Raw genomic sequence first — 144,179 nt, forward strand, 5'->3', positions numbered from 1 at the left:
CTTACTATACTATATTTATAACCTATAGTTTTAATATTTCATATTATGACACATATAAACCATAGCCCTTTTTCTATTTCATGGCACTTAATGTAAATCTTAATCCTCCATTTGTTATATCCCATACACCATACCGATCATATCATATATAATCTAATTACCTCTTGTCAATCTGAACATTTCAAAACAATACCAAAAACTGATCCTCAGCTTGAATCCATTGAGCTACCAAGGGAACCTTATGGACCTGTAGTTCGAAGCTCCAACGGTACGTGAATAACTGAATAAACTCTTTAGTCAAGGAATCCACCATCCGCTAACTGCTAGGCACTCCACTAAAGATCGACAGTTGAACTCTTCTCACTACATATATATTATATGTCCATCTTAACCAATCAACAATGTGACAACCCTTCGCAGATTGCTTGTAAATATAGCTCGGCCAATAACCATTATGCCCCTGTAATTACATCTAACTCCTTAAGTACAACTGATCCCTGTAATGAACATAAGTCATAGTCCTACTATGACTGAGTCCTCTTTTCCAGAGAGAAGTTGTGGTCACTATGTTCAAGCCCCGGAATCAGCCCTTAAGGGAGCAATCTATCTACTTACCCCTGCTTCGGGGAAGGAGTGAATTCCATCTTGTGTAATTGAGTTCCCAGCTCCCAAATCAGACAAGTCCCCAAAAAGGTAGGCATGTTGAGTTGGAAATCTAGCCATTCTCACCCATATTAATCAAAAGACCACCCTCAAAGGCAGAAGTTCCCAAAACACTCAGGATTGAGGTCATTTCACCTACGGTCGTTTAGGTGAGATGTAAGTCTCTAGTATCAATGGTGTTATATACAGAGTCTAGTCATCTCGTGGTTCGGTCTTATAAAAACTCTTTGTATAGGACACCGCCGCTCGCATGTCTCCACATGAATGGTCAAGATCTACCATCTATAGTAGTTTACAACACTTGCAAACCCCTACAAAGCGGGTCGTATTTGTAGTGTCACCAGGATCAGGTACCTATTTAGGTTGTCACTTAAGGCATGATCCACTTGTATATCTCATATACATGCTTAAGTTTACGTACAATAACCATAGAGCTTTGTTTATTGGATATGAGTAAATGCCAGATTAAAATAACAATTATTTTATTCATAAATAATGTGTATAATTACAAACAATGAGACTCTAGGAGAATTAGGACACCAATCCAAACATCCCACATGTTTGACATTCTCTGATGTCTGTTCTACTGGTCCTCACGATTTAAGAAATGAGTTTATTTATATTGGATTATTTCTTTCCACATAAATCAATCATTTCTATGTTGATATTTTTCATACTCACTTTTATAAATAATGTCGTGAGTAACATTGTATACAAAAATATTGTCAACTTATATGGTTTCATAATTTATTGAGATCTCCTTATTATCCTCATTTACTTCAATATCCTTATGAGTACTCATGTTTAGGATTTCTTCTAGAACATTCATATTCTTAACTAAGTCATTTATTGACTATTTCTTTTCTGAGGATTTTTATTTTTGGAACCGAATGGTCTATCACGCTTTTGGTATGTCACAGACTCATTAATGACAACTTACTACATTTAATTGAGCACTTGTAGCTGGTATATGTGACTTAGTCACTTTCTTATCATTTATAAATGCATCTAGTAACTAATTTACTATATTTGCAAACAAATTATTTCCTGAATTTCATGTTCAAATTGATCTGTACAATAACGATGCATTCCATGATATGTACGGGAATCTAAATGAGACAATAACTATGCATTCCATGTAATTTATTTTTCTATCTTTTTAATCCTTCCCCCTAATACTGGAAATTTTGTCTCATTGAAATGACAATCAGTAAATTATGCAGTAAATACATCACCCGTCAAGGGTTCAAGATATTTAATAATTGATGGGGAACTATATCCAATATATATTCCTAACCTCCTTTGAGGACCCACCTTAGTACGTTATGGTGGAGTAATTTGAACATATACTGTACATTCAAAATTCTCAAATAGGAAATATTTATCTCATAGCCATAAGCTAATTGTAATGACAAGTATTTATGATAAGCTACTGACCTCATGCGTACAAGTAACGTTGTATGCAAAATAGCATGTCCTCATACAGATGTAGGAAGCTTAGATCTTATAAGCAAAGCAATCGTCTATCAATTAACTGCAAACATTTTATGAATGATTCTGCTAAACCATTTTGTGTATGAACATTAGCTATAGAATATTCAATACTTATCCCAATTGATATACAATAATTATTAAAAGCTTGGGATGTAAATTCACCAGCATTATCAAGACAGATGATCTTAATTGTATAATTTGAAAATTGTGCTCTTAACTTAATGATTTGAGCAAGTAATCCTGTAAATGCAAGATTTCGACTTGATAATAAGCACACTTGTGACCATCTGCTAGATGTGTCTTGTAACGACCCGACCCCCTAGGACTCAAGTTAGGCCGTTATTAAACACATGCATGCATGGAACTTAAAACGACGCTCTTTTATAGTGAATTAAATGCTAAATAAACAAGGTAAATTCAAAAGGCATTCATTAAATTCAAATATTAAAAACAGACAATAGGGTAACCATAAATCATAAATGATAATAAATAGTTCTGAAAACAAATCTTAATAGTAAGTTTCAAACATCAAAACTGAAAGTTGAAAAACATGAAAAGAAATCTAAATATCATGAGCGGAAGCATAGAACTGGTCCGAGTGGCTCGATCACAGATTCCGTTTGTCAATCGTCGGTGTATCTCTACCTTTACCTGGAACAACAACATGAGAAAGAATGAGTATAAAATACTCAGTAAGTAACCCCACTAATGGGATCAAACTAGGCATCTATGTCCTCTAAATATCTACCTCTAATGGAACATATAAACTTCTCTAGTCCTCATGGGATACATACATACATGAATAACTGAATTTCATCCTACTATAATTAAGAATGTTCACTACCTCTAATAAGTCCTGTAGAACCCACAAACTCTGGTGAATCCCAAAGGAAACACAACCTCTGGTGAATCTCGAAGGAAACACCACATCTGGTAAATCCCGAAGGATAACACCACCTCTGGTGAATCCCAAAGGAAACACCACCTCTGGTGAATCCCAAAGGAAACACCACCTCTGGTGAATCCCAAAGGAAACACAACCTCTAGTGAATCCCGAAGGAAACACAACATCTAGTGGGCATCTAACTAATTAGTGAGGATACTATCACAATCTCAACATCACACATATCACAACATGGTTCTATAATATACATATACATCTCATCTTCATGGTTCTATAACACATAAATTTCTTTATCATAGCTCTATAACATACGTATGCATCTCATCATCCTCAGATTCAGCAGAATCTCCAATAACAATAATATACTCAAATCATACTAGTATTCAAACATCTCTATGCGCAACTAGTCTTTTAAACTCTCATATCAGCAAGGCATACATAAACATCAAACTATCAATATATCCTTAGTAAATCATAATTATCAATATCTGGCTCCAGTCCTTTCAAACCTCAATCAATGAAGGCATACATAAATATCATGCTAACTAATAATCCTCAATAAATCATAATAATCATTGTCTGACACTAGGGCACTTCCAGTAGTAAGATTACTTAGACGAAATTATCCCAAGTAATTTCTCCTACCTTAGACAAGCCCAAGATTTAACCTAAGGACAACATAATTTAACATCAACCTTTATCAACATTTCCAAACCAAAATCCACTCATCTACTTCATAATGCTTACCCAAATGTCTAAAGAAACAGCCTTGAACGAGTTGGGCAACTGACCAAAAGTCTCGAAACTTAATTCTAGCATCAAGTCATCAGGAACAAACCAAATCTTAAATCAAAATTCAATGGTTTTCAGAACCTCCAAGAAACCTATAAAAGGTAGCACAACCTTAACTTAGACCCAAAATTCCAACGACTGCCCATGGTTCCAGTTGTTGTGATGAGCTGAAGAAGAGATCGACGGCCAGACATGACAAGCGAAGCGAGGATGGCTGGAGTGGCGGCATGCTTTGATGGAGGTGACAAGGACTGATGGCGTCGCTCGGTGAGGCGGGGATCGCACGACTAGGGCTAGAGACGAAGTGGCAGCGGCAGATAAACAAGAGGTTGGACGGCGAGCATACGGCCTTGGCGTCGACGATAGTATTCGACTGTAGCAAAGGACAGCGAGGAGAACGACGCTTGACTGGAAGAAGTCGCTACCCACACGACTGAACGAAAACATAGGGATAAAGGTATCTGGCATGACTGCCAGACGTTCGGTGTCAGAGCGGAGGCTGAGTGGCTGGGGCTCGACGTGACGGTTGTGGGCGGTTAGGGTTGGGGTTTCCGGTCAATAGAGGAAAAAAAAAGAGATATTGGGGTATGGGGGGTTATGTGTTGCACGCGAAAGAGAAGAGGAAGAAAGATATTTCTAAAAGAAAAAGAAAAATAAAATAAAATAAAATTTTATTTAGTTTGATTTTCTTTTATTCTTTCCTTCTAAACACATATAACTATAAATGTACGTATATTTGAAATCCTTTCCTCTTCTTCAAAACCAAAATCCAAAATTAAAAGTCAATTCTCCAATTTAAAATTAAGTCTCAAAAATCCAAAAAGTTGAATTTCCAAAATTTCAAAAGTGTCCTCAAATATTATAAGATACTGAAATTACATTAAGAACCAAAATTTCGAGGTGTTACATGTCTATTAATATCATAAAATATATAAATGATCCACTTGGTGGGTTAATAAGTCCACGTATATCACCATGAATTCGTTCTAAAAATGTAGTTGATTCAATCCCCACTTTAGCTGGTGATGGTCTAGTTATCAGTTTTCTTAAGAGCAAGCATCACATGATAATTCATTAGATTGAACAATATTCTGGCTCTTCAGTGGATGTTCATTTGAATTCTCAATAATTCTTCTCATCATTATAGATCCTAGATGATCCAATTGGTCATGCCAAATCATAAATATATCTGGATTCATGAACTTCAGGTTCATTGTTGCATATGTTTCAATTACTCATATATGAGTATAATATAATCCAGAAGACAAAGCAGTCAACTCTTTCAATATACGTTTTTCATATGAGACAGTAGTTATGATATAAAGTTACTCCATATTATTTTTTCTATCAGTCTCAATATGATAACCATTGCAACGTATATCTTTAAAACTAAGTAGATTTCTCTTTGATTGATTAGAGAATAATGCATTGTCAATTGTAAATTTTGTTCCTCTAGGCAAAATAATATTTGTTTTTCCAAAGCCTTCAATTAGGTTTACAGAACCCGATATCGTATTGACTTTTGCTTCCAGCATTGTTAGTTTGGAAAAATATTTTTTACTTGTAAGTATTGTATGTGTAGTTGCACTGTCTGTCAGACATAAATCTTCTTTACTCATTTTTTAGTCACCCAACATATGAAAATTATCCAGGTTTCTTCATTAAAAGAAAAAATTACAATAAGAAAAACAACACTTGGAATATACAAAATTTAATATTAACAAAGAAAAAAATATGAAAATAGAAAAACGAACAACATTAATACTAAATATTCTCAAAATCAAAAGAAACATTTGTTATGCCATCAATAAGGAGATTTGAAAAAATGTATCACATCTAAATCTGTTATATTGGATGGGTAAAACATCTCATTAGCCTAGTATGCAAAATTTGCTTCCACATTTTTTCCTTTTTCCTTTAGGGAGACTTGATAGAGATCAACTAAGTGTCTTGACGTACGACAGGTACGTGATCATTGCCCAATCAATCCACATCGGAAGCATTTATTTTCCACACTTTTTGAACTCTTATCTTGTGGAGTTTTTCCTTTGTGATCATCATTTTATGTGGTTTTTTTGAAATTTGAATGATTAGAGCGACCACGCGAAAATAATAATTATTTCTTCCTCTGTCACGGTCACGACCTCGACCACGATTATTAACATTCACATCATCACTTCAGGGAATGTTGTTATTCTAGTTGATCAAGATTCATAATTTTTATTAATAACTCGTTATTTTATTCAGCTATAAGAAGATATGAAATTAGTTCAAAATATTGTTTAAAACCTTCTTTCGATATTGTTGGTGTAGGAGCATATCCGAAATTTAGAAAAATGTCTCTCTAACATATTGATTTAAAATTTTGGAGCCTCAAGTGCATCCATTTACGATAAGCTTTAGGAAGAAAAAATTGTTTTCCGATTATACATTTTTATGGCATCCAAGTATATTTTGGCATCAAGTACTGATGACAAATAATTACTACTATTAATATCAAATGTTACAAATTCTAATTTTATAATATTTTCATAATAACACCATTACAAGACATTATATTTATATTAGAAATTTAATATATCTCAAATATGTAAAACAACATTTAATTTATTAATTATAACGAAGAGAGAAAAACCGATATATCTTTAAGACCTACTTTTAATGAAGAAAACGATGAGAGCTCGTGCTGATAAAGTATTGCGAACTTGAGGAGCACAACGGGCATATGGATGTCAATAAAATATAATATATAATAAAATAAAATAAAATAACAAAATATGAAATAAGGAACTTTTCTAAATTCTCCACTTTCTTCAATTTTCATGAACTTTGCCCAATGTGTGTGTCTTCCACGACCCACCAAATGCCATTATTTATAGATAATTTGGCAAGTAGGAGGTGAATTAAATGGACACTAATAATGTGTAATATTGAGACACATGAACAATACTTTGGACAATGAGGGCATGACACATGGTCAACAAACACTAAGCATGAGCATCTAATGGGCATTTATTATCATAATATTTGCAATAAAATCAATGTGGTTAGTAAAAAAATATGTATTTTTTTTAAAAAAAGAATTAATTCAAACCCATGGTTGATGTGGATACTTGAGAAAACAACTATAAAACAAAGAAAACACTAAAGGAAATTATTTTTGGGATCAATACAGGTAAATAAACTAATAATTGGTGAGATAATTAGAACTATTACTTAGAACGCAATATCTACTAGTAAATACACATTTTAGTATATTGTAGACCATTTTTAGAGACCTAGTAGATACTTTTAAAATATGAATCCCTAATAATGAACATGGTATATAGTAAATGCAGGTTGAATTTGTACATAATAAACATTTTTTCATAATCCTATTAGTAATTTCTTAAAGTATGAATTCTTGACAATGAACATAGCATACGAGAGTAAATACATGCTAGTATGTATAGTATTAGTTGTGTATACAATATATATACACGTATATATAAATATATAAAGAATTAATGGTTGACTTTACGAAAGTAAATAATCATTTTAGTTTCAAACATAACTTATGCAAAATAAAGATCTAATATCTCTATCGTGGATTACCACATTTATCAACAATAATTTAGAATCTAGTCTTCAAGAACTCTCCGATAAGTGATGCATCTTTAGCTTCGAAATAGGGAGAGGGAAGAGAAAATATTGGCAAGAGAGAGAGGTTCAAACTCCTTAGCTCATTGCATTTTACACTAATACACAAGCACCAATTCAAGCAAACGAGCTTCAACATTCGACATCCAATCCAACAACTACATAACCAATCCACATGTTGTAATTGATTTACACCTTCCCAACTACGATATCTCCAAGTTTTTGGCCTTTAAAATCACCTTTAATGTTGAGTCAATCAATCAGAATTACTTCATTTGACAGGTTAATCTCAACTAACTTAACACAATTTAGAATCAAATTCGACAATTTAATATTTGAAAACAAATTAGGTCAAGATAAATAACCGCTATTAACAACCTTTAAATACAATTAGAATAATAGGCACTTTGAGACTTTGCGTCAAAACTTTTTTCACATTTTGCAACCAACAATATATAAGGGATATGTTTCTTAAAAAATCTATTTTAACATTAGATGGGATTTATTTTATTAATTTTCGTCTTTTTCTTTGTACAAAATTTCCATCAAATACATTTTTGGGTCTTATTTGATATAATTATATTTTTCTTGAACAAATATGTGGTTGGTTTGACTGTGGATACACAGATGTAACAAGGGTATAATAAGGATAAAAAAAATTATAATTTCATTTTCGAAAAATGTAGTAGCTGTAGTTCCAAATAGCAAATATTCTTTGCAATTTTTTGAGTCATCCTTTTAGCTATTGCTCTTACTCCCAAATTTTTTTTATTAAAACAAAATAAATTATAAATTTAGTTCCTATAATTTAGAAAAAAATATAATTAGTTTTTATGGTTTTGATACAATTCTCATACATAGTCCTCATACCTTCCTAGAGACTAAATATTAACTTTTAAAATCACATAACTAAAATTCTAACATTTTTCAAACTATAGAGATCAAATCTAAAAATAAAAATAATAATAATAAAAAAAAAGTAATTGCAAATATAACACAATGCAAGAAAATACAGATATAGTAAAATCTAGATCTAGCTCTTAGAGTTTATATATGATAGACTATATGGATAGGAAGTCTATTCAACACTAGAGTCTATCATTGATAAATTTTACTATATTTACAATTCTTTCCGGATGATATTATACATTTAACTATTAGCCACTACTCATTGCAATTAAAAAGAAAAGAAAAAAATGAAATCATAGAAAATAGCAAAATTCGGTGATTTTGGATTTATGGCAAAATCCGGAAATAATCATATTTTTTGCAAAACGTGGGTCATTCGTGTGAGGTTGATTTTTATAATACCATATTTGCCCTTAATATGGTTGGCCAACGACAATATTGAATATAGTATAATTGCTATAGCGTGTATCAATTATGAATATAAATATAGTGTAAATGGTAAGTATCAATTATCAGTTTCCAAACGAAGACTTTTGTAGAAAAAAAATGGCGAATTTTTCATCAAGTTTGAATTTCGAATTGGCAGCTTTTTTAATCAGATTTGATTTGTATAATCACTTTCTAAATTCATTCAAAATGAATCGATATTTGATTTTTATATATTCATTTAAATTTTAATTTATAGTAAATATTCACATTTTACGTTATCTTATTGACTTTTTTATTATTTTACTTTCTTATCAATATATTTAATTCCGACTAAGTTTTTGTTCATTATTTTATAAATATCTCATCAAACGAAGTGTATATTTCATTCAAATTTTCCAATTTTTCAATTTTTTATCATATTTTATAACTTATCGTCTTATTATATTATTATATCATTTTAAAAATTTTTATATACATTTTTTTTATCAGTATCTCAACAAAAAATTGTCTTTTCGACAAACAAGTAAATAATCAATTTTGCAATCATATTGTTTTTGCTATGACTCTACAACGAGCTAGGCAGCTTGTTGCTAATTTTACCTTTGTGGATTCTTAGGTTTTGTGGTTGATGGAGTTATAAATACAATATAATTGTTGAAGCTTAAATAAGAATGGAATTATGAATACAATGTAATGACTGAAGTATCAATTATCAAATTATGACCTACGATTCAAAAAAAATAATAAACAAGCTCATTTCCTGATTTCTCTCCCACAAATTATATTTGAATTTATATTTTATTATCAAATTAGATTTTATCTAACTACTACTCGAACTAATCACGATAAACAAAAACTTACTAATTCTTCTCTCCAATTTATATTTGAATTTACCTTTTATTATCAATTTTGATTTTATCTAACTAACTTTTGATTCGTTTAAATGTTTGTTATATTTTTAATTGTATCTAAATCTTTTCACATTATTTTATACACATTGTTATCAAATTAATTTTTTTTTTTCATTTTTTCGATGTTTTCAATTTCTGTGTGCATATTATATTGTTATTAGATTTTTTTCCCATCTTTTGTCGATTTTTTGTGTATACTTCTTATCATATTTCATCTCACACTGTATTATTATACTATTCTATCATTTTTAACTATTTGAAATACATTGTTGGTTATCATTATCTTAAAAAAATGTTTGTTCTTGATGCATAAGTATTCAATTTATATATTATATCTTACTGATTTTTCTCCATCAATGTCGTATATTCTGATAATTAACTAATATACATTAGCACATATAATGTAATAGTAATATGAAACTACTAGATTTAGCTAATCTATATTTACACATACTATGTAATTGTAATATGAAGTTATGAAGTTTTAACCATCATTTTTCATGATTATTGTTAATAACATCATATTGTATCTTATTGATATTTCTCCACCAATGTTTGTGTGCTCTGGTAATTAATTAATATACATATTCACATACAATGTAATAGTAATATGCAACGATGAGATTTAACTAATATACATTTACACATACATAATTGCACCGTAAAGTTATGAGTTTTAACATCCCGAGTTCTAGGTTATGTTTCCCTTTAGTTTTATTTTTTGGAGCCAAAATTGATATAATGGAGAAGATGATTAATTTGAATTTATTTGACAAGTGATTTGAAAATTTTGAATTAAGTTAGATAAAAGATTTGGAATTAGTAAATTTTTAATTAAAATTTTATTAGTAGTAGTAGTATTAATATTATTATTATTTAACAATCTAAATAAAATAAAATAACAAAAAAAACTCTAAATCACATCTTCTTCACTTAGCCACCCTCCAAAATCTATCTCTCTCCCCAATCTTATGTCTACAATCATCTGTTCAATAATCATTTCTTAAATTCTATCCTCTTGTCTAGCTTTTGACGACCACCCTCACTAGATCACTAACCTTGGTCGTTCGTATACATGTTTCTTGCTTTTGTTTATACTTTGAACGTCATTTTTGTGATTGATAGTGTTTAAAGTTAGCTTTCAAGACCATATGAGCAAACTAGTCACATGAAATGAAAACGATGAAACTCCCTAAAACTAATTTAGTAGATAGAGTGTATTTGTGGTTTTAGAATGTTTAGATGAATATAGTATATTATGGTATTCGAGTTGTTTTTGAAGTCATATATCTTTGCATTCTCATTTGTGCTCAATTGGATTGTTTTTAGCGTAATTTTATAATTTACTAATTAGTATATTCTATTAGATGAATTCATTTGGCTACTTTTATAGTTTTGAAATACTTTTGCCATTTTTTTTTCTAATGAAATTTTAAATTTTGTAATTTTTCCTTGTCAGCCAAAAAAAAATCTAAAATTGATTCTTAAAAATTTTGGCCCAAAACTAGAGCCGATGGTAAAAAAGCCCACTAAAAGCATATAGACAAAAGCAAAAGATACATACAGCCCTAATTTTCCTTTCTTATATAAAACCCTAAATTTTCGTTTTCCCCCAAAACCCCACTACTTCAGTTTGTCGCCATGGCTTCGCCGGATTCTGTTACCCCTTCTTCCAGAGTTCGTCGGGAAACGGCGGAGAAAGCTGTCGAATCTCTCCTTCAATGGCGGAATTCTAAACGAGAGAAGCCCCAACTCTTCGACCAGGAAGATTTTCTATACCTTGTCGTGACCCTCAAGAAAATACCTCCCAAAGGTCGTACAAACCCTTACAAAATCCCTCTTCCGCATTCCCTCCACTCCGATTCTTCTGAAATCTGCCTCATAATCGATGACAGAACGAAGTCCAATCTCACCAAAGATCACGCTAGGAAGAAAATCCAGTCGGAAAATATCCCAATTTCGAAGGTCATTAAGTTGTCGAAGCTTAAATCCGATTACCGCCCTTTTGAAGCTAAACGGAAGCTCTGTGATTCGTATGATATGTTTTTCGCTGATGATCGGGTTATTCCGCTAATGCCGAGTCTGTTGGGGAAGCACTTTTACAAAAAGAAGAAGATTCCGGTGCCGTTGAATTTGAGGCATCAGAATTGGAAAGAACAGATCGAGAAGAGCTGTTCATCGGGTTTGTTGTATTTGAGGACGGGGACTTGCAGTGTGGTGAAAGTGGCGAAGACTTCGATGGAAGTTGAAGAGATTGTGAGCAATGTGATTGCGGCCATTGATGGCATTGCTGAGGTTGTGCCTAAGAAATGGAGTAATGTGCGGTCGTTTCATTTGAAGGTCCTCGAATCTATTGCATTGCCAATTTACCAAACAGTGCCGGAGTTGAAGTTTAAGATCGAGGCCTCCGTGAAGGGGAAGGAAGAGGAAATGGAAAAAGAAAAAGAAAAAGAAGATGCAGGAAAGAGTCCTACCTCTGTAAAGGTTAGCAACAAAAAAGAGAAAAAGTTGAGCAAAAAGAAGGGGAGGATACATGAAGTTCGCTATATGGACAGCAATGGCGGAGAGTTGTCTGATGAAGATGAACCGGACAGTGATCTTGATGAAGACATGGATAATGTTGAGGTTAGTGAGAATCTCAAAATGGGTAGTGATGAATTGAAGGGTAAGAAACGGAGTAGAGTGAACAAAGGGAAAGAAGAGCTTCAAACTGAGTTGAACGTCGTGAAAACATTAAATAAGTCAATTGATATGAAAAAGAAGGATGGTAGTGTCAAACAAAAGAAGGATGAGATAAGTACGAAGAAGAAAGATGGAGATAAAATGAAGCAAAAGGAAGGTTTTTTTTCTGTTGAAGAAGAAGGATCTGCTGGGAAGAAGGTAAAAAAGAGTGGGGTTTCGAAGTTAAAAGCTGCCGGTGGAACAAAGGTCAAGACAAAGAAGTTGAAATCAGTGTTAGAGATGAGTGAAGCTTGAGGAGCTCTAAAGGTATTCTCTTCTTTATAAAATTTCTTCATGACCCAAGTATGCTTATACGACCCACTTTTAAGTGGCAAATTTTGAGTATCTTTAATCATTTTCCATTTTTTAATCAGGTTTGGAAAATGAACTGATTGATTTATATGTCTACTGTGTTCTTAGTTAAGGAAATTCTGAAAGCTTGATGTTTGCTCTTTATCTGTGTTAAAATACTTCCGTTTCTTTACATTTTGTTTTCCTCATCGACTGAGTCAGATGTGAATTATGATTGCCTGGTAATGTTAGCCTCAAGTCAACTTGATAACCCAACAAAACTAGCAAAATCTTGAAGTTGGTCATGAAGATTTGCAGATTGCAATGACAAAAAGTAGAAAGGGGAAATGTAAGTTATTAGGATACCTGTTGAACAAAGCGTAGAAAAGAAATCAGTCACCACTGTAACGATCATTCTGGTGATGATAGATGTTCTTGGAAAGAAGTGGGGGAGGGGGGAAGAGTGATGAAATTGGTAGATCTAGAAAAGAACTCAACCCAAACCATACAAGTTGAGTTGGGTTGATCGAACTTTTCAGGTCATTTGGTGTTTTTTTTAACACCCCTTCTCAAGGGCATAGAGCTAGTCAGGATGATAAGTAAAACATACAGGTGTAATTTAATTGATTTAGATTAATTTGTGGAGGAAAAAGACTAGGTTAAAATATTATGAGTTTTTTTGTACGGATGACCCTTTCATAGAATCACTACTGTTTTTATGCATAATGACCCGTCCTCCATAAACGTATTAAATCTAATATTCTACGCACACTCGTGCCTTTTATAACATATCGCACTAGGGATGGACATATCTATCATAACCCTAACACGATGGTCATCTTTATCATGATTCTTCATTTTTCTCACCCAATATTTACGAGGATCACGATAGAGATACTCTTTACGTTAGGGCTACAATAGACATGATCATCTCTAATGCGGTAGTGTATTCTGACGTAAGCAAAAGATGTGAATCTTTAATCATAAAGGTGCTTGTGAAAAGGTCATCCGTACAAAAATCCCAAATATTATTTTAGTCCGAACTTTATTTCTTAGTCCATTTTGGTGGTTGTACTTTCAATTTTTCATAACTTAAAAGTACTTCGAATAAATCTTAAAAACAGTCCTAAGTAACTTTTATAGGGGGGTAAAAAACCTTCATATCGATCTCTACAACTTCTATGTCTCAAAGTTAATAAAATCCCAGGAAGGCACATAGGCTGATGATGCATTACAAAAGGTTAATTGGGTTGGACCTTTGTAGTGAAAGGTTTAATTACAAATTTGGTTTGGTTTGATAAATTCTCATAAGTTAATTTAGCTTCAGCTTTTGGTGTCTTCCTCTCTTTGTCTTTCTTCTTCCTTATCTGCCTTTGTCTCTCTTCTTCCTTATCTGCCTTTGTCTCTCTCCTCCTCCTTGTTTAGACCTAACCTAGAATAGAACCTTTGAAATTTCTGCCTACAAACCATGATTCTGGCATTTTGGTTCCTTTTTCTTCCATTGATAGGTGAAAAGTTAAGAGCAAACTAATTGATACTTTATGAAGGACTAAATATGGATGTTCCGACTGTATAGACATCAAAATGGAACTACCAACACCAAACTGGTATTTTAACCCAGAAATTATATATAACCAAAAAGGTATTTCAATGTTGCATTGCATCTACATTTAACTTTTAATAGCTTATTTGAATTTGAATTGTGTTATAAATCTATATCTTTGAACATTTTATTCCCTCTCTAACGAGTCCTTATTCTAATCTGCATCTTTTTTGTATTCGTCAATGTGATTGAAAGTATTGGAAAGTGGTCTTATAAGAATCAGCTTTGTGAACTTAAAAAATGTTGAATGTATCACAAGTCTATCAGAAAAATTAATTACATTTTAAAAATTAATGATAGTTTTAAAAAAATTAATCTTGAATAAGTGTTTTGAGACGATCGTATATATATACACAAGTGGGAAATTGAATCTCTAATCTCAATCAATAGTGCACGATACGATTAATGTCAGTTGAGTTATGCTCATATCAAATCACAAAACTGGTTGACCATCCATAATTTAGTGCTTGGATGTTTCTTAAAATATTGTTTTAAATTTTTAGTGCTGTTGAGATTCGTTCTTTTCTTTTCGCAAAATTTCTATAAGAATAGTAATGATATTGTTTATTGTACATAGGTATGTATTTGAAGTTATGTAGCATATGTTGTGTGTGCTGTTTTAATACAAATTTCTCAAGTTATTTTTTAAAAAAAGCAATAATAACTCAAATAAAATCATAGGTAAAGTTTAATTACTAAACTAAAATATTTGTAAGCTGATGGATGAAAATAAACTGTTTAATAATTTTTTAAATTAAAACCAATAAATTTTAACGTATGGAATAAATTATTACTAATTTTAAACTTCATTGACCAAAGCTTACTGGAGTGCGAATGATGATTTAATGCGAGACTAAGAGTCTGTTTGATAGGGAATCTAAAAGTAAAAATTTGAAAAACTGAATGCTAATTTAAATAATTGTTTAAAATGTGATTGATATTATATTTATAAACCATACAAATTGTTGTAATCACTAAATATTAGTTGATAATAAACTATTGTTTATTTATTTATGAACATATTTTATGTTAAATTTCTTTCGATAATTATTATTTTGTAATAATATATAATTTATAATAAATTACATAATACATATTTTACTTTTCAAAAAATGAATTGAATTTATAACATAACATACTGCAATTCAATTGTTTTTATCTTTATGTAATATAATTTTACACTTTAAAATTCAAAATTCATGATTTGGATACAATGAAAATGTAAAAATATTGTTTTCAGAATTTGTACTGCCCATATTTGCTAAATTTTGAATCTGAAAATATAAAATAGAATTTGTATTACCTACAAAAACCCCTAATATTCCTTTCTTACCTTTCATTTTTATTTTTCATGCAAGATAATAATGATTGATATGAGTTCAAGTTTGATTTTGTAACATTAATCTTTAGTTGGTTTAATTTTTTTTAACCATTAGTAAGAAAATCTAAATTAACTTGGAGCTATAATAAATAATTAATTGCTAAGCATAGCAAACTTTTATGCTTCAAATCAAACTCAAATAAAAATAGAATGACACATCTGCTATTCATTTTTTTTTTCCTTTTAATTTGAAGAATACATCTGTTATTCTTTAGTTTGATCTTGCTTTTAATTAGGATAGTTTATAGTTTAAATTATCTTTAGTTCAAGTGTTTATGAGCCAAAGTTTTTGTACTACATTGAAATTTGAACTAATTTTAATTATGTTCTATACAGTAAGGGCAAACTGAGAAATATAGTGCAACTTTGCTATAAATCAGAAGTTTTATTTTTGTTGCTATTTTTCATTTTACGTATTGGTTATATGCTATATACTCCAATTTTTCCAACAAATATTTTAGATTAATGTTGGAGATTGGTTTCTTACAACAGTGAAACTATACAAAATTGTACAATTCATTAATATTTGCTCATTTCTTAATCACTCAATCTCAAATGGAGTTCTCTAGATCTTCTCATTTATTGTTTACACTAACCAGCTTTTTATTTTCAAAAGAAAAGAACAATCAGCTTTTTCATCATATCACTGCCATTCAAGATTGTTGTGCTACTAAAGTTTAATTCGGCACTTTTCAATCCCAATGTACTTCGATTTTACTCGCCTGATTGGATGGAATCCTAAATTCTCTACATCATCATTACTTTAAATCCTATTTTGGTTCCTGGATTTTTGAACTTGTTCTGTTTTGATCTTTCAATTTTTAAAAATGTCTATTCTAGTTTTGAATTTTTAAAAGATGCTTACTTTAGCTCCTACTATTAAAATTATATTCTTTTAAACAAAATGATCAGATGACTTGTATTCTTAAATGAACAGGCTACCAAATAAGTCACGTTTAAAAATGTAGGGTTTCAATTTTGAATTAGATGGTAAAACAATTTTCTATTGAACTCAAAAGTTATTTTACGGTCAAGATTTGGGTCATTCAGTACGTTGGCATGTTGGTTGTTTGCATTTTATTTTACCTTCATTTTGTCCAACACATGCTAGATGCAATTTCATCAAAGAGTTAACAAAATCTTATTAGTAAAGATCAAAATAAACACTTTTTAAAAGTTTAAGACTAAAACTGTTATTTTAGAGACTAAAATAGAATAAGATTCAAAATTCAATGACCAAAATAGGGTTTAAACCTCATTATTATTATTATGGGACAATTGCCTATATCTATATCTTTTAAGCCATATTGTGAAGTTTTTGAGATATGATATGATCATTATCTGAGTGGAAAATATCTTTTTGGTCTATAAAAATTTCAAAATAGGCACATTTAGTCCCTATATTTTTAATTGGCCAATTTAGTGCCTCGTGTGTTTAAGAGGGCCCTCTATTTAAAAAAACATTAAATTTGAAAGGAAAAAAAAAATGACTAATCGCTGAAGTGGCAATATGAATGAAAAAAAAAGTTTTTTTTTTAATGTTTCTCACACCTCTCTTCTCTCTCCCCCTCTTCTCTTATTTCCTCCCTCTCCAATGGCCAAAAAGAGAGAAATATATATATATTTCACCAACAAATGTAAAAATAAGAAGATTACTGAACAAAACTGGTGAGAAATGATACTTTCATGGGTGCATTGTAAATGGGAAGAAGAAGGATTCTATTCTATAATGATAAAAGAAGAATTTCGATTTATTTTTCAGTTTTTCCATGAGGGAGTAGAATGAACCAGAGAGAGGAGCAATCGAGAGAGGGAGAACGAAGAGGAGGAGAAGAGAAAGAAGGGTGATTAGAGAAACATTGATTTTTTTTTATTTTTTTTTAACTCATCGTGCCACTTCACCAACTTGTCAAAAAGAGATTTATAATGATTTTTTTAATTCATTCTTTATTAAATCTGGCAATTTAAAACATGAGGGACTAAACGTATCTATTCCAAAAAATTTAGTAAACAAAAAGTTATTCTTCTCATTAGGGAATTATGATCATTGTATTAAATTTTCATCGTCGTGTGATATTTCCATCGATATTTACATATTTCCATGGGTTCGACATTGATATGAGAGATGAATCGATATTGTAGAAAAATCCACGAAACTTAATAGTTGAAGAACAAAAGATCGCTAATATAAATAATAGACATGTTAACTTGTTTAAAGATCATAATGTGTTTCTTTATTAATTTAAATTTATTGTTTGAATTAGATCTATCGAGATCGAAATTTTATTGATATTTCCATCGAAATTTTCGTAAAACTAAGACATATATTTCCATCAACAATAATATTTTGAACCTTTATTATGATATCCTTGTATTTTGTCTTTGAAGTAAAAAAAATAATAATAAAAAAAAAGATTCCATATATGATCTTTAAAAATTGATTCTTTTGAACCGTAGTTGATTAATGATTAATAGACATTTGATTTGATATTTGTACTATAAATCTTTTATACGACTTTCAGTTATGTTTGAGAAACACTATTATAAACTTCATATTTTAAGAATTGACTTGAGATAATGTGATTATGGTAACTAACTCACCATTTACGTAAATATTAATTTTAAGTCGGTTTTTATAAAAGGACAAGTTTGAAGCTTTTTTTAAAAAAGAAACAAATATTTTTGTCAATAGTTATCCAAAAAGAAAACGCATATTTAGTCATTTTCAAGTGGTTAATTCCGTTGTTGATAAAGAACAAAAAAGAGAAAGGGCCAAGAAATAAGTATATTAATTAATAAATAAATAAAAGTAAAAGACTAAATTGAATTAGAACTTTCGAGTCATATATTTATTCAAAACCGGATGACCATTCAATTCATTTACAAATTCTTTGCACTTTTCTGTCCACTATTTTTGAATTTTGATTCTTCCCTTTTTCTCTTTCTAAATTAATATCATTAATTTTGTTTTGAATTTTAAATTAAACTTAATTGTCATTCATACCTAAAGATCTCAATGGAATGAGCTACTTAACTGATTTTTTTTATTATTATTATAAATTTAAGTGTAAGGTAGGAGAATCGAATCTCATATCACAAAGTTAATAGTATGAACACTATGTCAGTTGAACTACGCTCTTGTTGACTTGATTTATTGTTCTTCCCTCACTATGAAAAAACTAGAATTAATGCTTCATTATGTTTGGAATTTCATATTTAATTAGAGGTGTCTTACACGTTAAGATTGTTAAATAATAGTTTTATTTTCTTAAAAATATATATATATACATGAATATTAATAAGTGTCAACATTTAGTTAATCAAAAAGATTTAAAAAGTTAACAAACTAAAAAAATAATCAATAATTTTAAGATATATTAAAGGAAAATTGTTTAAAATATTTTTAAATATAACAAAATATCACAGTCTATCATTAGTGGTCACTTATAGATATTGATAAACATTCGTTTATTTTTTATATTCATATAGTATTAGAAATTTTCTCGTATTTAAATTATCAACCTTGAAGTTAAAACTCACGGATCCGTCGATTTATCTCTAATATCAACTTCAAACAAATATTAAAAAAAGTATCGAAAGTGTTGACACGTGGGAGATGATATAACACAAACGGTCTAAAATCAGAATTTTGGAACAGTTTTGAGAAGAAGAAGAAAAAAGAAAATCAAAAGAGTTTTTAAAAAAGGAACTTTCGAAGAAAGATCAAAGGAGAAACTGAATTCAGATTTGGGGACTGACACGTGGGATGAAAAAGCGTGCAGTTTCAGCCTCCACGAGTCCAAACCTTTCTAATTCTACCTACAAAAATCCCTATAATTATCATGTTTTCTTCCTACTTCTTGAAAATCACCCACCTCAGAATTCTGGACACACTTCCAATTCCAACCTTCTTTCTAGTTTCTTTTGTGTTTTTGTTGATTTTTCATCTTCAAATTTTTAGTTCATAGTTTACTTAATCAATCATTCGTCAAATTTCAAGCATTTCAATACTGAAATCACAGAGAGAGATGGAGAATTGTACCTTGACTGGGTTGTTGAAGAAGGCAGCTTCTGAATTTCCTCGCCGCCGGGCTCTCTCTGTCTCCGGAAAATTCGACCTAACTCATGAGCGGTTGCAGGAACTCGTCGTACATGCCGCCGGTTGTTTGGTGGATGTCGGAGTTAAGGCCGGCGATGTTGTGGCCCTCACTTTCCCCAATACTGTTGAGGTTCGTCTGTCTTGTACGCCATTTTCTATGTTACTTTTTGTGATTCTCTGTATCTTTGGTTCTGCACAATTGCAGAGATATTTTCTAAATCTGAATGAAGTCTGAGGGGGATTATTCTCGTTGATTCACCCGTGAGAAAATGATGATTAGAAAATTTTAAGAAACAGAGAAGAGAAAAGTTTCGATTCAGAAATTTTAACGCGTTTTTTTTCCCTTGCAGTATGTGATCATGTTTTTGGCCGTAATCCGATGCCGAGCCACCGCTGCACCATTAAACCCGGCTTACACGGCGGAGGAGTTCGAGTTTTACTTATCGGACTCGGAATCGAAGCTTCTCATCACATCGAAAGAAGGAATTCCATCGGCACAAACCGCTGCTACAAAGCTTAATATTCCTCAAGTAAAAGCGAATCTGTCCAGTGGCAATGAGTTTATTGATCTCTTTCCGTCTGCAACCGAAACGAAGTCGAATATTGCGGAGATCGTTAACGATCCGTCCGACGCCGCACTCTTCCTCCATACCTCCGGCACCACCAGCCGGCCCAAGGGCGTGCCGCTGACTCAACAAAACCTCGCCGCCTCTGTTCAAAACATCAAATCGGTGTACAAGTTCTCGGAGTCCGATTCAACCGTACTCGTTCTTCCGTTGTTCCACGTTCACGGATTAATGGCAGGATTACTATCGTCGCTAATCGCCGGAGCCGCCGTGACTCTTCCAGCTGCCGGACGATTCTCGGCTTCGACGTTTTGGTCCGATATGATCGCCTACAACGCGACGTGGTACACTGCGGTCCCTACGATTCACCAAATCATACTCGACCGCCATTTCAGCAAGCCAGAGGCGTCGTATCCGAAGCTCCGGTTCATTCGCAGCTGTAGCGCGTCGTTAGCACCTTCTGTTTTGGAACGATTGGAAACATCACTCGGAGCTCCGGTTCTCGAGGCTTACGCGATGACCGAAGCGTCGCATCTAATGGCGTCCAATCCGTTGCCGGAGGACGGAGGACACAAAGCCGGATCGGTAGGGAAACCGATCGGTCAAGAAATGGCTATTCTGGACGAGAACGGCGTGATGCAACCGGAAGGTGTTAAAGGAGAAGTGTGTATTAGGGGAGCAAATGTGACGAAGGGATATAAGAACAATCCGGAAGCTAATAAGGCAGCATTCATGTTCGGATGGTTCCACACGGGCGATGTCGGCTTCTTCGACTCCGACGGATACTTGCATCTCGTCGGCCGGATCAAGGAACTCATTAACCGAGGAGGTACAGAACTCAACGATAAAATCAAATTCGAACAAAATAAAATAAACAAATCGCCATTCAACATGAAAATTGCATCTAGGAAAGGAAACTCATCTGTTCTGTTCTGATCTTCCCTGTTTTGTTTCAGGTGAGAAGATCTCTCCGATTGAAGTAGACGCCGTGCTTCTATCCCATGCCAACATTGCTCAGGCCGTCGCCTTCGGAGTCCCTGACGAGAAGTACGGAGAAGAGGTAAGAAAAACGTAGCGTTCGATTCTTAATTCAATCGATTCGAATTCATTCAACTAGTGAGATACATTTTAAATTATTATCGATGCTTCGGCAGATCAATTGTGCCATTATTCCAAGGGGAGGAAGTTCGATTGACGAAGCGGATGTGCTGCAATTTTGCAAGAAAAACCTAGCGTCCTTCAAGGTTCCGAAGAAGGTGTTCATCACCGATTATCTGCCAAAAACTGCTAGCGGAAAGATCCAACGCCGATTCGTGGCGGAGCATTTCCTTGCCGCTAAAGCTTGATCCGATTCAATTTGAAAGTGCATTTCTCACGGATCGGCAATAGTCTTTTATTTTATTTTATTTTATTTTTTATATTGGAAAGCTCAGAGAGGTTGTTAATCTATGCCTCTAATCATGTGAAGAAATGGACGGAGTCACGAAGATGATGTTGATGGGTTCGTATATTGTTATGTTATATATATACGCATTTAAAAGAAAATAAAAAAAAATAAAAATATATATATATATATTTTAAAATATTCGGAAAACCATGGTAGGTCTTGTAAGTTTGTTGCTGTAATTTTAATTCAAAAATTTGAAAGAAAGTAAAGTATTTTTGTTTAAAGATTTTTTCATTTAATTATGAGTTGTTTTCAAATATAAGAAAAATAACTAATTTATTTATAAATATAGCAAATTCAATAGATTTTTATAGACATATCAGAATCTAACTTGGCTATCATTGTAGATCATGATTCTTTTTGTTATATTTTAAAATATTGCTAGCAGTTTTGTCTTTTAAAATAATTATTTTAAGATTCAAGTTTCATATTTGTATTTATTTTAAGATTCAAGTTTCATATTTGTATTTGTTTTTAATATAGATTAAAAAGTATCTTTTGTTAGAGTAATTTAGACCTTAAATTTTTTAATTAATTTAGTCTTTTAATTTTAATAAATAATTATTTAATTTTACAATTTTACAATTTGTAATAATTGAATTGTTACCTAATGAAAATAAACATTATATCAATGGAGTTATATTCCTTTTGACATTTTTATATTTTGGTTAGAAAGGTTAAAATCATAGGTATAATTAAACAAACAAGTTGTTAAAACAGACCATATAAAATCTTTTAATGCTTTTTCCAATCATTGTTTTGAGCTTTCATTCAACAATAAGACCGAAACAAACACTTCTCTTCTAACTTAATAATAGAATCAATTAATCGAATAAATAAGAATAAGATATAATTAATATTTTTATTGATATTGTTAAATTTTTATATATTCGACATCTACAAAACATAAGAAAATAAACAAAAAATTGTTAATATTGTAAATATAATAATAAATAATAAATCCATTAATTTACTTTAAAATCATAAAATATTTATTTATTAATTTAAATATTATTATAAAATTGGTTTTAAGATTTTTCTTTTTTAAGAAAAGTAATCATTAACACAATATTTTCATCAACATTTATATAAAATTTGACATTTTCTTCACATTATCTCAACATCGAAAGGGTAGGAAAAGCAAATGGAGAAACTAAAAACCCGTGAAGCTAAAGAAACCCAGAGAATAATTGGCCAAAAATGAAAATTGGCCTAAATCTCAATGGTTGTCCACTCCTCGTCCCATCTTTTGTCCGTATTCACATCTGATCAATGTTTGCATAATTTTTTCTTTTTCTTTTTTTAGAAAAAAAAAAAAAAAAAAAAAAAAAAAAATTCGGGCCTGGTCCCTATAACCAGAGGGCAAAGATAAAAACAAAAACAAAAAATGAAAGAACCAAATCGATTCAAACGGGTCTTTGTTTATATAAAATTGGACATTTTGATTTTTGTTTGGAGAGAATCAAAAAAATATTGTTTCGAATAAGTTTTTTATTAGAAAAAACGATCAAAATCAAAACAAACCAAGGTATGTATATACTCTTGAAAATAAATTCTAATATTAAGTATCTTATAGTAGATTATTTATTATGGTGCATACCTATTTTGTTTAGAAAAAAATTATTATAGAGTATAAAAATGGCAAGGCAAAAAAAAAATGTCCAATTTAAATCGGAAAAAAAAGAGGATGTTTTATTTTAATATTGCAAATTGAAGAAATATTTAATAAAACACGGTAATTTTAAAAATATTTAGATAGTTGTGATAGTTTGTAAGCTTTTTTTGGACATCACCCAATCATCTTGCCACCACCTGCCACGCTGACCCGTCTTGAGACTTGAAGTCTCGACCTGGGTACGTCTGCCCCACCCGTTACTTTTAATCCCAATTGTTGCTTATACATTTCACCTGCTCGAATCAATGGGACGGACATTGAAAACTCGACTTATCTTTTTTTAAATCCCACAACTCTCTTCACCTCTCACTTCTCATAACTCTTTCTGCCTCTATTTTACTTACTCTCTACCCCTCCCTTCTTCTCTCTTCCAATTTTTAGTTTCTTACACGTCTACAAACTCACAAATTACTCTCCCCCATACTTTTTTCCTTCTTCTTCTCCCAAAAATTATTACTAAATCTTTTTTCTTCCACATTCACCTATCAAATTGTGAGGTTTTTACATTCCCTCTACTAAATTTCAATCTTTTAAAAATAATTATAAATTTTGTTACTATTCTCGTATTATTATATGTTTTTTTTTTATATAGTTTTTATTGTTGTTTAGGAAACAAATAACCAAAAAGTGGTAACATTCACTCAACTAAATTCTTTTTTTAAAAAAATTAAAAATAAGTTATAGATCCATATTCTCACAATACTCTACTTTTTCATAGTGTTTGTTATCGGATAACAAAAAAATTAAAGAAAAAAGGACCATTGTCACTTTGAGCAAAAAAAGTAAAACCGCTATTGAATTTGTGAGTTTACTTTTTATTTACTAGTTTTTTTGTTTTTAATACTTTTTTATATTTATATTATGCTAAATATACTATTTTAATTACTTATATATTCATGTTATTAGTTTTTTAATATTAGTTATATATGGATGTCAGTAGATCTGTCATGTTAACTTTTTTCAATAGTCATTGAATTCAAGAATATTTATATATTAATGTTTGTAGCTTTTTCGCTCTAATTTAATATTCTTATTTACATTATGTTAGATCTACCATGTTAATATTAGTATTAGTGCATTTTAAAAAGTTTATTATTATTTTTTTTTAGTATGAGTGCATTTTAAAAAGTTTAGTTATTTTTAATATTAGTTCATTTTAAGATATTAATATTAGTGTTTTTTTCTTTAGTATTAGTGCATTTTAATTATTATTATTTTTTTTTTTAGTATTAGTGCATTTTAAAATGTTGTTAGTATCAGTGTTATTATTTTTCTTTTAGTATTAGTGCATTTTAAAAAGTTTAGTTTTTTTTGTCATTTAATACAATTTTTTTATAATATATATTTTTTGTAATATTCTATTGTTTTAGTATTTAAGTTTGATGTTCAAAGTTTTTTTATTGATTTTATTTAATATTTTTAATATTTTTATTTGTATTTAAGTTTGATAATTTGTAATATAATTAGTAATGTATTCTTTTATATATATACATATATAATATTCTATTTTTTAGTATTGTTTTTTATTTAAAAATTTTAGTTTATTTTTTTTTTTTTTTTTTTTTGTTATTTAATTCAAACTTATTGACTTGAGTGAATTTTTATTATATATGTTTCTTATAATATTTTATTGTTTTAGTGTTTAAGTTTGATGTTCAAAGTTTTTGATTGGTTTTTAATGTTTTTAATATTTTTTTAATACTTTTGTTTGTTTTTGTATTTATGTTGTCTACAAATGGTAATGTGATTGATGGTGTTGATGGAGTTGATTATGACCAACCACCATGTGAGGGTTTTAGCATAAATGTGAACAATGAGTTTATTTTTTAACAATATGTTGAAATAGTAGGGATGACAATTGGCATAGATATAAGAGCATATCAGTTAGAAATAGTATATAGACATCATAATCTAACACCATCATCATCAATAAGGTTTATGTCATTCCCTATTCCTAATGAACAAACAACGAACTTGATGTTTTCAATCGCAATGTCACTCCCAAATTTAGTGCATTTATATGTTAATGATATTGTTCATGTAACATGTGGCAAACGTTTGGTATTCCATGCTTGCATTTTATGGCGGTTTGCTCACGATTTAACATGGACTACAAATATTTCATTGAGGACTACGATAAAATGTCAACGTACGCACCATGCTACTCTCCTCAATTTAAACCTGTACGACATTAAGATTATTGGATCATGCATTCTAATATGCCTATCGTACATCCTGACTCATCGTTGTTGAGGAAACCTGGTAGACCAAGGAATTCACGATACCATAATTGTTGGGGTCGATGCCCTAAATCTCATTGGTCTTGTAGTTTGTAATTGTAATGTACAAATAGTTTTATTTATTTAATAAAATATGAGATATTTTATTCGACATTTAGTAGCATTAACCCACAAACCAATAAACTAACATCCAAGGTTATCTTCTGTAGCTTAAACATGTATGTAGAGACACACAGGTGGATCATATTTAAGTGATAACTTAAATGGTTTGTAGAAGATGGATAGAGTTAGTATCTTATTCCGGTGACTATACAAATATGACCCGCTTTGTAGATGTTACAATTGTTATAAAGTGTTACAAATGATCCTATCCTAGTCATTCATGTAGAGACACGTGAGCAGGGATATTTTATACCAAAGGATTTGTATAAAATCGGACCATGAAATGAATAGTCTCATCATATAACACCGTTAATACTAAAGACTTACATTTTACCAGGATGACCATAGGTGACATGACCTGAATCCTAAATAAGTTGTGAACTTCTGCCTATGAAGGCGATCCTTTGATTTGTATGGGTGAGAGTGGCTAGATCGCCAACTCAATAAACATACCATGTTAGGGATTCGTCTAATTAGGTAGTTGGGAACACAACTACACAAGACAGAATTCACTCATTCTCTAATGTCAGGTAAGTAGATAAATTACTCTCTTAAGGGCTGATTCCGGGGCTTGAATAATGTAGCGCCACACCCTCTTTTGGCCCAAGAGGGATTTAGTCATAGTTGGACTATGATTTATTGTTCTTAAAGGAATCAGTGGTACTGAATAAGATGTAACTACAGGGGCAAAACAGTAATTTTGGCTCATAATGAAAGATGTAAATCAATTGAAAAATTAAAAAAAAATACACATGTCGGATGAAATGGTTTTTGAGAGAAAATATAGCATGTCGCAACAAAAGATTGATTCGAGGCATCAACAAAACACTGTCGTCTGCTCAAAAAACAAAAGCCCTACTTTCTTGTTATCTCTCAAATTATAGGCATTGAAGTAGGGGTGTACATGGCCCGAGTTGGAAGAAGTTTGTGGACCAACCCAAAAAATGGGGTTGGCTAATAGTGAACCATATCGGTTTATTTTTAAAGGTCCACCCAACACATTCGGGTTGGGTCGAGTTGTGTCACTGGTACCATTTTTTTTTTTTTAAAAAAAAGGTTGAGGGGTTTCGTTTCGACAAAAGTGGCGAGGGCGAGCGAAGAGGCAAGGATTTTGATCGAGAGTGGTGAGGGCGAGCGAAGATTTGATCGTTTTGATCGGAAGCGAAAAGGGCGAGGTGACTGGCGAGGGTTTCGTTTCTTCGGACTTCAATTTCTCTTTTCTATTTTGTTTATATATATAATTAAAATTAAAACACTCTCTCTCACACTCTCACCGTACGTCAGCCGTCACGTCCGTCACTCTCTCTCTTTTCTACTTTGCTTACATATATATATATATATATATATATATATATATATATATAGGTCAGGTCGACCCGACCCTAAAATGGAGTAACCCAAGACTTGACCCGGATTTAAGATTTTTGAAATTTTTTAACCCAACCTAAACCGTAGTCCGAGTTGGTCATGTTATCGGGTTTTTTAAACACCCCTACACTGAAGTGATCAAGCGAAAGAAAGAAAGACAACTATTGCACATGCTCCTCTAATGGTAGATTGATATAGTAGAAACCTCTAGTAAAATGCTCACCTGTAACCCAACAGATAAATTACATTACATAATCCGTTTCAAAATCGAATGAGCACCTACGACTAAGGGGAATGGAATGTCAGCCACAGGGTGGAAAGCACTTTTTCACTCTTTTTCATATACTATGGGATTTCACTTGGAAAAGAAAATGTTCCATACTAATGGATTCTGTTCCATAACCGAAATGGCAAATGGCTGTGGACAGGAAAGGTTCCTTTTTTTAGGGTACATCTGGGAAATAGTTTCATGGGATTTAGCCAGTTGTCTTGATCACAGGATATCATTGAGAAATAGGAGTCTTATACTTACGAGCAATTTATGAAGGGTCTTCGCTCTATTAACTGGTTTTATCCAATGGAAATAGAAATATATGTGATATAATTAATTTAAATTAAATATATGTGATATAATTAATATAATGTATTTGATATATTATAAAATAAAGTTTATTCAGAGAGAAATTAAATATTTGAATTTGATTCAAATACTAATTATATGGATGAGATTCATATAATTAAATTTAATATAAATGTGAATTATATTAAACACTACAAATGATTAAGAGAATTAAAAACTATAGGTTATATTGTATCTGATACAATATAAAAACTATAGGTTATGTGTTATATTTGATATAACATATAGTTATTTATATACATATAATAAGTTAGTTATTATAAATAATTAGTTTAATTTTGAATTTAAAATGAGGGAAATAACTTAATTTTGAATTTAGTTATTATAAATAAAATAAAATAAATTATATATATATATATATAATTATTTAAATTTAATTTAAAATTGAATTTAAAGGAAGAAAAATAACTTCTCTCCCCTTAATTTTTTCTCAATTTTTACTTGGTGTATGGGTGGGTGGTTTTTGGTATTGTGGTAGGTTTCATATTCAACACAGAAGAGTTTTTTGTTCTTTGGAATTTTCCTCCCAAGAATACATTCTCCTAAGATTTTTCCTCTCGATTAAAAAAATCCATTCTCCCTTTCCCAAAACTCAGAGTCCACATGTCTTGAGAATTCTCTACTCGAAAGAGAATACATAAGGCTCCAATTGGTGGTGTCCTTGTTGTTGGTTTTTAGTTCATGTTCAATCGTGATTGATTCAGAAAGGAGATTTTTCGTGAAGAGGTTTTGACTTCAAGGGTAAGTCATTGTTTTCTAACTCTTCTTCTTTTTTTGGAATGCATGCTGTAAATTTCCTTTTGATACATAATTGTGTACTGTAAATTTTGATTTTTGTAAAAATAAATTTTGGGACTAATCCTACTTCTGCTACGAACCTTCAGGTTCTTTCAATAATGAGATGGATTGGACAGAACCAAACACTTAAGTACGATATGGATTTTGTAACTAGTTAAGTCACAATCGAATGAAGTGTTCTTCATTACAACGACATGCTCCAAATAGTTATAGATTTTTACTGTTAATATTTTTATACTGGAATTAATATTTTTACTGAAAATTTAATAATTATTGTGTAGTTAATTTTGTATTATAATTTATTAAGTTGTACATTATTTTGATGTTTTACTCGAGAAATGAATAATTTTTCTCTTTAGATCATGGCTTTAAACCCAGGATCGAATGATCCTGATGTTTTGTACGATCAATCGATTCATCGATCATCGGTTGTATGAGAATATCGTACCACTGGCAAGATATACTGTAGACGTCGAGAGGCGGTTGTTCATCGTACCACGGGAGCTTGTTGATAATGCAGATGAGGAAGTTGTCATGAGATATACACGAGCATATATACTACAGATGATGGGTAGAAGTATGTTTTCTAACAAATCCAGTCACTTTGTGCACTTGATGTTCTTGCCATTGTTAACCAATCTCTATGACGCAAAACGATATTCTTGGGGTGGAACATGTTTGGCATGACTTTATAGATAGCTAGGCAAAGCAACAAAGCCCGAGTTCATGAAATCGTTGGGCCTCTAATAATTTTGCAATTATGGTATTGGGAACAATTTTCAACAACGGCTCAACAACTCCAACATATGAATGATGATCAATTAGCTAAACGAGCCTACGGTTCTCGATATGTTATTTAAATTTAATTTAATCTGATAAATATTTTTATATAACTGATATAGTTAATTTTAAATCTAAAATATTAATTTAATAATGTAAGTGGAGAGATAAATTTTGTATAACTAGGTCAACTACACATGTAGTTAATCAGTATAGATACATGCTTTTTGTGCTTCAACCTAATCAGGTACATGAATATTGAACTCAATTGATTTTTTTATACATATTTTTAATGTACCCATCTTCAAAAATTTTAATATAACATTTTAAGTTTCAGATTATTTGGGATTCTTACAAAGCTGTCATGGATACTTTGCCTAATTTTTATACAAATAATCAACACATATGGTGGGCAATAGGCTCTCTCATATGTTTTCATGTGGCATTTGCCTAACAGGGTGATCAGACAAATTTGATCTCCAGCAGGATATCCCATCAGAATGCAATACCTAACCTCGACTGCATGATATCGACCTAAGAACTGGAGGCTGGTCTGAAAAAGTTGCACATCTAGTAGTGTGATGGTACTATCGTGCAAGATTTATTGCAACGAGTATCCAATTGGGCAATTTGATAGGGATGCAACTTAAAATTACATCAATTGGTACAATATTATTACAATGCACTATGTTACTCGTCCGAGAGCAGTTGTGAGTCATTTGGTACATAATTAAAAAATATATATTTTTATATTTAAATTTATTTTAAATATTGTCTATTTTTTTTATATAATTCATAGATATCAAACAACAATCACCTTCGTGACATTGCAAATGATCTAAATCAAGTTCTTACTATTAGGAGTGTATATAGTCCGGGTTGGGCCGGGTTGGAAGATTTTTGTTGACCAACCTAAAAATTCGGGTTGGCTAATAATGAACCCTATTAGTTCTTTTTTGGAGGGTCAACCCAACCCAACCCAACCCAAACTTTTCGGGTTGGGCCGGGTTGGGTCACCGGTTCTTTATTTTTAATTTTAATTTGACTGTTTTTTTTAACTTGTATATATATATATATATTCGGGTCGGATCGGGTTAACCCGACCTTGAAATGGGGTAACCCGAGACCCAACCCGAATTTAATATTTTTTTAACATTTTCAACCCAACCCAACCCTTGCGGTTTGGGTTGGGTAATCCGGGTTGGTCTGGTTACCGGGTTTTTTGAACACCCCTACTTACTATATGTAGTAATAGCGAGAGGTATATGGAGGAGATACATTATATGTACGATATACCTATTGCTCCTCCACCAGTTCCTAGAAACAGAGGACGTGCTCGAGTAAAATAAGATGAGTTTGATGAGGTCAACCACAATATGGAAGAATTGTCTCCTATGACGCAGACACAGAGCTAGACTAGTTATGCTAGTCTAATGATGATGATGCCACCTTTTGGTTCATGATATTATGATTCAGAGGTCGGTCCATCATCTTCATACATCCATGGACATGGGTGTAGTCGTGGAGAGCATGATGAATATTTATATTATGAAGCACTTGCAGATGTACAAGAGCCACTAGAGCAACATCCAGAGGAACCAGAGCAACCTATAGTTCAAAGTCGACGACGACATCTGGTTCAAAATTAACGATGTCTGTCTTGTGGGACACATTGATTTTCTTATTGTTATTTTTAAATAAATGAGAAACATTAAATTGTTGGTTTGATATGAATATTTTAATTGACATTTTATTATTTTTCAATTATGAATCATAGTTGTAATATGGAAGAAAAATGATAATTTGTTATTTTCTATGATGTCTAAGTTAATTTTACTTATTTTAAAGAAATATGAGGGTATTTTCATTAAGAAATAGAATGATAAATTTGCATAAGATACTTTGTTTAGAGAAGGTAAAAGATTAATATTAAAAAAAAAGAAAAATAAATAAATACTTTGTTTAGTCGTAAAGGAATAATATTAAAAAAAGAAAAAACGGTTGAGTGTTGAAAACTCGACCATTGTTGGTCAAATTTTCAACACTTGACAAACAGGAAGTCAAGTATTCAACCCTCGACCCACATCCATTTAAAAAAATGATAATAATCATACCGGTCAAATCACAAAACTACAATGTTTTTCTAATTACTTTCAAATCTACAATATTTCACTAATTATTTATCAAACCTACAAATATTCATCCATTTTTTCCAAAATAGACCAAATCTTAATTTATATTTAGCAAAAATAACCAATTCAAAATAAAAGTGGAAAGAAAAAATAAGGGGAAACTACCTTTTTAGTTCCCGAGTTTTGAAGAATAGTGTGTTTAGTTTATGAGCTTTCAAAAGATACCTTTTTAGTCCTGACTTTTTAGAATGGGTGCATTTTAGTTCCTAAGTTTTCAAAACATACATTTTTAGCCCCAAATTTTTAAGAATAAGTTTAAAAGGTCCTAAACTATTTCTTATTTACACATTATGATTATATGAAATTTGAATCACAAAAAATATGTTTAGAAAATAATTTTAGAGAGAATGTAATTTTAAAAAAATAATTTTTAATTAAAATAACAATAAAATTTGAGAAATTCTTATAAATAGAAAAATTCAAAAAATATATACATATAGCAAAAAGTTTTAAAAGTGCTTATATTTTTTGAGCTTTTTGCTATAAAGCGTAAATATTTTTAAATATATTTTTTTTTATATTTAAAAAGTCTCCAAAAAAATTAATGCAAGGACTTTTTCAACCTATTTTTAAAAACTTAATGACTAAAATGTATATCTTAAAAACCTAGGGACCAAATGAACTTATTTTTAAAAACTTGATGACTAAAAATATATGTTTTAAATTAAGAGACCAAACACATATATCATTCAAAGTTCGGAGACTAAAATGTATTTTTTTCAAAAATAAAAATATGGAAGAAAGAAAAAAAAATGCCAAAAATCGAGAATCAAATTGATGATAAATAAAACCATATAAAAACCAATATATTGGTTATGTTCTTTACTGAATATTTGTTTAGATCCATTCTTTTGAAAATCGATTGGTTTGGTTTCGTTATTGGTTGGACCAAAAACTGATAAATTTAAATTGAATATCACCCCTATCAATAATCCCTTTGTGAGGAAGCACCCCTTCTATTAAAGTTATGGGGTTGTAGTATTTTTTGACTTAAAATTAAAACATAAATTTTAAATGGATTAAATGGTAAACAAGTCTGTACCTAAATTTGAGTGGAGCTAATGGAATGATTCAGAAAAAGTATGTTTTTAAAAGAATTATTTTCATTAAATACTTTTGATAAAAATTCCTTAAAATAAAAACACGTGGGTTTTTTTTGCAACTTTTTCTTAAAAGTATTTCTAGATACAAGTTTGTTTGGTTTATTATTTACTATAAATATTTTTATTGATGTCAAATTACTATAAAGAAATTTGACTGTTGCGGTGATGATCAAAGTTGGACGGTGGGGTGGTCTCTAAAAGTGGTGATTGGAGGTTGGCTGATGACGGTCATCGAAGATGGTGGTCGAAATTGACCAGTGGCGGTCATTGAAGGTTGTGGCCAGGGTTTGGCGGCAGTGATGGGCAAAACTTGAAGCACCTCATCCTTGTTAACTGATTCATATGTTAACTGATTTGATACACTATAACGACCCTTTACGAGCTTTCATGTTTTTAAATGATAACTTTATTATCTAATTTATTCAATGAATTTTTCTTAATATATGTTATACAACAATCGTTCATCAATTAATCTCCCATTCAATTATGCAATCAAGTATTCACAATATTTATAGGAGAAAATGTCATCTCTACAATAGTTGTTGCAATAGATAAAATCAACGCCAAGGTGGGCAATCGACAAACTATTGATATACCTTATCCCTGTTCATATCACCATCGAATCTCTTTTTGAGGTTTTTGCCTAGAAAGTTTCTCTGAAAAACTCTCCTTCAAGAACAAATTCCCTTTTATCTTCAAAAAGTCGATTCCTACAAATTGATATTGCCAAGGGAATAGCAGGGATGACTTTTTGGTGGTGTCGTCATATTGTTCATGGGAGATATCAAACATGGAGATGGAAACTTTAAATTGGTGAAGACTTAGAGAAATTTGAAAAATGGTTCTTAAAAGGTAATGTTTTCTTATTCCTTGTAAATTTTTTATTAAAACATGCTTAGCCTACTATTTACGCAATGTGAATGTTGTGTGTTGTTTTATTTTGTTATGTGTTGTGAATTTCTAAAATAAAACTCGAAGCCATAGGCGATATACTGATTCCGTCGGGGATTCGATCCTTAAAAAAGTTTATATGATAAAATAACGAGTGATATTATTTATTTTATTTTATATTTAGAATTTAGTTAATTTTTAATTTTTGTCTTCAAGCAACAGAAAATCCAATCTTTGTATAAGATACCTGCACTCATAGGTATCCATATGAACGATTTGGATAAAAATCGGTTGCAATGATTATAAAGTGGATCATATTCATAGTGTCATTAGAATAAGTCACTAAACTCTATCAATATACTATAGACTCTTTACATTACTTTATGAACATGATCTACCCATATGTCAACATACGATAGATAACTTAATATTACATTAAAAATAATTAAACGAAATAATTATTAAATAATAAATTGATTATGAGGCTTTAAAATACAGGACCCAAAAAGTACAGCCTTAATCGCTAAAGTTTATCTGGCTTGCATCCTTAAATTTTGATGGTGACACGTATTTTGTTGGCATGTCCCACATGCTTTCCAAAACGCAATTGGGGAGAAGAAAATTAGTGCAGTCCTTCAGACGCAAAGTCTTTAAAAGCTATATATAATTTCCCCACCGCGCGACCTTGTATCTAAATCTAACAAACTTGGATCGTACTATGATAAAGACCATTTTTGGAAAACATCGAAAACATCGCTTCTTCTTCATAGTAAGTCACGTCGGCATCATTTTGGAATGATGTGAGGTTTGGAATGTCAAAATATTAATTAATTATGATGAATAATGAAAATTATGTATAAGATTGCTATCACTTGTTTGAGACGCTAAATTAGATACGATGTCTGAAGTTCGTATATTTGTATTTAGGGTGCAGAGTTATTCGATCTAAATTCATATGTCTGTGTTTGAAATGTTGAGTTGAGTTCGTGTATATGAAATATGTGGTGCAATTTTTTTAACTAAAAAAAAATCTACTTTATGATGATTATCTTTGTTTTGAAAATTTTTTATTCAATAATTCTATCTATTTTTGTTGAATAAATTATGGATGGCAAAATTCGTGCTTCTAAATTTATTTATTTTTTCTGGGTGATGAACAACAATGAACTCATTAATTTCTTGTAGGAATATAGTTAAATAAAATTGGAAACCAAGGGAAATTCAAAACTTTTGATTCCTAATTTTTCTTCATGAATTTCATCATCTTCTTCTTTTTCTTTTTCTTCCTATTGTTACTAGAGATGTCAAGGCTCCGTGGCACCACCCTGAACGGGACGGGGATTTTCCAATTAGGCGAAAAATGGGGAAAAAATTCCCGTGAACAAAATGGGGACGGAGACGGGGAATGTTTCCCCTCACCTTCGCCCTGTTTCCCGTCCTTGCTTCTGTTATCTATTTATTTATTTAATATAATTATTTAATGTTATGTTATTATTATATAAATATTACATTTAAATTTCAAGTTAGGTTGTTTATTGGTCAAGATAATTAGTATATTAAAATTTAGATTATATAGGTGAGTAATTCGATTTATATTTATTTATTAAAAAATTTATTGGTTTCTTTAGGCCAAAATTTGAGTAATCTATCTTTAAACTCAAATTGTCATGTAAAACTAACCATAATAAATAATTTAGTGATAGAGTTAATTAAAATGTCAACGTTAATTATTTAAATTAATTATTTTCTTAAAAAACAAAAACTAACAGGAAAAAATTTTCCGCAGAAAATCCTTGCCCCGACCCCATCCTGTCACGTGGACATCTCTAATTGTTACTCAGTATTTTTAATTTTTCATGGTCTTTTTAATTAAATCTCCTTTATCATCTTAATAGTCACCACATTTCTTCAACCATTTCACTTTCAATTCTTCCAAATCTGGAGAATCATCACATAACAAATCTTCATTTTTCACTATTTTTTGTTAGAAAATGTTCCAAAGAGAAATACTTCATTTTATGGTCTTTTTTATTATGTGTTACATACATACTTTTCTAAATATTATTAACACTCATTTGAAAAGTGAAATCAATTAAATAAAGATATATTTTACAAATCCCTACGTATAAAAGTTGTAGTTGATATAGACAAAATACTATTATTTATACAATCAACAATCCTATAACATATTTCAATAGTCTTCGATCTTATATAGTCGAAAGTGGTTGTTCAAGTTGATTACCAAAGATGATTTTCGCTAGAGTTTGTAGTTGGAGGAGGTTGTTGGAGCTTGAAGTTAGTCGCATGAAGGTGGTATTGGAGTTGGTAGCTGAAGTTTGTCATCGGATGTGGTTTTTGGAGCCCAAAGTTGGTCGCGCAAAGGTGGTCATCGAAGATGACTTTCATCGTAGTTTGTAGACGGATGTGGTTGTCAGAGCTCGAAGTTGGTCACATGAAAGTGGTATTAAAATTAGTTGCTAGAGTTTTGTCGTTGAAGCATGAAGGTGGTTGTCGAAACCCAAAATTTGGTCGTTAGAGTTGCTCGTTCGAAGGTGATCATCAAAGATGGTTTTTTTCAGAGTTTGTAGTCGATGGTTTTTTTCAGAGTTTGTAGTCGATGGTTTTTTTCAGAGTTTGTAGTCGATAGTGGTTGTTGGAGCCTTCAAAGGTGGTCGTCAAAATTGTTCATTGGAGTTCGTTGTTGGAGCCCAAAATTAGTCGTTAGAGTTGGTTGCGCAAAGATTGTCATTGGATTTGGGGTAACCGGAGTTGTCATCAGAGGTGGTTACCGGAGCCTGAAATTGGTTGTCGAAGTTGGTCGTCAGAATTGTCATCGAATGTGGTTGTCAAAGCCTCGAGGTGGTTCTCGAAGTGTGGCAGTGATAGTCGCCGACAGTGGCCGGTGGGTGGAGCCATTGAAAATATTGAAAGAAGAGAGTTAATGTGAGTTGATAAAAAATACCAACTAAACTTCACCAAGATTTATATTAACTCAATTCAATTCATTTGGTGAATCAAATATCCCGTAGTGAGACATGTGCATATAGAGTTGCTTTTGGATGGGATAAAAACGGTTATAAAGAAAAAATCTTAACCTTTTTTGTGTTTGTCAAAATAGATTAGGATTAGACAGGTTTATATCACGTTCATATCACGAATTTCTTACCAACTTTTAGATTCTACTGAAATTAGATACAGTTTTTAATAAATTTTAAATTTTAAATTTTTTAAGATAAGATTTATTTTATACATCTATTTCTTTTTAACCTAATCAAATCAATCCTCTCATTTTCATAAGTCCAGCTATTTCTCTTAAAAATTAATATAAAACTGAATCTAAACAAATTTAAAACAGTAAATTAAAAAATAAAAAAAATATCTATTTTAGTTATTATATCTTAAACAAAATATTATATTATTTATTTGTCAATTACCATAACATATTTTTTCAGGTTTTAATATAAAATTTACCAAATGTTAGTTGACTTCATTTCGCAGCTTATTACCAAAGTAGGAAGTTGTTAGCCATTATTTTAAAATTTACTATAATACAACTTAAATATTTTCGGTTAGTTGAACTATATTGAGTTTGACCATGATTAAATAGTCAACTATTTTTGAATTTGCTCAATTTAACATTTTTTTTTAGTGCCACTTACATTTTGTCATATTGATTGATTGAGTTAGTCAAAATTTTATTTATGTCAAGAGTATAATTTAGGATGAATGGAGTCAACAAGAATTTAGTGCAACTAATATTTGTATATATTGGGCGCTCAACAATGGGAACGGTTTTAGATTTTGGAGGGGAGAGAGTTGAAAGTTAATTAGAAGAGACGCATTCGACAATATTTTATTATTTTTTTCCATACTAATGAAATAATAAAATATTTTTGCTTTTATTTTTTTCATTCTTTTAACAATCCGAAACCCTTTGATATACTCAATATTAACTTTTAATTATTGTTTTTGTTTAAAGTTGTTAGAAACTTATGCAAAAATATAGATATTAACTTCCAACTATTGTAAATAATATTCAAGATTCTTTAGGATGTGTTGTAGACTGCAAGTGCATTTTCGTAACTGAATTTCATTAATAAATTTAATCATATTTACAATGTTCTTTATTCACGTCTGGAAGAAGATCTCTACTACACCTATATCGATCATGTTGAGTGACATAGTGTCCACGATCGCCACACCCTTTTACACTTGATGGTTGACTTTCCTCTGCAAAGTGTATACCCTCACTACATTGTTGATATGTCATATATTGGTCATGGATATTTGGATGGACATGTGAAGTTTGTCCTTCTTCCATGCTTAATGTACTGAGGCTTATTGAAAAAAATTAAAACGTTGAGGGAGAGGACATCATGGAAGTATGTGTAAAATGATCGAGTGACGTTGTTGGATATTCATTCCGAACATTAGGTCGAATAGAAATATCCTCGTGTCTTGTTGGATCACCTTGTTCTTCCATTGGAACATCACCATCGAAATATCGCACTCGATATATCAAGGTGAGTCTACGCAAAGCTCTTTGAGCAGATAATGGCAAATTTGGAAGCCCAGCCTGAAAAATAATTGAATAACAAGTTAATGACTTTAAAATTTATTTTGGTGTGCAATGAATAAATAAAATCAAACAATCATAATAAACAATAAACCTATACCAACAAGTGATATGATGCTTCTGCTTTAGTTATGTACCATCTGATAACAGTGGAATACCATTTAATATATTTAGGCTCAGTACCTACACCATTGTTATAGGAGGTCCATTAACTACCAAACTCTGTCGACTTTCCCAGATTGAAATTTGAGGAGCCAAATATGCAACCCAGTATCGCTCATGCCTGCCCCTTAGATCGTGTGAATGAAGTCGAGCGTCTATGTTGCAAGGTTGAGGAATTTGTTGCAACATCCCAAATTGACGCATCACACGATCTGGGTGAGGCCACTCCACAACGACCAAAACATGCTACTGAACATTACAATTCTTTCATCATAATCCACCTCATTTAGTCCCCAGTGGACGACTGTACCGGGGTTTGTGATTTGTAAGATATTCATCCATTTAGTCAGCAAATTGTACGATTCGATCCAATCTCCGAATATCTTTGCAATTACCTTTCTTCTTCCATCCCACACTTTTCAGTTTCCAATAATTGATGGAATAACCATATTTTTTCAAGATAATATATTGTAATGTTTTGATGTCAACTGATGGATTTTTTTTTTCACTATACTACTTACCTCAGATGCAATTATATTTGAGTCTAATTGATTGTGATCCTGACTCATTCTTGCATACACACAAGAATGCGGGCCATCGTATTGGGTAATTTCAAATTTACCATGTTTTTTACGACAAATAGCGTGAAGTCTCCATGTGCACCCATTGCCATATCTTTTACACCTAACATCCCATGTTGTTTTCTTCGACTCAATGACTTCAAAATTTTGATGTCGAATGATTGAATAGTGTCTCACTACAATTTTTAAATTGAATATCATCCCCTTAAGCAATGAATCATATCCCATATTACTGTCTTCCCTCGTTGTCGGATCGAGTTCAATGGTCATCTCGTTCAAGTCTATCTCAATAAATGTTTCGGGGACTTCATGTATACCATAAAATTGATCAGGTAGTTGATCTAGATCGATATCATCGTCATCTATTCCAACTTCTTCATCGTTTGTGGCAATAGTTGGATCACAATACTCATCCTCCACATCATGACTTTCCAACTCAACAGTAGTTTCAACTTCTTCTCTTGTTGAGGCTGGACTTGGGATACTGGGTTGGGATATATATAGCTCAACTCTATTTGGAGGGTATGGAGCGTTGCTCATCATGAACCGTACATCGGTCTCACTTCGTAATGAGATGGGGATATAGAAAGTAGATCCCGCTACATAATTATCATATCTAAATATTACCTCTACCCCATCATCTCTATTTATGGATAATGCATCACATAATCCATCGATTAATGTGTTGAAGTCAACTTGACGATGCATGTGTATACGAAGAGATGGTTGCCTATCATATTCGATCCCGTTTGGCCCATTAACCGTGCATATAACATAAAAATTCCACAACGTCCATCGTAGTTTGGCAAATGTAATATGATATTTATCATAATATTTGTAAGTATATATTAGGCAAACTATATTAATGTGTTATTACTATTTTTTTAAATATGTAAAAATAAAGGAATGTTTTTTTAAAAATAATATCTACCTTCAAACAAACTAAAAATAAAAAGCACGTACAAAATCATGATAAATGTTGTTACTAAAAACATGCATCATCATTTGACCATAAATCAACGATAAATATTCTTCTATATTGACATGAATATTCGTTCTTTAATCATCATAAACTTTACAATATTAAGGTGAATTCAAAATAAATTGACTAGATAAACAGTAAACATAACAACAACAACACAATATTACCAATAATAACATTAACATTAATATTCAAATATTCGATATTCAATAAGCAATACATCATTCCAAATAATAGTAAATAACTATATACATACTCTTTGAATGACTTATTGTAGAGTTTTTTAGAAATAATAACCACTGTAAAAAAAATCAATACAAAATTATGGATATTTTACATTTCTATTTCATTTCAAAAATAAAACGTCCAATTAATCGACCATAAAATAAATTTTTTAATTAATCCATTATAAAATAAAAACGTTTAAGCCCCAAGAAAAGGCAACCACAATTTCAACAAAATTATCTGGCATCTTCTACCGGAACTAATTTTCTGCCCTAATTACAGATTTTTGAACGTTCGCACTGTAGTTAGCAAAGTAATCGAATCCTTACAATGCAGATGAAATTTCAGTGAAACTAAAGCAGAGTGCCAGGTAATTTCGTACGACTCATTCCCAAATTGAACCGAAATTTTGATGCGTTTGATTATTGTTTCCAGTTGTTCTTTGTATTTACTTCAGAAATCAGAAGAAATAGAATCCAAAATTTATTTTGGATATTGAATTTTCAACAAAATGGTTTTCCTATTTTGGTGGGGGTTAAAGGGTATAGCTCAGCAGGGATTGTTTAGTTCAAAATTGCAATAAGGTGGCCTATTGAAGTAGAAAGTTTTGGCGCGTTTTAGTTACTACTTCCATCCCGTAAGTTTCTATGTTTTGCCAAGTTTTGAAATGAAAAAGAATAGTTTTTAAAACCTCGTTTCTGCTTTTAGAATTTGACTAGGAGTTCAATTTTTTATTTTTTTATTATTATTATTATTTATTTATTTATTTATTTATTTTTATTTTTTTTTAAGAAATGGGAAAACTATAATTGGAAAAATTCAGAAGAAACAAACATAAATCTCAAAAGTAAAAAACAAAATCATTACCAGACGAAGCCTTAGTTTTGAGTTGTGTTTATGCTTGTTAACGAGTCATGGTAACTTGAGTTGAGTTTATGTAAACTCGTGTTTGTTTTCTAAGTTTGTAGTTTGTAAAAGTAAATGGTTAGATTGAGAGATGTAGTGCTAGAGTTTAGATAGCTAGTCTAGCTCCATGTAGCACACAGAACTAACAAACCTATGCTTGGGATTAATAAATTCCATAGTAAGAGCTGAATTTACATCTCTTAGTCTAGATTATACTATGACTATGTAAATCTAATCTATGAGCCAAATGCTCCTTCAAATCTTTTTATATATGTAAAAAGCTATAGGCAATTCAAGTGGACTATAGAAATTGGGAAGTTTAGTTTGTGTAGCGTATTTTGGTATTGCGTTGATTAATGAGTGATGGTAACTCGATTTCATGTAAACTCATGTTTGCTTTATGAGTTAGTAATTCATAGAAGTAAATATTTCGTTTGAGAGACAAAAGTGAAGATCTTATTAACAAACTTGTATTTGGTATTATTAAGTCACATATACTAAATGTGTTGACATTACAACTCCAGAGTCTAGACTATGCCATTAGAGTCTAATCTATGAGCTAAATGCTCCTTAGGGTTTTCTTTTTGTATTTAAAAAGCTATAGGCAACTCAGCATGTCCTTGGAAAATGTATACATTATCATCAGAATTGTCAAGCCGAAATTTGTTTCATAAACTCAATTCAGTTGCTGGGTTATTAGTCAAATGAAATCACTTTGCCTTAATTTGGAGAGCCATTTTCTTTTGTTAACTTAGAAAAATCATCAACTTTTCCGCTAAGGTGCATTTTTGCCTTTTGAACCATAATTGTTATCAACTGACAATTGTGGTTGCCTTTGCTATCAGGGTTGGAGCATTTTGCAGAACTTCTCTCAGCCATTGTTAAAATGAACGTGGAGTGTCAAAACAAGAAGAAAGAGTATGCTGCTGATTTTTCCTCCATAAAGGAGGCCCGGATACGTATTCAGCCTTTCATCCATCAAACCCCAGTTTTGTCTTCTGAGACTATTAATGCTGCTTCAGGAAAACAGCTTTTCTTCAAATGTGAATGTTTCCAGAAGGGGTGAGTAGCTTAACCAATGGTCAAATATTTATCAGTGTTCTGATTCAAATTGCATGTAATCTTGTCAATGCTGGCATACTGATAGATCTTTGGCTTCTTACAGTAACATTTAAAATTATTTTCAGTTTCAAAATAGCTTACTCTTGAAGTGTATTATAAAATATGTTATTTTGTTGCTAAGGGGAAATCCATCCTTTAAAGATAACAGACAGCAGCAGGTAATAATCCATTTTTTGAAGAGACGGCCTTACTTGATGTTTTAGATATGTTAATCCTAGTTAGTATGTATGACGTAAATTTGATTATTACAAAGTTCATATGATAAGCTCTTCTTGCCCATAGCTGTTCGTACTCTTGCTAAGAGCCCTCTTTGTGAAGTCAAGGATAAGTTGATAATTGTCGAGGAACAATGTTTTATTAAAAAATGTCTATGAGCTTTTGTACCATGATTTCCAAATAATTTTTGCAGAATACTAAGCTAAGAAAGAAAATTTTGGTTTCTAATGGGAATCTAATGCTTTATTATTTGGCTATTCAGTGGAGCTTTTAAATTTAGAGGTGCCTACAATGCTATATGTTCACTTGATGAGGACCAGGCTGCTAAAGGAGTTGTGACACATAGCAGGTCCACTCTGGACTAAACAATATACTTCTTTGAAGCTTTTTGAGAATATTTAACTGATAATGCTTTCTAAAATTAGTGGCAACCATGCTGCAGCTTTGTCTTTGGCTGCAAAACTGCGAGGAATTCCTGCATATATAGTTATACCAGAAAGTGCTCCAAAATGTAAAGTTGAAAATGTGATACGTTATGGTGGTCAGGTTATTTGGAGCAAAGACACAATACAGTCAAGGGAATCGGTTGCCGCGAAGGTTATGCAAGAAACTGGTGCACTTCTCATACACCCATATAACGATGGGCGCATAATAAGGTAAAATGTTGTCTTCTTTTGTTCATCTGGCTTTGAAACTCATGATGATTTGTCAACTTCCTTGTTACCCTCTTTGGGGTTAAAAGGTAGAGAGGGAAGAACTGTCACACTATAACGGTATAATCCTAATGCAGTTAAAAAAAAAATATATCTAGTTATACTTTATGTCTACTCTTTAATGCTTTCTGTTAATTGACTAATTTAAATCTTTCGTTACAAAACCTAGTGTTTGTAAAACTAGCTTTTACCCCTCTACGCATTCATAGGTTTCCCCCCTCATCTGCATTTCCTCGATTATATCATTTGTTCTCCGTTAAAAAATTGTCATGAGTCTACCTTTTTGGTCTGGCCAAGGCATTCTGTGTCCTCCTTTGGATTTTGTCATCCGTTGTCCAGTAGGGAAATGATGGAGTTAGCTTCTCTTCTCTCTCTAGTTGAGGATTTTAATTTTAGGCTTGGGAGACGGGATGTTTGTGTTTGGAGTCCTAAATCCTTAATGGGCTTCTCTTGTAAATCTTTCTTTAGGATTGTATTGGATTCCTCTCCTATTTTTTAATTGGTTTTTGAAGTTTGTATGGAGGATTAAGGTAACAAAGAAAGTTAAGTTCTTTTTTTGGTAAGTTCTGCCTAGTTGTATGAACACGATGGATAGACTCTTGAGAAAGATACCTTTGTTAATGGGTCCTTTTTGTTGTACCTTTGTCGGAAGGCGGAAGAAAACATGGATTGCCTTCATTGAGAGCGTTAATTTGCGAGTTCTATGTGGAATTGCTTCTTTCCAGAGTTTATTTTGTGTTAGCTCACTAGAGGGATGTTCGTTTAATGATCGGAGAGTTCCTCCTCCATCCACTTTCAAAGAGAAAGGCCATTTTTTGTGGTTTGCTAGGCTGTGTGCTTTGTTTTGGGATCTTTGGGGGAGAAGAACAATAGAGTGTTTAGAGGTGTGGATAGGGACCCTAGTGAAGTTTGGTCCTTAGTGAAGTTCTATGTTTTTCTTTAGGCTTTGGTTTCGAAGACTTTTTGCAATTATTCTCTAGGTAACATCTTATTGGAAATCCTTTCTTTAGTTTGGTTTTTCCTATGGGCTTGGTTTTCTTGTATTCCCTTGTATTCTTTCATTTTTTCTCAATGCAAGTAGTTGTTTCTCTAAAAAAAAATTCAAACTAAAATGGATAAGTTATGACATGTTGATCGTTCTTGTCAGCGGGCAAGGTACCATCTCGTTGGAGCTTCTGGAACAAGTCCCACAATTAGACACTTTAATTGTTCCCATAAGTGGTTTGTTCGATTGGATCTTTCTATACCTTTCACTTTCATTGTTTATTTTGTGTGTTATTTTAGTTGATAGCCCAATGGGACATGCTAGTTCTTTTTCTGAAACCCCTCACCATGAAAATGTAGGTGGTGGTTTGATATCAGGAATTTCAGTGGCTGCAAAAACCATCAATCCTGCCATCCGGATTTTTGCTGCAGAACCTAAGGGAGCTAATGATGCAGCCATGTCAAAAGCAGCTGGTAAGATAGTAACACTGGCAGAGACAACCACAATAGCCGATGGTCTTCGAGCTTTTCTCGGCGACCTTACTTGGTAATATAACTTCTGTGTTATTTAAATTTTCATTAACGTTAGAAAATGTTTGACTCGTGGATTAAATTCGTGTCACTTGGAGCTAAGGAAAGAGCCAATGTTTGCAATGTAGGTCTATGACATAGTAGAGCTTACTAGGATTTAAGAGAATAGAGAAGCCAATTACAATATAGGGAAATTCAAGTGCCTTTCTCTCCTACAACTGATTACTATTTATCTCTTGCAAAAGAATACAGTTTCATTCAACTACTATTTTTACTATTTTTCCCTTCTTTCCGTTCTTTCAAGCCTTTTATATTATAAACTAATTTTATACATCATAAACTCAAGAACCACCAAGATGAGCACAAATTAGTGGTAATTGCCATATACTTTTCTCTTCTCTCGAGGAGGTAAATTGATAGGTCTCAGCCTTCAATTGTATTTGTCAACAAAACAAGGGAAGTTTCGAGAGCTCCCTACCTTTCCAAGTCTCTAAATGAAAACGATTATAATGATCAAAATTTTGATACCCTCCTCAACTCTCTTACCCCCATATATAACAACTCTTACAAGGACCCTTCCCTCACCCTAACTAACAATATTCCTCTGCCCCCACATACAAATAACTAACATTACTCTCACACATTATCACCTCTCTTCCTCGCACGCTTCCTTACTATACCTTGGTGATCTGGGGCCTATCATTACACTCCCCTAAAGAGCCACCTTGTCCTCAAGGTGAAAGTTAGGAAATTGATCGTTGATCACCAAAGCTAACTCCTAAGTTGCATCAATTGGAAAATCGTGTTCCCATCAAATCAACACTTCTGAAACTTCTTCATCAGTGGGGGAATTGTGCATTCCCAAAACCTCTGCTGGTTGCAACACATATGTCAAATCCGGTGCTAAATTAGGAGGGAATGGCAGGATTGGTAAATTGGTGCCAACAACTTTCTTCAAAAGCGAGATACGTGGAAAACGGGTGGATACCCAAATTAGGGAGTGATGCCAATCTATAAGCCACTTTCCCCACGTGAGCCATAATTTGGTAAAGGCCAACAAATCTTGGAGCTAATTTCGAATGAGTGACGAATTAACGAGGATTGCCGATATGGTCTCAATTTCAAATAGACCCAGTCATTAGTTTCATATCCTACTTCCCGTCATTTTTTATTAGCCAATGTAACCATGGCGTTGCTGTGCCCTCTGCAAATTGGCTTTCAAGATGGCCAACATTTCATCACGATCTCTCTATCTGTTGATCTACCTCGCTCACTGGGCTCATTCCTCATTCATAACATAATATAGGTGGAGGTGGCCGACCATACAATACTTCAAATGGAGATAAGCCACTGGCCGAATGAGTTGATGTGTTGTAGCTAAATTCTGCCCAAGGAACCCATTTGGCCTGTTGTTTTTGTTTTCCCATTGCAAAACATCGTAAATATGTCTCGAGACCACGGTTGACCACTTCTGATTGTCCTATTGGGTCGTGCGTGGCAGCTGGTATAGATGAATAAAGGCGGCGGGCCGCTTCAACGGGACCTATTCTTTTAATAGGCGGCAAAGCGGAATAGGAAAGGGGCCGAGCTGACTGATGAGTGAGAGCCTTTTTCTAAAGGCTAAACTCTCATGTGAAGCTAACATGGCTGGCTACATACAAGTATAGCCAAAGAAAGATGAGACGGGACGGACGGTCAGAAGCCGCAGCGAGACTACCATAGGAATGGCCAATAGAGTTTGATTTCAGCATTGAGAACTTCTTTCTTAATCCGAGAGGATTGAATTTGTACTTCTTTCCCTTTAGAGTCAGATCTCTTCAAACCTTTTTAGAAAGAAAGTGTAATAGCCACGGCCCCCCCTCTGAAACTTGGCAAAAAGCCCTTTCCTATTTACTCCTAAATTGAGAATCAAATTCCATTTTGCGACTCCCCTCTACCAGAGAATCCATTCATTCTGGGCACCTTCAGTAGCAGCAGGAATGGGAAAGACAAATAACCAGCCAACTATGTATGCCTTCCTCTCATCTTCCTTATGGAATGGACTCCTCCTTAGAATTAATGAGATCGTTATAGCAAGACCTGGGAGGAGTATCTGAAACACGTAGAGACTGTTCTAGAAGCTCTGCGTGAGCATCAGCTTCAAGCCCATACGGAGTTGTGGAATTTCAACCAGATTTGGAGGATGCTGCCCCGCCATTGTGTCCGTCCGTATCGCAAAGCTGGTCGACGCCAGCTGTAATGGTTGAAAATAGGGGGCCAACCAAGACCCCCTAATAAAGCTTTGTTCGATAAAGCAAACGATTTGTGGTGATACTCTGTACTTTGTCGTAGTTGTGTACCCGAGGCCTTAAGTAACTCTTTCTAGAACAGGCTTGTAAAGATTTTGTCTCTATCTGACTCCGAGCCTCTGAGGATACCCGTGTAAATGCACAATTTCTTTAATAAACACAGCAGCCATCGAATGAGCATTAAACGGATGTTTCAAAAGAATGAAGTGTGCGTATTTGGCCAGACAATCAATCACCACCATAATTGTATCATATCCTTTCGATTTCGATAAACCTTCCACGAAATACATAGCAATGCTCTCCCATACTTTGTCTGGAATCGGGATGGCCTAAAGTAATCTAGCTGGAGCTAAAGTAAGATACTTAGCCTGTTGACAGACTTCACACTCAGCTATAAATGATTAAACCCATGCTTTCTTACCTTTCCAATACACCTCCCTCACTAGACGTTGGTAAGTTTTAAGAGCTCCTTGGTGACCCTCAATCGGGCTGTTATGGAATTTTGAGAGTAACAAAGGAATTGTGGGTGATGTAGCTGGAAGAACCAAACGACCTTTATAATATAAAAGGCCCTCGCGTAATAAATAGCCGGAATAAGTTAGTTGCCCTTCCATAAGAGCTTTAAAAATGCCATTCAATTCCTCGTTTGCTCCAGTTTGTTCTTAAAAAACAGCAATGTTTAAGCCATCCACAATGCTTAACACACCCAACTCCATTGCTGGTGGTAATTGAGACAAAGCATCGGCTGCAGAATTCTCCAATCCTCTTTTATACTTTATCACGAAATCGTAGCCCATCAACTTGGCAATCCAACATTGGTATTCCCTTATGATTACACGTTGTTCTAACAGGAATTTTAGACTTTTCTGATCTGTCCTTACGATAAACCTGCTGCCTAACAAGTAAGGACGCCATTTCCATATAGCAAACAGGATGGCTGTCAGTTCTCATCTCAAGTGTACACAGCTTTAAAACGGTGGGTCGGTGGTAAGGCTTGGCTAAAGAAGGCCAATGAACGTTTGTTTTTCATAAATATAGCCCCAATGCCTACCCCCAAACCATCAGCTTCGACAACAAAAGGTTCTTTGAAATTGGGCAATGCTAACACTGATACTCGTACCATGGCAGCCTTCAATTGATAAAAAGCTTCAACTTCCGGGTTCCACAAAAAGTTCCCTTTCATCAATAGTTGTGTCAATGGTAAAGCTATACTCCCATAGTTTGCAATGAACGTCCGGTAGTACCCTGTTAAACCCCAAAATCCATGGAGTTCCTTGATGTTGCGAGGGATGGGCCACTTTTCCATGGCTTTAATTTTCGTCAGACCTGTTGCTACTCCGTCCGTAGATACAATGTATCCCAAATACTCAATACCGATGCTCCAAACTGACATTTTTTATATTTGGCTACAAACCGTTTTTCAATTAGAATCTTCATCACGGTGGTTAAATGAATCACATGCTCTTCTATCGTCTTGCTGTAAATTAAAATATCATAAAAAAACCAATACAAACTTACACAAATGAGGCCTTAATATATCATTCATAATTTGCTTGAAATTCCTCTTCCAATGGTAGATTCACGTGGTCAAGAGAAGGAGAAGTGGTTTTAAGATCTCTTATTGATAGATTCTTTATTTCTAATAATTGGGACGAGACCTTTGAAAATTCAAGAGTAACAAGGCAAGCACGTATTATATCAGATAATTTCCCTCTTTCGTTTGAAGTTGGGGCTTTTGAATGGGGACCATCTTCATTTAGATTTTGTAACAGTTGGTTAAGTAATAAGGAGTGTTGCCGGGTGATTGAAAGATCTTTGGAAGTGGTGGGGCAGCAAGGGTGGGCAGGTTTTATTATCTCTTCTAGATTAAGAAGACTGAAACGGTCCTCAAAAAGGTGGTTTGCAGATTATGAGAAAAACCAGAAAATTAAGGAAGAGTCACTAATGAAAGCAATTGAAAGAAGAGATCAGCTAGCTGAATGTTATGAAGATTTCTCAGTGGAAGAAGCTTTAAGAGTTTCTTTGAAGGCAGATTTGATGAATCTGTATCAGATAGAGGAAAGAAATCTCATGCAAAAGAGCAAATTAAATTGGCTAAATTTGGGAGATGAAAATACGGCATTCTTCCACCGATTCCTAGCAGCCAAAAGGATTAGAAGCTTAATCTCAGAGCTGATTAATGATCAAGGCATTCCAACCAAATCTTTCAGAGAAATTGAAGATATCATTTTGGGTTTCTATTCCACTCTTTACTCAAAAAGTTTGGGTACTCGATCAATCCCCTTTAATTTGGATTGGCCAAGAGGAACTATTGAGCAAAATAGTCAGTTGGTGGTTAATTTTAGACCATCAGAAATAAAAAGGGCAGTAAGAGAATTGGGGAAGAATAAAGCCCCTGGACCGGATGGCTATACCACATAATTCATTCTTAAGTTCTGGAATTTGCTAAAGGGCAATCTTAGACTTATTTGAGGAGTTTTACAGCAATGGGAAGCTTAACTCATGTATGAAGGAAAACTTTATTTCTTTAATTCAAAAGGAGGATCTAGTTCTTGTGAAGGATTTTAGACCCATCAATTTAACTACTCTTGGCTATAATATAATAGCCAAAGTTCTCGTGGAAAGACTTTAAAAGATCATGCCAAGCATAATATCCCCTACACAAAGTGCATTCATTGAGGGGAGACAAATCCTTGATCCGGTCCTTATTGCAAATGAGGCACTGGAGGATTATAGATCCAAGAAGAAAAAAGGTTGGATATTAAAGCTTGATCTAGAAAAAGCTTTCGATAGAGTGGATTAGGAGTTTCTTGAGAAAGTTCTTCATAGAAAAAACTTTCATACCCGATGGATTTCATGGATTATGGGATGTATCTCTAACCCAAGGTTCTCCATATTTATTAATGGAAGACCAAGAGGGAGAATACTTGCTAAAGGGGAATTAGGCAAGGGGATCCCTCTCTCCTTTCCTATTTCTCTTAGTTAGTGAAGTTATAAGTGCTTTAATTGCTAGAATTCATGAAAAAGGAAAATTTGAAGGTTTTTTTGGTGGGAAAGGATGAAGTTCACGTCTCCATTCTTCAGTTTACGGATGATACATTGTTGTTTTGCAAATATGAGGATGAAATGATTGATACTCTTAGGAAAACTCTTGAAATCTTTGAGTGGTGCTCCGAACAGAAAATTAATTGGGAAAACCTGCTCTTTGTGGAATCAATGTTGAAGATGACAAGCTGTTTGCAGTAGCTTCAAGGTTAAATTGTAAAATAGAACACCTCCCTATTTTATACCTTGGTCTTCCATTGGGTGGTTACCCTAAAATGGTGGAGTTTTGGCAGCCTGTAATAGATAAATTGCAAAACAAATTGGATAAATGGAGAAGATATAATCTGTCGAGAGGAGGAAGAGCAACTCTTTGTAAGTCAGTTCCTTCTAATTTACCAACTTACTATATGTCTTCTTTTTTTTATGCCAAAAAAGGTGATCTCAATCTTAGAAAGAATTATAAAGAATTTCTTTTGGGAAGGACATAGGGGAGGGAAGATAAATCGCTTGGTGAAATGAGAGATTGTTTCTAGAGTGTAAGAAGATGGGGGCCTCGGTTTAGGAGGTTTAAAGGCTAGAAATTTGGCCTTATTTGCCAAGTGGGGATGATGATTTATGAATGAGAACACTCCTCTTTGGACTCAAGTTGTCAAAGAGTATTCACGGGAGGAGTCAATTTGATTGGCACACGTCAGGTAAGGTGAGTCTTAGTCTCTGTAGTCCTTGGATAAGTATTTCAAGATCGTGGATGAAAGTGGAAGTACTACTGGAGTATAAGTTAGGAAATGGCAGCCGAATAGCATTTTGGCAAGACCCTTGGTTAGATTGTATCCCCCTTTAAGAGCAGTTTCCCAACCTTGTTTGGAATAGCTCTCAACCTAAATGGATCAGTATTGGACCATTTGGATCATTACACTTCTTCTTGGTCTATCACTTTTAGAAGACTCTTAAAAGAAAAAGAGATTATAGAGTTTCAAAGTTTGAACATTGTCTTTAAGAAGATGGTAAAGGATTGTCAAGATACAGTTCTTCGTCTCTTGAAGCTAGTGGTTCTTTTTCGGTAAAATAATTGGTTAAGCATCTTTTTCTGGCTTTCCCTCTTGATAATTGTTTAAAGAAAGCTTTATGGAAGTCCAAGAGTCTCCAGAGAGTGAGTATTACAGTTTGGATCATGCTGTTTGGGCTGCTTAATTGTTCTTTTGTTTTACAATAGAAGCTGTCTTCTCACAGTTTATCTCCTAATTGGTTTGTTTTATGCAAAGCCGAAGGGGAAGATCTTCCAACATTTATTCTTTGATTGCGCCTATGCTAGTAATTGTTGGAGATCTCTTTTTGATTGCTTTAATATTTTCTGAGTTTTTGGTAATAAATTCAAGGAAAATGTGCGTCAGATTCTTGTATGGCCAATCTTAAAGAAAATTCCAAATCTTTTGTGGAATAAATAATGCAGTGAAAGCAATACTTGTAGAACTATGGTTTGAAAGAAACCAAAGAGTGTTCCAAGACAAGGAAACTCCTTGGTTTGCTCGTTTTGAGGCTGCTAGGTTTAATGCTTCATTGTGGTACTCTCTCTCTAAGCCCTTTGCAGCATACTCCTTACAAGAAATAAGCTTGAATTGGCGGGCTTTCATTCATACGGATTGCTAGGGAGCTTGAAGACTTTGGATTCAACGACATGGATTTCTAGCCTTCATTCAGCGTTCATTTTTGGTTCATATATTTTGGTTTTGGGTTAATGTAAGGTTTGGTTTGTAGCCATGTTGTTTGGAATAGGGTTCGAGTATTTTACTGCATTGGTTTATTAAGAGTTCTTGTAAGTTAGAGTTTCCCTTGTACTCGTTTATGTAATGATTGGTTGGGTGTTTACTGAGCCTACTGAAGATTGAGTTGTATATTTTTGGATATGATGAAGGCACTAAAGGGGTGTCAACTTAGTTGAGATGCCTGGGTGTGCTTTCTGATCTTCTGTTTCTGTTTTTGTTACTATTATATCTCATTGTACTTTGAGCTTTAGTCTCATTTCATTTACTCAATGAAGAGACTCGTTTCCTGATTCAAAATATATATATATATATATATATATATATATATCATTCATGGTCACTTGGAACGTTAAAGGAGTGTTCCTCAACCCGAATGGCATTACCAGGAATTCATAGCGTCCTTTATGTGTTTGAAATGTCGTTTTATGGATGTCCGTTGGCTTCACTCTGATCTGATAATATCCAGACTTCAAATCAATCTTAGCGAATATCGTGGCCCTAAAAAACTCATCCACCACAGGTACAGGGTACTTATCTGGGATGGTGACGTTTAACGCACGATAATCCACACAAAATCTCCAACTTCCATCCTTTTTCTTGACTAACAATATTGGGCTTGAAAGAGAGCTACGACTCAGTTATATTATTCCTACCATTAACATTTCTTTCACAAAGTCTTTCAATCTCATCCTTCTGACATTGTGGGTAATAGTATGGTCTAACATTGACCCGTCTGACTCCTTGTGATCATGATCCTTGCTTGGAAGTAGAGTATTAAGAGTTACAAACACTTCTTTATATTGCTCCAATACTTCTTGGATTTCTCTCGGGAACTTGGTCATTTTCTGCTGGGATTTAACAATTTCATCCTCCCCTGCATCTGGTACCATTATACTGAGCTCGATTAACATGCCTTGATTGTCCACTTTCAGCGTCTTCATCATAGATTTCAAAGATATCTGTGATTTCACCAGACTTCAGTCACCTTGTAAACGAACCATCCATTCACCAATCGTAAATTCCATCACTGATGTCCGATAATCCACTATAACCTGTTCAAGAGTTTCCAACCACAACACTCCTAACATGACATCTGCACTTCCGAGAGGCAAAGGAAGAAAATCGTGAGTAATGGTTAAATCAGAGATAGTAAGTATCACACCTTTGCAAAGTCTAGCCCCTTAAATGGAGCCTTCCTCCAAGTACTACACCATAGTCTTTAGTTGTAGACATAGATAGCTGTAGCAAAGCCACCAGTTATTCGTCAATAAAATTATGCGCTGCCCCTCCATCGATAAATACCACCACTTCTCGTCCCTTAATACTTCCCCTTACTTCCACCGTTCATGGAGAATTCAGCCCAACCAATGAGTTCAGGGATAAATAAGCTACCTCTTTTTCATTCATTACCTGTTTTGCGTCACCATCTCCATTGGTCTGTTCCGACTCCTCTTCACCCCCATCTTTCCAAGGAGACATATCTTCTCCATCTTACACGAACATGAATTGGAGCTCGTTCTTCTTACATCTATGCCCATAGCTAAATTTCCCATTACACTTAAAGCAAATACCTTTCTCTTTCTTGACATGCATCTCCTCCTCGGTTAATAGGCAATACGGTTGATGCCCAGAATTCTTGCTTTTGGAATCACGAATCAGAGTGATCATTGTCGAAGATCCTCCCGAGCTGTCAGCCTTTCGATTGGGGCTTATTGTGAGCGAATGGGCTTGATTGGATCCAACTGACCTGCCTGACCCACTTGCTCCAGATGTCCCACTCGACGCCCCTGATGTTGAGCTTGTTTTACCTCCACCGCTATTGTATTGACCCTCACCCTTCATTGTTGGATTATCTCTTCTTCTTCAATCAGTTGGGCCATAGTCATTTTGGTCTTGAGGCCTAATGGATTCAACTTCCTCATCTCATTTTAGATCTCTTTTTTCAACCCACAAACAAATTTGCTTTCTAAAGCCTTTTCTCCCAGGTCCTTCAACCCAACGGAGAACTTTTCGAATTGTTGGCGATATTCTCTCACCGTCTTCTCCCGTTGTTGCCGCATCAGACGCGCATACCTATCCGCCTCATTCGTCGGTCGGAATCTCTTGAAACATAACTCCAAAATTGGCTCCAATTCCCAATTGGATTCTAATCTTCCTTCACTAATACCAATCTAGTGCTTCACCCTCAAGACAGAGCACCGCTGCATCCACGCAATGCAACCACCCATCTGGATTTTCTTGTTCTTCTCCTTTGAATATGGGTACTTCGAGCTTCCTCAACCCTATATCGAACAATGGAACCTCCTTGTTCCCAGGTGTGTGAATCTCATCTTTCTGCTCTTCTTCTTTTCTTGATTCTCGAACAGACGTCTCCGTTACCTATCGCCTTTTATCTGTCGTCGTTCATTCAAATGATACTGACCCTTTTTCCGACATTATCGCATCAAAACGAGATAACATTAACTCGATTTGCCCTTTAATGGCTTGTACTTCACTAGCCAAATTGTCGATCTTCCCATTCATCTCAGTGAAGCCCATTCCACCCTGCTTTCCAACCCGTTTCTCTCCGAGCTCTACTACTTTCTCCTCTAACATTGATACCCTGCTATCCATCTTTGCCACCATACCTAAGACCACCGCTCTAATACCAAAAATTGATAGGTCTCAACCTTCAATTTTATTTATCAACAGAAGAAGGGAAGTTTCATGAGGTGCCTACCTCTCCAAGTCTCTAAATGAGAACAATTACAATGATCAAAATTTTGATACTCTCCTTTAACTCTCTTATCCCCATGTATAACTGTTGAAAAAAGAGGAAGAAAAGAACACAAGATTTACGTGGAAAATCCTAGATCAGGGAGACAAAACCACGATAGAGACTGATTTTTATTATTAATTCTGATACACAAAGTACAAGAGAATAGGTCAAATAAATAGACTAGTGGAAAGCCCTAGGGTACATACAATTACTAAAATACCCCTAGGATTACAAGCTGTTTTTTGACACTCCCCCTCAAGTTGGGGCATAAATATCAATAAGGCCCAACTTGCTGACACAGTAATCAAAGCTTTGTTTCAGTAACCCTTTTGTGAGCATATCTGCAATTTATTGATTTAAGGGAACATAAAGAATGCATATACTTTCGTTGTCAAGTCTTTCCTTGATGAAATGTCGGTCGATCTCAACGTGTTTTGTTCTGTCATGTTGAACAGGATTATTAGCAATACTTATTGCTGCCTTATTGTCACAAAACAGTTTTATTGGGAGCTCATTGTCTTGATGAAGATCTGACAGCACTTTCATCAACCAGATTTTTTCACATATCCCTAAACTCATGGCCCGATACTCTGCTTCCGCACTACTTCTGGCCACAACTCCCTATTTCTTGCTCCTCCAGGTCACTAGATTACCCCAAACAAATGTGCAATACCCATATGTTGATTTTCTATCAACAACAGACTCTGTCCAATCAGAATTAGTGTAGGCTTCAATGCAACGTTTATCAAACTTCTTGAACATTAACCCCTTACCTGGTGTACCTTAGATATCGTAGATGCGTTCAGTTGCTGTCATGTGTTCCTTACAAGGAGCTTGCATAAATTGACTGACAACACTCACTGCATATGAAATATCGGGTCTCGTATGAGATAAGTATATCAATTTCCCAACTAACTACTGATACCTTTCTTTATTGACCGGGACACTGTTACTGGTATTGTTGAGATTTGAATTATATTCAACTAGGGTGTCAGCAGGTTTGCACCCAGTCTTTCCTGTTTCGTTAGAAGATCAATCGTGTATTTCCGTTGGGATATTGAGATTCCGTCCCTTGACCGGGCTACTTCCATTCCGAGAAAGTATCTTAACTTCCCAAGGGCTTTAATTTCAAATTCTTTGGCCATCTTTGCTTTGAGTTTCACAATTTCATCATCATCATCACCAGAGAGCACAATATCGTCAACGTACACAATGAGAACGGCAACCTTCCCTGAAGTTAACTTCTTTGTAAATAGTGTGTGATTTGAGTGCTCTTGGATATACCCTTGTCCTTTGACAAAGGTGGCAAATCTGTCAAACCAGGTTCTCGAGACTGTTTCAACCCATATAGCGACTTCCTCAGTTGGCAGACTCTCTGTTTGAATTGATCTTCAAATCTGGGGGGAGGATTCATGTAGACTTCCTCCTCAAATTCTCCATCGAGAAAGACATTCTTTACATCCAGTTGATGCAGAGGCCGATCTCTGTTAACTGCAACTGATAGTAATACTCGGATAGTATTGAGTTTAGTTACGGGAGAGAATGTCTCGGAGTAATCTACCCCAAAGGTTTGGGTAAACCCTTTAGCAACTAATCTGGCCTTGTACCGATCAACAGTCTCGTCTGACTTGTACTTTATAGTGAAAACCCATTTGCATCCAACTGTCTTGTGCCTTTTGGGTAGGATCATCTGGTCCCATGTTCCATTTTTCTCAAGAGCCTTCATCTCCTCCATAACCGTGGCTTTCCAAACGTTAGTTCCCATTGCTTCCTATATGTTACTCGGTATCACCCCTGTATTTAAACTTGTGGTAAAAGCCTAAATTCAGATGATAGGTTACTATAGATCATGTAACTATGCATAAGGTACCTTGTACATGACCGAATACTTTTCCTCAGGGCTATTGGAAGATCAAGAGAAGCATCATGCTCCTTCAGTCTGTCAGAATTTCCACTATGATCGCTAGTCTTCTCTGCCTGGGTTTCATCTTCAGAAATCACCTTTTCACCATTATCTTTAGTATCATTCACATTTTTAAGAGCTGTGTTCGAATCATTATTTACCGTCGTCTTCCCATCTGCTATAGTGGTGTTGTCAGCATTTTTTCCTCCTTTTTCCTCTCTGCATTCGTTAGTCTCAGTACAAGTATCAATCTCATTGATTTCAGGAATACACGTACCTGATATTGGGTTTGACTCATGGACCGGAGCCAGAGATGCAACAGGTGACGCTGCTTCCTTCCTGAGATTCTTTCTATAGTATGTTATCCATGAGACTTGATTGGTAGGGAGGATAGGACTGACATGTTCGGGAATGGAAGATGATTCCAAGGGAACTGTATAAGTGGATCAGTTAATCTCTTCACTAGATGTCTCCCCCTAAAGATGGCTAACGGGGAAGAAGGGCTGATCCTTAAGGAAGATGATATCCATGGAAACAAAATATTTGCGAGAGGATGGGTGGTAACATTTATACCCACGCTGATGAAGTGGATACCCAACAAAGACGCATTTTTTAGCATGGGGGGTAAATTTCGTGCGGTTTGGACTATGGGAGTGAACAAAAGCAACACAACCAAAAATTCAAAGTGGTACATCGGAGACTAAACGAGTAGTGGGGTAGGACTCTTTCAAACAATCTAATGGGTTTTGAAAGTTGAGGACCCGGGAAAGCATTCAGTTGATTAAGTGAGCAGCAGTAAGGATGACATCACCCCATAGGTAAGACATGAGTGATGTGGATAGCATCAAGAACCTGGCCACTTCCACCAAATGACGATTTTTCCTTTCGGCTACTCCGTTTTCCTGGGGAGTGTAGGCACACGAACTCTGGTGGACAATCCCTTTGGATGCAAGGAACTCCTGGAAGGAAGTGTTAAAAAATTTCCGCCCATTGTCACTTCTCAAAATACCAATCTTGGCACTAAACTGGGGTTCCACAGTGGCATAGAATTGCTAGAATACAGATAACACTTCGGACTTATCAGGGAGAAGAAATACCCAAGTAAACCAAGTGTGGTCATATATAAAAGTGACAAACCAGCGTTTCCCTGTGGAGGTTGTGGTTGGTGAGGGATCCCAAACATCACTGTAGACTAAGGTGAAGGGTTTGGATGGTTTAGGGCTGGGAGTAAAAGGAGACACGACTCTGTTTGGCACGAATACACACATCGCAATTTAAAGAAGACATATTAATATTGCGAAATAAATGCAGAAATAAGAATTTCATGTATTGAAAGTTTGGTGTCCTAAGTGGTAATGCCATAACAGAAAATCATTCTTAGAATTAGAAAAATTTAAAAAGACAAAGCTAGTCCTATAATCATTCTTAGAGGAAGTATCATCAATCAGGAAGTAGAGTCCCCTATCGTGTCGGGCAGTGCCAATCATCGTTCCCGAGCTCAGATCCTGAAATAAAACAGAGTCGGGTGAAAATATTGCCTGACAATTCAGATCTCTTGTAATCTTACTGATGGATAACAAATTATATGAAATTTTAGGAGCATGCAAAACATCCCGCAAAACCAAACCCTCAAACGGAGATAAATGCCCGTTTCCTGCAACAGGTGCGAACGACCCATTTGCAATCCTAATTCATTCGTTACTAGCACTTGGACAATATGAGAGAAACTTATCAGAGGTACCAGTAAGATGATCTGTCGTCCCTGAGTCAACAATCTAAGGTTTTTTGCCGTTAATACTAATAAGACCAAAAGATTGGATATTACCTGACTGGGCGATGGCATTGACTCCAACCGTACTTAGGCTGGTCGTACTATCTGTTGAGGGTTGCTGCTGAGGATTCTCATTTATCGAGTCACTCACAAGGGCATTTCCAGAGGTTGATTTGTCATGTGACTGGCAACGTTTACTGTTTGGGGGCCGTCCATGTAGCTTCCAACAGTGGTCCTTTGTATGCCACGACTTTTTACAATGCTCACAGACAGGAGTGGACCTTTTATCGTTGTCAGTACTGGAGGACTTAGTGGCAAAAGCCGCAGCATCAGTAGAGGTAATGACTGGGTTATTCATTGCAGTTGATCTATCTTCCTCCAAGAGTATTTCTGAGCAAACTTCCATGAGAGAGGGAGTAGGGCGTTGCCCCAGAATCCGACTCCGAATAGCATCAAACTTCGAATTTAGTCCGGCCAGGAAGTCATAGACACGATCTGCTTCTTCAATTTTTGCATACTGTGCTCCGTCATGAGCACATTTCCAGATTGTCTCCTACAAAGATCCATCTTCTGCCACAAAATAGTCCTTTTATTAAAATAGGACCCTACGTCCATAGTGCCTTGCTTACATTCATATGCCTGTTTCCGTAACGTATAGAGTCGGGATGCATTCTGCCTCTTTGAATAAAGTTGTTGAACAACATTCCAAATATCCTTGGCAGTTGCAGCATAGAGTAACAGTCTGCCAATCTGGGGTTCCATACTGTTAATCAGAATAGATCTCAACAGCGAGTCTTCTCCCTTCCAGATCCGCTCCTAAGGGTCTCCTAGAACGGGCTTAGGTATCTCTCCAGTCAAGTATCCAAACTCATGACGTCCTTCCAAGGGCATTCTGATGGATTAAGACCAGGAAAAGTAGTTTTGGCCATTCAATTTCTCTCCAGTAATAAACCCTGCAGAATTTCCCATGGATCCAGACAGGATATTTGTAGTGGGTAAAATAGGGAAAGAATTTACCGGGTTTTTAGAGTATACTGGTATGTTGGCCGAGAAATCTGGTTGAGAGTTTGTCCCAAGAACTGTTCCGAAATTTGGAAGCTACTGTTGTAGATGGGCAAAACGCCGTTGGAGATCACTTGTAGACCCCCGGCAAAGCTAATGTGCAGATCCGACCACCGGCGCCATCGGAGCAAACCGCTGACAAGAAGTTGCACCGGCTGTTGATTCTACTCGTCCACAGCAGCTGTTTGGAAGCAGATGGGAAGTCGCGACTGGCGGGATCTGCTCCGGTTGGCTTGTCACACTGGCTGGGTCGACCGACGAAGAGGTGTGGCTGGGGTCATGCGGTTGGAATCGCGGCGGTTGGGAATGGTTGAGCGGCTGGAAAACGCTAGGGTCGCGCGACTGGAACATCCGTGGCGGTTGGGAGTGGTCGAGCGTCTGGAAAACGCTGGGGTCGCATGGCTGGATGATTTTCGGTTCGGCTGCGGCTGGGATTTGGTCGACTGGGGATGGACGGCTGAAACTGGGCCAATTAGGGTTAGGGTCTGAAACGGATTGGATGATTTTCGGCAAGGCAGCTTGAAGGTATTGTTCCACGGCTTCCCGAACGACTTTGGTGATATCGGCTTCTTGACTAGTTCCAATGGAGGTTGCTGATGGAGAATCTAGTCTATTTTCATCAATGATGGCTAGGGTTTCATCGCCATGCTCTGATACCATGTTGAAAAAAGAGGAAGAAAGGAACACAAGTTTTATGTGGAAAACCCTAGATCAGGGAGAAAAAACCACGATAGAGATTGATTTTTATTATTAATTCCGATACACAAAGCACAAGAGAATAGGCCAAATAAATAAACTAGTGGGAAGCCCTAGGGTACATACAATTACTAAAATACCCCTAGGGTTACAAGCTGTTTTTCGACAATAACAACTCGCACAAGGATCCTTCCCTCATCCTAACTAACAATATTCCCCTGGGCCCACATACAAATAACTAACATTGCTCTCACACATTATCACCTCTCTTCCTTGCACGCTTCCTTACGTATACCTTGGTGATCGGGGGCCTATCATAAATCAACAAAGCCTGAAGTTGTGTCTCTTTCTCCTTCAAATTTACCTACTAATGTACTAACGTGAATATAGTTTCCACTTGATAGATGTAATGTTTAACTAGTATACAAAAGTGCATGCCATGACTTTTTTGTCTATCAATAATGACATGCATTGCACGGTGCATGTGGAGAAGTAGGCCATTTTTTTGACAATAATTGAGCGATTCGTTTGATAGGTTCAAATCTCCATACTTCCACGTTTATTGTACTCGAATAAAATAAAGGTTCAAATCTCTTTATTGTACTCGAATAAAATAAACTCAAAAGCCAAATGTAGGTTAGAGGTTACAGACACTCAGGTTTCTTTGGTATAATCCAAATACAAGCTATGTAAATCCAAGCTTTCCTACCAAAGGCTCGATGAAGCTGTGAACCTACAACCGTTATGTTTTCGCTAAAGCACCATTTAGTTGGAACTACTAGTGCATGTAGCTTTCATTGTAAATACGAAAAGCGCTATTCTTGTCATGTGATACTGTTTCAACTTTGCTTGATTGGTTAACAACTGAAAAAGATCTCTTCCCTTTCCGTTGATTTCATATTTCTACTAAATAACTTCAATTCCTTCTTGACTGATTAGGCCAATAGTAAGAGATTTGGTGGATGATGTAATAACTGTGGAGGACACTGAGATAGTTGAAGCAATGAGACTTTGTCTGGAAGTGCTGAAAGTTGTTGTGGAACCTAGTGGGGCAATAGGCCTTGCTGCTGTTCTCTCTGATAGTTTCAAGCAAAACCCTTCATGGAAAGATTGCAACTGCATTGGCATTATACTTTCAGGAGGTAATGTTGATCTTGGCATTCTATGGAATTCATACAAAAAATGAAGCTCGATTCTCAATTCTTTAATACGCAAGGGCAGAGTTGTACGACCTACAGAAAAAATCATGTTCAAGTAAGGTCGTAGTTCGATTCTCGATTCTCGATTGCTTCTGGTTTTATTTGATTTTCCATTCCTTGGGAGACTTGTTTCCAATCCTTGCTTTGATGATGTGAAGCAAATATTGTATAGTTGCTTCCTGCAGGTTGCAACTTCTTTTTATGTTTAGACTGATGCTTTCTTGTTTGATAGATTGCTTCTATGATGGAAAATGGAGTTTGACATGCAACACTGTGGACTTAAAATGACTTCAATTCCATGAAGAAGTCAATTAGTTGTGAACTAGGAGTTTGAGTATTCGTCTTGTTTGATTAGTGATTTGAAAATATAAATTTGAAAACGAAGAATTTAATTAATCAAGATCGTATATCATATTTACAATATTTTTCATCTATACTTGGTAGGATCTTTTGAGACTGAAGAATTGTTTAAAAAGTATTTGATAATATATTTGCAAACCATAAAAATTATTCTAATTACCAAATAAATATTTGGTTAAATTTTAAGTATCATTTATTAATTTATGAGAATGTGTTTTAATTTTAGGTAATCATTTCGAGCCGTATTTTTGAAATTTGGATGATTAGAACGACGGTCACTATCTTGATCACCATTTCGACCATAATTGGGATTATTAAAATTCACAGCATTCACTTCAAGAAATGATGTTTCAGTTGGTCGAAATTTGTGATTCTTCATTAATAATTCGTTATTTTATTCGATAACAAGAAGACATGAGATGAATTCAAAATATTTTTTAAAACCTCTTTCGATATTATTGCTACAGGAGCATATTCGAGATATGAAAAGTAGAAAATATCCTCTAACATATATGTATCAGCAATTTTCTCTTCACATAACAACAATTTTGAATTAATTTTAAATAATGTGGAGTTGTAATCACTTACTAATTTAAAATCTTGGAGTCTCAAATGCATTTATTCACAACAACAATTTTGAATTGATGATCATATCTTTCTTTCAAATTCTTCCACGAGATACAAAGATCTTTTGCTATTAGATATTCCATTTTTAATCTCTCGTGAAGTTTATTCGACTTAATGTCGTATTTTCTTCTTTAATTGTTTTTCCAAGGTTCATTGCATCTAGGTGTATTTTGACATCAAACACCCACAATAAATAATTATTGTCATTAATGTGTGAATTCTAGTTTTGTAAGATTTGTCGTGGTAACACCATCAAAAGACGTTATATTTATATTATAAATTTAGTATATATCAAACATTAAAAAAAATGTTAGAAATAGCATGTTTAAGTTTTTACCTTACAAAACTAACATTTTTTTTAGAACTCGTAAAAAGTAGTTTTTCTTGATCCATCTTGGGTGATTTTAGTTAAAGAATCAACTTTTTCTAACCTTTCTTGGTACATCTCGTTCGACTATATGCTTCTCAGTGCTAATCTCGGGTAAAGTAACACCGAGATTCTATATATTTGAGCTTTCTCGGTGAATTTTTTAGCATAATTACATCGAAATTCATATATTTGAGCTTTCTCGATAGAATCTTGGGTAGAATTAACACTGATATTCTATATATATCCTAAATCTTACCCAGATTTTCGAAAAATTTGATTTTTTCCAAATTTAAAAATGTTGAATCAATTTGAATTTAATAATTAGAAAATGCATTTGGAATTTTGAAAATTCATAAAATTGTGAAAAACATAAATTATACTAAAGATTTGAAAATTACGTAATAATTTGATATAATATTTAGTAAACATAAACAAATTTGGAAAAAAATGGAAAGTAATATAAGATTTGGGAAGATTACAAAAAAAAAAAAAACAAATCTCGATGTACCGAAAAGGTCCAAAACAATCGAGAAGTTGAAAAAAAAATTGATTTTTTAACTAACTCCCGGTGGTCGATCTCCCTTGAGATGAATCAAGAAAAACTGTTTTTACAAGTTTTCAAAAAGCATGCTAATTTTGTAAGGTGAAAACCTAAACGTTCTATTTTTCACAATTTTCCAAAAAAAAAAACCTATTTGATTTATTAATTATAATAAAGAGGGAAAAACAACATATCTTTAAGGTATACCTTTAATGGAGAAAATAACAGGAGCTTGTGTTGATAAGTCTTGTAAAAATGAAGAGCAAAACGACATAAACGGAAGCACAAATATGGAGAAAATATAATGTTAAAATAAAAAACATAATATATAAATAAACAAAATAAAATAAAATAACAAGAATAAGAAATAAGAAAATTCTGCAAGTTCTCCATTTTCTCCAATTTTCTTTGAATCTTCACCAATGTGTGTATATTACAAAACCCACAAAATGTCATTATTTATAGGCAATTTATAGGCAATTTGGTAAGTATTTTGGATTACATGGACAATGTATAATTTTAGTGTGTAATCTCGAGACACATGGACAACATATGGAGTAATAGCAAATGTCATTTAGACCTTTGACACGAGAATGGATATCTATGTTACATATTATGATATTTATAATAATGTATATGATCATACAAATTTAGTTGCCTGATTTATAGCTGCTTCTTTTTTTTTTTTTTTTGCCACCTATTATAATTTTTATATACAAAATATGAAGTATATTATTTAAAATTATATACATATTGACATTTCAATTATATATTAATATTAATTAAATGCATTTCATGTATATTATTAGTGTCAATAGTTTATTATCATTTGATCAAAATACAGTTAATTAAAAGTTCCCTTAAACAATTATTCAAAATGGTATATTATTTTTGGGTTTCGTTCAAAATCCAATACCAATTATTACATTAGTAAATGAACACTTAAAACATAATATTGATAACATTGATGTATGAACAAATTAATAGTCATTAATAATTCATTTCTAATATATTAATGATGTATCAATAATATATTATCATTCATTCATAATATATTTTTAATTATATTATTAGTTCATTAGTAATTTATCACCAGTCATATAAAATTCATTTGAAATATAACAATGGTGTACCAATAAAGTATTAATGTTTATTAAAAACTAATTTCAAGTATATCACTAAAGTATCAATATACCAACATTCATTCTTATAAAATTTCAAGTATGATATTGGTGTATTTGTTGTATATCAACATTAATTTCAAATATAACACTAATGCATCATTAATATATAAATACTTCTTTAAAATACATTTACAAATATATTAGTAGTTTATCAATATCTGTTTAAAATTCAATTTCAAAGGTTTAGCTTGATATACTTATAAAGTTCAAAATTTAAATTGATATAATTATCAATTTAAGATTTAAATTGATAAAATCTTTCAAGTTCATGATTTAAACAGATACAATTATTAGTTTAGGGTTTAAATTAATAATTGAGATGTTATTTACAAATTTAAAAACGCTAAATTTGCCAATACTTTCTATTTTCCGCTTGAAAATTCCAATAGTGTCCTGAATACGACGACGTTTAAGGTTTCGTCTCATAATTGTGGACTTGTTCCCGTGTGTGTAGGGTTTTAGGGTTTCAATCAGTGTCACTTGCTTCATCAAGATCTCAATTTGTTCTTCCTCTTCTTCCTACGGCCATGGAGAGTCCTTCTCCGGCTTCATGCTGGAGCAATGTCGTGAAATCACAACCAGCTCCAAAGCCTCAGCTTCAGACTCCGACCTCCTCCGTCCAAGTATTCGCCGATAGCTGCAAGTCCAGTAAAGGCGTTGCTGTTGCTGTTGTTGATGCCAACGCCATTATCCAAGGGGGAGACAAGCTTTCTTCCTCCGCAGATAAGTTTGTTTCAGTTCCTGAGGTTTTGGATGAGATTCGCGATCCTGTATCTCGCCATAGGCTCGCCTTCGTCCCCTTCACTCTTGAATCCATGGATCCCTCTCCTGACGCTCTAAATAAAGGTAGAATTCTGAATTCTAGTCCCTCTATGTTGCTATACGCTGATTGTGTTGTTACTTCAAATTTTAACTCGTTTTTGTTTATAAGGAATTATCGGATGTAAGATTTAAGCTGTATTGCTATTAGAGTGTGTTTTGAATGATTTTGAGAGGCAGGGTTTTAGTGTTTCTGAAGTTAAGTGCGTCAGAGTACTTTTTCAGTGTTTCTGAAATTTGTAGAATCATCTTGCCTAGCTGAATACCGTGATTTTTTTTTATTTTAATAATTGCTTTTAGTTGGTTAAAATCATTCTTTGCCCTTTCACCAAATACCATTACTCATGGATTCCAATGATTGGAAGCTAGTCAAGATCCTCCCTTGCTGAACTAGTTTAGCCGCTATATAGTTTACTTTGAAACCTTAGTTTTTCATTATTTTAGAAAGATACTATCATTATAATCGTAGCCTTACTCGAGTCCAAGGCTTTGGGAGATATGATGAGAGTTGTACGTTATTTAGTTTTTAACTTGGGGCTTACCCTGTGCATGTGAGAGTATCCCCAAATATGAACTTTTACCACCAGGCACCCCTTGAATGAGAAAGCTAATGATTAAGCGGTACTTGTAAATCTGGCCGTATTAGAAAGAACTGTGAAGCATGCAAATTATAGTCTAGCGTGGTGGTAGACTTTTGAAATCTGTCTTTCCCAGTTGATATCACCATTTTTTTTCACTGTCCTTATGCATTTTCTGTTGAATCTTACAGTAATCAAGTTTGCAAGGGCAACTGGTGACTTACAGACGCTTTCAGATGTTGATATTAAACTTATTGCTCTCACTTACACGTTGGAGACTCAGATTCATGGGACCAAACATCTTCGTGAGTGTCCTCCCCCTGTCCACATGGTTAATACAAAGAGGTTACCTGAGAAAGACATGCCTGGCTGGGGCTCTAACGTACCTAATCTGGAAGAATGGGAAGCGTTAGAGCAAGATGCTGATGATCCGTCCAATTCCACATCAAAGATTCTGCCTTTGCAGGATTTAAACCTGAACATCATCCCTTCGGATGGCCAATCTGAAGATCTTTCACTAGAGCACAAGGATGAGAGTAACTTGGAGCATCAAGATGAAACTGAGAGTGGTTCAACAAGATCAAGGAGATATCCTCCGAAGAAAAAGGAAATTAATATTGAAGGGAAGAAGATGGTGGCTGATGGAATTGATGCATCTCAGGGACAATACGACGATAATGAAGGTGATTGGACACCTGCTGTCAGTCGAAGCACTCAGAGAAGATATCATAGGAGGAAAGCCAGACGTGAATATTATGAGTCCTTAGCTGAAAAGGATTGTCAGCAAGATGTTGAAACCACAGATGGTGACATCCAAGTGGAAACCAATGGATCAGGTCAATCACAGGATAAAATCTCTGAACTGCCAAATACTGGAGATGGGAATGAGGGTCAGATAGAAGAAGGGACAAACAATAATGAAAACCTCTCAGAAATTTTGAAGCAGATGAGGCTGGAAGAAGATTCATTAAATGCTCTTCATGTGAGTGCTTCCACAAAAGAAGAGTCTGGTGAAAGTGAGGGGGAGAATGCTGTGGCCGTTGAGGGCACAAACGATACAGTAAAGGATGAACTGGAACACATGGAAGACGCAAGTCAGACTAATGAAAGTGTAGACACATCAAATGTAGATGATGTTAGCAGTGATCAGAGTTGGATGCTGAGATCCTTGTCTGAATCAAGTGTAGCTTGTGTCACTGGTGACTTTGCGATGCAAAACGTTCTTCTGCAAATGGGTTTACGATTGTTGGCTCCAGGAGGAATGCAGATACGGCAACTACACAGGTATGCATATTTAGTGGGTGATTGTTTATCAAACTTCATTATCCAAAAATTTCAACTAGATCATTCCCTTTCTGACCCACCTTCTTAGTTCTGACAACCCCAACGACCTTCCAACCGATGGTTTAGTTATTTTCGTTTTTTACAACTCTAGCCAACTTTCAGGCCTGAGTCGGTGTTAATTGCCTTGTATATTGTTTGAGTAGTGTGTGATGAAGTCATCGTGTAATGCAATTACGTACTCAAACCTTCACGATGTGATCTCTCAGGTGGATTTTAAAATGTCACGCCTGCTATAATGTCACAGCTGAAATTGGAAGGATCTTTTGTCCAAAGTGTGGAAATGGTGGAACTTTGCGCAAGGTAGCTGTTACAGTTGGTGAGAATGGAGTTGTGTTAGCTGCCCGTAAGCCGAGGATTACTCTGCGAGGCACAAAAGTGAGTATTTCTCAGTGTTGTCCTTGAGAATAATATAATAAAGGTTTAAATACTATATTGGCCCCTATACTTTTGGGTTTAGTTCATTTTGGTCCCTATATCTTTAAAATGTTCATTTTGGCCCCTGTGCTTTTGAAATGTTTATTTTGGTCCATGTACTTTCTACTTTTGTTTATTTTGGTCCCTATACTTTCAAAATGTCAATTTTGGTCATTTTTTCTTTCAACTTTGGTTCATTTTGGTCCTTGAACTTTAAGTAATCATTTTGATTCCTTAAAAATGAAATGAAAATGAAAATGAGTGGACCAAAATGAATCAAAGTGTTAAAAGTGTAAGGATCAAAATGAACATTTTGAAAGTACAGTGACAAAAATGAACCAAAGTTAAAAATATAAGGACCAAAATGAACATTGCAAAAGTATAAGACAAAAATAAACTAAAGTTAAAAGTATAGAGACTAGAATGAACATTGTGGAAGTACGTGGACTGAAATGAACTAAAGCCAAAAATACTTGAATTAAAGTTGTATTTAAACTTATAATATAATTTTATTCTCACTTTTAATCGTCATTTAGATGTTCACTCGTGAAATATGCAATTTTTTTTTAATCTTTTTATGTACAGTTTTCACTTCCTCTACCGCAAGGTGGAAGGGATGCCATCACCAAAAATCTTGTTTTACGTGAAGATCAACTCCCACAGAAGTTTCTTCATCCCAAAACCAAGAAGAAAGTCCATAAGCAGCAGGTTTTTTTTTTTTTAATATCAAAATTGCCTTACTTTGTTTATCTTCATCCTGTCGTCTTGGTTTATTAATGATCAGATTTTATTCAAGATTTCACCTGAAACTTCATAACGAAGTGATCCATTTTCCATTTGTCCATTTTCAGGGGGATGAACTCTTTGCTGTGGATGATTTCTTCAGCCACCATAATACTGATAAGCGGGCTCCTTTGCAGCCTCCCGTAAGGCAAGCGTTGGCCGTTTTCAGTGGGAAGAGAAATCCGAACGATAACCATTACTCTCGATCTAAGCATAAATAGACAAACATTATTTATGGATTTTGATGTTCGTTACTGTTTTCAGAATCTGCAAATTTTGATTAGTATCTCATGTGATTGAGTTTATGTATTCAAATTATAAAGCTCAGCTTAAATGAGTGCAATTTTGTCCTCAATTTCCTTCAAAATACGTGTTCAGTCTGACATTATTTTTTCTTTTAATATAGAATTTTACAAATTTTAAGAAGTTATTATCTAGAAAACTTTAAAACTCACCTCTTAAACACCCTTCATGATTTATCTATTACTATTAATTTTAAATGATTAGTGATAAATATATATTATTTAAGCTTAATAGATTCCCATTAATATTTTTTATAAATAATTTAAAGTTCTCTCACATTTAATTAAGTAATTATTTAATTATTTAGTTTTTATTTATAAAATTGGTAAATCAAATATATTTAATGTTTGAACGTTAATCTTAGAATTCAAGGATACTGGTCTAAGTTGTACAACCTATAGAAAATCTTAGAATTCAAAGATCCGATTCAAGTAAGGTCGTAAAAACAATACATGGGATCTAAATGGGCTGTTTCAGAGTTCTCGATTTGGTTGTGTAATCCCAACAGCATTTTTGGTAAATAATCAATGTGGCAATCACATGATATAGAATTGGAAAATGTGTCACCTTGGCAAACTCAATTAGACGATTCAACTGGTTAAGATATATTTTCTCGACTAAATTTGAATATTCATAAACGTAAAGTGCAAGGGAAGGGGCAACAGAAACAACAAATTTGTTCAAACTTCATAGTTGATTTGTGATTCAACACTCTGATTATAGCTACTGTGATATTGGCATACTTTTGATACTATGAGTTATACAGCCTGCTCTAGGATTGAACATGTACAAGGAATATAGAAACTTAAAAAAGCAAAAAGAAAAAAAAATCAAGAAAAAGGTTAAGAAAATGGAAAAGGAGAGTATTACAACTTTTGTATATGTCAAATCTATGTATACCTTCACTTCTTCTAAGAGAGTGCAAGCTCTGCCCATGCCAAAGAAGATGCTTTAAACTCAATGGCAACAGAGGTATCAATTCTAGTTTCTAACATGGTGCAGAGTTCCTTCATCGATAGCAGTTTGGTCGGCCGCTGATGGATGCAAAGGTTTGCCACCTCACATATTACCTCGAGATCTTCGTATCTAAAATGCTTCAGTTCGGGATCAACAAGATAAGACATCACTTCCGGCATTTCGATATAGTCCTTGGCCTGTATCAGAAAGGTTTTTAGTCCAAAGAAGTAGTCCACAACTACCAAGTTTACTTTGGAAAATTGTTGTTTCTTACCCAATCTACCAAGTTTCCTTTGTCCTTGCAGTACAGAGGCCTCCCACTGATTATTTCAAGTAGAAGGACACCGAATGCATAGATGTTACCCTGCACGTCGAGATGTCGTGCTTCTAGAGAGTTTGGAAGAACACATATTGCACCTTGGCTGGCTATAGATCCTGAGTTCTTTTCCGATCGTGAAAGAATGGTCTTCCAACTTTCAAAGTCTATCAACTGATATTCAATAGAATTTCAAATACTCAATTCTTACTGCTACTTAATTTCCATCTCGGATAACTTCTCCATGTGAACAACGTAAACAATGACTTATTAGAGATTTACCTTGGGAAAAAAATCATCTGTAAGATATACAGCGTTGGAATTCAGCTCAGATATGGTGAATGGAGGTTGGAGTTCTGTGTGAAGATACTTGAGTCCACGCGCGATGCCTAAAATAATCTTCATCCGTCTCGTCCAAGATAACTGACATGCTTCTCCATCTGCAGTCGATGTATGACAGTAAATAACAAGAACAGAAGAAAAGAACCATGAAAAAATTAGGAACAAAACTCAGAAAAGAGAAGACAAAATGTTGGCTTACAATGTAGATGCTCATATAATGTGCCATTTGATGCATACTCAAAAACTAGCATCCTTGTAAATGGAGTACTCTCTCTACAATAACCCAGTAATTTTCCTGTATTCTCGTGGTTGATTCTTGACAAATCCGCTACCTAAATAGATATTTGAGATGAAATCTTAACTTGAAAATTCGTCAACATCCAATCAAGACAAATCATTTCCTGGGTCATTAATTAAAAAGAACAAAGAAACAATACCTCTGTCTGAAAATAGAGTTCAAGGTATCCTGTCCATAGTTCTTCTTTCATGCTCATTGAGATAACTGCAATCTCGGGTCCAGTTTTCATGGTGCCCTTATATACCAAACTGTCTCGAGAGGAGCCAATTATGTTGCTGAAGTCTTCACAAGCTAGTTCAAGTTCTTGTCGACTAAATCTCGTTACATCCTTTAAAATCTCAGGATCTGCACAAAAGACCTCAAAAATATTGCTATCTATTTCTCCCTAAAAATACAGTATCAACGAATAAAGCGTTTATCAATACATATGCATATATATATATATATATATATATATTATGTTTATAGAGGACAACATTTCCTACATTTGCCTTTCTGTCTGGGCAATATGCTAAACAAAAGACGGGGGTAACGAACCTATATATACTGGAGCATAGTATTTCCTACTTCCTGCTTTCTTCCAGGGCAATATCATGGAGGATTTTCGATTGAACTTCTGGACTGCAGTGAGAACAGCAACAAGGAAGAGAGAACCCACCAGAGTTCCTGTTACTATCTCAAGGGCCAAAAGCCAGATTGGTTTCGATGTTGCTTGGTGATGGAGGTTATGGTTCCGTCCGTTGCTTCCTGGATGTCTCATAGTCATAGCTAGTTATTAGGAATACAAAAAATTGCAATCAGTACAAGTTATAGAAAAGCTAGAAAGCACAAGTTTTCCCTTCTAAACATTATTAAGCATTTCAAAACAGATGTTCATTTTCCCTTCAATTACAAGAAAACTATGCAACTACAAGGAACATCACGCACCACACTCTGCTGAAGGACGTTGTTTGGAGTTAATTTTATGGAGGCAATTCCCTTGGAAACTTGACCTGCAGGAAGTAGATTAGAGGAGGAACTGAATTATCAATTAAAGAACGAGAAAGAACTAAGGAGATACCCTGGAAGACGCTCCAAGCACTTCGGTATGCACCCAACAAAGAAGTTATATGAAAAATCAGCAACTCTTAGCTGAGATGAGCCACAGAACCCAGTCAAGTTAGTTTTTGACACGTACCTGAAACATTGGTAGAATGCAAGACATTAAAAGCTGAAAGGAGTTTAGGGGAGAAGGAATAAAAAGAATTCCTTGAGAGAACTGCTCGGTAAGTTCCCATTTCACATTCCGTGTCTAACATTAGTAACTTATCTTGTTTCTACTTTTTCCTTCTTTATAAAAGTTCCCTCCTAAATTTAATTTTTCAATTAAAAAAGAAAAAAAAGAAGACTACATACAACAAGAAATAATTATGAAACACATTAAGTTTTTTAAAGAAAGAAAGAAACGAGAATGTTATTAAACGACTTTATAATTCCATGTTTCCTACAACATAATAAACTACACGTAAATACTAAACTCTGACATCCAGCAGTTAGCCCAAGATACTGGAATATTGCGACATAGAATATGAAGATCCAAAGAAAATCAATTAACTGGAAGTTTTTTTCCATGAAACTTTAAACAAAGATACCAAGTTTATACAAACAATCTCAGACCATATGAAAAGATTGGAAATATGAGTAAGTCAAATCCCTCCATGCAACAATGTTCACTTACAGTCCAGTATGATCTGAATGGCCAACAGTTCCTCCAAGCTTATTTCTATCCAGCCTTAGTTCCTCAATGTATCTCAAATTTCCCAGCTCAGGAGGCAGCTTACCAGTGAACTCATTAGACTGGAGGTTTCTGCCACCACAGAAAATGAATAAATAACAAAAGAAACCAAAAGAAAAATCCAATTATGAAAACTTCTGAGGAAGAGAAGTTGCCTTTACATTTTCACAATTTTTGTTAAATTCCCGAACTCTGGAGGAATTGGACCTGTGAATTGATTCATCCCTAAGTCCAAGATTCTGAGGTTCTTTAAGTAGCCTAACTCCTTGGGTACTGGACCACGCAGCTTATTTCCATGTAAAATTCTACATCACCATCACATAAAAATTGCACTTAAAATGATTGATACAAAAAGAATCTTCAAAAGAAGAGAAACTCTTCAGTGTTCCCAGTTTCTAATGAAGTGGAAAATGACTTACAGTTCCTCCAAGAAGCTGAGTTGACCCAAATCTCCTGAAAGAAACCCTTTAATAGCAGAATGTGAAATGTTACTGCAAAAGAAGAGTCCCAAAACATAAGCCTCTGATATTACTATGAAAAAATTTGTCAAGAAATGGGAAATTTCAAATAGATGAAACCATATCTAACATCTTTACAACATGGTCTCCAGTTGGAGAACATGAAATGCCAGACCATAAGCAAGGTTCTGGTTGAAGGCTGTTCCAGTTGGAGAAGACTTGATATGGATCTTCAAATACTTCTGACCTGAAGGCCCCAAGAGCAATGACTAAACAAAACCAAGAAAGAGGAATTTTTTGTCAGAGGGAATTCATTTAAACTACTTTCCGTTCCTCAGAAGATCTGAAAAGTGAAGGGAACCCAAAACCCACTTCCAATTTTACCTTGATATAGTTCTACACAAATCCTTGATTGGGAAAAGAATTAAATTACAAGTAGCTTAGACTACAAATTTAAAAGTTACTAAGAATATGAGAAGGAAAATGAATTTTCTCATCCAAAACATTTAGGGAAACAAGAATGGTGGGAACAATAGAGAGCCCACTTCAACATTGCCAAAAGTTTTCCAAATCTTGCCACAACACAATAATCTGTACTCCAAATGTCTAAGCAAAATTTAACAATTTTAACTTCCTTTTGCCAGAATTACCATTTTCTTTACGAAGCAAATGGATATAAAGACACAAGATCTAAGAAAGCAGAAGATTGTGGGATAAAAGAAAAATGCATACCTTCATTGGAAGAAATAGAATCACAAATTCCAAATAGCCCCAAAATTAAACAGAGAAGCACCACAAGAGAAGCAAACGATTCCATCTTCTTCTCTCAGTTTCCACAAGAAAATCAAGTTTCAGTGGCGGTTCACATTCAAAAGAGCAAGAATGAAACAAACCCAGAAACAAAAGAAATGAGAGAAGAAGAGAGAACCAAAAGGAAACCCAAATAAGTTGAAGATTTGGGTTCTGTGAAAGAGAGTGAAAGAAGAAGTAATAACTCCACTTCAGTGGTTTGGTACAGATTACAGAGAGGAATAGGGGGAATTAAGTGATATTGTGAAGTTAAATTTTTATTTCAGAAGTACCCAACAGAGAGGAAGTAGATGAAAATTCAAAGATTGATAAAAAGCCCAAGAATGAGAACAGGGGAAAAAAAGGGAAATGAGAAGAACCCAAAAGAGAAGAGATGAAGAAGAAGTTTTGGACTGAGAAGAAAAAGGAAAAGAAGCAGAGAAAAAGGGATTCTAAAGAAATGGATAGAAAAAAAAAAAAAAAAAAAGGAAGAAAGCCAAAATGTGAGTGACAGATAGATGGGAACAGAGAATGTTTCATTTCCTTTCATTTTTTAGCGCTTAAACTTTGTGGATTTTTGTTCTAATAAATAATAAGTATTATTGAATTAATGGATATTTTTCATTGCCACCTCTCAAAATGGATAACCATTTAATTGGTGGAATTTTAAATTCAACTAATTTTTTTGTTATTTTTATTTCAAAAAAATCTTTGGTTTTTTTTAGTACATTCTTTATTTATTTATATTTTATAGTTAATTTTCAACATTTTCGTATCATTTATTTAGTGAAACAATGTCTCTTACTCCAACTGTGAGCCTTATTGAGCCCTTAGCAATGATCCCTAGATGGACTCGTCTTCGACATTCATTCAAGGTCAATTTTGATGTAATTGTATGTACAATAATCAAGTGAGTATTGGAGTGGTTGCTCGATACTTATGACAAAACCTAAATGGATCTAGAGGACTTCCACACCTTAGCCAAGATCTTATTCTCACAGGGGCATTAACTCTCTACGAAGGCACCACCAAAACACTGGAGATAAGTATCCTCTCATTTAGACATAAACAGATTCCCAAATCTTTTGACACCTCTTAACAAGAAAACGTTACTTTCAAACGAGATTTAGTTATTTTTTCAATTTTATTCGTGAAACTAGTAGAAGGATGCAATTCTTGGTTTCCTCTTTATCTATCGCAAATGTTATTCAATTGTTCACAAATTAGCTACTCATATTCAAAGACACAAATGGGATTTAATTTGGATTGAAGGTCATTCATCATGGGTAGATTCTATTTTACCCTTTTTTTTTATTATTATTATTTACACACTTTACTTAAACCTTCTCATTTTGTTTGATTCTCTTTATTGTTAAAAATATTTAAAAAAAAAAAAAAACCCGACATGTTAACATTTCAGTTGATATTTCTGTTTCCTTGAGTTTTAACATAAGCCTGAAGAGTAAATGGACATTTCCATTGAATGATATAAAAATCAATAAGGTATAACAAAAATATCTAATGTAAAACCTAAAATCTATATTTAGAATAATTTTTTCTATAAAAAAAAATAGATCTTTATTCAAAATCTAGAGACTGGCAGTTGTTTTATCTTTTAAAATTAAGTCTATAGACGTTACTTCTCCTTCCAAATTTTTTTTGTTTGTTATCTACTCTTTTATCAATTGTTTAAAAAACCAAAACAAATTTTGAAAATTAGAAAAAAAATAGCTTTTAAAATTTTATTTTTATTTTTGGAATTTGACTAAGAATTCAATAATTCTATTTAGGAAAGATACAAATCATGATAAGAAATGGGAAAGAAATAGGCTAAATTTTTACAAACAAAAAACAAAGATCAAAATAATTACTAAACGGGACCTAAAATTTGAAATTTGAAAATATTAATATTAAATAAGAGATCGAATTAATATAACATCTATTTCAATGTGGCAATAACTGACGGGAGTAGGTGACTACTCGCAGCGAAAGGATCGCATCCCAATTTTAATTTTCAGAATTTCTAATTAAACAGAGGACGAAAATTCATATATAAATCGTGCAGTTCTCAACGATTTGAGAGGAAGAAGGGATCTAAAGATCACTTATCTTCTAAGACTTAGTTCTTCACAAATCCTCTCCCAGTGCACTTCATAAACAATTCTATCAGTCTCTCTTGGTAGGGAGAGGGATTAATTTGAGAGAACAAATAATTCACATAGCATTCTTCTGAGGTCTAGAGAGCAACTCAAGGAGAAAGATGTGGATAACTTCTTTGTAGAATAACACGAACCAATTTCACATAAAATGTAGAGAGATTAAGGGGGAAAGAGGGGAAGTTAAAATAACTCCCCCTCCGTTAATTTTTGAAATTCAAAATTATAAAAACAAATAACTAATTTAAAAATTAATTTTGAAATTCAAATTTTCAAATTAAATAAAAAGTAACCAACCTTAATATATACAATTATATTAATTAAAATATACTATATGTTATATCTATATAATATATAACCTATAATTTATTATATCGCATATAACATTTTATTGATCTTTCAAATAAACTATATAATTAATATAAATCATATTCACATTCATTTTAATCTGTAGTTTTTATATGAATGATATTCAAATATTTAATATCATATTTAAATATTTATTTCTCTCAAATAAATTTTTTATTATAATGTAACATATATATTATATTGATCATTAATTCCTTTTATTAATTTGAATAATTCAAATTAATCTAAAATTAATTTGATTCTCATTAATTCCTATTGAGCTAACAAGGAGACTTTATGAACACATAGATTGAAGCTCCAATTGTACTTGATTAATTAATTAAACTATTTATTTAAATTAATCAACTTCGGCTAATTGTTGGTCACTCCACTAAAGATCGACAGCTACACTCTTCGCATTCCATATATATTTATGTGTCCATTGGATATAATCAATCAACAGTGCATTGACCCTCTATAAATTACTCGTAAGTACAGTTGGCCCAAAAATGATCATTTTGCCCTTGTAGTTATAGTCTAATTATAATCAAACCTCTCTCAAGCCAAGAGAGGTTGTGACACCACATTATTCAAGCCCTAAAATCAGTCCTTAAAGGAAAAATGTATCTACTTGCCCCAACAGTAGGGAATGAGTGAATCTCTTCTTGCATAGCTTCCCAGCTCCCCAATAAGACAAATCCCCAAAATGGTAGGCATATTGAGTCGACGAAACTGGCCACTCTCACCCATGCAGATTAAATGATCGCCTTCATAGGCAGAAAGTTCACAACTCACTGAAGATTTAGGTCAAGTCACCTATAGTCATCCTGGTAAAATGTAAGACTTTTTTAATAATGACTATTCATTTTGTAGTTCGGTCTTATACAAACTCTTAATATAAACTACCCCACTTACGTCTCCACATGAATGATCCCCACTCATGTCTCCACATGAATGATCAGGATCAAATCATTTGTAGCACTTTACAATAATAGTAATAATTACAAAGTGGGTTGTATTTGTAGTGTTACTAGGATAAGGTACTCAACCTTATCCATATACTACAGATCGTTTAGGTTATCATTTAAACGTAATCTACCTGTATGTCTTCACATACATATTTAAGTTACAGAAGATAACTTTCGATCTTAGTTTATTGATTTTTATGGGTTAATGCAACTAAATGTCAAATAAAATACCTCTTATTTTACTAGATAAATAAAATGTTTATACAATATAATTACAAACTACAAATCCACGGGGAGAGAATACAATGATAAAGAAGTTAGGATTAATATCAATAAATTTACAATAAAGAACATTTTTCCTAACAAACTAAGGACTTGCATTATCAGCAAATTATCCCTCAGTTTTTTTTTTTTTTTTTTTTTTAACGCTAAGATGCCTAAATTAGAAAATTCCAAAAATTGGTTCTTTTATACATTAAAAAGTCCCTTTAAAAAAAATATGTTGCACTTCCATTTTCATTCCTGTCAAAAAAGCAATTTATTCCTTCCATGCAATTTTTTTAAAATTTTTTTTTTTTAGAATGGAAAGATTAAAAAAAAAACAATAAGAAAAGCAATAAAGGAACAAAATTCATCTCTCAAAAGGATAATGTTACCATTAAGCATATTTTTCACTTTTGATATAAACAAACCATGATAATTATTTTTAAATGTCAGAATTACTGGAAATATTTTTAAATATAATAAAATATCACTGTTTATCATTGATAGATATCTATTGATATCGGTAATGTCTATCAATATCTATCACTGATAGACAGTAATGTTTTATTATATTTGTAAATAAGTTAACTCATTTTTCTATATTTGAAAATAATCCCAACTATAAATAATATTAATTAATTTTCATGGAGTAGAGAAGTGTCTCCATCTCATCCTTCATTCTTAAAAAGTTTCTCCCTTTCATATTCTACCAAGTTGATCTAGAAGAAAAAAATAATAATTACGGTACTTCTTTCCCCTCCACATAAAATCGATAAAATTAAAATTATATTTTAGTTTTTAAAAATATTTATGAAAATATGACACTTTTAAAAATGGAGTCTTTTTAAAAATAAAAATATTTAAAAATATTTACACTTTATAACAACTTTTTGTTATGAAATCTAAATATTTTTTTAGATTTTTCTATTTATAAGAATTTCCCTAAAAATATTTAAAAAAATATTATAATTTTCTAATAATTATATTTTTCTCTCTCTCTTTTCTCACAATTTTCAATAATCTCCACTCATGTCATGATTCAAATTTTTCTCTTTTTCTTCTTTTCCTTTCTCTTTCTATCCTCTCTCAATCTTTCTTCTTCTTTATTCCACCATTTTTCTTCTTCATTTCTCCTTCACTTTTCATCAAACCAATTTAATTAACTATAAATCCAAAATATTATGGGTTAATCAACTTTGAATTTATTTTGTCAACTTCTGATTTTTTTTTTGTAGGAGTTCTAATTTCAATTTGATTTTATGATGGGGAATGATAGTTCGTTTTAAATTTCATTCGTTTTATAGAAGAAAAAAAAAAGAAGAGAGAGAAAAAAAAATAAAAAATATTTTGGTGGCAACATTTAAATGTCTTAAATCAATAGGTTAATTTAAAAAATTCAAGTCGAACCATTTCATTTATATATTTTCTTTTTTGAGAAATATCACGTATATACCCTTAAACATAATGTAAACACAATTAAGAATTATGACAAAATTTAAAATTAATCAAATACTGTAAATAAGACAAACTTTATGGCTTGGTACAATTAGAAATAAACGTTAATATACAATTCAATAGTTACTAATTACTAAATTAAATTGGTAACACTTATAAACATAAAAACTCAAATTAGTAATATTACAATTCTACAATTCAAATTTGAGTTTGTTTCAATTTGGTCCCTAGACTAAACGATGTACATTTTTAATCACGATTAATCTAAAATAATTATGAAGTGAAATTTTAAAAGTGACGAAAAATAGTGAAACTTAATTAATTATAATTTATTTAATTAATTTAAATTTATTGACATACATTAACATTAAAGGCGTAAAATGAGTATCTAATGAAAAATCAATGTTAAAAATATAAAATTTAAAATCTAGAGACCAAATTGAGAAGAAACTCAAATGTCAAAAGTAAAATAGTAACATTTTGAAATCTATGGACTTGTTTATTTATTTTGATTTAAATGATTTTATTAATCTGCTTAGTTTCAAACTTTAATTTCAACGAAAATATCATTATTATTTTTTTAATTTAATGATAATCTCCTCTATGAATATTAAAAAACACACCCACAATTTTTTCACCTACAAAATCTTTATTGGATATTTTGATTAAGAATCAATAATAATTTTAATTATAAATATTTGAAAATTGAGTATTGTCTCGGATCATGGAGCTTGACTAATAATGACAGTTGAAGGCATTGAATCCGTAGTGGAAATATCTTATTATATACAAAATGAAAAGTTCATAGATATGTTAGACAATTGTATCTTATTAAATACAAACTAAAATTCTAGAGATTTATTAGATACAATTTTGAAATTTTATCTAATAAATCTCTCATTATTATGGCATATGGTAAGGATCTGTTGTGGGTCATTTACGATATTAGGAAGGTTACTGTTACTCGATCTTTGTGAATTATAAAATAATTAGACAATATTTAAAATGAATGAATATAAATATTATTTATTAAGTGAGGTAATTGGGATAAAAAATTTACAAACATAAGAATATATATATATATATATATATATATATATATATATATTTGTGTAAAGAGTCTAAATCATTTATATTTTTTTAGTATACAAGAAGAGTGAATGATTTGATACAATAGTCTCTTAACATATAATTTATGTTAATACTAAATTAAGGTCTAAATCTTGATCCTCTACAAGATTTCAATCTTCTTTTTTTTTTTTTTTTTTTTTTTTTTTCTTTCCTTTAAGCTAATTTATCTCTGAGATCTATGTGAATCAAATATGAAAAGGGATAGATTTTGAGTTTTTTTTTATTATTTTTTTATTTTTTAGATTATATGATTTTTTTTCTTTTAATAACCAATATATCTTTTGAAATAAAATTTGATTAAATTTCATGAAAATGGATTTTTAACAAAATTTGATAAAAAAATTTATGAAAAAAATCAAATAAAAACTAATTGAAACCAAATTCATGTGAATGATAAAGTAAAGTATTTAATATGAGGTTTTTAAAAATTTTATTTAATAATTTAAATATGAAATTATCTAAGATCTCTCTATATCCATCAACTAGAAGTTGTAGGAGGAAATCAAATCAATGGTAACCTTATAACCAATCACCAAAAGAAGAAAAAGAGAAAATCAAATATTTCTCCCCATAGCTCTCTTTACATAGTATAGATAGGTAAAATAGATTATTATTATTATTTGCGATAAAATTAGAAAAGAAATATCATGTTTATTAAAATATACTCTTATGCATTGTAGCATAGGTTATGTCCATGAATATAATTAATATAAGCAAATCGATAACTCACTAGTTGTTTATATTTACAGCTTGGTCAAAGGCTCAAAATAAAATTAATGGATAAATTAATATTACATAATTAATAATTAAATTAATCAACTAATAAATGTTAAAAAATACTTTTGATCCCTAAACTTTCATGAAAGTTACAATACAACCATGCAAAACACATTCCACCCAAAGAATACCGTCCCGTTTCATGGAGATTGAGTAACAATGACACTAACATTGAGGGCACGAAGTGTCTTGATTTGTCAAAAAATAAACTTCAACCCATCATCTGTAGTATGTATGCTTGCATATATCCATGACAGCTTCCTCATTTGCATCACTATCAAGCCCTGAAAATTGTGTCTCTAACCATGTTAACTTTAATCTCGCTTGAAACCAATATTGTAAGAAAAACTCTAACACCGTTTTATTCTTTTAATTGGCCATTGTGTTAATTTAAGCTTATTTTTGGACTCATTTGGACTTTAGCCTAAATATTTAATATAAAATTAAACAAAATTAATTTGACTCGATTCAACGGTTATGATGAAAATACGTGCATCATCGAGATTTGTCAATTTATATTTTTAACTTCAAATTGGGACAATGTCAAATTTTAATTAGTCTAAAATTTAATTATTTATAATTTTGTCATTACTTTGGTAAATGAGGTGACATTTTGATTCACCCAAAATTTCTCATTCAAACACTATAAAGATTAAATTATATTTTAACTTTTTAAAAATCTTATAGATAAATTAAAGCTTATTAAAGAAATGAAAATTTTGTTTATTAAGTAAGGTAATCACCATAAAAATTTTAAATAGAAATACATAAATCAATTTTTAACCTAATTTTTTTTAATTTTTAAAGTATAATAATGTGAGAGATTCAAATCACCTATCGTAAATTTAAACCAAGGATCAGGAGGGGAACTGCATCTCTGAATTGAAGACCCAACCAACCAACCAGCCAAAGGCCTGTTTTGATTTCCATGAGGCAAAAATTATATATATTATATTTTATTTTGTATTTTCTTCGACTCTCATCTTCTGAACAACTGTCACACTACCACATTTTCTAAATACTTTCAAAATCATTATATTTTTCTAATATATTTTTTTAAATACAATATTAAAATGAAAGATACATTACTACCACATAATTGTTCTAATAAATTTAGAAAAGAAAAATCTATTTTCAAACGATATATTTACTCAGTGAAGTTTCTTTCTTTTTTTTTAATAGAAAATTTACTTGAATGAATCAAAATATTTAACCTCTTTATAGAAAATAAATTTCAATTCTTTAAAAAAAATGTATTTTTTTTTATTATATTCAAAACCATATCTTATTATATGGATGAGGCCTAGAGAAAAAATATTATTCAACGAGACTATCAAATTATGACCGTATTGTAGTTAGATAAAATTGTAGTAAATTTAATTAATCGTAATTATTTTAAATTAACTAATGAACATTAGTACAAAGACGAAAAATAATTATTTAGTGAAAAATTGAGATTATTATAAAACACACATTCTCAATTGTAAAATTATAATATTTTAAAATTTAAATATTAAAATAATATCAAATTAAAATTTTAAGTTACATTTTAGAATTTAAGAATTAAATGAAATCAAGACGGGATAAGAAAATAGGGGTGTAGCAGTAAAAAGTATTGTAATATAATCCATATAAAATAATGCTGACATGGCAAGGAAGGAGACCACGCTCCATATTCACATTATTCTGGGCAATACACACGGGTTAGTTAAAAACTTTTAAAACTTTAAACCGTGGGCTCCACTCCGAAATTCCCGTTGATTTATTAGGTTTTTTTTTTCCTGAAAGCCAATTTATTAATTATTAGTTACTCCCATTTTCAGACTTTCATGTCCACGTCACCACCTCTTTCATGCATTTTGTTTTTAAATATATTTTTTTTAGATTTTGAGTATAGTTTTTATTTGATCAATAATTTTAAAAGTGTTATATTTTTAAATTTCGAAATTTACAATTTTAATATTGATTTTTTACAAAATACTCAAGTATTGTCTTTTGGTTGTTTGTGTCTATTAATTAATTTAAAGTAATTATGAAATAAAATTTTAAAACTAATTTTAATAGTGATGAAAAAAATGGTAAAATTTAATTAATTATAATTCTTTTGATTTTTTAAATTAATTAATAGATATTAACAATAAAAACTAAAAATGTGTATTTAGTGTAATTGGGGTTAAAATATAAATCATGAAACTTGAGGACTAAATTAAAACAAAACTTAAGAAACAAAAAATGTAGTAATTTGAAACTCAAAGACAAAAATGAAAACTAGAACCAAAGCACAGGGATCAAAAAGTTATTTTTTTCAAAAAAAAAAAAAAATCTAAACAAAATAGTACTACTTTCATTAATGAGTTTGTCACATTAATTTTTCTTTTAAAAAAGAAAGTGGGGTACACTACCATTTAAATAATATTTATAAAGATAGAATTATAGTGTGTGCAAATGATACTTTTTTTTTTAAACGATATTTGGGATATAAAGATTCGAATCTCTATCTTACGATGAATAGTGTATGTCTCGTACCAATAGTTTTTCCTATTTTTTTTAGGGAACTCATACTAGTTGAATTATACCCACGTTGGCAAATAGATATTCTTATACCATATATTATAAATTTTCTCATCTTTCATCATGTCCTCATAATCACCTCTTTTATTGAGAAAATTTATGTAGCACAGCAAAAATGATACTTTTTCATAGAAAAAAAATTATAGTTTGTTGTAAAATATAAAAAATTGTAATACTACTTCGATTTATTACTTGCCTTGCCGAAAGGAAAATATTTAAAACTCATATGAGATTTATAGAATAAAATAATATATAATTTAATATCATGGTAAATCTATAGTGTCAAATTTTTGTCGACGTACGAATATTTCCATCGTTATTTTCATATTTTCATGGTTCAACGTCAGCATGAGAAGTGAATTAGTATTTTTGTTGTACCGTAGAAAAATTCATAAAACATAAAAAATAAGTAATACAATCTTGCTAATTTAAATATAATATAAATAATAAATATGTTAAAATTGATATATAATTAATTTTTGTTAAAAAAATAACCATCGGAATTTTTTATATATTTTTTATTTAAATATCTGCAAATTGAAAGAAGCAAAAAGTTAGAAAATTTTTAAAAATAGACAGCGCAAGCGAAACTGAAAAAGTGTAAGGGTGTGGCAGGCGGCAGTTTCCATTATTTGACTTTTCAACGATATAATTATTTAGGTAGATAACTAATAAATATTTAAATCCATATTTTTTTTAAAAAAAAATTAAGTTTATGAATATTATTTCTATCTCTATATTTTTTTATTATTTATTTTTTATCTTTATTAGTCAAATTTAGAGAAAAAAAAACGATGAAATAGACTTAATTTTAAAAAAAACAAAAACCAAAAAATAAAATAGTTACTAAACGGGACCTTAATTAAAATTATTATTTTGTATCTAATAAAAATTTGCACTTATCAACTTTTTTTTAATTTATAGATACAAAATTTAAGATTTTATGTTTAAAAGCTGAGTTGTTTCTAAAATTTAAATTTTATCAGAATACATAAAATTAAAAATTAAAAAATCTATTAAATACACCCATTTAAAAATTTGAAATTTATTAAATACAAACTTGAAACAATTCAGAGATTAAATTTCCATAACTATATTTCTAAAACTGAAAATTTATTAAAATAAAATGATTTTAATACAACGAAGTGCTAAAATGAAAAGAAAAAAAAATATTAGAAAGTGTTTAATAAGAGAAATTATGAATGTATTGGGTAGTTGAGGAAAACGCTTAACAATAAAATGGTTTTTTTCTTTTAAAAAATATATTAATAGAAACTTATTTTCAAATACTTCTCATTTTAACTTATACATACATATATATAAAAACTTAATTGAACTTCAATCTCGAAGATAAATATTTAAAATAAGAATCACTTTCAATTATATTTCAATTATATTGTAAATATAAATTATTAAATAAGATGAAGGTTGAAAATGTCGATGGTGATGAATTTATCGAAGTCTTAATTTAATAAAAATATTGGTAAAATATTAATAAAATATTGATATCAAATGATATTTTTGAAAAAATTAAAAACAGAAAAAAGAAAAAAAAAAGATAAATAAATAAGTTTTACTTTTTAAACAAGTAAATGGGTTTATTATTTGTATTAGAGTAAATTACATTTTTGGTCTTTGAGATTTGGGTTTGGGGTCTATTTGGCCTATGATGTTTCAATAGTAACACTTTAGTGCCCGAGGTTTGAAAATGGTCTCTAGAGTTAATTGATTGTTAGTTGAGCTAACAGAAGTATGTATTTAGAATGATTTTCTAATCCTCGAGGACTAAAGTGTTGCTTTTGAAACCTCAAGAATAAAATAGATATCAAACTTAAATCTCAATGACTAAAAGTGCAATTTACTATTTTGTATTATATTTGCAATAGTGACTCTTTGTGACTGATTATTTTTTATGTTTCTTGAATTTTTTTACGATATAATAGAAATGTTGATTTATATCTTATGCCATGAACATATATGGAAATGTAAAAATATTGATAGAGATGTTGGCATGTCAACGATATCTAATAATTTGTAATAGACATTTATCTAATGATTATAAAAATGTCAATCACTTAAATGGTCCGTAACAGACAACTAAAATGAATTTAGCTCAACAATGAAAAATTTCTACCTTAAAATTTTTGAAAATAAAATGTAAAATTATGAATCAAGTTTGGTCGTGCCGACTTAATCAAAATGTGTGTGCATATGGCACATACATATATGTTATTTCCCTCTATATATGACATGATTTTAGTTGAGAATAGTAAATTAAAACGAGTACTAAAAGATAAAAATAATTAAAACAACGACTTTGTATGCTAAATTTTTTTAGATAATTATAAGGGTTTAGGCTAGTTTGTATGAATTATTGACTTGATTCAAAATTATAAGATTGTTAAAATTTGATGATATAAATAGCTCGATCAACTTAATTCAAACTTTACAGGTTGAGTTATTGAACTTGTGTTGAGTTATGTATTTAAATAAATTAAAATTTTATGAATTAGATAGATTTATGGGTGTATAGTGCTGAAAAAAAAAAACTTCTATTCTACTTAGGAATAAATATAAAATAGGTGAGAAATTAAAAGGAAAAAAAAAAAAGAAAAGTACTACAAAAATGGAAGAAATATTTAGAGGGATTTTTAAAAATAGAAAAATAAGAGGAACTATTTACAAAAAATGACAAAATTTAATTTTCTTTGATAGAGGTTGATAGAAGTTTATCAGTATGTATTAGTTGATAAAAACTTATAAAAGTCTATTATTGATACTATGTAACTGTAACATCCCGAATTTCAGAAAAATTTAAGTTAATTATCTAAAATTATCGAGTTTAATCCATTTCATTTGAAAAATTGAGATTAAATTGAAATAATTGAAAAACTTTTATTGATTAATTGAATTTAATTCATTAGATATTCGAACTGATTATCTTGAAAATATTGAATTTTGTTTCCCTTTGATTTTGAATTTTAGGACCAACTAATAAAAAAAATTAAAAAGATAATTAATTTCATGTGGTTTAACTAATTTAAATATTTAGAAGGATTTAATTTGTATCAAATTGATGGATTTTATGCCTTTTAATTTTGGTTTTTGAAGCCTAAATTAAGATAATTTGAAAAGTTAATTGATTTATAAATTTAATAGAATCTTTGGAGATTTTGGAGATATTGTGATAAAATATTTTATTTATCTTTTCAAAATTTGAAAAAAAAAATAAAAGAATTGAGATTTTTTTTTTTTTTTTTCCGAAATCAGATGAGAGTGAAAAGATGTAAAAAAATTGGGGAGAAAACAATTCGGTTTTTCAGCGACAACTTCCACATAATTATCGATTTTCGGAGTTTGAACTGTTGGATTGTTCTCAAATTTGGTCAGTCTATTCGAGACATATGGAGTTTCATTTTGAATGGTTGGATCGTTGTTTGAAGGTATGGTTTGTTCGTAATTTCTACTGAATAAAATCTGTAAAACTAGAAATTCCCCTTCTCTCTCACACTCGCAAACCCTCCTCATGCAAGACCCTCACTACTAATCGCAATCCTAAACAATTTATGTCGTCTGACAGCAACTCCCACTGCCTATCTATGGTAGCCACGAGCTGACCCGCCATCAGCCACCATTGCCCGATCTTTGCCGGAATCTTGAGAAAAACCTTGGGTAAGACTTATTTTCCTTATAATTTGGGAGGTAAAATTCACTCATCTAATTTTGGGTTAAATTAGTAACCTCTATTTGATGTGAAAATTAGATTCAAGATTTAGAGGTTTTGAGGCATTAATCATCAAGCTAGAGACCATCTTTCGTTTTGCAGAAAATTGGTAAAGATCGGTAAGTTTTAGGTAAGTTGTTGGTTGGTTGTTCTTTTGGATTGAGAGTAATAGTGGAAAATTAAGTTATTGATTTTGGATTTAATTCTTGATCAGATTGGCTAATTGAATCAAGTTTTGGAATTTGTCGTGGATCAAGCCACAACTTTAGGTTGATTCAAGTGTGCTCAAGAAGTTCTAAGGAGATTTTGTTTTGCGTTTTTTTACCAAGTTGAGGTAAGTGATATTATTACTGGTGCTTTCATGCCAGGCGACCTAGATTAGACCTATAAAGTTACTTGGTGAACTCTGGAGCATGATTTTGTTTGTCATTATGTTTTGCTAGTTGCATAGCAGTTACAAGTATTATGAGCATGTTAAAATTTCTAATCAGTACTGATATTATGTATGTGATGCATGAATAGACCAGTAAAGCGGTTTATTGTCTCGCCTTGACGATATTATTATTATGTTTGACGGTGTGCCTACGAGCCGCTAGACATGCGTGAACCGACAGGTTTACGTTCATGTTATTATCATGTTTGACGGTGTGCCTACGGGCCGCTAGACATGCGTGAGCCGACAGGTTTACGTTCATGTTACTTTTATTTTCATGTTTCATGTTTTGACGGCGAGCCTACGGGCCACTAGACATGCGTGAACCGACAGGTTTACGTTCATGTTATTATCATGTTTGACGGTGTGTCTACGGGCCGCTAGACGTGCATGAGTCGATGGGTACACGTTCATGTTATTATCAAGTTTGACGGTGTGCCTATGGGCTGCTAGATATGCGTGGGTCGACGGGTTCACGTTCATGTTATTATCATGTTTGACGGTGTGTCTACGGGCCGCTAGATATGCGTTTCAAGGCAAGATAGTACGTCTTTTGGTTTTCCTTTCATCATAAAAAACTAATGTAGCTGTATGAGCCACGGGTTATCTTTCTTTGCTCGTGGATGCATAGCCTGATCCCGGTAATGGGATCACTTACTGAGTATTTTATACTTAACCTTTTTTAATTTATGTTTTTTAGGTAATGATAGGAACGGACCGGCGGGTGATGAGAGGGACCTGTGATCGTGCCATATGGAACATGTAAATCGCTTCCGCTCAGTTTACGTTTTTAAGCTATTTGAAAGTTTTGATTTGAAACTTAATGTTGGTTAAAATTTTATTGGTTTAAGTTATTTTTTTTCTTCATTATTTTAGGGGCCCCAAACAAAGGTTTTACTTATTTATTATTTATTTTAGAAAATTGACTTTATTATTTTAATGAAATTTATTTTCCTCAATGGTCAAAATGTTTTGAATATAAGTGTGTAATTATGAGTAACGACCCTTATCAGAGTACTCAAAAGGTCGGGTCGTTACAGTAACAGACCTTAGTAGAAGTCTATCGGTATTTTTTTTTGTTATTTTTATAAATAATTTGACATTTTTTCTATTTGTGAAAATTTTCCAAACATTTACGTGGAAACCTTTGAAACTAAAGAAAAATCATGGCCCATTAGAATAAATTATTTAATACGTGAAAAATTATTACAATCACATAACTCTCTTCAATCTTAAATTAATAAAAAATATACATATCACATAATTTTGCACTACTCACATTTTAGCAAAAGAATTCAACTAGAAAACATATACTAGTGTTTTTTAGATAATATTGTGAATGAGAAAATCAAACCTCTAACCTCGAAGTTGATAGTACATATTTGATGTCAGTTGAGTTATACCAATTTTAGGTACACGGGTGTTTTTATCTGAAATGGTTCATTATAGACATTTTTTTTTTATATATAATACTTAAACCTTTATCACTTGTACCTTTTAATATTTTGTCAAGAATCCTATCCATTGTGCCTTGTTGTTATCTCTAAAATTGAACCCTATCCTTATTGATCCTACAAGAAAAACTGCTTTAGTGACGGAATTACAATGACGAAAATACTTTAGTTGGAAGTTTTGCCGCAATATCGAAATTTGTTGCAATTCTTGCAACAAAATTTTGATTATTGCAAATTTTGTGACGAAATTAACATCCATTGGTGACAACTTGTAATGAAATAGAAGAAAATTCAACTCGTTGTAATATAAATGCAACAAAATAGGATATCGTCGCAGACGACTTGCAATGAAAACAAATTTTAGTCGCATGGATTTCGCCGCACAGAGTTTCAAATGCTCGTGTGAAAAAAGACCTAAGACGCTCCAACTCTAAATCAAATTTTTTTTTTCCCTCTCTTCTCCAGAAGGCAGCCCTAAATCAATTTATTTCTTCATCTCACTTTCAACCCTAACCCTTCATTTGTTGGTGGCGATATTTTAGTCTTCCTAGAAGAATGCAATTTGGTATAATAAATTTTCTATTAAACTAAATTTGTTGGTGATAATATTCAAACCTTATGTTGAAAACTTATTTTTGTTGTAGCGGATAATAAAATTTTTTATAAACATATATTAATCTAGTAGGGTATTTGGTGCATATTTGTTTAATTTATGAGTTGTATATAGAATTTCACTACAAGTGTTTGTCATCAGGAATATTGTTTTTAAAAAAGTGTCTCCAAATAATAATAACTAATTTTGTAAAAAAATATTATTAAAAGTTGCAACAAAGTGTAAAACATCACAAAATTATTGCATTGAAAGCAAAAATGTCACTTAGTGTAACGAACAATAAAACGTCACAATTTGCAGCATCTTGATAAACATCGCATGCATGCGACATTTTTTTAAGATCATTGCTAAAAACATTCACCGACTAGACTTTAGTGACAAGTATTTGTGATCAAAAGTTTTTGTTGTTAAAAAATATTTATCACGAAAAATAGATTTTGTGACGAATTTTGTTCATCACTGAAGACCAAATTTCTTGTAGTGTAATGAATACATGTTTCTTTTAATTTCTATCTTCCTTTTATATAAAAAAAATATGATATTTGAAAGAAGAGATTTGGAATATGTAGCTTCTTAAATATGTGTTGTTTATATTGTTTTTTTTTCTTTTCCAATTTCTTTAAAAATAGTTTATATGTTATTTTAGTATAATAAATGAGAGTATAAAGATTTCAACCTCAATTTTAAAAAAAGAAATATATGCTAATTACGACTAAAATAATTCATATGTTAGGTTTTATTTTGAGAATGAAAAATAAATATTTGATGCAATTAAATTGATAAAAAGTAGCAAAGTAGGTATTGTTGGTCATAATAAAAGAGACCAAAAACGCGTATGTTTATATTAATGCACATGGGAGTAATATTCTCAAAATATAAAACCATAATGATTAATCTAAACGAGATTAAATTTAATTTATTTTTTTTTTACAGGTCGTTGTGAATTTTATTTTTTAATTAATATAATTTTTTTTTATTTAAGTAAAAAGGAAATAAAAGTCCAAGGTTTTGGTAGACAGAGAAGAATTGGACCTATGTGAGTAAACTTAACTAATACATTGTTTTTTAGTGAAAATTTAATTAATTAATTAATTTAAATTTAATATACAAAAAAAGAAGAAGCTTCTTCTTGTTTTCTTTTTCCTTTTTCAGACATTTTTTAATCATAGAGAAGACTACTTGTATGAACATGTGACAAAACACAACAATGTTATTTCCCCCTTTTTAATTATTCACATGTTTTACAAAAATAAATTACAATAATATTAAGAGTAATTGTAATTGGTAGCATTTCTAGAATAATAACCAAGTGTATAACATCATTTAAAAAGAATTACAAATATAGACAAGTCTATCAACGATATACTTCTATCGTTGATAGACTCCAAAGTCTATCAGTGATAGATTCCTACCAATAATATGATCTATCATTGATAGACTATTTAAATTTGGTCATATTTGCAATTATTTTTACATTATGTTATATTTGCTAATATTTTGGGTTTAATGTCTATATTTGCAACTGTCCCTAATATTAATAATAAAAAAAAAGCTCCCTTTTAGATGTTTTTAAAATTTGATTTATTCATTTCTTAAGAAAAAAAATTGATTTATTCATAATTAATATAATAAGTAAGAGGAGGTAAAATGTAGGATAATTATTTTAAATAAAACTGTTGAAAATATTTTTAAGTGTGATAAAATGTTACTGACATTAGTGATAGACCGCAATAAACTGCTATAGACCGCGATAGACATCTATCATTGACATCAATAGATGTCTATCACGGTTTATCACGGGTAGATAGTAACATTTTACTATATTTATAAATAAGTTGGCTCATTCTTGTTGATTTGAAAACAACCCTATATCTTGAATGATTGAATTATGTCTAGGTTAATTATTTTAGTGAAAATTCTTTATCTTCATTAGATTACAATTTTTTTTTTTTTTTTTTTTTAGTATCTTTTAAGTCTTTCAATATCCAATAGCCATAAATAACTTATATAAGTTAGATTGATTCATAAATGTGATAGTTTATTTTTATTGAAAGAAAATATTTAAATAAAACTTTATAAAACAAAAGAATGCTTTAAAATCATTCCAATTACACTAGTTTTACCATCTCAAAATTTTCAATTTTATATACCTATCTTTTAATAAAACTCCAATTTTTGTTTTTATTACCAAATTTTCTTTATTATGAAAATAAGACTAAAAAAAAATAAATGATATGTATAAAATTTTAATTTTTTGAATCAATTGAGGGAAGTTTAATCAATGGACCACCGCTTAGGGAAATTTTGAGGTCCACTTTTTTGGTGTAATAAATTAGTGCATTAAATTTTTGTCTTGCTTCATCCTCCAAACTTTGTCCTTTTGTAGCTCTAAACTCATTTAATTTCTTTTCATTCTCTTGTTGAAAAAAAAAAAAAAAGGGAGAAGTCTCATTAATGTTATTTCTATTATATACTATTTACTTCATTAATTCTTATCCTTCATTAAATTTAGAAAATTGAGGGAATATAATCCATTTAATTTCTTAAGGGACATGTCTATGCCAACTACATAGTGGGATGCCTATTATTTTGAAAACTTTTAATAGGTAACTAATGCATAAGGGTAATTATAGAAGAAAAATAATTTAAAATAGGGTTATTTTCAAATATAGTAAAATGAACAAAAATTATTTATAAATATAGTAAAATTTTACTGTCTATCATTATCACTAAAATATTGATATATTAATATCATCTATCATTGATAGACACCGATAAATGTTTATCAGTATCTATCGCGGATAGATTGTGATATTTTGTTATATTTAAGAATATTTAAGCAATTTTACCATTTAAAATAAAGTTCCTTAAAATATAAGACAAGAGAAACCGACTTTTTTTTCCTATAAATTGACATTTATAAAATATTGATTTTAAAACAGACTATCCTACGTAATTTATGTTTATTTGATGTGATGATCATTGATTTATATAATTGATGATTAATTTAGATATTGATACAAGCAATAATTAATTAAGACTTGAGTTCAAAGTAATAGATCCTACTATATATAAAACCATAGTAATCGTATTGATCTCTCTTTTATCATATTGAATTAATTTTTTTTCCTCAACCATGCTACATCTAAAATAAGCTTTATTTTTTTTTGTATTGGACACATAAATTTAGGCTAATGGGCTTAAGGCCTCTTCACAATTCTCAGTCCCATATCATATTTTAGGAGAGTTCTCATGGCCCATTGGATTGAGCCCAACCAAAGTTTTTTGTTTTTGATTTTTGTTTTTGTTTTTTTTAATAATAATAAAAATATTTGCAAGTGTTTAGGCAAGCTTAAGTTAGGTGGGTATGGAGAGTTTAAACCTATACTCTCTTAAATTTCATTTATTGTATTCATTTTTAATTAAAAAAAGCCATAAAAAGTTGTATAATAATCACTACCCTAATTATATAAATATCAATTTGAATAATATTTTTTAGAAGAAACAACCATATAAACGACGATATTATATTGGGGTAAACTACTCAGAATAAGAAATTTGAAGAATCGAAGACTTGTGCTTCTCCAAAGCTGTGTGCACTATCGAGTATTCGATCATCATAATATAAAAATAGAAATAAATTATACTTTTCATTAACATAAATATACTAATAAAATGAACCGTTATTAACTTTAAAATACCATGAAATAATCAAACCGATAGTAAAGAATACATTATGCAAAATAAACAAACTATAAGTATTTTTGCTATTTCTATTTCAAATTTTTTAAAAATAAAGGGAAAAAGAAAAACATGTATTAAGGTTTATTTCTATTCCAAAACTCATCTTCCCATTTCTCCACTTGCCTTATTAGGTTGGCATTTCTTCTATAAAGCCTTTGGAGAGAAGGGGTATCAAAGGGCGGTGGCATGGAGCAAGGGATGGTGAGAGAGGGAGTTTTCACCATTGATTCCTTCATGAACTTCTTCTCCATCCCGTCCCTCGGGCAAGCCATCGTCTCGGAGCAAACTTCCACGGCGCCTGTCGGGATTCCGGGTCGAAATCGAAGGAGCTTGGCGTATTGGTTGAGGAGATGAAACATGTAGTCATACACATTTTCCATCTTTAAGTCTTGTTGGATGAAGTCACTTGCTGCTTTTCCTATAGCTTGTGCCTATGAAACAACATATCAAACCAAATAAGATAAACATTGTTTGAGACATACAATTTTATCAAATAAACCCCTTAAATGCGAATCAATCTAGACACTTAGTTAATATTTCATTTGAAAATCATCAATTTTGTTGATCCAACATTTGAAAAAAATCTACCATTGTATAAGAATCAGTGGATTAACAATTTTCGAAAAATAATCTTAAATGGAGAGTCTTAATCGATTCACTTGAGACAATTAAGAAGTTTAATTAAAGTAATTTATAAGTCCCATACGATATTTTTTGAACGAAATTCTAAAATCGAAGTATCTAAGTCAATTAACGTAATTGCCATTTAAAACCCTAGTTTTAGGGGTTTGATATTATACCTTTTGTTTGTGGGAATTGCCCCAATGGACAGCAAACTTGATGGATTTGCACTTATGGTCATCACTAACAGGCCAATAATGGTGTAGTGGCTGTAAAGATCTAGTGAAGAAATCATAGAAATTGGGCTTTATAAGCAATGTCACTGAATCACATGCCAATATGTATTTTTCACTCACCGACCATGCATATCCTTCTATGTAGATCTTGTACCTATTTCCACCAAAATATAAAACATTACATTTGTTAATAGAGTAGACATTACTATAGCTTAGTTTATTAAATTTGAACTATATACATCTTAATTTTATTCTTACATCTTTTAATAATACATATTTTATCAGACGAGTCAAGAGATCTAACAATAGAGAGATATGTTTGAACAAACATTCACGTTCTTTGTTCTATTACAACTATTCGGATCAAAGTGGTTTACATGATACAATGATGTATATTTTTGTATATGGGTGTGTTTAGACCATAGATATTGAATATCACAATCTAATGGTAGATATATGTTTGAACGGACAATCATGTTTTAAAATTTCATAAATTCATATTTCATTAATTATAATATTCTCTAAAATAAAACTATAAATTTCACATGCATAGTATATGTTATGGTCTAGTATCCATAAATTACAAAATTTTATGAGTACTTGGGAGCAATTAAAAAAAAAATGTGTCCATTGATGAAAACATGTTAAGCAATATATTTATGTATGATCATTGATAAAGGATTTAATGAAGTTATACGATCATAATTTGGAGAATGAGAAGTAGAGCTTAAATTTATTGTTAGTAAAAATATTACCTATGAGTGCATTGACTTGCCAAGTTCGATTGCTTATAACCTTGTTGAGACTCTAGAATCCAATCCTGAAAAATATTTATTTACTATAAAATTATTACCAAATAATACTTTTGATAAAAAATGTTGTGAATTTGAGGAGCATAATAACGTTAAACGAGATCATAAAGATAGAAAAAAAATATAATATAATATAATAATAATAATATATAATAAAATAATAATAATATTATATATAAATATATAAAATAAATAAATAACAAAGAATGAATTTCTCCATTTTCTCCCATCTTTTTGGATTGATCACCAATATGTGTCTATCAAAACCCACCAAATATCACAATTTATAGGCAATTTGACAAGCAGAATGTAGATAACATAGACACTAATAATGTATAATCTTGAGACACATATATGAGATAATAAATAAGTTACACTAATATTAATAATGAACATCAACGTTATATCTAATATAATATATTTATAATAAAAAGCACATTCTTGTTCCATATATTTTGACTCTTTAAGAAATATTTGAAGTCACTATTTGCTATTAAGAGCATTAAAAACAAAAAGTGTTATAATTTTAATCAAATAATTTTTAAGTCTGGTTTGATAACAATTGTTTTGAGGGTTTCTGATTTTAGACTTACGCTTATTTTTTTTCAAAATTTTATACAGCAATCCTCACAATTTTAAAAATAAATAATAAAAAATTGAAACTATGTTTGTACCCCTGTTTGGTTGTCATTTTTTAGGGGCTTTTATGGTTTTTTTTATTTTTTTTAAAAAATATTATTCTTGTTTTTTCACTTTCTTACACATTGTTTTCATGATTCTTAATGGTTCCAAAAACAAAAGTAAAGTTTTTGAAATCTATTTTTTTACTTTTCAAATTTTAGCTACGATTTTGAAAACACTTCTAAAATCTAGACAACAAAACATATAAATCAATATATTGAAGCAGTTTTTAGGCTTAATTTTCAAAAACAAAAAACTAAAATCAAATGGTTACCAAAATAGACTTAACTTGAAAATTTAGCCTGGTATTAGAAAACTTTAGCAGAAAGTGAATAACTAAACAAAGAAACAAATCGGTGGTAGGTGTTTATAAGCTTGAGTTTAAAAAACTAAGGGTCCGTTTGATAACCATTTGATTTTTAGTTTTTGTTTTTGAAAATTAAGTCTATAGACATTACTTCCACTTCCAAATTTCTTCCTTTGTTATCTACTTTTTACCAATAATTTAAAAAACACAAGTAAATTCGAAAACTGAAAAGATTAGATTTTAAAATCTTGTTTTTTTTTTTTTGGAATTTGGTTAACAATTCAACGGCTGTACTTAAAGAGAGATGCATATCATTGTAAGAAATGAAAAGGAAATAAACTTAATTTTCAAAATAACAAAAACAAAAATCAAAATAGTTATCAAACGTAACCTGACTGTTTACCAAATAGAGTCTATAAGACTAAAGTTTATCGGATGAAAATACTAGTTGAGAACAATAAAATATGATTTATTTTAAAATTAAAGATATTTCGTTATACTAAAAAGAGAATCTAAAGATCATGAAAACGTTATTACTAAAAAAAAAAGGGTTGAAGGAGAATGAATAAACCTGAATATAGAGGCGAGCATTCCAATCATTTTGTTGGGAAAGGTTGCATTTGAGGAGATCTTGTCTTGTGTCAGCCACATAAGGGTTTCCTTTCCAATAAGCAAAACCTTCCCTTTCCATCCATTTCCATTTTTCATTCCCTTTTTTCAATTCTTTCAACAACTTTTCCCATGGCCTTATATTTATCTCTGCCCTAACATTTCAAAATTTAATTTAACCTTCCTTCTTTACCCTTCAACCCTTATACTACTTGTACTATTAATCTTCCAGTTAAAACTTCCATTTCCACAATTAAGTTAAATAAATACTAATTATAAGAAAATGAACCAAAATATCTACAAATGATAGCAAAATATCACAACTTATCGCAAACACCGATAGACATAGATAGCAGTCTATTGCGGTCTATTTTTCTATTGTTTGTAAATATTTTCAGCACTTTTGTCATTTAAAATAATTTTTCTAAATACTAAATCTATTCATTTAAATAATAATAAATAATAATATTTTTTCCGTATAAATTCCAAAATTAGATTAAAACAAATGTAGTAAACTTAAGCATAGTTCAACTATTTAAGATATATATCATCTACCGAAAAATGTTGTCAATTTATATCATCTATTACATTCTGTCTTTGATAAATTTCGTGTGAGAGTTACAATTTTATAATTAAACCCTAAATTTTCATAAGCGAATCACTTTAGATTCTAAAATAAGGCTTCTTTTAAAAAATTTCAACTATCATAGTATATTTTATTAGTACGAAGAATCTATGCACGTGTAAAATTTAGTGTATAAACAATTTTTAAATGTAATTTTAATAAATTGTCTAAATTGATTCACTAATGACAATTTAAGAATTGAATTGAAATAATTACAAATCTCACAAGATGTTGTTCTCGCAAATTCTAAAATTGTAAATTTATGAAAATTTATGGTCTTAATTGATACAACTCCCAAATCTATATATATAAATTATTATTATTATTTTTTTAAAAAAAACAATATGGAAAACAAAAATCACAAAACATGTTTCTGCCATGTCATGTAATGCTATAGAAAAACCAATTTATTTTCCAGAAAAAGGGGAAGACAGAAAAATAATTTAATTTAATTTTTCTTTATAAATTATTTCAGATTAATTGTCACGGCGTTGGACAGGTTTGAAAAAAAAAAGGCCAAACCCCGGGCCATAAATAACGCCAGCTGTCGCACGTGGCAAATTCTACGTGGTTCCCTCTTGCCATCTGGCAAAAAGACCCCACGTCAACAACCGGGTCCCATGGCCAACTAAGTATGTTCCCTTATAGTCCAATATTATTTCAACACACGTGGGGCCAACAAATTAAAATTATAAGTATTAAAATATTATTAATTTTAATCTTTATACCTTTCATAAAAACTTAATTTTAATTTTTATTATCAATCTTTTCAAAAAGTTTTTATTTTTTGCTAACATATTTACTATGAAAAATGGAAAAATATTCACTTATTAAATCTTTTCTGGCATGAATCTTATAATTATAATTGAACTAATTTAGATAAAAAATTAATTTTAAAGGATTAAATTTAAATAAAATTAAAATAATATTTTAATAAATTCCAAATTATTGAAAATTAAAAGAAAAGAGAACTTACCATCCCCAGAAGGACCAGTCTGGGAACACAATATCCAACGTCTTCTCATCCCCGCAATACCGGAACAACGGCGGCGGCCCCGCCGTCTCCATCTCCGCAGTCTGGTAATCGGCCGATTTAACCACCGGCCGGTCATCACAGTCAAACATCAGCTCCAAATCAGGGACTCGTCCTGGGTACTTTCTCAAAAGCTGCAAAATCCCCCAAATCGTAAACAAATCCCTCGTTTGAATCGACTTCTTATAGTGCTCCACGTAGACTCTCCCGCCGACCACCGCCAGCCGGAAATGCGCTGTGGCCTTCCCTTTCTCCACCATCTCCCTCGTGATTCCACCCGCTGCCCACGGCCGCAAATCCTCGTGGATCCATCGGAAGTACTCAGGGCAAATGGGCCGACCCGAATGGTCGTTGGATTCAGGTTCGAATTGGGTCGGGTAATTTTTCCGGCAAGCGAAATTCTGGGTTTGGTTTGTGGTGGAAGATGAAGAACAGTCAAGTGGGTAATATTTGATTGATTTTTTGGGGATTTTTGGTGAGATTTTTTCTGTTTGGTTCCCGAGAAAGTTAGTGGAAAACAGAGTCTGCAAAACAGAGCACGAGAATTAAAAATTTGTGGGGAAAAAAAGAAGATTAGAGCAGTTTTTAGGAAATTGATTTGGAATTGGGTGTGAAGCTTACGGATTGGAGGCGAGCGGAGGAAATTATGACGGCGACGGAGAGGGCGGCGAGGAGGAAGACGGCGGCGGCCGGAACTGCGACGGCGACGGAGCGTTTTGGAAGAGACGGCTGCCAAATGGGTCTCCGAGAAGGTCGGAAAATTAAAGTTGAAATTGGAAATCTCTGCATTGGATGGATCTGATGGGATTTTCCGAATCTGAAAGAAAAATTTAGAGGTAACGCTCGAGGGAGATATTTTGTGCTCTGTGTAGGTCATTTCCGTTGACTTTTTGTTCTTGAATGCGTAATATAAATTTTTGAATTTTGAATTTCGTGTTTAATAGATTACTGTGTTATTAGCTCTTCCATGTTTTTTTTTTTTAAGTTTATAGATGTACTAAATGTTTATATTTGGTAGAAAAAATTTATATGTCGAGAATGTACTAGACATCAAATTGAAAGTTTAATGGTTTATGAGACATAAAATTGAAAGTTCATCAATTAAATTTATAATTTTAGTTTTTTTACTCATTTTAATATTTTGTGAAGTTTAAACTAAGCCTCTTGAACAAAGATTCTTGATCTGCCATTATATACAAGTTTGACTATGATGTTTCTATCCTCAAATTATTAGAGGATATTAAATACTATGGACTAATAATTTATAAACACTTTTATTGACTGAGTTTTCCTTTTTATGGCATATTATCTTATCTACTTGGTCATGCGAGTTAAGTCGTGAAGAGTTGGTCGTTGGAGATAATAGATGCAATTGATCGTTGAAGCTAGTTGTTTGAGGTGGTCATTACTCGAGTTGGTTACCCATAATTAGTGGTGGGGGTTGCCGAAGTTGGTCGTTGGAGGTGGCCAACGGTGTTAGTTGTTAAAGGTGGTTGCCAGAGTTTGCCACGTATTCGTGGTCACTAGAGGTGGTTGACGACAGTGGTCGCTAGATGTAGCTGGTAGAGGGTGGTAGTAATAGGTGACAACTATAGTGAAAATGAGGCAAAGGATTAGTAAGTGGGAGTATTTTGATAATTTTATGTATTATACAAACTAGAGAGATATTAACCATTAAACACCAAAAAATCATTTTACTAAAAGTTGATTTCAAGAGTCTTACTTCAACATTATTTTACTTTTCTCAACAAGTTTGCATAGGAGAAAGTCACTAAAACTGCAACATAGTATATGTTGACGCAAAAAAATGCATCAACATAAGATTGTTTGGAGATTATTTCTCCGGACGCAAATAAAAAACATTGGCAGAAGTGTACTTATACCTACGTTTTTCATTTGCGTCAGAATTTTTTTTCTCAAGCCAACTTATTTCATGACTCATTTTTTAAAATATTATTTTAGTTGATTATCAAATACTACAAACTTTCTCCAAAATGACATTTAAAAAATAAACACTTAGACACAGTATGGGGGAGAATCTTGGTTTTTCAAGATTGCTCCATGAATCCTCAGTGACTTGGAGGTTGCTTCAGAAGCTTTGGACCGTTTGAAGTGGTATATGGGCGCCCACGACCTCACATTACGTCCCCGTCTTATACTCATGAGTCCGTCCTATGCCCCCTGCCCTCCAAACAGTATGGGAGCCTTTCAGCTCGTGCTGTTCACATTCCTAGCTGTGGTTTGAGGGAGTTTAGTTCTGGATTACTGAATGGAGGTAGAGAAATTGATTGGAGACTGAAGACGTTTTTGTCTCATGAAAATGAAAAGGGATTAGTGATAAATCGTGAGGAAGATGAGATGGAAGTGACAGGGAGCCATCTCGAACACTGTTTGGTGGGGAAAATATTGGCAAACAGGACGATCCTGCTAAATGCGTTGAGAAATTATAAAAAAAGTGTGCAAGATGATAGAAAAATTTCAAATAACCAATGTAGGAAGAAATCTATCTTTCTTTAAATTCGATTTGGCCGAGGATAAAAACTGGGTTATGAAAGCTGGTCCTTGGCTCTTCGGTAGGTTCTTGATTGTCTCAGACTTCCGTTGGATGATAAGAAAGTCTCTGAATATGATTTCCGTTTTGCTTCATTGTGGCTGAGGGTGATGGACCTATTGTTGGGGTTTGTGCCCTAAAGTCTCGTGTTCAGTAATTTGTAAATAACTTTGTACGAACACTTGTGATGTATAATATAAATGATATTTACTTTACTTCTTGACTTTGCACATTTAGATGTTTTTATTTTTATTTTACCACAAACCAATAAACTTAATATCCCTAGTTATCTGTATGTAACTTTAGCATGTATGTGGTGATATACAAGTGGATCATGTATTGAGTGATAACCAAAATGGTCTGTAGTATATGGATATATGAGGGAAACCTTATCCTGGTAATGCTACGGATGCGGCCCGCTTTGTAAAATTGTTACAAATGTTGTGACTTGTCACAGATAGTCTGATCCTGATCATTCGTGTAGTGGACATGCGAGTAGGGGCGTCCTATATAAAGAGTTTGTATAAGACTTGACCTCGAAGTGTTAATGTCTTGTCATATAATATTGTTCATGACTGAGACTTCATTTCACTAGGATGACCATAGGTAACATGACCCCAATCTTGAGTGAGTTGGAAACTCCTACCATTGAGGGCAGTCCTTTGATTTGCATGGGTGCGAGTGGCCAGAACGCCGACTCAAACCTACCATTATGGGGATTCGTCTGATTTGGGAGTTGGGAACTCAACTTCACAAGATGGAGTTCACTCTTTCCCCAAAGTAGGGCTAAGTAGATAGATTGCTCTCTTAAGGGCTGATCCTGGAGCTTGAACGATGTGGCGCCACACACATTCTAATGGCCCAAGAGGCGTTCACACATAGTAGGACTATGTTGTATTGTTCATTAGAGGGATCAGTGGTACTTAAGGAGGAAGATGTAATTACAGGGGTAAAACGGTAATTTGGTCTGCTGTAATTAAGAGCATCTGTGAAGGGTCATCGTACCAATGATTGGTTATATCTAATGGACATAGAAATATATCTATGGCAAGAAGAGTTCAACTGTCGGTCTTTAGTGGAATGCCTGGCAGTTAACGGATGGTGGATATCGTGACTAAAGAGTTTAGTCAGCTATTCACGTACTGTTGAAGCTTCGAGCCATAGGTCCATAAAACCCCCTTGGTAGCTTGGATACAAGTTGAGAGTAAGTTTTTGGGTCAATTTGAAATATTCAAATTGACAAGAGGGACTTCGATTATATATGATATAATCGAACGAGTTAATTAAATATGATATAATTAACTTTATATATAAGATACATTAATTTGGAGGAAATTGGATATAAATATGATTTATATCTAGTAGAGGAAAATATTATAATTAATATATGATATTAATTATATGTTATGAATGTGATAAGATCACATTCATTGGACGGTTATAAAGGAAATGGGAAGGCGCCTCTTCTGTTCTAAATAATGGATGAGTGCATTATAAATAGTTGACAGTGTGTTGATCTCGATGTGCGCGGACTTTGTGAAAAGATAGTGTCTTCATTTAAAATCAGTGCCTATACGATAGTGATTGCACGATGCTTACATATACGATATTGCTAAGCTATCGCATATCGATTACACCGTTGCGCGCTATTACCTAAATGATAGTTTATCTTTTTCCCAAGCGATCGTTTATCTCCCGGTATTTACTAAACGATCGTATAGATGATCGATTAGTTTTTCCTACGGGATCGTTCGAACGACCGCTCACCCTTTTCCTACACGATTGTTTACCTTTTCCTACACGATCGTTTAGACGATAGCTTACTTTTCCTACACGATCGTATACTTCACCTAAACGATCAAGCATCTTGTCTATGCGATAGATGACCGCATCTCCCACTTTCTTGATTGTTGTGTACGGTCTCTCTTCCTTCTTTCCTCTACCAAATACGAACAAAGATCACACTTTGGATTCTCATTCCAAGAATACTGAGGGCTCTGAGTGGTGGTATCTTCTCCGTTTCCTTCTGTCCGAGTGGTGATTGTTCGAGGTAGACGGTTGGGTTTCAGACTCGCTATGAAGGAGAAATCCTCATATGGTATGATTTCTTGATCTCTTTAGCATGATGAATGCATATTAGTATGTTTTGAATGTATATGCGGTAATTCTGTCCCAATGAATTGGAAAGATCCGCTTCTGCTCGTAGGTACTCTTGAATAAGAGTTCCTTCAATTGGTATCAGAGCACTCAGATTTCTGATATTCCAATTCATTGCTGCAAAAGAATTGCAAATACGTTCCTGGTGGGTGTATTTCTACACTGTTTAATCATTAAATTGCTGTGGATGTGTGGATTTATGGATGTTTTCGTGGATGTTAACCTCGGTTTGATTTAATGCTTTTACTTTTGCGGTTGTTTGTAAAGGCCCCTGCATTTTTTTGGGCATTAATAATCATTATCGAGTCTGTGTTCAAAGTCTATTTGAGTTTTGATTTGTTTGTGAAGAAGATCGGAGCAAGCGTTGTGGTCCTTCAAGGAAGGAGACGATCAAGGGTTGATCACATCGTGCAGACGATGGAGTACGCGATCGCTGTTGTTCGCATCGGTTAGACGGTGGAGTATGCGGTCGCTATTGATCGCGTCGATTACACGATGGGTATGCAATCAAGGGTTGATCGCATCGTGCAGACGATGGGGAACGCGATTGCTGTTGATCAAATCGTGCAGACGATGGGGTACGCAATCGCTTATGATCGCATTGTGTAGATGATCGGATAAGCGATCAAGGTTTGATTGCATCGTGTCGACAATCAGTTACGCGATCGCTGAATATTGGGCCATGTAGACGATGGATGCTCGCGTATCGCTTAATGCGCATGCACACTAAACGATCGTTTTGGTCAGCAAGCTTCATCGCTTAGTAACTGACTAAACGATCGCTTAGTAACGCAAGGTAAATCGTTTACCTGTCACTGCGTTAAGTGATCGCATAGAAGATCATTTTGGTTAGCAAGCTTCATCGCTTAGTAACTGACTAAACGATCGCTTAGTAACGCAAGGTAAATCATTTACCTATCGCCGCGTTAAGTGATCGCATAGACGATCATTTTGGTCAGCAAGCTTCATCACTTAGTAATTGACTAAACGATTGCTTAGTAACGCAAGGTAAATCGTTTACCTGTCGCCGCGTTAAGCGATCGCATATACGATCAGGCTTTGTAGCCTCATTGTCGTCTACGCGATCGTTTAATTTTGCTTCTATTGTCTTGTGCGTGTTGGAAGATCGTCTACCTATGGCGTTTACTACTCGATGGAGTCCTCCTGGCGGTTCAAGACCCGGTTCGCCTGTGAACCGGTTTGCTCGATGAAAAATGTAATAAATAGGGTTATTTCATTCCGATTTTTGTAAAGGCTCATCCCGATTCATTAATCCTTTATTTATTACATGTGATGTATGTTTTTAATATGTCATATGGTATACACATATAGATAAATCCCACCTTAGGTCATGCATATTCTTTTTATTATAAGTGTTATAATTTAGAGAAGCATGTTTTAATTTACATAAGTGCATGCTCATGCATCATATAATATAAGGGTTATATTTATGTATGCTTTATTTTTTTTAATGTTATATTTATAAGCGTTATAAATACTTCGTTATGTGGGATGAGTGTTTTAGTTGTTTATTTTATAAATGGTTATAAAATGAAATCATAACTAAAATAATTATTAAAAGATTAATATGTAGCAAGTCTATCTATAGTAGACCTTTTGTCGAAGGCGGGTTCTGTCTAGGCTGGGGTATTTAAGATGACGACAACGGAACACCCCTACCTGAGAACCTACCTGGAAAGGTAATTTAGATAGATTTGATGCATGCATACAAATTAAGGTCAGTCCATTAAAGAGTTTAACGTGACTACTTGGATTTGTTTGTTTGTTTGTTTTTTTAATTTAAAAAACAAAAGTTGTTTTTGAGCAAACTTTATAAATAACTTAGATCATAATCAGTAGCCGGATTGTCTAGGTTAATAAACCCGTAGGTAGAACATTCAATGGGAGGTTCTTAGGACATTTGATGTTTCATTTTCACCTCTCGCATTTCTTCTTCATAGTCCACACCGTGAGATCTACCCTCGACCTCGAGGCACTTTTGGCATGTCCCCCCAACGAATGGTGTTTGGGTAGGTCAATATCAAGGTGGATGGAGAGAGTGTTCATAGTAAGTGGGAGCGGGAAGTGCGACAACATATCCCTCGGTTTCCCTCGTTGGATTGAATAAAGTTTATGAGCATCGCCTCGTGGAACCCTGGGTGTGTCCCCGTATAGGATAGTTATTTTGCGCGTTTCTTTATTAGATCTCCTGTAAGAGGATAAGGTCAATTAGTCTCTTGTCCTAATCTGTCTGCGCATTAGGGTGGGACTCTGGGGCCGAAAATGAGGGGTTACACTTACGCAGGATTGTTAAGGGTTAACTATTCTGGACCGAACAAATGGTGGCCATTCGGTTTAGTTCCAAGAGTTGGTTCTGCCTAATGGTTGAGAATGTCTCATCCCAGTGAAAGGCCATCCGATCACCCCACCGGTGATGTTTGTCTTGCCTCACTGGGGCATCATTAAAAAATAGAAGTCTTTTCACTTAGGGTACTTAGAATCTGTTTTGCTAAAAATTAATTGGTTAATTAAAAAATGTGGTTTTTGCAAAGTCTTATAAAAGGTTATTCATTTTTTTAAGCAACGTTTTTAATGGCTTCAGCAACTATCAATTTACTTAGCACTGAAAAACTGAATGACCTATACTATTCAAGTTGGAAACATATGCTCACGACGATACTTATCATCGAGGATCTCAAGTTTGTCCTTATGGAGGAATGTCCTCCTATTCCACCTCAGAACGCTACTCGAAATGTTCGGGCGGTGTACGAGCGTTGGACAGGGGAAAACGATAAGGCTCGAGCCTATATTCTGGCCAATCTTAGTGACATGTTAGCCAAGAAACAGGAGTCCATGGTTTCAGCTCGTGAGATCATGGAGTCCCTGCGGGAAATGTTCGGACAACCATCTAGACAGCTCAAACATGAGGCTCTGAAACACATCTACAGCTCTAGAATGGAGGAAGGCACCTCTGTTTATGAACACGTGCTGAAAATGATGGTTCACTTTAACGTGGCGGAGATGGGTCTAAAATTGATGAGGGTAGTCAGGTTAGCATTATCATGCATTCATTGCCGGAGAGCTTCCTCCACTTTGTTAGCAATATGATTCTTAACAAAGTAGACTACTCCCTTACCACTCTCTTCAACGAGTTACAGACTTACCAATCCTTGCTGAAAAGTAAGAAGAAAAAGGGAGGTGAGGTGAATGTTGTCTCGTCCTCTAATAAGTTCTATCGAGGTTCGACTTCAGGAACAAAGTCTGCACCTTCAACTTCTAATTCTGGAAAGGGGAAGAAGAAGAAGAAGGGTGGTAAAGGGAAATGGAATTTTAAAACTATTTTTAAACATAGCAATAAATTAAATTTTTTATAACTATTTTTAAAAATAACAACAAATTAAACTTTTCAAATTAAAATAAGGTAAACTTTTTAAAACTATTTTTTCAAATTTAATACGAAATAAAAAATTAAATTAAATTAAAAATTTTCAAACTATTTTAAACTATATTTTCAAAGTTAATACTAGAAAATATCAACTTATCACAATAAACATAACAACAATAATTTTCATATGAATAAACTAAAATTTTCAAACTATATTAAACTTTTGAAACTATACTAAACTTGTTAACTATCACAATAATTTAGTAGAGTAACGAACCAGATAGTTGTGTGAGAATAATTTGTATTAAACAAAATACAAGAAGAGAAATGGAAATGGAAATGGGAGGAGATGAAGATGATTTCGAAGACAGTGAGGGGGCAGTGAGCTATGAAGGGGTAGTGAGCAAATCAAGGGAGAGGAGTGAGCAAAATCAAGGGCAGTGAGTCTTTAAAAATTATCGAGGAAGTGATTGAGGAAAAATGAAGAGGATGGTGGTTTAAAATGATGTAGGTCGAGTGTTGAACACTCGATCCACGAGTTTAGGGTGGTTGAAAAGGCATTAAGGCTATGGCAGAGGGGCATGAATGCGTCAATGAATGCATGGAATCGGAGCAGGGGAATCGGATAACGTCAATGCATGTAGGGAATCGTGCAGGGGAATCAGAGCAGGGGTAGCATGGTGATATATATACACTTTTTTAGACTTATGGAAAGTAAATAAAGTGAAGATGATTTCCATGTAGCAGACCACATCAGCTGACTGGTTGACCGTTTAATCCATGTGGCAGACTCAATCTCGCTCTCTCAATCTCGCTCTCTTAATCTCGCCCTCTTCTACAATCTCGCTTTCTCTCGCTACAATCTCGCTCTCTCAATCTCACTCTTTCCTACAATCTCGCTCTCTCAATCTCACTCTTTCCTACAATCTTGCTTTCAATCTCGCTCTCTCCTACAATCTCGCTCTCTCTTACAATCTGCTTCACCCACTTATCTTCCTTGTCGAGGGTTGAAGTTTCGACTTATGTATGCCAGAACTTCAACCTTCGACAACCTAATATACAAAATTAGCGAGAGATTCCTCATCACAAAATTAGCGAGATTTCCTTTTCCTTGTCGAGGGTTGAAGTTTCGACTTATGTATGTCGAAACTTCAACCCTCGACAACCCTAATTTACGTATTGTTTCCAAGTTTTTCTTTGTTTGTCGAGTTCTCAACGTTCGACCTCTACATTAGTCGAATCCTCAACCCTCGACTTCTAGCGTCTAAATCCCAAAACAACAATATTTCTCTAATAAGTTTCAAAACAACAATATTTCTCTAATAAGTTTTGAAAACAAAAATATTAATATTAAAGGTCCACTTGGAAGGTTTTAATAAAGCAACGTTAGGTAGTCAAATATGGAGACTATTGGTTAATCCGGAATCTTTGATTGCCTCAATTCTAAAGAGTCTATGTTTTGAAAATAGAAACATTCTTAGTGCAAATGTGGGCCCTAATCCCTCTTATGCTTAGAAAAGCCTTTTATGGGCTAGAGAATTAGTTGAAATGGGCATTCATTATCGAATTGGTGACGGATCCTCTGTTCATATTTCAAAAGACCCGTGGGTGCCTCAACCAAACACTTTTAGACCTATTATTGTCAATCCTGGATATGCTGATTCAAAGATAGCTGATTTCTTACTCCTTAATGGATCATGGAATGAAACTCTTACGCGAGATGCTTATAAGATGATTTTGACATGATCAGAGGTATTCCTTTTTGTTTGAAGTTAAAAGATTTCTTGATTTGGCATTATGACAAGAAATGGGCCTACACTGCAAAAAGTAGATATAAACTCTACATTAATTCAAAAATTCTTATAGAATCCTCTAACAACAATAGTAAGAAGGAGGTTTGGAATAGAATGTATCCCCAGCAAAATCAAATATTTTATGTGGAAAGCACTAAACAATACTCTACCCACAAAAGAATTTTTTTTAACAGAGGAATGAATATTTTACCTGATTGCTCTCTTTGCAATAATCCCAAGGAATTTGTTGATCATATTTTGTGTGGTTGCCTTAGAGCATGGGAAATTGGCAGGCTGATATGGAAAGATGTTTTCTCAGAATGACTCATACCCAACGTTCACGAATGGATGGATGACTCTCAACTCTTTATGTTCTCAGGAAGAGCTTGAATTAGAATCTATCTTTTTTTGGGCTGTATGGTCAGCTAGAAACAAGATAGTTTATAACTCCCCTATTCCAAATGTGTTCTTTCGAAATTGGTGGATTCTGAAATATAAAAAAAGATGAATAGATATTCTCCTTTGAATGATGGGCTATAAATTAATATCATTTTTGCAGAATCGAGCAAATGGAATCCTCCCCCTTTGGGAACTATGAAACTAAATAAATGCAGCTTGGAAGGTCTAAAGTTGGCTTACAATCAAAGAATATCTCGGATCGTAGTAGAGAGAGATTGTATCCAAACTTTAAATCTTATCAACAAATCATCATCTTCTTTGAACAAAGCATTTTGCTGCTTACAGAAAGTTAGGGTTTGAGAAAATTTCTTCCAAGTATATAAAAGGAAATGTTATCTTGTAGTTGACTGCTTAGCTAAAAAAAAAGCTAAGAATTCTCTTGTATCTAATATCTGGCTCGATTCCTTCCTTTGTTGAATGAAGTCTCCAGTTGTAAATGACCCAGAAAATTTACCCAAGAGGCTAAATAAATTTCCTATTATTATTCTAAATAAAATAAAATAAACACGTGACAAATATGTTGTTCTTTTCAACCTTTTTGCATGTCGTTCCATTATAATTGAAAGAAAAAAATTAGGAAATATATATAAGAAAAACAAAATGTGACTAAAGAAAATATAATATTAATATTCAACATGTTAACTTGTAAAAAAATTTATTTATTAATTAATTTTTTTAAAAAAATTCTTCAAACAACGTCGATATTTTATTAATATTTTAATCGACGTTTTCGTAAAATTAAGTCTTCAGAATTTTAATTATTGGAAAAAGTTTTGCACCAAAACCGAATTTGAGCCAATTTCTGAATATAAGTTTTTCCAACTCTGCGCTATCATTGTATAAATATAAAATCAGATTTTTTATTCTTGCATTCTTGTTTTCAATTTTTTTTTCTTTTCCACTTTTCTCATTTTTTCCTCTCATTCTCACTCCTTATTTTCTCCATTTCGCTTTCACTCTCTAACCAATGAGAAAGTGAGTGAAACAAAACATAGCGAGGAGAGGGAAAGAGTAGTGCCAACAAAAGTATGAACAAAAGACTATACGCATATTTGAGAGTAATTTTTTTAATTAGTTAAAATTATTTTTTTCTTATATTTAATATCACTCCATAATATACCTTTAATTACTCGAAATTAATTTAATGTTTAATTTTAAATTGTTAAATATATTTTTCATAATACTAAAATTGATTTTAAATTATTAAAAATATCACTCTTAAATAGGAAGGAACGAGGGAAAGAAGAATAAGAAGTGAGGAAGTGTGAGAATAAAAAAAAATACTAAAGAAAAGGGTTTTATTTAATTTTGTTTCCTATAGTTTCAAAATGATTATTTTGGTCATTGTCTTTCAACTTTGGTTCATTCTAGTCATTGAACTTTTAAAAAACAATCATTTTGGTCACTTAAGAATGAAATAAAAATGAATAAAAATTGTCGTTTTTTAAAAGTACAAGAACAAAAAATGAACATTTTGAAAGTACATGACCAAAATAAACCAAAGGCAAATGTACGTAGACGAAAAGAGTATTAAAACTTTATGTTTATAAATGATAAAACTGATTAAAGTTCTCACCCAGGTCCCAATTTAAATAAGTTGAATCTGATGGTCTTCTGGTTGTAAATCTCATTAATAAGGAACAACTTGCATTGAACGAAGTCGAGAGTTGCGATGAAGAAGTTTATTTGTATTTCTTTTGAGTATGTAAATAGATGTTGTAATCGATTGGCTGATGCGTTGGCAAAAGAAGTTAGGGCCAATGAACTCATTGGTGTATGGATTAGGGATTTTCCAGCCCTTCCCTTTTCTTAACATAGCTGATATGGATGTATTTCATCTTTAGCCCATGAGGCAGAATAAAAATTTTTTATTAAAAAAAAAAAGAGTGTAAACTATTATTAATTAATTTATAAATTTGTTTTCTGTTAAAAATCTCGTATAAATAATAATTTTATAATATCATATAATTTAAAATATACTATATAATAAAAAAATTGAGTTATAACATGAAATATTATAATGGTTAATGTTTTTATCTTTTTTAATATTACTATGCTTTTTAAAATTTCAATCTCAAAATCTGAATATATTGAAAACATAAGAAATGTTGTTTTCAGAATTTACATTATTTAAATTAGAGAATCCAAAAATAATATTTGAAAATAGAACCTCGACTACCTACAAAATACATATGAAAGGATCGAATCCTGAGGTGGAAGCATTTGTGTGAGAATGCCTTGCATCTCGCAATTCGATTTTTACGTAAATAAATTCATTATACTAAAACATAATATAAACATGTAAAATAACATGTTTTAGGGAAAAAGATTGTAACTATTCTTACCTTTATAAATTTCCAAGTTCCAAGAGTGATCCTCTCGAAGTTTCAACGACGACTCTTTCTACAATTTTGATCACGAACGATTTCTTAAACAATCTCAAACATAACCATAAGAGTAACCTCATTATTCTCTAGGATTCCAATGGAAGGATAGGTAGTATCTAACTATTGGGAGAGGGAGAGGAGAAAAGGATTTTAGAGAGTAGAGAAGTTTTTCTTTGTGACCTAGGAAAGATTTTGCACAATAACATTTGTGTGTTGTGTATTACTATTTCGCAGTCCGGTCTTATGCAAATTCATTACATAGGATATCTCCACATCCACTCGCATGTCAACTACATGAACGCGTTTCATTGTGTTTGCATCAAATACAAAGTGAACCGTATCCATAGTGTTACCAGGATAAGATATCCAACTTTATTCCTACACTATAACACTTTAGGTTGTATTTTGAACATTGTCTCCACATACAGTTCATGACTCATAAGACAATCTTGGATATTAGTTTACTGGATTTAGGGTTATTAAGACAAAATAGATAAATAACACAAACAATAATATTTATTGAATTAACATCTATAACTCTTTATTGAAGACGGTCAATTTATAACATTTACTATCTACGAGTTTTAAGGTATAAAACCCAACAACATATTCGCTAAACTCAAAGATATGGAAAAAACATAAAACATTAACCAAATTGCCTACCAAATAGACCGCTAGAATTTTTTTCTTACAATAATTTTATTAAATTGCAGATATAGTTTCAATTTATATATATAAAAGGTAGAGATGAAGTTTGAATTTAATTTTATAGTTTAAAAAATTTTATTTAGTCTCTATAATTTGGATAGACCTAAACTAATTAAATTCAAAATTAGTATATAAACTAAAATTGAACAAGTAAACTAATTAAATTCAAAATTAATATATGAACTAAAATTGAACATGCCCAAAAGTATACGAGAAAAATAGATTTTTAGTCCCTAAATTTTCAGTAATAGATACAATTGGTCCCTAAATTTTTAAATTATCCATTTTAGTCCCAAAATTTTGTAAAATAAATTTAAATGGTCCCTAACCTCACATTTCTGATTTACTACAATTTTATTTTATTACTTTAATTATGAAGGAGCATTTTAAAATGAAAATAAAAATAAAATTCTCTCTCACCTCCCATCATTTCCTCTCTCCTCTCTCTAGTCTCTAGTCTCTCTTCATCTTCATCTTCATCTTCACAAGAACATAAAGAATATAATGGAGAAACACAATTCAATTGAATTTGGGTCAAAATCTAAAACTAAAAGTGAAATAAATAAGACTATTTCTATATTTCTTAACACTAAAGTTTCGAATTTTGTTTTCAATCTACATTATCCACTGTTTAATTTGCGGCATGTTCAAGTGGGAGATGGGAGAGATTTTTTTTCTTCTTTTTTAATCTAAAAATATCAATTCATAATTCAAGTAATAAAAAAAAATAGTAGTAAATGAGAAATATGAGGTTAGGGACCTTTAAATCTATTTTACAAAATTTGAGGACTAAAATGATCATTTGAAAAACTTAAGGGATGTTTGGAGCAACGAGTTAGTTATTATAGTCATAGGTTATGATAGTTTGCATTTGAGACGTAGATTATTTTAGTTTCGATTATAATAATATGTGTTTGAGGTATAAACTATTTTAGTTTGAAAGGAAATAGTCAACATTGTAGCAAATAATAAAAAAATGATGAATGTAAAATAGTAAAAACAATGTTGAGTTAATGGGAGGTTTTGAAATAGTTTTTTTCTAAATTTTAATTTTAAAAAATAATTAGCAATCTTCATGTCGGAATTTTTCGCTCGTTGGTCAAAATCGTAATAAACTTTTTGTTTTTGTTATTTTTTTTACATAATCAAACAAATCAAGGCATTATGGGCCATTTAGTTGTTTTGCACATACTGAGAGCCAAGCCCAATTTTCATGTGCGGATCATGCTCAATTTGATATTTATATTTAGCGTATGAAATCCTAACAAGTTACCTATATTTCATTAACGTTCAAGTTTTTCTTTATTTATAAGATTGTCTAACTTTTTAAAAAAATTATAATAAAATTAGGATCAAATTACCATTTAGTCACTAACAATAAATTAATTATTCATTTTTTTAATAGGAAAGAGAAAGGGATTTTAAATGAGGGACACTTTTTTAGGCAAAAAAATATTAAATCATAATATTTTTTAAATATCCACAACTTTTCATACCTTTTAATTTCTCTCTCAAAACCTTCATATGTAGGTATATATATATATATACATACTATGCTATATATATTCGATATATATTGTGATATATATACCTTTTATCTTTTTTTTTTTTTCTTGCTTTTGTAGGAAATTTAATATATATTGTGATACATGTATTCGTTTGTTTGATATAAATGAGAGTTGTTTTCTTTATTTAGATTTCATGTATTATGATATATACAAATTTTGAGTTTTTTGAGATTTCTGATTACTTAAATGATATATGATATATATACTTTGATGTAAATGAAATTTATGATATATACTATGATTTATGTCGAATATTAAGCCAATACATGATTTATATACCGTGATATATTTCATATATTAGTTTATATTATGATTTATGTCAAACATTGAGTCAAACTTTAATTTATAATACTGTGGTATATTACATATATCGATTAAAATATTTTCAAATACTTAACAAAATATTCTAAGGTATATTTAAAATAATCGTGAATCTGATAAACTAATAAGTTAATACGTGAAATTAATGTAAATAATAAATAAAATTTCATTAAATGTATTTTCTCTTTCCAATTAAACAAAAGTAATAAAATCTTAACAAATAAATATATTTTCTCTCTCCAACATTAAAGGTGTTTCATAAATATGGGAAATTTTTTCCGCCACCACATTCTCTCTCCAAATGCCCACCACACTCAATGATATTTTAGTCTGAAAAATTCATAACATCTTATATACGAAAATATAAAAAAGTTTGGACATTTATGAAAATAAGTTTGGAAAAGGATTGAATTTGTAATAATCCCTTATATTTATCCTTTTTTTCCTTCTCTCTTTCTCTCTCTAATCCACCAGAGTGAAAATTCAAACTTCTGATTTATGGTTTTTTTTCCTCGAAAATATATACTTTAATTAATTGAACAATATTAGGTTAATGTCGGATTTAGTTTGATCAATATCATTGATGATAGATGGTCAAATGATTTTTTATTTTTACTTTTCACATACTTTATATTAGTTCAACAATATGTGAGGGGAAGGATTTGAATAATAACTTTTTAATTGAAGGTATATACTTTATGCTAGTTGAGTTATGCTCGTGTTGACAAGTAAAAGAAGAGTTTGATAACTCAAGATGTTGTTTTTAGTGTAATGATAAGTTCGAGTAGTTCAATTTTGAAAAATGGGAAATAACTGTTTCATGGTAGTGAAGTTTTATGACTGTTTTTCTTCGACTCATGTTTTAAATGTGTGACAAAGGTTTCAGTAAGTCACATTGAATTAGGTTTAAATATTACTTTAATTTTTATATTTTTGACTTTTATTTATTTTAGTTCCTTATTTTCAAAATGTTCATTTTAGTCCTTGTACGTTTGTTTTTTGTTCATTTTGATCTATTACTTTGAAAATGATCATTTTGGTCGTTGTACATTTAAAAAATGACTATTTTGGTCTCATCATCTTCATTTTTTTAAAAATTTTTTTAACCAACTAAAGTTTTAAAATTCAAAAATCAAAATGAACTAAAGTTAAAAAAAATATAAAAAATCAAATGAATATTTTAAAAATAAACCAAAGCAAAAAATATGGATACGAAATTAGTATTTAAACTTTTTAACTTATTAGTATATATGTTAGTTTTGTAGTTGAAACTTTATGACTACATATCTACGTGTTATCCATTGATGAGCACATGGATCAATTAGGAACCTTGAAAAGCCTATGTTTGTAGTGAAAAAAAAAAAAGTGTTGTGTATGTACAAAGATGCTCTCTCTTATGGACTATCAAGAAAGTATGAGTCCATCAAACTAAATAAGGATATATTGTTAGTTGTTACGTACTCCATTGTGAAATACAAGATAAAAGGAAATAAATTGAAATAAAATGAACAATAGATTGAATCAAAGAGCCGAAACTTTCATTTAGGTTTTTCATGAAATTTTGACCTCTCAATTACCTCATAGAATTTGACATATGAAATTCTTAATTCTCTCTGCTTTTTCTAATTCAACTAACAATTTGAAATGCAACCTACTACCATAAATATCCCTAACCCACTACTTTGAAATTCTTTATACAAAATCTATTGGCCCGTATAGACCGCCGTTCCATATTGGAGATCCTCTTTCTGAGAGCTTACTAGAAATATTGTTTACTCTTTGAAGGGGTGGAATCAGACTATTTATAGAGCGTATCATTTGACATCCACATGGGACATGTATAACATCGATGGTATCAGCGTAGGTGTAGCCCTTGAGGTTGCAAGCTTATGTCTATTTAACTCGATTCGATTGTTACTCTTTTAGTGAAACAAAATGAATTTGGTTGGACTGACATATGGCTCGTGGCCTTGACGTCCTATTTCAGGATGCGCAAACTTTCAAGATGCTCATGATCTTAGACTACCCGTGAGACTGAGCCTTGTCGTAAACAAACCCTCAACAAACAAAATCAAATAACTTATACTCAAACATCTAAAATTTAAAATAAGTAACAGTAATATATTGGGATTGTAACATAAAAACATTTGTAAAATTAGATTAAAAGGTTCTAAATAATGAACAAATCCAATCTTTTAAAAATGAAAATTATGTTGTGAATTTGAGGAGCACAACGATAAACAATAAAAACATGGATATGGAAAAAAATATAATATAATAATAATATATAATAAAATAAATAAATATTAAAATAAATAAAGTATAATATAATATATAAATATATAAAATAAATAAAAAACAAATAGTAAATAAATAACAAATAATGGATTTCTCCATTTTCTTCAATGTTTTTAGATTGGTCACCAATATGTGTGTCTTTCAAAACCCATCAAATGCTACTATTTATAGGCAATTTGGCAAGTAGGAGATGGATTACATGGACACTAATAATGTGTAATCTTGAAACACATGGATAATACATGGGGTAATGGATAAGTGACACATGGCTAATGGACACTAATAATTGGAACCTACATTACACCTAATTTAACATATTTATAATACTTTTGGTCAGATGCCCATTATATATGAAATATGTCTCGTTAAAACATTGCTAGGAGAAAACCTACTAGAAAAAAAATCATAATGAAGGAAAAAGATTATATTTCATATAATCTAATACTCTTTTAAAGTATATTTACTCTCCCTCATGGAAACATCACTTAAGATTTCCAGATTTTTGTCGTATTCCAATGTTGTTCACCATTTTTTCAAAGGTTGCGGTAGTTATTGCCTTTGTAAATAAGTTTGTCAGGTTATCTTTCGAACAAATTTGTTGTACAGTGATGTCGCCGTTTTCTTCAAGATCATGAACGTAGAAAAGTTTCGATGAAATATGTTTTGTTCTATATCCTTTGATTTGGGATATGCATGATGCGTTGTCTTCGTATAATATTGTTTGAAGATTTTTACTAGAAGACAAACCACATGTTCCACGAAAGTATTGATCATTGATATTGGCCATACACATTCTCGACCAGCCTCATGAATTGCAAGAATTTCAACATGATTTGAGGAAGTGGTTGTTATGGTCTATTTCACCAATCACCATGATATTGCAGTTCCTCCATATGTGAATAGCTAACTTGTTTGAGATTTAGCTTTGTGTGGATTAGATAAATATCTAGAATATGCATAACCAACTAGATCAAATTTGATTTATTTGAATAAAAAAACCCATGTCGATTGTTTCTCGGAGATAATGGGGTGTATGCTTAATTCCATTCCAATGACTTTTTGTTGGAGAAGAACTATATCCTGCTAATAAATTTACTGAAAATGCAATATTTGGTCTTGTATTATTAGCAAGTATATAAGTGCACCGATTGTACTAAGATATGGTACTTCAGGACCAATAAGTTCTTCATTATCATCTCGAGGTTGAAATATTTCTTTCTTCACATCTAGTAAACAAACTTTCATTAGAATGTTCAATGGATGTATTTTGTCCATATAAAATCTTTTCAAAACTTTTTCTGTACAAGTTGACTGATGAACAAATGTCTCATCTGCTAAATGCTCAATTTGCAAGTCAAGGCAAAGTTTTGTTTTCCTGAGATCTTTCATCTCAAATTCTTTCTTAAGATATTTTATTACCTTTGAAAGCTTTTCAGGAGTCCCAATTATATTTAAGTCATCAACTTATACAGTTATAATAGTAAATCCTGACTGTGATTTCTTTATAAAAACACATGGACATATTAGATTGTTTTGATATCCTTCTTTCAACAAATATCCTCTTAGGTGATTGTACCACATTCTCCTTATTGTTTCAATCCATATAGCGATCTCTGTAATTTTATTGAATATAATTCTCAAGAATTTGATTTCTATGTTTTAGGTATCTTAAATCTTTATGAGATTCTCATAATTGATATTATTATCAAGAGATCCATATAAATATGTTGTGACTACATCCATAAGATGCATATCCAGACTTTCGTACACAGTTAGACCAATTAAATATCTTAATATAATTGTCATCCACCATCAGAAATACATCTCTTCATAATCAATACTAGGTCTTTGTGAAAAAACATGTGCAACTAGTCTTGTTTTATATCTTGTGACCTCATTATTTTCATTTCTTTTCCTCACAAATACCCATTTGTATCCCATAGGTTTGACACCTTCTGGTGTTTGATGAGTTTAATTTTGCCTCAATTGTTTCTTTCCACTAAAACCAATCTTTTTTATGTTGACATTCTTCCACAGATTTTGGTTCAGAATCCTCATTTTCAGATATAATATCAAGAGTAACATTTGCAAAAAGATTGTCAATAACTACATGAGTTCAGTTCCATCTTTTCATATTATGACATAGTTTATTGAAATCTCATTATTATCTGTAAAATTATTATAAATAGAAAAATCCCAAAAATATTTACACTTTATAGCAAAATTTTTCAAAGTGGTTTGTACTTTTATAACAAAACTTTTTGTTATAAAATGTAAATATTTTTAAATATTTTTATATTTAAAAACACCCCTTATTATCTTTATGTGTTTTACCTTCCTCATTAGTCATGTCATGAATTTCTTCATGAGTATTTACATCCTCATCGAAGTCTTCTTGACTATTAATTATTTTTCTTTTTCGATAATTTTTATCTTTGGAACCCACTAGTCTACCACACTTTTGGGAACCGCATATTCTTGACTCATTAGTGATAATTTCTGTGTTGGGATATCAATTTTTGATAGAACAATTGCAGCTGATATATGTGACTTAGTTACTTTCTTTGCATCTATAAATGCATATGGTAATTAATTTTCTATGTTTTGCAAATGAATCATCTTTTGAACTTCAAGTTCACATTGGTCAATATGAGGATCTAAATGAGACAATAACGATGCACTCCATATAATTTCTTTTTCCAACTTCTTAATTCCTCCCCCCGATGTTGGAAAATTTGTCTCATTAAAATGAGAATCAGCAAATTGTACAATAAATACATCACCCTCAGGGGTTCAAGATATTTGATATGGGGAATCATATCTAATATATATTCCTAACCTCATTTGAGGACCCATTTTAGTACGTTATGGTGGAGTAATTGGAACATATATTGCATATCCAAATATTCTCATATGGGAAATATTTGACTCATGACCATAAGCTAAATGTAATTGCGAGTATTTATGATAAGATTCTAGCTTAATGAACATGAGAGCAAGCATTATCAGTTGACATAATATTTTGTGTATAAACATGAGCTACAAGATGTTTAACACTTATCCCAATTGACATATAATAATTATCAAAAGCTTAGGATATAAATTCACCATCATTATCAAGACGAATGATTTTAATTATGTAATAAAAAAATTGTGTCCTTAACTTAATTATTTGAACAAGTAATCTTGCAAATGCAAGATTTCAACTTGATAATAAGCACATATGTGACCATCTGCTGGATACGTCTATTAGTACCATAAAATATCTAAATGGTCTACTTGGTGGGTTAATAAGTTCACATATATCACTATGAATTCGTTCTAAAAATGTACATGATTTAGTCCCCACTTTGACTGGTGATTGTCTAATAATTAATTTGCCTTGAGAGCAAGCATCATATAACAATTCATTAGATTGAAGAATCTTTTGACTCTTCAATAGATGTCCAATTGAATTCTCAATAATTATTCTCGTCATTATAGATCCTAGATGATCCAATTGGTCATGCCAAATTGTAAATATGTTTGGATTCATGAACTTCAGGTTCATTGTTGCATATGTTTGAATTACTTGTATATGAGTATAATATAATTCAGAAGATAAAACAGATAACTCTTCCAATATACGTTTTTCATATGAGACAGCATATATGATATAAAGATACCCCATATTATTCTTTCTACCAGTCTCAATATGATAACCATTACAACGTATATTTTTAAAACTAAGTAGATTTCTCTTTAATTGATTAGAGAAAAATGCACTGTCAATTGTAAATTTTGTTCCTCTAGAAAAAATAATATTTGTTTTTCCAAAGTCTTCAATTAGGTTTGCAGAACCTGATATCGTATTGACTTTTGCTTCCAACATTGTCAGTTTGGAAAAATATTTTCTCCTTGTAAGTATTGTATGTGTAGTTGCACCTTCTGCCAGACATAGACCTTCTTTACTCATTTTTTAGTCATCCAACATATGAAAATGATCTAGGTTTCTTCATTAAAATAAAATAATTACAATAAGAAAAACAACATTTGGAATATACAAAGGTTAACAACTACTAAGAGGAAAAAAGAACATGGAGATGAATAAAAAACCAACATTAAGTTTAGATATTTTCAAAGTCAAAGGAAACACTTGATGTTCCATCAGTTCTGCCTATTTTCTCTTCAGGAGATTCAAAGAAGTATGCCACATCCAAATTTGTCATATGGGATGGGTCAAATATGTCATTTTCTTGGTATATAAAATTTACTTCTATGTTTTTCTCATTTCCTTCAGGGATGCTTGATAGAGATCAACTAAGTGTTTTGACGTACGACAGGTACGTGACGAATGCCCAGTCATTCTGCATTAGAAGCATTTATTTCAACATTTTTTGAACTCTTATCTTGTGGAGCTTTTCCTTTGTGATCATCATTTTGGTGTGGTTCTTTTGAAATTTGAATGATTAGAACGACCACCACGAAAATAATAATTATTTCTTCCTTTACCACGGTCACGACCTCGACCACGACCACGACCTCAACCATGATTATTATGAAAATTCACAACATTTACTTCAGGAAATGGTTTCGTCCTAGTTGGTCGAGATTCATGATTTTTCATTAATACCTCATTATTTTGTTTGACCACGAGGAAACATGAAATTAGTTTAGAATATTGTTTAAAACCTTTCTCTCGATATTGTTGCTGCAGGAGCATATTCAAGTCAAGAAATGTAGAAAATGAACATATCAACATCAGTAATTTTCTATCCGCATAACAACAGTTTCAAACTAGTTTTAAATAATTCGGAGTTGTAATCACTTACTAATTTGAAATATTGTAGCCTCGAGTGCATCCACTCATAACAAGCTTAAGGAAGAATAACTGTTTTTTAATGATCATACCTCTTTTTCAAATTTTTTCACAAGATATGGGGATCTTTTACTGTAAGATACTCCATTTTCAATCCTTCATGGAGATGATGATGAAGGAAAATCATAGCTTTTGCTTTGTCTTGATTGGATGTCGTATTTCTTTCTTTGATAGTCTTTCCAAGATTTATAGCATCCAAGTGTATTTCGGTATCAAATACCAATAACAAATAATTACTGCCGTTAATATCAAGGGTGACAAATTCTAATTTTGTGTGATTTGTCATGACATCATTATCATAAAATATTGTATTTATATTAAAAATTTAATAGATATTAAATATGAAAAATAATGTTAAATTTATTAACTATAACGAATAGGGAAAAACCGACATAGGATCTACCTTTAGTAAGGAAAACGATAGGAGATCGTGCTGATAATGTGTTGTGAATTTGAGGAGCACAACGACGCACAACGAGATCACAGATATGGAGAAAATATAATAAAATAAATATAATATAATATATAAATAAATAAATACCAAAAAGTAAAAAAATAACAAAGAATGGATTTTTCCATTTTCTCCAATCTTTTTGGATTGATCACCAATATGTGTATCTTTCAAAACTCACAAAATGTCACTATTTATAAGTAATTTGACAAGTAGGAAGTGGATTACATAGACACTAAAAATGTATAATCTTGAGACACGTGGACAATACATAAGATAATGAATAAGTGACACATGACCAATAAACACTAAGAATGAGCATCGACATTACACCTAATACATATTTATCATAAATTATTATTATTATTTTTTTAAAAAAAACCCCATAATGAAATAAACTCTAAATCTGTACACATACATGTTTGTTAAAGTTTAAGTTCCACCCTCCTAAAATATCAAGTTATATTTATATATATATAAGTTTCCATTGGCTGAAAGTGGGGTTGGCAATTAGTTATTGACCCATTACTTTAATTTGGAAAAGGATTAACCAAATTATGATATAATAAATTAATTACATTGGAAATTGACACATCAAAAAGAAGTTGTGCTGAATCAGCAAATACTAATGGCTAAGAATCCCAACAAAAAGGGTAAGTGGAAGATGATGTCAGCAACCCCACTTCAAAATGAAACTTCAACTTTAATTACACCACCTTATATTATTCATCCTTTTCATACATCTTCTCTTATTAATTAATATTATTCCCCTTCACTACTTTTTTCCTTCTTCTTAACCAAACAAACAAACATACCCCATATGTTACATTATTCAATTCAAGCATATAAAACAAATTTATATTTATCATCATTTTGCTTTGGATATACCCTTTACACCTATCCTCTCATGTGTCCATTCTCACTAAACATATACATTCTCTTCTTTCTTTTGTTGCTAGTCCCTTTCTACTATTTTTCTCATTACACGTGTTTGAATCTCTTTTAACTACTATTTTTCGCCTTTAAATTTCTAAAAATATCATTTTTATTTAATGTTTTAGACGCTCTAGAGCCAATAAGAGTGGATAGAGAAAGTATCATCAAATTACATATAATAGTTGGTAAGGGTGCGTCCAAGGCAAGATCCAAATCTCACAGTGAGCCCAAGCCCAATTGGAAGGAGGCATAGGGGAGTATGCATCCCAAAAGAAAAATGTCGACGTTTTGGAGTTTGAGTCGACTAGTCGAGCCAGTAAATATATACCAATCGAGAAATAACTAAGTTTAACCTAGAATGGCACCTTGCAACCTCGAGCGTCGGAAACGTCTCTAATATTGTTGGCTTTATACGTAATGATGATAGGCGAGTTTCAAATGAAGGGCCTATATATAGTCCCATTTAACCATTGAAAGGAGAGGGTAAGTAATATCTAAAGAAGAGACTCGACCTTACTTTTCTTGTAAGCACTTTCCATACTAATTTAAGTATTAGAGTGCAGTAAATTCGATACTACACCGGTGAGAGGATCTCTTATGCTTGTTAGCTTGAGAATAATCAAGACCAGACCAAGAATAAGTGGGTTGAAAGTCAAGTCTCCCACAACATCACCCAACATGGATGAAATCCAAGTGCAAAAAATAATGTACTTTAATAAGATTCTAAAACTTAGTAAGAGTTATTTCAAAAACGTATATGCGTGATCATAAAAGAAATGCCAGATTTGATTTGTTTGTTTTTTATACCACGTATGTGAAGGTATGTAGATTTAAAAATCCAGTTTGAGTTAGTGGATGTCAATTATCATCGAGTTTTGGTCACTAACCGGTGTATGTTAGTTTAATATTGCATATGGAATCTTACAGAAAATGTTGTTTTTGGCTAACTTGATATTAACTTTTTCGATATATTTCTTGCTAGAAGTATCTTTGATTCATTGATAAGAGTGGGTCCAAATAATTCAGTCGAAGTAATTGTTGAACCACAAAGATTAGATAATATTATTTAAGTAAATATTAATAATTTCAGGTATATTTAGAAATGTCGTGACCCAATAATAATTGAAGTACTTTCGATACATATTTCCACTCACTATCTTTTCACTCCCTATACAAATTCCACAAACCATCAAAATATTAGTTTCTTACTATTTTTTCCCTATAAAAGTTTATTATTTCACACTTCTTCTGTAACAAACGAGGAAAAAAAAAGGATTTTTTAAGGAAAATCTTTTATATATATAATACTTTCTTTTAATTTAAAAATTTTTCTTTATCCAGTAAGATTTGTTAAATAAAAGGATAAAAGAATATTAATTTTTCTATTTATTTATTTAGTTGAAATTAAAAAAAAAAAAAAAACCTAGGTTTTAAAATAGGGTTTCTTTATACAGACCACTTAAAGACTTTAACTCTATTTTTAAAAAGCTTTTGACGACAAAGAAAAAAAAGTGTTGGATCTTTCCTCCCAAGAAAAGAAAAAAAACGTAGTAAGCTTTGCTTTCAATTTGGCTATTGAAGTTTTTATTAAAAGAAATTTTGGGGTCTAAATTTTTTTTTGTTAATTAGAATAAAATTTCTTTAATCTTTTTTCTAGTTTTATTGTGGTTCCGCCTTTTTTTTTTTCTTAATCAAAGTTTCTCTGAGAGGGTTCTTAAACATGATTTAGGGTGTGTTTGGTACATGATAAAAGTAGAGAGTTGAGTTGGTAATTATTATCTAGAGAGTTAAATTATCTGGGGAGTTAAATTATCTGTATTTGTTTGTAGAGTTGAGTTGAGTTGATAATTATTGTCTGTGTTTGTTGTACAGAGTTGAGTTGAGTTGAGGATCTGATGCAGCTTTTTGTGAATGATATTAGTTTTATTTTTTTCTGTTTGTTTTTTATTTCATTCTTTTATTTTTTAGTTTTATACTTTGCTATTGTTGATTAATTTTCAAATATACACATATTTTCTCAAATCATTTATGACATAGACTGGACAATCTCGATTTTTTTTTTCTCAATTTGTAGAACATAATAGATTATTTTTCATATATTATTTTCAAAAACTGTAATAATTCTAATTCTCTTCAATCGGTAAAACATACCAATAAAATATATTTCATATTGCTGCTCAATTAATTGGTATATTGTATATTGTATGTATATATATTGAATGTATGTATATATATTGAAGGTAATTATCCCAATTACTAATTGGTATATTGTATGTATATATATTGAATCTTACTAACTTAACTTTATTATTTCACATATCATACAGTTTATTTTTATATAATATGAATAGTATATTTGGAATTGAAATTGTACATAGGATAATTACCTTTCATTTGATTATGAGTGAGAATGTGATGTAGTACAGTAACATTTTTCATAAGATCACAAAAATAATATGAACCGGCCGAACATGTGGCCGTTTCCAAAAAAAAATACAAAATATATGTTCTTTTCGATACTTATAATATTCGTGTCATAATACAAACACAAAAAATTACATGTCATGGCGTATGCAAAAGAAAAAAAAAAAAGAATCAGATCTGGATCCAAACGGCAAAGATGAGGGAAGAGAGAAAGAAATGAAAATAGAATCCAAAGTTTTGACGATAAAAAAAAAATCAAATCTGGATCCAAACGACAAACCTGAGGGAAGAGAGAAAGAAATGAAAATATATTGATTTTTAGGGTTTGTTTCGAGGGGATAAAAAAAGGGAGTTTTGAGTGGGTAAAAAAGGGTTTTAATAACCCATAGTTTTCTATATGTGCTTAACAAACAAATATGGGTAATAAATATCCACCCAACTCAATAACTCATACCCATTTATCAAACATCTCTTTAAAGTTTTGAAAAGTGTAGGTTTTTTTTTTTTTTTTTTTTTTTTCCAGAATTTACAGCTTTAAATTTCTTATAATTTAGGGACTGTTTTAGCATTTAAATTGGATTTTTTTGCACAAAAAGTTTACCACACGATTTCAACATTAAATGTTAACTTTGGTTCTTAGTTTTGCTTTAAAAAGGTTGTTTTTGCAATGTTTTACAACAGTTTAAATGGCCTTTATAATGGGAGTTTTCAGAAATAGAAAAATATGGGAAAATAATTATACAAATAGAAAAATTTAATTGTAGTTGTGATAGACATTGTTATCAATATCTATCACAGATAGACACTAATAGAAGTCTATCAGTGATAGAAACTGATACAAGTCTACCACTGTAGACACTGATAGAAATTTATTAGTGTCTATCAGCGATAGAAACTGATTGAAATTGATAGAAGTCTATCATTGATATATTATCAGTAATAGAAACTGATACAAGTCTATGATTGATAGAGGTTGATAAAAGTCTATCAATGTTTTTTTCTTTTGCTATTTCTGTAAATAGTTTGGTATTTTTTCTATCTATGAAAATTTCTCATAATTTTGATTTTTGGATAAAGTGTCAATTCTTTAATTAAATGTTTGTAATCTTGGGAGTTTTTATTTATTTCATTTTTATGGAAAACATAAAATTTTCATAATTAATTTTTTCCTAATTTATGAATGTCTTATGGGTTTTGAAAAGTTGTTGGATTGAAAAATTAAGTGATAAGTGTGGAGCATTAACTCTATCGTTTTTTTTTTTAGAATAGGTGATATTATTATACAACAACAAAGGGGATCCTACAGCTTGGGATCAAGGCATCAAAGCAACAAAGCACAAGCAAAGATAGGGTAACAAAACAAAAACAAAGCCAACAGGATAAGAACCCAAGGTGAAAGACAGAGAAAAGAACCCAAAACCCCATAAACTAGGGGCTACAACAAAATAGAGAATAACGTGAAGTTTAAAAAGAAAAAATATCCGTACACACACTAGATAAGACCAAGAAGGTCAACCCGCCAGGAAGTAGCACGACCACGAACCGTAGAGACCATAAGGTGAACCAGAGCAGACACCGATCTCGGTTGACCTCCATGTAGTCGCTGATTACGCTCCTGTCAAATGTAGTATATGGAAGCACATCAGAAAACACGGAACAACTTACTATGCACCCCCTTACCTAACCCCACTCGGCACAACCAACTCAACTCTACATCCCAACCAGTCACCCAATGCATCGAACCCAACTGACGCAACACACTAGACCACACCTCTCTCCCAAAACCACACTAAAAAAATAAATGATCCCGCGACTCCACACCTCCCCCACACAGAAGACACCCCCCTCTGACAACAGACCTCAACTCCTCAACCAATCCCGCGTACCCAACTTGTCCCTCACTGCTAACCACACACAAAAGAAGTGACGCGAAATACCATCCCCCGCCCAAAAATACCAGCCCACGACATCCTAGGGCGACGAGGACATACACTCTCCAAAGCACTAGCGATAGAAAACCAACCACTAACATCCGGCACCCAAACCCAATAATCCTTTCCCCCCACTCTAGGCCCCACTGCCTGGATAAAATCCCAGATCTCAAGCAGCTCCTAAGACACTGTAGGCTACCTCCAACCTCCCTTACCATCCATGAACTCTGACAACCGCGTTCCAAACTACTCCTTGAATCATAAACCATAGTAGACTCATATGATTCCAAAATAGCGCCCCTCGGCAGCCAAGGATCCCACCAAAGAAAACAAAACCGTCCATCGCCAATCATCAAGCGAACCAGATGTTTAAATCTATCTCTACTTCGCAAGATAGCCGTCAAGCACCAAGACCTCCCAACCTCACTCCGAACAGCCCATAACGACCGCCCACGCAAAATATATGCCTCCACCCACGCCACCCAAAGTGACCCCAACTTAATTAAGATAAGCCAGAGCAACTTCACTAAGAGGCTACATGCTTCACACCCAACCCCCTTCTCCCAACGGCAAACACATCTCATCCCACGCCACCCGTGCATCACTCCGACTCACTACACTACCCTTCCATAAATAACTACGTAACAGATGATCAACCTCATGAGTTACACACGCAGGAAACACGAAGATGCTACACCAAAAAACTTGAAAGGACTGTAAAACAGACCTAACAAGCTACAACCTCCCAGCAAAGAAGAGGGACCTTGCTGCCCAGCTTCTAATAGGAGCTGTAATCCTCTGTATCAAAGGCGCACAATCCACAACCCTCAACCGACCCGCCAATAAAGGTAAACCCATATACCTAACAAACAACGAACCAAGAGAGACACTCATATATGCAGCTAGTTCCTCTGCCTCCCCCGACTCCACACCCGCAACAAACATGGAACTCATCCCAACATTTGCAACTAACTCAGACAGCTCTGCAAACTCTGTCAATACCTGCCTGACAAACTCCAAAGAATATCTCTCAGCTGCACAGAAAATCATCAAATCGTCTGCAAAAACAAAATGAGTTAGGCCCAAACGCTCACACCGATCATGGAACCTAAACCACATAGAAGGTTTATTCAACAACCTAGACAAGACCTCCATCACTATCACAAAAAAAAAGAGACGGCGAGTCCTTCTGCCTCAACCCCTTCCTACTAGGAACAAATCCTTCAACGGAACCATTAATCATCACAGAGAACTTAGGTGAAGTAATACAAGCCCTCACCCAACTAACAAACTGAAGGGGCGTACCTATAGCCAACAACACACCAAACAGAAAATCCCAATTGACCGAATCGTAAGCCTTCTGAAGCTCTACCTTTAGCACACAGCGCGGCTTCCCTCTGCCTTCCTTGTAGTTCCCCACGAGCTCATGACACAATAAAATGTTATCGAAAATCGACCTACCCGGAACAAATGCAGACTGATTACTACTGATGAAATCAGGCAACCACAACCGAAATCTCTCAGCTAAGATCCTCGAGATACACTTATACATAACATTGCAACATGAAATAGGACGAAACTTCTCCATACGTTCAACTCCCCGCCTCTTAGGGATGAGAGTAATAGCAGTAGAATTAACTCCACCAGGCAGGTAACATGTCTAAAAAAAATTTAGCACAGCGTCACAAAAATCATCTCCAACCACACTCTAAGCAGCTCTATAAAAATCCACCGAAAACCCATCAGGCCTAGAAGCCTTCCCAGACTTCATCGAAAATAAAGCCTTCTGAATCTCCTCCTGACTCACTATCCGACCAAGGGCCTCAACACCTTCCTCGGGCCAGCTAAACTGCATAATATCACCAATTCGGGCAGTAAGATCCCTATACCCCACATGCTGAGCCCCTAAGCAACCCCGAAAGAAATCTATCGCCACCCCTGCCACCCTGTCATGCACCGTCTGGCGAGTTCCCTCAGCATCCACGACCATAAACAAGCCACTACAGCTGCGACAAGAACGAACACAGTAATGGAAAAAAGTTGTGTTCATATCATCTAACTCCAGCCACTTGACTCTAGCCTTCTGCCGGAGCGACGCCTCCTCCAATCTCACCACTGACCAGAACACCTCAGTGGCCCGAACCGCCTCCGCACACACCGACTCTGAATCAGGATTCCTTTCTACTGCAGCCTGAGCAGTCTCCATAACCTGCCTAGCTGCCCGTCCCTCATCAGCTAACACAGAGATACGCCTACCAAACGAAGCAAATAACCCGCTTCACTACCTTTAAATTATGCACAAAACTAACCATAGGAGACACATCCTCAGACCTTCTTCATACGGACCTGATAGTATCAAGAAAACCCTTTGCCTCCGCCCAATGAGAAAAATAATGAAACATAAGGGGCGGCCTGCTCCTGTCTCCCTTGTAGAAACCAGAAGAGGGCTATGATCAGAAATCCCCCATTGACAACCTCTAACCTCTGAATATGGAAAAGCTACCTTGATCGCAAACGGTGCAAAATACCATTCCTCTGAAGTTTACTAGTCTAGGTAAACCAGTTACCTGTCACACCCAACTCAACCAGATCCGCCTCCAATCACACCCTATCAAACTTCTCCATTTCCCTCATGCTAGGGCAACCACCAAAATCCTTCGAGCTACTACGAATAGCATTAAAATCCCCCAAAAAAACTCCAGGAAGCTGCCATAAGGTACACACATCAATCAACTGAGACCACAAATTCCTCCTCTCACTCACGTGGTTAGAAGCATATACAACACCAATATGTACCCTAGCACTAGATACAATATCCACTAAGGTTCCAGAAATGAATTGATCCCCACTGACATCAATGGAAAAATCATAGACACTCTTTCACCACATCACCCAGATTCTCCTAACTCCCTGCACACTATAGCTACACACACAACTCCAAGCACCACCAAACCTACCCATCACCATACCAAAATTCTCACGACGAACCCTCGTCTCAAGCAAACTATAGAAACTAACACATGAGGAATCTAGAAAGTCTGCCACCACCCTACACTTGACAGGGTCATTCAACCCCCTAACATTCTAGGAACACCAAATCATGAATCTTGCAATAGATCACACCTACCACTTCCCACTAGGCCTTTGCCCAAACTCACGCACATCCCATCCATAACAAATAATGGATCAGGATCTGCCTGTACTAGTGCCAAAGCCAACGAGTCTCCCCCCTTATCACACAAAACATCAAACTGATTACGATCATCAACATACTTTACAAACCCCGTTATTCCAGGGGACCCATAAACTACTCTGCTCTTTAAGGGCGCCGTACCCGGTGACCCACTACCACTCCTATGTCCTACACCTCCTCTATCACGCCTACGCCGACTAACCATAGTAAACTCTTCAGCCCTCCCTGCATCCTTAATCTCATCCATTGGGCTAGCTCCCCTCGCACCCATACCCAAGTCCTGCCCCTTCCTCACACTCTCAATTCCCCTATTCTTCTCCAAACACCCCTCATTGACTGCCACAATACATAACTTCTGACCCTTCTCCAGACCCTGTTGCTCACACACCGCCCCATTATGCCCAAAATAACCATAGCAAGAACACCTACGAGGTTTCCACTCATACACAACTGGAATAATAAACTCTTGACCCCGCATTCTAACAGTGATTGAAGGAGGCATTAACGAATCCATCTGAACACAAACCCTCGCATACGTTGACCGTCGCCGCTCTCTTGTTGCAACATCAAAAGAGACAGGTTTACCCACGACACTAGCTAACACTGCTAAACCCTTATCCGTCCACAACTCTAGGGGAACACGCTTCAGTTTAATCCAGATAGGAACAGAATCAAAAACAAAGATTTCAGGAACAATACTTGGAGACCACTGTCGTAATAAAATGGGCTTGCCACCCAAGTGCCACAAACCATTCTCCAGCACCCAATCTCGTGACTTTACCTTATGAAATTTAAAGATAATCAAACCGTTTTTTTGTCAATGTTGTTTTTTTGGGGTTTAAAAGTCTTATTTTACAAAACTCATTATGAAGAAAATTATTTAACATGGAAAGAATAATGGGTGGATAAGATGGGTTATCTTGGGATTACTTTTAGATCCGTTAAGACACGATGTTGGTTTCTAATTAGTAAGTTTGGATATGTTTACGCTTTTAGAAAGTTGACATTCAAGCGATTGAATTTGGGATTTTGGAGTGAGATCACGTGATTAATAATTAAGGTAAGTAGTTTCCACATCCTTTCCAAAATATAAATTTTGACTATTGTGATTTAATGAACTTTGAAATATATTTGAAAAAACGTTCGAACCATATGAAATTGTTTGCTTGCTTTAAATAATTTTCTTTTTAGAAAGCATGTTTTGTGTGATTTGGGATTTGATTGAAAATACTTTGTATATTTCTATTTGACTTTATAAAATAAAAGTATATGACTGTTCTGATGATTGAAAATATTTTGACTGACCTTGAATTGAAAGTGTTACTATTTATTTTATTTTATTTTATTTTTCATCAACGCAAGTTGCTATGACTTGCGGCAATAAATTTTCCTTTATTTCTCAATCGTTCACCAATTGAGGACTAACGCATTAATTACAGAAAAGTTAAAAGAATTAAAGACGGTACAAAAATAAATGCAAAGGATATAAATGAAGAATTAAATTCATAAAGTCAAGAAACGAATTAGATGAATAAGTAAAGACAAAATTCAAGAATTCAATAAGACAGGAATTTAAAGAAAGCGTTAAACATAGATGTGAGATATAGACCGAAAGATGTGTTTCTTTGAGTGAGCGCAATCCACATCCCTGCAAGCGGTCTGACTTGCCTGCCCAATGTCCTAGGGACATTGCTCCTTTCCATTGGATCCCGGGGCTTCAGAGTTGCTGGGCAACGTTCCTGGTGCTCTATTTCTCAGCTCAGATGCCAGCTAGCCCACTTGAATCTCCAAGTTTCGAATTGAAGACGCCTGCGCTTGCATTACTATGTCATTTTTGTCCATATATTGTTTAAGTAGGGCCTCTAATGAGCTTCCAGAGGTGTTTGAAGATGAGGGTTGCTGGTTATGTGATTGCCTTGGTTGCCCCTGGTTTGAGTTATGGTGAAAAGGAGGATTTCCTTGACTGCCACTCTGATGGTTGATTGGCCTCCTTGGTCAGGATTGCCTCCCCAACCAAAGTTAGGATGGTTCCTCCAGCCAGGAATGTAGGTATTACTGAAGGGGTTGTTTTGGATGGCGCATACTTGCTGGAGATTCGATGGGCATAGTTCTGCTACATGAGCCCCTCCACAATTAACGCAACTTATTGCGGCCACTTGAGCCGGCACAGTGGGTTGTGCTGATTGTTGAGGAATGGCTCCTTGATTGATTGCCATCGATTAAAGGATGGAGGTCACCGCGACCATCTAAGCGGCCAACGTGGTCATTGTCTCTGCAGGGACAATGGTAGTTTCATTCTTTCTTCGTTCGGCGCCTCGGCCTCCATAGCCATCATCAATCCAGTCATCCATGTTCCGCAATATGCGGTCAAGGATGACTTTAGCCTCAGTATATGTTTTGTCCATAAAACCTCCTGCCGCAGAGGCATCAGAAATAGCCTGCGTCGATCTATTCAGGCTGTTATAAAAGGTCTCCATCATCATGCAATCGGGTATCCCAATATGCGAACAGTTTTTCACCAATCTTCTAAATCGTACCTAGGCAGTGCTCAAGGTCTCATTCTCCATTTGCTCGAAGTTCAGCACGTCCTTTCGTCGCCTTACATTGACGACCGGTGGGAAGAACTTCTTTATGAATCGTTCCACCAGTTGATCCCATGATGTGATCTCGTTTGGCTTCAATGAGTGAGCCCATCTCTTGGTTTCGTCCCTCAAGGTGTAAGGGAACAAATACAGTCTAATACTCTCCAGGGTAACGCCAGGTAGTGAGAAATTGCCGCACATTTCAACAAAGCTGGTCAAGTAGACATGCGGGTCTTCACCTTGCAGACCCCCAAATTGCCCTGCATTTTGGATCATTTGTAGCATGACCGGCTTTATTTCGAACCTTGCGTTCTCCTTAACAATAGGCCTCGAAATCCTCATGGGGATGTTGCGATCAACAGCTAGGGAAACCGGATCCTGCGCTGGCCTAACAGCCTCTTGATTTACTACGGGAACCGCATTATCGTTATTATCTTCCATACTCGCTGCTTTCTTTCGCCTTATCCGATTCTAACGTGCCCGTGCACGAAAGGTATGCTCGATCTCAGGTCAGCTTTGAATTCTGGTTCAGCACCAGTACTCATAAACCGTCAAGCTGCTCTCCACATTGAATAGCTAGTACAACGAGATCTGTCTTGCAAAACACCACAAACACACTAAAATAATAAACCGTTAACCAGTTCCCCGACAACGACGCCATAAACTTGTAACGCGAATTTTTTTAGTATGATGCAAGTCCATGCCATAAACTTGATGACATAGATTTTATGCGATGATATGTGATACTACTTCTAGATATGCGTTATTAATGAATGTTTGAGGTTATTACGTTATGTTTGTGATATATGCGACCATGAGTTTTTCAATTTATAAAAGAGTTTTGTGTACAAGTAATTAAACATCCGATAAAGTAAAGTAAAACGGTAAAAATGCGATAATAACATAAATTGTGTTAAAGTAAATCTAAGCTCAAATGATACAAGATACTGAGGTCAAGGCTAGCTGTGAAGATTATACAAAGATCGTGTAATGCGTGACAAGTCTTACATGTGAAGCAGAAACAGAGAAGATAATTAATACAAACATCGTAAGTTCCTTAATTTCGTTAAAGATATAAGTACGGTTCCGCTTTTTCCTTGCCGTACACCTCTCGGTGTTCGGCCGTGTTCCCACATCTCTGTGGTGAAACAGGGACGAACGTAATGAACACAAGGTTGCTTCCATCTCTGAAAGTACTACTTGATTTAGTTAACGCATTCTTCTAACCTTCTCTCGACAGATCAGAATGACATCTTCACTTCTGCTTTCACAGGTGAAGATGTCGTCTAGCATACCTTAGCTAAACGCATTTCTCTCTTTAGCACAAATTAAGTTATTCATTTAATCCATATAAATTACCAAGGTATTAAGAAAACTTCATGGAGAAAACGATTAATGGAAGAGTGGGAATGGAAAGGATCAAGACATTCAATAACACTATTTATCTGATACATGATTTGTGAATGAAGAGATTAAGAGAATGAAATACAATTGATGAAATAGAGTTAGAAACAAATACAAATAAACGCCAACGTCTTGGCGCCGATCTGGATGGAGATTTGCTTGTCGGCGTGGATGGATCGTACAGAAGGATGAACTTCCCTCTCAGACTTGCTCAACCGGTAGCAGGGATCTAAGCACAGAGCTTCACGGTGGGGATCTGGCAGAATCACACTGAGACTCACCTCTCGGCCTTGTCACTTTTCTTCCCGGATTCCTTCCGATCAGTACTCAGCTCAGCCTCTATCTCAATAATCTAGCATCAATTATCCCTCGTATCAAGTATATCTTCTCTGAATTCTATGGGGGTATTTATAGGTGAAAAGCTTTGACTCTTAGCTGATGAACCCCACTTCTTGTTATGGAAATTTCGAAGATGGAGGAATAAATATTCCTTCTGTTATGTAATCAGACCATCAAATCTGCACAACGGTTAGTTGTACCCGTGTCACAATCCTCCACGCTTGCATTGCTCAGCCGAATCTCTCGATCGGTTGTTCGCATGCGGTGTTGTTTTTATTACCGCATGCGGTTGAAATTCAGCTCGGGATCGACTGCTGCATTGCGCCATCATTGCGTTAATTGTCTCTTCATTGTTGAGTGACGGATGCAATGTGACAGAGATGCGTTGTTCAGTTTCTCGTTGAGCCTTGATCGCAAGCGGTGACTTGGTTTCCTGCAAAACAGAGTAGAAATATCATCTTCTACCATCTTAATGATGTCAGTGGGTGTAATTACGATAATTTATATTTATTGTATTTCTGAGCTAATTTTTATACAATCGACGTATATTCCTTCTCTTTTGGCCGCAATATCTGAATAAGGCAGCATAAATAACTTGTATTTCTACAAGTTATCAAGTACTATAAGACTTTGACTGAAAAACTGAAAAACAAAAAAAAAAGTTGTTTGTTTGAAAGTTTAAACTTCCATGTTTCAAAATGTTTTTTTTTAATGTACTGTGAAGTTGATGTGGAAGTTATTTTTGTACTTACCTTTGTTTTTCAAAATGTTTTTAAGATGAAAGTGCAAGCGATAGTTCTGACAGTGAATGAAGAATTAGCGTTCTAACATAGCACAAAAAGCTAACTCATGTCTTAGGAGTATAGACTTCTGTTGAATCTTTGATAGTCATAATTGTTCTTTATAGTTAGTCTCGGTGATTTCTAATTATTTCTTCTTCACATATTGGTTAAGTAATTTATGTTTGGTTGTTGAATTTTGACTTGTAATCTCAAGCCATAGTGTTATGTTATTAATGAGATTATTTCCTCTAGTTTTAGTTATGTTTTATGCATTTTTATTATAATAGTTAAAATACGGGTTGTTACATCTTCACCTAGGATTACCGTTGCTCTCATTTATCCCTTTGACTAATTTCCAATTCTAGAAATGGTGTTTTTAAAATAAAATCGAATCATTAAAAAAAAAACATTCTGAACTATATCAAAACACTTTAAAAATATACAATGAAGTGTGAACTATTATATTATTATTATAAAAGAAATTAATTAATAAGAAGTATTCAAATATTGATTACTTTATAAAGAAATCAATATTTGACTACTTCTTATTGAAGTATTTGTTTATTAAAAAGGAAAAAAAAAACTCTCAACCACGTCTTAATTAAATATAAAAATTAGGATTATTTTCAAATATAGAAAAATGATTCGATTTATTTAATAATACAGTAAAATGTTACTGTCTATTAGTGATAAATACTGATTGATAGAATTGACATGCAATAAACGAAAGCAAATAGAATCATTAAGTACTATAACTATATCAATTTGAGTAAACAAACATGCAAGCTCACTAAACTTTCTTAGGATTTCAAAATTACCATACATTTGAAGATCTCTTCAAATCAGCAACACCTTGCTCGTTTTTCCTCTCCAATTGCTTGTAGATAACCACTTGATCTAACCATGATCAGTAAGTTGATCGTTCACAGATTGTCAGTATTAACAGCTAGGTCAAAATTACAATTTTACCCATGTAATACATCTTGCTCCTTAAGTCTCCACTAATCCAATAATGAACAATTGGTTTATAGTCCTACCAATAAACCGAGTCCCTCTCTGTCATAGAGAAAGCATTGGCCCCTTTGTTTAAGACTAGAAATCAGTATGTAAGGGAACAATCTATCTGCTAACCCTAAAATGGGTAGGAGCGAATTTCATCTTGCAGAACTATGTCCCCAGCTATCTACTCGGTCTTACCCCTAAAATAGGAGACTTATTGAGCGACGCTGTTAGGTTACTCTCACCCATGCAGATTAAAGGATAATCCCGAACAAACAAGAGTTCATAGTTAGCTCAGGATTATGATCGATTTACTTTAGGTCATCAGATTGAAATAATCAGTTTTAACAATAAACGGTCATTATAAAGAAAAATGACTATTTCGTGGTCCGGTCTTATGAAAACATCTTTTGCATAGGATGCCCCCACTTGCATGTCTCCACATGAACGATTTTGGCATCACATCATTTGTATCAAATACAAAGCAGGCCGCATCCATAGTGTCTCCAAGATAAGGTACCCAACCCTATCCTTATACTTATAGACCATTTTGCTATATACTCAAACCTAATCCTCTTTTATGTCTCTACATAAAGTTCAAGTATTCATACTATAGTCAGGGGTTCATTAGTTTATTGGATTTAGGCTATTACTAATGCAATTTACACATTCAATAACAATTTCACTTAATAAATCTCAATAACAACTTTACTGCAAATAAAATATGTTTAATGTCTACAAACTACAAGTTTTAGGACATATAACCCAACAAACTCTCACTTGGACTAAATCTCCAGTGGGTTTACATATATACAAATATATACAATGTTGAGTATGTGAGAATAAATATAAATTCAATAAACTAGGGCATTAGATACCCATTAATTCTCCCACTTGCCCTAGATTTATCTATCTCGTAGTCCTAGTCCAACTAGGCGACCTTCAAACTTTTTAGACATGAGGACCTTTGTAAATGGATCAGCTAAATTGTCTTCTGAGGCTATCTGCGTGACTATCACGTCTCCTCGGTGTACTATCTCTCTCATAAGATGGTACTTGTGCTCGATGTACTTCCCGCGCTTATGGCTTCTTGGTTATTTTGAGTTTGCAATTGCTCAATATTATCACAATAGAGGGTGATTGGCATACATATTTGGAACCACTTCCAACCAATTAAGAACTTTCTTAGCCAAACTTCTTTTTTTGCTGCTTCACATGCAGCTACATACTCCACTTCCATGGTGGAATCAACAATACAAATTTGTTTTATACTCTTCAACACTATAGCTCCTCCATTTAGAGTGAATATCGATCCCAAAGTAGATTTTCTAGAATCCACACTGGTCTAAAAATCAAAATCAGTGTATCTAGTAAGGATTAAATCCTTAGCGCCATACACAAACATATAGTCCCTCGTTCTCCAAAGATACTTGAGGATGTTCTTAACGACAGTTCAATGATCATATCTAGGATTAGACTGATATCTGCTGACTATTCCAATTGCATAGCATATGTCTGGCCGTGTATACAACATGACATACATCAAACTTCAAAATATTGATACATAGGGAATTTGTTTCATAATCTCAACCTCTTGAGGTGTCTTAGGACATTATTCCATAGGCAAATGAATTCCATGTCTGAAAGTAACAAATCTTTCTTAGAATTTTGCATTTTATATCTAGACAACATCTTGTCTATATAAGATGCCTGAGTAGAACGCTTTTTGCATCTTCCAAATCCTTCATTTGAAATTGCGATGTCAACCATCTCTTAACGTCAGCTAGGAATTCTATCTCATTTCCAATGAGTAGAATATCATCAACATATAATACCAGAAAAGCTACAGTTACGTTGACAACTTTCTTGTAAACACAAGGTTCGTTAACGTGTTGTTCAAAGCCATGGGATTTGATCACAGTGTCAAATATCATATTCCAGGATTGAGATGCTTGTTTCAACCCATAAATTGATCTTTTAAGCTTCCAAATCTTTTACTCTTGACCTTGCTTTATAAACTCCTCTAGTTGAGACATATAGATACACTCTTTAAGATAGCCATACAGAAAGGCTGTCTTGACATCCATTTGCCATATTTCGTAATCATAACAGACAGTAATGGATAAGAGTATTTTAATTAACTTGGAGAAAGGGTTTCTTCATAGTCTACCCCTCTCTTTAGGTAAACTTTTTTGCCACGAGTCTAGCTTTGTAGGTCTATATCTTACCAGCTTGGTCTCGTTTTCTCGTATAGATCAATTTGTAACCAATAGGTTTTACCTCATTTGATTGATCTACAAGTTCCCGACTGAATTAAAGTACATAAACTCCACTTTGAGGTCCATGACTTTTATCCATTGGTCTCAATCTACATCTTTGATTGTCTGTTTAAAGGTTAATGGATCCTCTAAGTCATCATCATGTATGATGACTTGAGTTTATATCAAACCCATGTACTGGTTAGGTTGTTGAACAACTCTCCTACTACGTCGAGGCATTCTCAACTCTTGAGAAGAATGTGGACCAATTTCATCAATATCTCTTGTTGAAGGACCAGTCTGATCAACAACTCTTATTGATCTATCTATAGTTTCTTTGGAAATCTCATTAATACTAGCTTACTGTGAGGTTGATAGTCCATATTTTGTCTCTTTGAGGTGACCTACAAATAGGAATACTTTTGAAAAATGTTTCAGTTTCTTCAGGTTCTGTACCAATACATGTGCTGGACATCTCCAAATCCTAAAGTGACATAAACTACCTTTACGTCCTCTCTATAACTTGTAGGGTGTTTTTGAAACACTTTTCGAGGAAACCATGTTCAAAATATATACAACAGTTTCTACTGCATGTCTCCAAAATGAATTAGGCAACTGAACATAACTCATCATCAAACGAACCATGTCCAACAGAGTTCTATTTATCCTTTCTACTACACCATTCTATTGAGGTGTACCAAGTGCTATGAGTTGAGATTGAATTCTGTGTTCTATCAAATAGTCTTGGAATTTTACGTCCATATACTTGTCACCTCGATCTAATCAAAGTGTTTTAATCATTTTACCTAATTGATTCTCAACTCTTGCCTTATATTCTTTGAACTTTTCAAGGGTTTTAGACTTATGATGCATTGGGTAAATATAGTCATATCTAGAATAATCATCAATAAAATTAATGAAATATTCGTACTCTCCTCATGCTTTAACATCATCGGACCATAGAGGTCTGAATGTACATGCTCTAAGGGTTCTTTAGCTCTAAGACCTTTTCCCGTAAAATATTTTTTAGTCATTTTACCCACAAGATAAGACTCACAGGGCGGTAGAGAGTTGTCTTCTAACTTGTTTAGGAGTCCACTCTTAACCAATCTCCTAATCTTATTGAGATTAATGTGGCAAAGTCTTAAGTGCCAAAGATAGGCATTAGGAGAGATTTTTCGTTTCTTATTTTGAGTTTCAGCTTTTTTATGTCAAGGGTATATAGATGCACTAGTTTATTGCATTTTCTCTTTTCTCAACATTATATATTTGTATATATTAGTAACCCACTAGAATTTTAGTCAAAGTGGAAGATTGTTGTGAATGTCCGAAAGCTCACAGGTCGTAATCATAGAAACATAATCTATTTATCAATAAAAGTATTGTTGAAGCTTCTATTCAATAAAAATATTATTGAAATTGCATTATATAAAAAAAATCCAACAAACGAATCCATGGCTATAGTATGAATACTGTAACTTTATATAGAGACATAAAAGAGGATCCAATTATAGTATATAGTGAAAAAGGTCTATAAGTATATGGATGAGATTGTGTACCTCGTCCTGAGGAAACTATGGATGCGACCTACTTTGTATACTGATACAAATAATATGATCCCAAAATCGTTCATGTGGGCACATGAAAGTAGGGGCATCCTATACAAAAGAGTTTTGCATATGACCGAACCACGAAATAATCACTTTTTCTTTATAACAATTGTTTACTGTTAAAACTAACGATTTCAATTCGATGACCAAGGGTAATTCGATCTTAATCCTGAGCTAACTAGGAACTTCTGTTTATTTGGAATTATCCTTTGATTTGCATAGGTGAGAGTATTTCAACAACACTATTCAACAAGCCTCCCATTTTGAGGATAAGATCGGATAGAGAGCCGGGGACATAGTCTTGCAAGATGAAATTTACTCCTACCCGTTCTGAGTTAGTAGATAGGTTGTTTCCTTAAGTACTGATTCCTAGTCTTAAACAAAGAGGCTCCATCCTTTCATGGTTGAGAGTGACATAGTTTATAAGTTGAACTATAAACCAATTATTCAATAAAGGATCAGTGAGAGCTTAATGAGCAAGATGTATTTATAGGAGTAAAACGATAATTTTGACCTAGTTGTAAATATGAACGACATATGAAGGATCAACTTGCTAATTATGGTTAAATCAAGTAGACAGAAATATATCTATAGTGAGGAGAGTGCAACCATCGAGCTATAGTGGTATGTCTCGATGGTTAACGAAGATTGATCGACTCAGGTTAAAGAGTTTAATCAATTAATCTTAAATTGTTGGAGCTCATGATCTATTGGTCTATAAGGTCCCTCTACTAGCTCGTAAAAAACATTAAACATTGGATTAGAAAATTGAGCAAATTTGAAATGTTCAAATTCAAAAATAGAGTTTGGAATTTGAAATATTCAATTTTAATTTTAAGGTTTGGATAATTATATTCGATATAATTGACGTTTAAATTTATCGAAATTAAACGTAATGGGAGAGTTTTTAATATTTCAATATTGATTACATGAATAGGGATTCATGTTTAAATTAGGTATTTTATTAATTTAATATTTTATATTAAATTGTTAACTAATTAAATAATTTAATTTAATTAATTATTATTTATTTAAATTAAATCAATTTCAATTTAGGAAATTTAATTTAAATTTAATTTAATTAAGTTGAAAAAATTGAGAGTTGAGTGGAAAAATCCAACATTGAGTTTTTAGTGGATTTTTCCACATTTTGACAACTTACCCATTCACTTAGTGCTAATTGAGGTGTCAATTAGCTAAATGTATGAGTGTTTGCATGCTAGAACTTATTAAATACTTCATTATTCAGAATTTTGAAGGTCATACAATCCAATTTTCTGAGATTTAAAGCAGAAATTATTTTGTTTGCTAACTCTCTCAAACCTTGTCAATCTCTCTAAAATCATAGTTTCTACTACTCATTCCAAGGCTGAGAATAGTAGAGAAGCTCCTCATGTTGGTCTACTAGAGAAGCTCCTCATGTTATTTTATGTGGTGAAATAATAGAAGGAATTGCGGTGATGGGAAATACGTTGTGCAACAAGTTTTCTCAGTAGAACCCAAGTATAAATCTTGCTGAGTTTCTTGGTAAGTCCAGGGTCGAACTCAGAGACTAAGGAAAACAATATGCGGTAATAATTTTTAAGATAACTTTGCGGTAACCAATAAATCAAAGAGTTGTTGGGTTGTTGTTTGCGGTAAAACAAATATATGCGGCGGAGTTAAGAAAAGATTGATTATGCGACAAATACAGTGAGTGTGCAGAGGAACGTGTTGAGAAGGTCTTTAGCTAGCGTTTCCCAAGAATGCGTTCAAACTATGCGATCATGCTACACTCATGCGACAACAAATCATTTTCCAATGCAAATGCAGTAACTCCTAATTCTAGGATGCATACGATGAATGCGATAATGTCCATAGAGCTTATTCCTAAGTCTCTACTTCTTGCCTATGCGATGACGCAAGATGCACACAAAGACAAGCTGACCTCATACAATCATAACCTATCTCTAGGATGCATGTGATGCGTTAATAGCAAACAGTGTTTATTCCTAAGCTCCTATCTCTCTATTATGCATTTCTAATCTGACTCTTTCGAGCCTAGATTCTAACCTAAATTTTCCAAGCCTAGATTCTATCCTTAGACTACCCTCCCGAGTATCTCTAATAGACGAATGACACATACATATTACAAGATAATCGCATACAACGAAGATACCCAATTATGCTAACTAAGTGATTCCCAACCCATTCTACAGATTTAGCTGCTCATGCGTAATGTATAGAGAGTAAATAAATATAAAGATGTAAATTCCATTTCTATAGATAAGTTTAGAGTACCAAATGACAATGGAAGATAAGGGTAGAGAGCCTGGTAGCAATTCCTTGCTTCCCAAGGCTTTTACATCGTTAACTCTATTCTGCTCAAAAGATGTTCCTGCTTCCGCAGAAGTTGGCTCTCTCTCTGATCTCGACGCTTCTGGCACTCTTCCAAGTTCACTGGAATGATCTCTCGGTACAATCTTACTTCCCTCGCTTACGCCTTCTAAGTAAAAGAAAACTAAGAACAAGGCTACTTCTATCTAAGGAAAAATTCTCTAACTGTCGAACCCCTTCACTGAAGGTGGCCTCTGGTATTTATAGAGCTTCGGAGTGAAAGGCTTCTTCTCTCTTATGATTGCATTGATGGGATGGCATTAATTCTCTGTCTAAAGCTTGAATATTTTTCACCGAAAAGTTGAGTGTACTTGCTACTGTAGGTCGTTAACAGCTTGTCAACTTAATTCGGAATCGACCGTCATCAACTTTCTGTCCCATCGTGATTTATTACGCTTTTTCATCCACATGCGCCGACTCTATGCAGAAACCTTCCTGAGCAGATATTCGCAAGTGCAAATGATCGCATAGCTTTGCGTTAACGCAATCTCTTAATGTGCAGATATAGCCTTGCGTTAACGCAATCTCTTAATGTGCAGATATAGCCTTGCGTTAACGCAATCTTTTGATGCGCTCGGCCGTTGATTTCTTTGGATCGTATTTTTCGCCTTGCGTCAACGCATGTTCTGCACAAAATTACATAAGTTAACTGTTTTAATGCGATTGACGCATGCGACCACAATGTTGTGAACTTAATGCTTTTGGACGCAATCTTGTATATTTTTATCAACGCAAACCTACATTGTTTAATAAATTAGCACTATAATAACGTGCATTTCTGCTCGTTATCACACCTCCAAATTTAAACAATGTTTGTCCTTAAGCATAAGCTAAATATTTTCTTTAGAAAGTCGACCGCAATCTCTTTTCCTAGATTTCTCAAGGATGCCTTATTCAAATCCTATACACCAAAATTTTCTTAATTTTTGTCCAGATCTCTTCATAAAATATTTCTAGAATTTAGGGACCGCAAGTTTAACCTTCAAAAAGACTTTACTAGATTTCAGGTCATTGCATGATTTATTTTTTAAAAAAAAAAACTTTTTTTTTCACTAGGGTGTTAAATGATTTTTTTTTATCCTTGCATATTTTAGACATTATTATTTTTTTCTCTTTGACCTTGCGCTAATCATAGTGCTTTGCCTTCGTTTTGCCTTGCCCCCACGGGTGTCATGCGGATATCCAACTACGAGCAAGGCGTTCTTTCTTAGACTAAACTCATGCTCATTTGGTAGCGGAGTTGTGGTCATTTACTTATGCGTTGATCACGATTCCTACCTTCGTTTTGGCTTGCCCCCACGTGTGTTATGCGGACATCCAACTACGAGTAGGATTCGATCGCAACGTTATGATTTTTTTTTAAATAAGCAAGGCTAAAAATAGCAAGGTCGAAAATGAATACCGCACCCCCAAATTTAAAATGCGGCAATGTCCTCATTACCAAAAGATTGAAAGAAGTCATGCGATGTTCTTAGGAAGTTCGTAAAGTGTCAGTTTGAAAGAAAGCTAGCAGACCACTAACTTCTAGAAATATTTCATGAGGTGACTGTCCTAAAATTAAGTTGACTCTAGTGTATACGAAAAAATAGAAGCATGTGTTTCATCATTGAAATCATAATTGACAAAGAGAAATCATGCGGTGACTGACTAAATTGATCAATGTTAAATGATTGCGATAACCAAAAAGGATGCGGTGATAAAATTTTCAAAATTAAAATGCGACACGATAGTGCAAAATTTGGAATAAAGTCAAGGAAAGATACAACCCCCAAATTTGCGTTGTCGCCTGCATTATTTGTTGATGCATCCTGTTTTGCGACGATCTACTTTCTTTGGATTGCGATGACGAAATTAAGTAGTTGCGTCTTCGTGTAGCGCCTCCGCAATCGATTACCTCGATCGTTTGCCAAGAAAAACATCAAGATGGTTAAATAATAAAATGAAGTTAACAAAAATTTTCTCTCTTTTTTTTTTAAACAGATATAAAGACTTTAATTTTTCGGGAAAGAGCCGTAACCGTGAATTGAAAAGTAAGACCTTTTGTCCGATGTGGAGATTTTTGCCACATAGCCGGTTTTCATGCCAATTGCTCGTTCTTTGTAAATTTTGGCATTTTCATAAGTTTGCATTCTTCCCTCATCAAGCTCGACCAATTGGAGTTTTCTTGCTTCCCCTGCATCTTTTAAGTTGAAGTTAAGTTTCTTCACCGCCTACAACGCTTTGTGCTCCAGCTCCAGTGGTAAATGACATGCTTTATCGAACAACCAACGCATACAGAGACATGACTATCGGTTTTTTGTAGGCAGTCTTATGCCCACAGCGCATCGTCCAGCTTTGTTGCCCAGTCTCTTCGCGAAGACTTTACCACCTTCTCCAATATCAACTTAATTTCCCGGTTGGACACTTCAG

At 32.8% G+C, this 144,179-nt stretch overlaps 7 protein-coding genes and 2 long non-coding RNA genes across 11 annotated transcripts; 5 read left to right on the top strand and 4 right to left on the bottom strand.

Annotated features, from left to right (window-relative positions):
• The first annotated feature begins 11,297 nt into the window (after positions 1-11,297).
• Positions 11,298-12,946, top strand: LOC120067993 (uncharacterized). The gene has a single exon (XM_039019651.2). The coding sequence runs from the start codon at positions 11,383-11,385 to the stop codon at positions 12,715-12,717; it is 1,335 nt and encodes a 444-aa protein (XP_038875579.1). The 5' UTR covers positions 11,298-11,382; the 3' UTR covers positions 12,718-12,946.
• Positions 12,947-19,765: 6,819 nt separating this feature from the next.
• Positions 19,766-21,996, top strand: LOC120067301 (putative CoA ligase CCL9). Its single transcript, XM_039018843.2, has 4 exons — positions 19,766-19,966; positions 20,187-21,231; positions 21,359-21,462; positions 21,557-21,996. The coding sequence occupies exons 1-4, from the start codon at positions 19,766-19,768 to the stop codon at positions 21,746-21,748; spliced, it is 1,542 nt and encodes a 513-aa protein (XP_038874771.1). The 3' UTR covers positions 21,749-21,996.
• On the bottom strand, positions 21,101-21,669 carry LOC150031734 (uncharacterized). Its single transcript, XR_016524994.1, has 2 exons — positions 21,528-21,669; positions 21,101-21,439 (listed from the first exon to the last, which is right to left on the bottom strand). It is a non-coding gene; the product is annotated as an uncharacterized LOC150031734 (long non-coding RNA).
• Positions 21,997-40,438: 18,442 nt separating the features above from the next.
• SR (serine racemase) lies at positions 40,439-61,450 on the top strand. 2 transcript variants are annotated; one of them, XM_039019222.2, is made up of 7 exons: positions 40,439-40,594; positions 41,976-42,192; positions 42,731-42,817; positions 42,894-43,124; positions 44,329-44,402; positions 44,526-44,712; positions 60,922-61,450. In XM_039019222.2, the coding sequence occupies exons 2-7, from the start codon at positions 42,017-42,019 to the stop codon at positions 61,166-61,168; spliced, it is 1,002 nt and encodes a 333-aa protein (XP_038875150.1). In that variant the 5' UTR covers positions 40,439-40,594; positions 41,976-42,016; the 3' UTR covers positions 61,169-61,450. The 2 variants fall into 2 exon arrangements, with proteins under 2 accessions (XP_038875150.1, XP_038875151.1); XM_039019223.2 differs by lacking the exon at positions 40,439-40,594 and adding an exon at positions 40,597-40,861.
• Positions 61,451-64,679: 3,229 nt separating this feature from the next.
• On the top strand, positions 64,680-68,568 carry LOC120068232 (RNA-binding NOB1-like protein). The gene is made up of 5 exons (XM_039019945.2): positions 64,680-65,109; positions 65,852-66,944; positions 67,211-67,379; positions 68,004-68,126; positions 68,270-68,568. The coding sequence occupies exons 1-5, from the start codon at positions 64,791-64,793 to the stop codon at positions 68,420-68,422; spliced, it is 1,857 nt and encodes a 618-aa protein (XP_038875873.1). The 5' UTR covers positions 64,680-64,790; the 3' UTR covers positions 68,423-68,568.
• A 611-nt stretch (positions 68,569-69,179) lies between these two features.
• Positions 69,180-74,020, bottom strand: LOC120092457 (putative LRR receptor-like serine/threonine-protein kinase At1g63430). 2 transcript variants are annotated; one of them, XM_039050543.2, is made up of 13 exons: positions 73,382-74,020; positions 72,780-72,918; positions 72,611-72,682; positions 72,353-72,496; positions 72,135-72,263; positions 71,478-71,594; positions 71,345-71,409; positions 70,955-71,164; positions 70,557-70,762; positions 70,319-70,451; positions 70,060-70,217; positions 69,736-69,951; positions 69,180-69,658 (listed from the first exon to the last, which is right to left on the bottom strand). In XM_039050543.2, the coding sequence occupies exons 1-13, from the start codon at positions 73,464-73,466 to the stop codon at positions 69,416-69,418; spliced, it is 1,917 nt and encodes a 638-aa protein (XP_038906471.1). In that variant the 5' UTR covers positions 73,467-74,020; the 3' UTR covers positions 69,180-69,415. The 2 variants fall into 2 exon arrangements, with proteins under 2 accessions (XP_038906471.1, XP_038906470.1); XM_039050542.2 differs by having other exon boundaries at positions 70,955-71,185.
• An 18,944-nt stretch (positions 74,021-92,964) lies between these two features.
• On the bottom strand, positions 92,965-98,933 carry LOC120067562 (uncharacterized). The gene is made up of 6 exons (XM_039019109.2): positions 98,622-98,933; positions 97,944-98,524; positions 96,305-96,497; positions 94,689-94,753; positions 93,877-94,087; positions 92,965-93,507 (listed from the first exon to the last, which is right to left on the bottom strand). The coding sequence occupies exons 1-6, from the start codon at positions 98,787-98,789 to the stop codon at positions 93,151-93,153; spliced, it is 1,575 nt and encodes a 524-aa protein (XP_038875037.2). The 5' UTR covers positions 98,790-98,933; the 3' UTR covers positions 92,965-93,150.
• On the top strand, positions 98,697-108,729 carry LOC150031735 (uncharacterized). Its single transcript, XR_016524995.1, has 2 exons — positions 98,697-98,836; positions 108,446-108,729. It is a non-coding gene; the product is annotated as an uncharacterized LOC150031735 (long non-coding RNA).
• A 19,206-nt stretch (positions 108,730-127,935) lies between these two features.
• LOC150031736 (uncharacterized) lies at positions 127,936-131,636 on the bottom strand. The gene is made up of 7 exons (XM_090308261.1): positions 131,577-131,636; positions 129,390-130,201; positions 129,181-129,303; positions 129,024-129,075; positions 128,835-128,933; positions 128,537-128,730; positions 127,936-128,479 (listed from the first exon to the last, which is right to left on the bottom strand). Exons 1-7 carry the CDS (start codon positions 131,634-131,636, stop codon positions 127,936-127,938), a joined length of 1,884 nt encoding a protein of 627 aa, XP_090164387.1.
• Positions 131,637-144,179: the final 12,543 nt, after the last annotated feature.

Source organism: Benincasa hispida, chromosome 12, assembly GCF_027475165.1.
Source record: "Benincasa hispida cultivar pf3 chromosome 12, pf3_genome.v1.1, whole genome shotgun sequence".
NCBI classification, from domain to species: Eukaryota; Viridiplantae; Streptophyta; class Magnoliopsida; order Cucurbitales; family Cucurbitaceae; genus Benincasa; species Benincasa hispida.

Coding starts and splice junctions, on each gene's coding strand:
- LOC120067993 (XM_039019651.2), top strand. CDS start 11,383: ATGGCTTCGCCGGATTCTGTTACCCCTTCTTCCAGAGTTCGTCGGGAA.
- LOC120067301 (XM_039018843.2), top strand. CDS start 19,766: ATGGAGAATTGTACCTTGACTGGGTTGTTGAAGAAGGCAGCTTCTGAA. Junction 19,967..20,186: donor CTTTCCCCAATACTGTTGAG/GTTCGTCTGTCT, acceptor TTTCCCTTGCAG/TATGTGATCATGTTTTTGGC. Junction 21,463..21,556: donor ACGAGAAGTACGGAGAAGAG/GTAAGAAAAACG, acceptor ATGCTTCGGCAG/ATCAATTGTGCCATTATTCC.
- SR (XM_039019222.2), top strand. CDS start 42,017: ATGAACGTGGAGTGTCAAAACAAGAAGAAAGAGTATGCTGCTGATTTT. Junction 42,193..42,730: donor TGTGAATGTTTCCAGAAGGG/GTGAGTAGCTTA, acceptor TTGGCTATTCAG/TGGAGCTTTTAAATTTAGAG. Junction 43,125..44,328: donor AACGATGGGCGCATAATAAG/GTAAAATGTTGT, acceptor CGTTCTTGTCAG/CGGGCAAGGTACCATCTCGT.
- LOC120068232 (XM_039019945.2), top strand. CDS start 64,791: ATGGAGAGTCCTTCTCCGGCTTCATGCTGGAGCAATGTCGTGAAATCA. Junction 66,945..67,210: donor CAGATACGGCAACTACACAG/GTATGCATATTT, acceptor GTGATCTCTCAG/GTGGATTTTAAAATGTCACG. Junction 68,127..68,269: donor AGAAAGTCCATAAGCAGCAG/GTTTTTTTTTTT, acceptor GTCCATTTTCAG/GGGGATGAACTCTTTGCTGT.
- LOC120092457 (XM_039050542.2), bottom strand. CDS start 73,466: ATGGAATCGTTTGCTTCTCTTGTGGTGCTTCTCTGTTTAATTTTGGGG. Junction 72,683..72,779: donor GGAGACCATGTTGTAAAGAT/GTTAGATATGGT, acceptor CTTCTTTTGCAG/TAACATTTCACATTCTGCTA. Junction 72,264..72,352: donor TTAACAAAAATTGTGAAAAT/GTAAAGGCAACT, acceptor CTGTGGTGGCAG/AAACCTCCAGTCTAATGAGT.
- LOC120067562 (XM_039019109.2), bottom strand. CDS start 98,789: ATGCAGAGATTTCCAATTTCAACTTTAATTTTCCGACCTTCTCGGAGA. Junction 96,498..97,943: donor GACTGGTCCTTCTGGGGATG/GTAAGTTCTCTT, acceptor TTGAAATGTTAG/GGCAGAGATAAATATAAGGC. Junction 94,754..96,304: donor ATGCTCGCCTCTATATTCAG/GTTTATTCATTC, acceptor AATATTTTTCAG/GATTGGATTCTAGAGTCTCA.
- LOC150031736 (XM_090308261.1), bottom strand. CDS start 131,636: ATGGCAATCAATCAAGGAGCCATTCCTCAACAATCAGCACAACCCACT. Junction 129,076..129,180: donor TTTGGTATGGTGATGGGTAG/GTTTGGTGGTGC, acceptor CATTGATGTCAG/TGGGGATCAATTCATTTCTG. Junction 128,934..129,023: donor ATATTGTATCTAGTGCTAGG/GTACATATTGGT, acceptor ACCTTATGGCAG/CTTCCTGGAGTTTTTTTGGG.